This window comes from Vigna umbellata, chromosome 5 (assembly GCF_029865625.1).
Source record: "Vigna umbellata cultivar VRB3 chromosome 5, Vumbellata_1.0, whole genome shotgun sequence".
Taxonomy (NCBI): domain Eukaryota; kingdom Viridiplantae; phylum Streptophyta; class Magnoliopsida; order Fabales; family Fabaceae; genus Vigna; species Vigna umbellata.
Genome location: NC_142169.1, coordinates 33,048,425 through 33,168,034, shown reverse-complemented (window position 1 = coordinate 33,168,034; position 119,610 = coordinate 33,048,425). Strand labels below are relative to the sequence as shown.

The 119,610-nt window shown below is 31.0% G+C and overlaps 12 protein-coding genes and 1 pseudogene across 18 annotated transcripts; 5 read left to right on the top strand and 8 right to left on the bottom strand.

Moving 5' to 3' along the window:
* Positions 1–8,012: 8,012 nt before the first annotated feature.
* On the bottom strand, positions 8,013–10,006 carry LOC124834119 (aspartic proteinase PCS1-like). The gene has a single exon (XM_047308732.2). It carries the CDS (start codon positions 9,835–9,837, stop codon positions 8,461–8,463), a length of 1,377 nt encoding a protein of 458 aa, XP_047164688.1. The 5' UTR covers positions 9,838–10,006; the 3' UTR covers positions 8,013–8,460.
* A 10,820-nt stretch (positions 10,007–20,826) lies between these two features.
* LOC124834141 (carbon-sulfur lyase) lies at positions 20,827–22,867 on the top strand. Of its 4 annotated transcripts, none has more exons than XM_047308766.2 (2): positions 20,827–20,966; positions 22,152–22,867. In XM_047308766.2, the coding sequence occupies exon 2, from the start codon at positions 22,213–22,215 to the stop codon at positions 22,624–22,626; it is 414 nt and encodes a 137-aa protein (XP_047164722.1). In that variant the 5' UTR covers positions 20,827–20,966; positions 22,152–22,212; the 3' UTR covers positions 22,627–22,867. The 4 variants fall into 4 exon arrangements, with proteins under 4 accessions (XP_047164722.1, XP_087971610.1, XP_047164724.1 ...); XM_088115484.1 differs by having other exon boundaries at positions 20,848–20,966; positions 22,122–22,867; XM_047308768.2 differs by lacking the exon at positions 20,827–20,966 and adding an exon at positions 21,002–21,508.
* Positions 22,868–23,206: 339 nt separating this feature from the next.
* Positions 23,207–29,491, bottom strand: EMB1467 (NADH-ubiquinone dehydrogenase). The gene is made up of 5 exons (XM_047308770.2): positions 28,919–29,491; positions 27,823–28,069; positions 26,922–27,216; positions 24,954–25,328; positions 23,207–24,388 (listed from the first exon to the last, which is right to left on the bottom strand). Exons 1-5 carry the CDS (start codon positions 29,340–29,342, stop codon positions 23,489–23,491), a joined length of 2,241 nt encoding a protein of 746 aa, XP_047164726.1. The 5' UTR covers positions 29,343–29,491; the 3' UTR covers positions 23,207–23,488.
* A 2,572-nt stretch (positions 29,492–32,063) lies between these two features.
* Positions 32,064–34,479, bottom strand: LOC124834103 (signal peptidase complex subunit 3B-like). The gene is made up of 6 exons (XM_047308712.2): positions 34,281–34,479; positions 34,157–34,204; positions 33,361–33,423; positions 32,779–32,832; positions 32,474–32,560; positions 32,064–32,385 (listed from the first exon to the last, which is right to left on the bottom strand). The coding sequence occupies exons 1-6, from the start codon at positions 34,404–34,406 to the stop codon at positions 32,260–32,262; spliced, it is 504 nt and encodes a 167-aa protein (XP_047164668.1). The 5' UTR covers positions 34,407–34,479; the 3' UTR covers positions 32,064–32,259.
* A 1,869-nt stretch (positions 34,480–36,348) lies between these two features.
* On the bottom strand, positions 36,349–46,695 carry LOC124834118 (Zn-dependent exopeptidases superfamily protein). Its single transcript, XM_047308731.2, has 16 exons — positions 46,418–46,695; positions 46,211–46,324; positions 45,943–46,057; positions 45,677–45,759; positions 45,503–45,579; positions 44,989–45,066; positions 44,114–44,185; positions 43,951–44,024; positions 42,977–43,109; positions 42,786–42,857; positions 41,748–41,867; positions 41,518–41,589; positions 41,209–41,349; positions 38,047–38,131; positions 37,493–37,934; positions 36,349–36,933 (listed from the first exon to the last, which is right to left on the bottom strand). The coding sequence occupies exons 1-16, from the start codon at positions 46,482–46,484 to the stop codon at positions 36,669–36,671; spliced, it is 2,010 nt and encodes a 669-aa protein (XP_047164687.1). The 5' UTR covers positions 46,485–46,695; the 3' UTR covers positions 36,349–36,668.
* A 1,963-nt stretch (positions 46,696–48,658) lies between these two features.
* Positions 48,659–49,600, top strand: LOC124834137 (agamous-like MADS-box protein AGL80). Its single transcript, XM_047308759.2, has one exon. The coding sequence runs from the start codon at positions 48,659–48,661 to the stop codon at positions 49,367–49,369; it is 711 nt and encodes a 236-aa protein (XP_047164715.1). The 3' UTR covers positions 49,370–49,600.
* A 587-nt stretch (positions 49,601–50,187) lies between these two features.
* LOC124834142 (U-box domain-containing protein 21-like) lies at positions 50,188–51,819 on the bottom strand. Its single transcript, XM_047308769.2, has one exon. The coding sequence runs from the start codon at positions 51,793–51,795 to the stop codon at positions 50,455–50,457; it is 1,341 nt and encodes a 446-aa protein (XP_047164725.1). The 5' UTR covers positions 51,796–51,819; the 3' UTR covers positions 50,188–50,454.
* Positions 51,820–56,865: 5,046 nt separating this feature from the next.
* LOC124834134 (zinc finger protein 4-like) lies at positions 56,866–59,867 on the bottom strand. 4 transcript variants are annotated; one of them, XM_047308752.2, is made up of 2 exons: positions 59,680–59,867; positions 56,866–58,021 (listed from the first exon to the last, which is right to left on the bottom strand). In XM_047308752.2, the coding sequence occupies exon 2, from the start codon at positions 57,930–57,932 to the stop codon at positions 57,147–57,149; it is 786 nt and encodes a 261-aa protein (XP_047164708.1). In that variant the 5' UTR covers positions 57,933–58,021; positions 59,680–59,867; the 3' UTR covers positions 56,866–57,146. The 4 variants fall into 4 exon arrangements, with proteins under 4 accessions (XP_047164708.1, XP_047164712.1, XP_087971234.1 ...); XM_047308756.2 differs by lacking the exon at positions 59,680–59,867 and adding an exon at positions 58,907–59,673; XM_088115108.1 differs by lacking the exon at positions 59,680–59,867 and adding an exon at positions 58,235–58,829.
* A 4,216-nt stretch (positions 59,868–64,083) lies between these two features.
* LOC124834129 (protein GAMETE EXPRESSED 1-like) lies at positions 64,084–68,058 on the top strand. Its single transcript, XM_047308744.2, has 7 exons — positions 64,084–64,454; positions 65,407–65,924; positions 66,015–66,602; positions 66,679–66,805; positions 66,882–67,068; positions 67,144–67,291; positions 67,365–68,058. The coding sequence occupies exons 2-7, from the start codon at positions 65,449–65,451 to the stop codon at positions 67,624–67,626; spliced, it is 1,788 nt and encodes a 595-aa protein (XP_047164700.1). The 5' UTR covers positions 64,084–64,454; positions 65,407–65,448; the 3' UTR covers positions 67,627–68,058.
* A 269-nt stretch (positions 68,059–68,327) lies between these two features.
* On the bottom strand, positions 68,328–73,171 carry LOC124834113 (uncharacterized; annotated as a pseudogene).
* Positions 73,172–79,123: 5,952 nt separating this feature from the next.
* LOC124834145 (putative oxidoreductase At4g09670) lies at positions 79,124–80,811 on the top strand. The gene is made up of 2 exons (XM_047308772.2): positions 79,124–79,697; positions 79,903–80,811. The coding sequence occupies exons 1-2, from the start codon at positions 79,221–79,223 to the stop codon at positions 80,521–80,523; spliced, it is 1,098 nt and encodes a 365-aa protein (XP_047164728.2). The 5' UTR covers positions 79,124–79,220; the 3' UTR covers positions 80,524–80,811.
* Positions 80,812–84,471: 3,660 nt separating this feature from the next.
* On the top strand, positions 84,472–87,188 carry LOC124834132 (uncharacterized). Its single transcript, XM_047308748.2, has 3 exons — positions 84,472–84,823; positions 85,607–85,844; positions 86,677–87,188. Exons 1-3 carry the CDS (start codon positions 84,515–84,517, stop codon positions 86,826–86,828), a joined length of 699 nt encoding a protein of 232 aa, XP_047164704.1. The 5' UTR covers positions 84,472–84,514; the 3' UTR covers positions 86,829–87,188.
* Positions 87,189–91,526: 4,338 nt separating this feature from the next.
* Positions 91,527–97,759, bottom strand: LOC124834122 (putative transcription factor RL9). Its single transcript, XM_047308736.2, has 6 exons — positions 96,143–97,759; positions 95,798–95,874; positions 95,234–95,279; positions 94,680–94,833; positions 92,201–92,300; positions 91,527–92,015 (listed from the first exon to the last, which is right to left on the bottom strand). Exons 1-6 carry the CDS (start codon positions 97,110–97,112, stop codon positions 91,896–91,898), a joined length of 1,467 nt encoding a protein of 488 aa, XP_047164692.1. The 5' UTR covers positions 97,113–97,759; the 3' UTR covers positions 91,527–91,895.
* Between the last annotated feature and the right edge of the window lie 21,851 nt (positions 97,760–119,610).

The following is a 119,610-nucleotide window of genomic DNA, read 5'->3' as shown; positions in this document are numbered from 1 at the left end:
AGAATATGGAAACCAAAAGAGTTTTATAATTAAAGTTCTGTAACATAATTGCAGATGAAATAGTGGAACCAGAAATTTAATTTAAAAAAAAAAAAACACTTTCTTTGTATTATATAGTGTCATATTTTAGCCCCATAATTTTAATCAGAGATACCTCTAAAATCAACACCATGTTACCTACCTTTTTTTTCTTTGTATTGTTTTTGGTTTTCTGTTTTCACTATTTTTGTACAGGTAAAATTCCTTTTATAAAATCAAATCATTTATAGTGTTTTAAGCAAAACTCTTGCAACATGTTCTGAAACTCTCTTAAATATTCTTTGATTTTTATAAGATTAAATTTATTCTTTTACTATTAATATCACTTATTGTTTTATAATTTGTAACGATTTAAATTATATTATAGGTTCCATCAATTATTGTACAGTGGAGGTTAGTTGGTTGAATCGTGATAGTTAAATAGTTATATTTTTAACATTATGATGAATGTTTAATCCAATCATTACTATCAAAATGAAAAATATAACTTCAATTTTCAGAGAAATAATTACTAAAAAGGATTTAAAATTACATAGAAGGAAAATGAAATATAAATTATAGCATCCATTGTAAAAATTAACACCCTTGTTTAAAAAGAACATACCATGGAGGGGGTGTAATCTCTGGTTGAAATTTGAAAAGGTGGGGAATTTTGAAAAGTATAAAATATATCTAATGCTTGTCCAATATTTCAAATGTTAAAATTCGAGGAAAGAACCAAATCTATCATGGTGGATCTATGTACGATTTAAAGACTTTATTCACTTGAATGAATTTAAGGAAAAGTGATTGAATGAATTTGAGAGAATTTGAAGGTAAATTCTGTATAAGATTTGATTGATGTGACAGATTAAAAAAATTCACTTCTAAATTCACTTTCATTTATTCCAAATACATTCAAATAAACAACAAAAAATTTATCAAATAATTAATACTAAAAAATATATTTTTTAAAGTTTTTTTAAGTCTAAAATAAGACTTTTATCTGTTTAGGGTTTGAAACGATCCAATATTTTGAAGGTATGTGTTATGAATTGTAGTACCCACTAAAGCAAAGTTTTTGTCTTGCTCTATCCCAACCTAGCACCAACTAAAGCCTAAAGCAACCTTTCACATAATACAAAACCAAACCCATCATCAAAAACTCACACCGGAGCTGGCTTCCAATAATCCCCAAACACCACATCACATAGGTATCAAAACTATTATTCACATCATATCATCAAAAAAATTACAAATAAATAAATAAATGCAAACTAATTGAATTAAAATATAACTTCTTAATATGCTTTTATCATTTTTGGATATTCTCTTAACACAAATTTCTATACACGCTCTTATTATATATCAGAAGTATTGAATTAGAATGACGAGGTAAAGGGTTGGGTTGGGACCATTCCCACATATGTGCAACCCCTAACACACCTACTACTCCCATGCTCATAACTTAACCTAAATCACCCTTCTTTTTCCCTTTCCATTTCCACTTTACAGATTCATTTCACCCTTCAATTCCAAATTTAAATTTTGGTCTCTTTTCAATGAATTCGGCAGTGTTTCTTGTACCCAGGTGGAATATTATATCCCTACTTTCCACGTCTTTTGTTTCTTTTGTGCTCAAAATCAGAGATTCCAAAGGCGTGCCCCCATCTCCAACTTAGCCATAGCTGTAAAATAGAAAACAAACAGAAAAATTGTTTGTGTAGTTATTATTACTAGAATGTTTGGTCAGAAAATAATGTAACATTTTCCTTGGGATTGCACTTTTCTGTTGTTCTCGAGACTGGGTGAAGTCTGCTCCACGGTTTTATGGCCAGCTGGTTCCTATAAATAATGTCGTGATTGTGACGTAACTTACTTTCCACCAATTCTCGAGTCTCCCCTCCAACAAATCTCTTTCCCCTTTTCACCCTTCACTCCTCTACTCTCTGCTACACCCTACACCTGCTTCAACATATTCTTCCTAATAACCAAATCATACTTAATACAAACAAAATCGCACATCGAATAAAATAAGAGATGAATATGAGTTTATATATATATAAAAGATATTTTTATTGATAAGAGGTTTTTAGAGTAATACCAAAAAGTAAATCCGTGAGAACTTGACCCAAAGCAAACAATATCTTATCAGTGTGAAAATATCTATGTGTATGTGTGTGTGGAACCTCCCTATACCTTCATCGTATTTTGTTCACATACAATAATAATAATAATAATAATATATTATTATTATTATTATTATTATAAACACTTGCACTGCTAATCACATACTGCGTTTGATTAAACATGTTATTTCGATGGATCGGTTAGATGAGTTAGACAATTGATCGTAAACTTAAATTTTTTTTAAGTATTATCTATAATTAAGTTTAGGTGCGGTATATTTATCCGATATTAGGTTGCTATTGTGGTTGTGTTAATTAAAAATTTATTTAAAAACTTATAAATACAAATTTGATGTAAAGAGATAAATGATTATATTTATTTTGAATTTATATAATAATGATTAATTCAATTACTGATTTGAATGTTGAAATGTTAAATGTTTTTTACCATATATTTATTTACATGATTTGGAGTTAAAATACCCAAAATTTATGATAATTTAATTATATATATCTAGGAAATCCAAGTTGACTTGAAAAAAAAAATGTAAAAGGAGTGTTTGAGTGTAATCTCCAACTTCAGAACCAATTATTTTTATTTATGGATTTTACAAGAATACAAATAAAATCTTTGAATATTTTATTAAAATAAAAATTTTGAGAAATCAAACTTTAGACAGTTTCAAAGGGACTGTAGTATTTAATTAGGTTGTAACTCATTTATGGTTATGGGCCATTCCATGTTTGCTTTTTTGACCTCCATCACTAACCCGTCCCACCGTCTTCCATCTGCCATCTATTCACATAGGTCTTTCCTTCTCTCGATTTTCATTTTCATGGAAAAAGGAGAGTCAATACTGTACTGTTTTAATACTTAATATTTGCTACAAAATCATTCCAAGCCACGACCTTGTTTAATTAGTTCAACTTGACTCATGAACTAAATATACTAAATTTTAATTTGAAATTTTAACCACCTGGAGAACAGGTAGATAACTAGACAGAGTAAAACCAAGGCATTTTAGCCACCCTAATGTAGTAACAGCTCTCGCATTTTTATTTTATTTTTAATTTTCCAGTAACATGTCAGAGTTTGATATACACTTTATATAAAACTATCAATTATACTTCAAATTATAAATTATTTAGGATACAATAGTTTTATTAATGAAAAAAAAAATTGTAAGAAGTCAACTTTAAATTTAAGTTAATCTTAAAAATTTGTTTATAAAGTGTGAGTTTCATCTTATAAATCTATTTTATAAGATTGACTTAAATTTAAAATTTATTAACGTGAAAGTCATATTTAAAGATTATTTGAGTTGAATTTATTGTTGGTTGAATTTACTATTTTATTTTATTTATTATTAAATTATTCATTAATATTTATTATATTTTTTAAAATTGTATATATTTTGTCATGAGGAAAGTATACTGAATATTTTAGTATATATAAAATAAATTTATGGTATATAAATTATTTGATTAGGTAGATTGAGATAAATTTAAAATTTAGTTTTTAATAAAAATTCGTGAGAAGAGAATGTATCTCAAATAATATAAATTTGATTATATTTATATACGTAGAAGGAGCAAGGGATAACGGGGATAAATGAAGAGAATGCATTGGAAGATGTTTAATGCAAATTCAAAATATTCATCAATGTCTCGCACGCATATAAGACAAAAAGTAAATCTATATAAATATATGATGTGATAAAAAAGATAAAAATAAATAATAAACATTCAACATATATACTAAATGGAAATATATTCATATAATTGTCCTTGAGAAATTACATACCATAGTTTAGCCCTCGTATAACTGTCCTTATGAAATTACTTAACATAATTCAGCTCCATAATGTGAGAGAATTTCATTTCATTTTTTATTTATTCAATGACATGATACATGTTTTATTTCTATATCATTTTTATTGAACTTAATTTAGCTATTTTTGTATTGATTCGGGTTGATTCAATTGACTTACTAGCTTAATTTTTTTCTTCTTAAAATTGTAATTTCAAAATATTTTTTAAACACACTATATCATTCACTACGTATAGTTTAATATTTTAAAAACACACATTTAATTATTACAATAATATAGTAAATTGAATTGTATTTATATCATTATTATTATTTTGATCAAATTGGGTTGAATCTTGAGTTTAAGATACAAAATTGAGTACTCAATCCCTAAAAGATTGGATTAACTTAAGGGATTGGATTTTATTCAATTATAAACAAAATTCAATCCGGTCTACTTTGACTAAACAAGGTAGAATTAAGTGTTTTAGTTATTCAACCCAATAAATATTTCTATGAAATTCTTTTAGGAGTTATTAGAAAAGATTACAAAAGATAAAAGAATTATATTAATTTGCCCATTTTAAACTTTTCTTCTTACAATTTGTATACAATAAAACCATTTTATTTTTCATTTTAACCCGTTTTCCCCTTATTTATTCCAAGTTTTCAAAGCAACAATGAGTAGGAGGAAAATGGGAGGGTGTAGTAGAGTCTCACTCACTATCCAATGTGAGGGTTAAGCAAGCCTAGATAGACCTAGATCGTGACTTAGATTGATGTTCCCATGTAATAATAACATAAATAAAGGAAGTAAACATTTATCAGATATTTCAATAAATTGAAATAAATTGAAACGTCCAAAGGACAAATTGTTAACCGGGCCATGTCTGTTCACATTGGTTATTATTATTTACGTGATCCTTCAGATTTCTCTGTGAGAGATAATATTTTAATCAAAACATTAAATAGTAGGGACACTGGGCAGTTGTAAAGTGTCTTTCATTTATAGGTTAGTGTACCATGCAAATTAAGCCTATTCAGTTTCAATATAGTACCAAAAACTTATCGCTCCAGAAAAGGTTAAATATATTTTAGGCTAAAACCTTATTTTAGTACATTATTCTTATACAAAATTCAGTTTAATTTAATCATTTTTTAAAAAAGATTTAGCTTAAGTTTTTTCGTTATAATTTATACATCAAATCATTCTATTTTAAAACCTAAATATTCAAATTAATTTATTCTTTTATGTGAAATGATTTGATGTATACATTTTAATTAGATTAATTTTAAAAATTAAAAATTAAATTGAACTAAATAAAAATTTTAATTGAACTTTTATAAGATTTGGAGAAAAAAAAAATTAGCTTCTATTTAAATAAATAAAAACACTGACTAATACTTGTAAAAATATTGATTAATTTAGCTGGATTTTTTACTATACTACAGTTATGGGTAGGCTAAAATGAGTTATATGCTTATGCAAACCATGTGTGAGACAGATTAATATAAATCTCAATTAATTTTGCATTAATATACTCCCAACAAACCAAGTAAACGAGTTCTTGAAACATAATTACAAAAATTATAATTGCAATAGAAAGTAGATTGGTTTATCAGTCTGCTGGAAACAAAAAGTTGAAACCCTTTTCTTTGGATGATTAATTGTTGTAGAGGCAAACAAAACCTAATCGAACGTACACCTATGAAACAAGTTAGGTGGGGATTGGAATAGGGTAACCATTGATCATTCTATATTTTGTGGGGCATGTGTGGAGAGATTTTTATGCGTGTGGTGTGAATAGCATTACTGTATTTCCTTTATAAATCATATTTTAATTTATTTTTGCTATTATTAATTAAAAATTACAGGCTGTGCATAAATATTACTTTAAGAACAGTTAAAGCCTAAGAAAGCAGTAGCAAGAAAGGAAATGAATGATAACCTATTTGTTTGGTTCTAGAAAATAAATACAGAGAAAAGTTGACTTCATAAGGAGTTAATGTTTTGGCTTTAATTCAAAACGTGTGGAAACTCAAGAGTTAACGATATTAGAGATATTTGCACAACATCATACTGAGACATTATTTGGCGTTGTGTAAGATTGATGCAAAATGAATTTATTAATGTATTTGCTTAATTTGATTAAAATGAGGTTCACTTTATTCCCACAAGGCTGTAACATTATTTTGTTTAGGACTTTAATCATACGAAAGATATTGTCGGGAATTAGAAGTGTCTCGGGCGGCGAACTGTTCGAAAGTAGTTGTTCATGTCCCATCCCACTTCGTTTCTTCTTCGTAATCGTAAAATCTTGTTCCTTCACTTTCTTCCTTCTACTACTAATGCCTTTGTCCTCTTCTCAACAAACCAATACCCTTTTACCTTTTTGGCAAATCTTATTTTAAACTACTATTTTCCTGTTGCTAAAACCACTTTTTGTGGTGGCATGGCCGTTCTTTTCTTCTATCAGATAACTTCGTTAATGACACCATTAGTCAATGTTTTAGGGCTCAAATTATAAACATAAAATATGTTTCTAAGATTTTGCCTCCTATATTTTTACTTTTTTTTTTCTCACACCTACATGTCTCTCGCCATTTTACAGTCGGCATTTTGGAAAGAGAGAGAAATCATCTTAATCGGCCATGACCTAAATTATGTACTTTTTTCCTTTAGTTGGGTAATGGTTGCCATTGCCAGTTCATTCCCTCTTTTTGAAGATTCATCCAAAAATGAAAAAAAGAAAACAAAACAACTTTGGCTTTGCTCACAAATTAGCCAGTGTTAGCAACGTGAGATTGATGAATAAAGATGGAGTGAGAGAGACAAGCATGTGCCAAAGAGACAAAGAGAATCAATAAAATCAATTAAATTGAAAAAAAAAAACATATAACCTACAAATTACACCTCTTTTAACAAAGGGGAAAAAAAGAAAGTTTCTTTAAAGTTTATTTGTCTAAAATAAACTATGAAAAACATACCTAAAAAAGTTATTAGAAGTTTACATATTATATTATAGCATTAATATATATATATACACACACATGTAGGCCATAGAAATGCTATGCATATCCATATTATTGATTGTCATTGAAAATTATACCAATCTTTGTGTTTATAGTAAATAAAAGTAATAAATTATTATGAAAGTTATAAAATCTTAATAAAATTGTTCTAATGAATGACATACTAATGGCTATTCTTAATTTTTTGTAAAGAAAGATCAAGAATAGGAAGAGTATTTTGTTCTAACTGATCGCGGTCCTTTTCATCTTTCGGCTAGAACAATAAGAAAAGTGGCAGCAAAGTTTAGATAGTTACATTTATAATTTATAATCATTGGAGAGGATGGTTTTAACAATTTCCTCATAAAGGAGTTTTTCATTGGCTACCTCTGTATTATTATTAGATTAAACTTGTTACAGATTATAAAATTGTGTTAAACTCCTTATTATACAAACATTATATTAAATTGTAATAAATTTAAAGTAATAATAAAAAATGTTGTGAGAAATATATGACGGTTGTTAATGAAAATATATGTGAAAGTTGAGAAAACTAGTGATATTATAAGGCAATGGGGATTTAAGAGTAGTAATTAAAGATATTGCATGAATGGTAAGGTTTCTTGTGAATCCATCCCATGCTACTTTTCCAAATAGAGAGACAACTTTTGGACATGAGAAAGCAATTGCAAGTTGCAACATTGTGTGATGCATGCTACCAGCTGTCATATTCAAACCTTAAGACCGCCACTCTATAACTTCCATATGGTCCTGCCAACTTACTCCCTTAAACAAAAACCAATTCTTATGATGGATCTGATAATTCAATCAAATAAATACTACCTTTCATCGATCACCAATAATACACACACTCACTTTCTTTCACCGCAACATTAACTTCTTTTAAAGTACTTTAATAATTCGCTTGCATTGCAATTACCAAACCTTATTCTAGCTCCACCTTTGCCAAACGCGTTCCAGGGTTGTCGAAAGCGATTTCGTATTTATAGTAATTTTGTGTATGCACGTAAGCAACGAACGTCTAACAGGTTCAAGGAGAGGACATCACATTATACTATATATCATATTATATTAAAAAAACAAACCAATGGTTCATATATATTAATATTAAATATATAATAGACATACTCTAATTAATCCTCGTATATATACATTGTGTCATGGTCTCCTTCATATTACAGTGTACAACATACTTATGTGGCTTCCTCACACATACTCCAAAAGCAGCCCCACTCGTCGATCTTGAACGAACCACGTTATCGTATCATCATGGCAACAGTTGCAGAACTTTCTTTTTCTTCATCGCTCTTGGACCGTGTGATTAGTTTCTTCATCATCATCATCATCATCTCACCGGTATCACACTCCTCGACACGTGACACGTGATATTTCCTTCGTACAAAAATCCCTAATTACCTACAGCTGACACACGTAAGGTACATGCACCAACACGTATCTAAGGGTTTCCCTCTATGGAGCCAATCTGCTACAATCTGCCGCACCGAAACCCACTCTGCGATTGGCGAGATCAAACTCCACCCACAGATTCTGCTGATGGAAATTCCCGATGATGTTACTGGCCGCACCCAATTTATCAGAGTTGCCAATCCCGACGCAGTGGACCCCGCCCTCCACGGAAGCCAGAACCCTCTCCTTGGGAATCGCTATTTCCACGCCCTTCTCGAACTCAAACACCATGTCCCCTATCAGCCGTCCGATCTCAATCGCATTCCCGTCGAAGCACATGTCCGCAATGCCACCGTACACGTAATCCTTCTTCATTCTGGACCCCACAGTCCTCACTACTTCCGCCCGCACCTTATCATAAGCCTCATTAACGAGATAAGTAAACTCGGATCCGGAGTCAACCATGGTTTGACCCGACCCGCCAGCGTCGGCGTGAAAAACCGCCGGCGAAATGTTCAGTTTTCTGCCCCCGATTCTGATCCCCTGCAAGGCGACAGTATAAGCCAAGGGATCAAGATTTGGCATACGTTGACTCTGAGAAAAAGTCAACATTGGGATAAACCGAAACCGGAGAGAGTTCGGATTGTGGCCCAGGTAGAACGACCCGGTTGGAGTGGATCCAGGCCGGGTTTCTCGGGTGGGAACGCAGTAGGAGAATTTGGTAATTTTAGATTGTGAAGCGAAGGAGAGGCGTCCACGATTCATTCCCAAAATACCCCTGGGGTCGGTGGACTCAGTGGCGCAGCCGAGGATCAAAGGAGGGGTAAAAAGGGAACGAGAGAAAGTGAATTTTTCTCTGACGAGATTTCCCTCGGCGTAGGTACCGTCGGCGTAGAAGTAGGAGTAGTGACAGAGGCGGTTCTGGTCGCAGGAAGTGGGGAGGGTAAAATCGGGAATTCGTGGTTTGCAAACGGGGTGAGTACAGGGAAGATTAGAGAAAGTGGAGGAGCGAGAAGGATCAAAGGACACCGTTGGGGGAGGCACCTTGGGTGGTTTTCTGTGACACTGAATCCACGATAGTTGACTTCCGGTGTCCAACACCATAGGCTGAACCTGCGGTGGGGTCCCAATGGGAAGGTTGACGATCAAAGCCATGGAGTAATTGAAGGTTAGCCTGTAGTTATACGGAGAAGAAGGCGAAGCGAGTCGCGTGGTATTTCTGGTGCGGTTTGAGTAGACAATGAGAGAGTCGCGTAGCATCTTGGAGGCGGTGTTGGTGGAGAGAGGGAGTGAAGTGAGAGGGAAAGAGAGTGAGAATGAGGTGTGGTTGAGGTGCAAGGAGTTGTGTGCAGAGGAGAGAAGAGGAAAGAAGAAGATGAAGAGGAAGAAGAGGGTCGGAGTCATGATGATGTTAGTGTTTGTCGAAGGAGAGTATGGCATCGCAGGTTGTAATGGTGTATATATAGGGGGGAGGAAGGGAAGAAATAAAGGCGAAAAGAAGACGCGTTTTGATGGGTTGAATGGGGTGGATGTGGTAATTCTATCTGGGAAATTTAGATCTATCTGCGTGTATGTATCTCTGCATCTTACGTTATGTTATGTTGTGATCCCACCCAATTAAATTTGGGGTGAGATATTTAAAGTTGGAAGGTGTGTCTTGCTCAGATGATTTTATAATTTCATTTATGTCCTATCATCTCTCTTTACGCCCCTTCTTTATTACCACGCTCCATACTTCTCACTGTTCCGGATACTTCTCCACACCAAAACCACTTTTTTTTTTATAAAAAAAAACTCTTAATTTTATTTCAATTATAGTATTTTCTTCTTTTAACATATGCACCAATCCTATTTAATTTCATCCAACACGTTGTTATTAATTTTAGACGAATAATATATTTCAGTACTTTTAGAAGATTAAAATGACATAATTAAATATATATTTGTAGGATATGGTTGTGAGAAGGAAGGCGACATATGATGTTGGTGAAGAACAGCTGGTTCTTGGAAGAAGAAGTGGGTAACCCAACATTTGGCTACAGTAGTGGTACGACAGAAGGTGATGTATGCGTAGTGGTCAACTCCAGTTAGTGAAAAAGAAAGAGTCCTAAAGTGTTACATCCCCGCCAAAACATTTTCTAGACTTAAATAATACTTCTGTACTACATTTCTAATTTCAATTTTTTATATTTAATCTTTGACAAATATATGTAACAACAATTTTATTATTTTCCAAATAGTTTTACTGTTCTCAAATTAATACTACTGTCATATAATTATTTTGTTTAAATATTTGTAGATATAGATGTACGTATACTAATCCGTGATACTGAATTATCGATAAAAAATTAATATATTAATATTGTTAATTTAAAAGTGATAAAATAGTTATCAATGTTAAATCTATGTATTTATTAAATATTAAAAATAATGAAAATAAATATAAAGTATGAATTTTATTATTGGTTCGTTTTATATTTACCAAAACTTATTTAACCTTATTTTTTCTATAAGTGGATTGATCACAGCTCATAAAGCAGTTACACTTTCCGCAGTTATTATCTTAATGCTATATTTCTTTAATTCGGTTGTTAGTCGTAATCCAAAAGGGACTTACTCAATAAAAAAAATTAAAAACCTCTCCAAAAATTTAGACAGAAATGTATAAAAAATATTTTTATATTTAAATGAAAACCCTATATTTATCTCACGCCTTATTCATTATTTAATTTGTTACATGACAAAAATTTACAATTTTTTGAGGAAGAAATTCTTATGAGATTTTCAAATGTACTTGAAAATGGAAGAAAAATGAGGAGGATAGTTTTGTAAGAGAGTGAAATGGCAGATTGGAAATTCAACGAAAAGATGAGAGTTTTGGTTACACAAATGGTATAATGTTTGTCACATGCTTTTTTAGCTTTTCTTATGGTTTCAAATACTAGCAAGAAGATCAACGGTAACATTGGAATTATATTGACATACATATAATGCAAAAAGGTTATACTTGGATTTGGGTTGCACATAGTAGCGAGAAATCCAATATAAGAATAACATACACAGAACTTCTTACAGGCAAGCTTGGAACACATTATTATGAGTTCGTGAAAATGATGTGATTTTTCACTATATGGAGATTATGCATTAATTCGTTACTGACAAAAACGAATCTCAAAAAGAGAAATTAGAAAATGCGTGAATAAGTTTGGTTTTGTCCTTTTTGTAATTCATGTGAGGAAATTTCTGTATTCTTCTTCCTGAGCGCATGTAAACGAAATATGAACAAAAAAATGTTGCGCTTAAACTTGGGATAATAACAACTTTTCCAACTTTTCCAACGTGAAAAAACATGGATGTCTCATAAAGCACATTGGCATGTATGTGACATGTGTGGAGGCTAAAAGAGACATTAAAATAAATGAATTTTCAAGGTTGGTAGGTTTGAATTACAAAGATAATGCATATTATAAAAGTTAGCTTGTAAGCCTCGCAAATTCGCAATTATATGAAGATGGAAATGATTCATCGAATAAAAATAGAACGATACAAGATGGTGCTAGTAAAAACGATAGTATTGCGGACCCTAATCTATAATATAAGTGCATGTGCATACAATGTTATAAACAATATGGATATTATGAAGACATTTTAAGCATTTTTTTCTACTTCTTAGTGAAAAACAGTGAATCCACCTTATCTAAATAATGAGCCGCAAATTCATTTGTCCCAATTGGAAATCCTATAACTTTTCCATATAATGTTTGCGTATTTTGTCACATTATAGAGTTCGTTTACTTTTTTTTATCAGAAAAATTTGTTTACTTGCATCTTACTCTGTACAGCTCACAGATTATGTCCCCCGTTTCAATGCATGCGTTTGAAAAATTATCCGACAAAAGCTTGCAAATTATCTATTATTTTGTCACTATGTAAAACAACCATCTAGATTGATAGCTATGTAACCCTCAGTAGGCGAAGCATTTTTCTACGAATTTTCTGTCCTGTTTAAAATAGTATTAAAATAGATAAAATTTCATGTCTGGAAAATACAAAAAATGTATTCAATACTATCGTACAAAAGTTTACTCAATTTTATTAAAAAATAAATATCAAGTTTGCAAGAGAGTAATTCGAATTGAAATCACACGTGTCATTCCAGTGTAGAGATTGTTGAGTGGACAATGTATGTAGACAAAGAAACAAAATACAATAGCCAGTGGATGCAAAACTGAATATTCATTATTCATTGAACATCAAACAAATGATGTTGGATATCAAATTCCCAAACACATGTCAATGCATAAAGAAGCAATTCACGGGTCATATGAAACATTCTTGACCAATAATCACCTGTTAGACTCTCCGTATAAAACTTGAAATTAACTAATTATAATACAATTTTTTAGTCTCCACATCAATATTGTCTGATTATATTTATATTAAAACTACTTATAAAATATTTGGAGAACAGTATGTATAAATTAATAAGAGAAGGATCGAACTATAAGAATATAATATAACACCAAACAAGAAATATTAATTATAAACAATCGGTATGGGTTATGTTACGCAGCAAACATAGAAAAACAAAGATTATTCGCATATAGTCATAAGTAATCCTAAAAAAACTAAAAATATTAAATAAAGAAATTGAAATATTAAGCATGTCTCAATCTATTATTCAACCTTTAATTTCTAAAAATTTCGTATTAGTAACAAAAAGTTCTCAATACAGTTACATGCCAACCCATTGTTTAATTCCTAATAAGAATATAAAGCGGTAAAATTAGACTGAGCTGCAGTTGTGTGTATGTATAATGATAAATACAATTTTTACACACTTTTGATATGTATTTGAGCTTATTAATCATATGCTTATTTTTCAATAATGGAATTGGTTTCGATAAATAGGACTAAAAATTATTTGATCATAAAATAGCTTAATGTTTTATATTTTAAATAACTTCGAATTTGGTCGGTGGATTGAGATAAAAGTTTAAGACAAAAAAGCACAGAGTAATTTTGTATAAAATAATAATTACTTCAAAAATATCACACTTATTCATAACCCTAAAATAGATGGTAGGAGGCTTGTTCTGAGACAGACGAAATCTTACTTCTTTTATTTGATTTTTATATAAACTAGTATCATATTTTGTTTTGTTTATTAATCGTATCAATTATTTCAAACGAGCAGTTTAATCATTAAAAATTAAGAAAAAATAGTTAGGTTACAGTACATTGGTTTCGTCCATATAAATAAAAAAATGATTATATTAATTTTGATTTAAAAATATTTTCTCTGTAAAATGTATAATTACTCTTAAGTTTCTGTGTTTGGACTTTAATGTGTGGTTTTATTTTTTATGTGTTTGATTTTATTTGTGGTTAAAATTTTCATATAACGAAATGAAAGAATGTGTAATCCACCAAAAACATATTTTGATGATAATTTTTCATTGTTCATTTGTTCGCAATTATGTAAAAAAATTATTTTATTGATTTAACGAATGTTAAATAATACATCTAGGTAAAGTGTTCAATAATTTTATTTTAAAAATTGACCAATCCTGTTTCTTGTGCTTTTAATGGATTTTTTTTATCAAAAGAATCAACCATCATTGTCTTTATATCGATAGCAATATCATAAATTCTATTCCTCGTTTATATTTATTTCATAATCCTAGAATTACGGTACTGACAGGTCCTTCCAGCATAGACTGAGCGAGCGGTTAACACTGCCGCCCATCAAAATGGCAATCAGGACGAGCGTCCAGCCATGCAAGATGGGACGTTCGCCCAAGATGGTAATCAAGACGAGCGTCCAGTCATTCAAGATGGGACGTCCGCCCAAGATGGTAATCAGGACGAGCGTCCAGCCATTCAAAATGGGGCGCCCGCCCAAGATGGCATTCAGGAAACCGAACGTCCTCCCAAAGATGGGACGTCCGCCCGTGTCGAGTACCAAGGCCGAGCGTTCAGTATGGCCGAACGTTGCCATCCTACTGGTTCCCATCCTGGCCGACCATCACTTTGACCGGACGTCACTGGCCGAATACCAATCAGACCGTCCATCCTGGCTGACCATCATTATGACCGGTTAACCACACAGTTAAATACTAATGACACATTAAAAGCCCTTAATAAAGATTAATGTATTATTGGACAGTTTCCGGGCCCCCAAAAAGGTAAAAGCCCATCACAATCAGTATAAATAAAGGTCTCAGGTATGATTTCTGGACAGATTGCTTAGAACGCAACACATACATGCATAAAATAACGCTCTGTCATATTACTGACTTGAGCGTCGGAGTGCCTTTGACAGGTACCCGACCGTCCGGCTTGGAGTATGGAGCTGCGCTTGGAGTACGAGGACGACCGCCCGGCTTGGAGTGAGGAACAGCGTTCGTCCATCACTGTACCGTCCGCCCGGTCTGCATCAGCTGGAGAGAAAGCGTCCGGTCCGCGCTGCCGCATCGTTCGTCCGCCCGTCTCCAGCGTTCGTGATCATTCGTCCGCACGGTCAAGTGTGTTTTAACAGGGTCCGCTCGGATTCAGTCGAAACACGGTCCAAATTAACTGAAACGAAAATAGAAAACACTTTATTGTCTTGAATAAATGTTAAAAGATCATACATTCAAAACTAATTAACCTATGTTATATATCTAACCCATCATCATTAGGGTTTCGATAATATAATTCCCACTTTCTGACCAAACAAATTTCATACAGAAAAGTTTTACACTGTAAAATCATCTTTTCATAATTCACCTAGATGTCATTTATTGCTCTGTTCTCATCCCAGAAAAGAAACAGTGGAATCAGAGGTACGCTGTTACTGGTAAAAATAAAAGGGTTAAATATGTTTTTAGTCCCTAAACTATTGGCCGTTTCTGGTTTTCGTCCCTCTTCCAAAGTAAGGTACAATTTGGTCCTCATTCTTTAGAAAAACGTTCGTTTTAGTCCTCAAAATTTTGTTTTTAGTCCTCGTTTTAGTCCTCAAAACGTTCGTTTTTTCGACTAAAACGAACGTTTTTTAAAGATTGAAGACTAAATTGTACCTTACTTTGGAAGAGGGACGAAAACCAGAAACGGTCAATAATTTAGGGACTAAAAACATATTTAACCCAAAATAAAATGTTTCATCACACGACCCACTTAATCATTGATATTGGCAAGGTTGGAATTCGACCCTTTTCAAAACTGACATAGTTTTGTTTCAACATACTTTCATATAATTTTTTTATGTAATAAATATTTAAAAAGCTCAGTTTATAAAAAATTATCAATTTTAATTATAAATCATACGAAGTTTAATTATTAAGACTGGATGTTCTAAAAGCACATGGTATTTTTCCCATACGAAATCTAATAATGGATATATAGGGAAGAAAAAAAAACGATAAACATTGACAGTGGAATTGGATTTATAAATGTAATTATTGAATAAGTCAACAGAAGTTAGTTCTATGTCTATGGATCACTTTGAAGAGACATTTCACTTCAAGCCATTTCCACTTGTAAATCATTGCTCTGTACAAACTTAGACCACCAGATATATCGTGGGACATCACATAAAATCATAATTAATATATTGCATAACATTCAATATCATGTAGCAGATGTCAGAGATCATATATTTTCTTTTATCAATAGTATCTTTCAATTGACACAGGATGTTTGAGATAAACGTAAGTATCATTCAAATATATTTTATTTTTTAGAATAAGTTATTTATTTATATAATTTAGAAAATAATTAGCAATAAAGTATGATAAAACGTGAAATATAAGGATGAGTTTAGGTAAGTGGAAGTTAATTACGAGAAAGAAAACCGTATCTTACCGAATTCGATAAATTTAAATGTAAGATTAAGTATACGGTTAGATTAGATTTGATAAACAAATCATGATTATAAATAAATTTGAAATGAATAATTGTGGTTGAATTGGTTAATGGACTAAAATTTTATGAATATACAATTTAATTTAAATTTAATTTAAATATTTATAAATTTATAAATATATTTTTTATTTTTAACATGACATTATTTTGTTAAATATTAGTAGTGATTTATATAAAATAAAAATATTTATATATTTATGTTATTTATTTAAAATAAAAATATTTTTTTGTTAAAAAACACAAATCGATTTTTTTTACTACATTAATCCGTAATTTGAACCATCCAAATTCAAGTAAATTAAACAGTGGAATATAAATTTTAAAATATTAAATTTAGATTAAAGATAAGACATTTGGTTGGAGTAAGTAGTCGATTTTAGAGATAGAGATGGAAAAGAAAGAAGATGAATGTATTACTAATGAATGGTCACAATCATGGACCAAGGTCAACCATGATCCCAGCACAGTATTTTTTTTTGTCCTTACCAATTTTAACGTTTTCTTTTGCAATTTCTGATTATAAAAAAGCAGACATCATGACAGAAATTTGTAGCAGTAGATGTTTCCAACTAAAATTGAATATTAGATTAATATTTTTGATGATAACAGTAGTTAATATATGTGTACAAGTATTTTCATTGTCTGTAAGTGGGAGTAATGTTTCAATTTTAAATTTATTGAGAAAATATTATTAGGATTAATTATTATTATATTGAATGTATTTTTGTTTTAAGTTTAAAGGTTAAAGAAGAAAAATAATGTTTAATCTGAAGGTTTACGAAGTGAATAAAATTTTGTTTGGATGTTTATGAAAAGAAGTTGAGTGATTGAAATAAAAAAATAGTTAAATAAAAGGAAGTGTTGAATGAAGCTAAAAATGGGATGAGTATGTGTATGTGGTCCAAAGGAAGTGTTTGGATTGGCATGTGATTTGTTTCACAACCTCCTCAAACAACATGGACCTGTTCCCCCACCCATCCTTTCTTTCACTTTCTCCTTATCTTTAGACAAAAGCAAAATCATCAACTCTTACTACTAACAAATCATACTTTTCTCATCAAATTTTATAAATAAAACAAATTATTTTGCAAGAACTCAGAAAAACAATACTTGAAACTTTTAACAAAAACAACAACATTAATCATATTAAACCTAATCAAAAGTAATCTGAAGAACTAATATAATAATTGAAACAGAGAAAGGTTTGTTATGATCAATAGTATAAGAAGCTTAAACAATTATTGTTTTTTCTACGATAACATGAGAATTATCAATTATACAATTTCCCATCTACTTAGAATCTAAAATGATTAATTGAATGAGACACAAATCTTAGATTTTAGACAATCTACACCTTTAAATATTCTAACAAAAAGTCTATATTTTTAAATACACGGACACGTGCATGGGAATATAAGAACAGGTGAAACAAATCGAGTACATTTGAGAGAAAGCAATATATATATATTAGGATGATATAATAGATATTCAATAAATGTGGATTCGGTGGTCAATATCTAAGTGTTAGTTATTACTATGAGTGAAGTTTCATCTGATGCATTAAATAGCATAAAACTATATATTTTTACATGCCTTTGTTTATATATTAAAAGTGAAGTAGATACAAAAGAAATAGGAGCAAATAAAAGATGTTTTTAAAGTGTTAGATGGATTGGAGTAAAAAAGAAGAAAAGAATTAAAAGAGAAAAAATCTCTGCTAAATAAAATAGTGTAAAAAATGTATTATATAGTTACAAAATAAATTCAAATCCAAAAAATGAACTTTTTTACTTCATTATTTTTTTCTTAACATACTTTTCTACCTTTTGCTTTTTATTTTGTATTCACTCACATCCTTGTTACAATGGATGTTCTAGCTTGGCCTAGGAAAGTGAAATACAATAATTTGTGTTCTACCTCTTCATCTAGCTCTCCGGGAATCAGTATGCCGACACCAATTACAACACGAGAAAGAAAAAAAAAATCTAGATCCATTTATCAAAGCCCAATGCATAAGAAAAATCCCGGGGTTTTACTTCCTTCACCCCCACAATTTATCCGCACATCTCTTCAAATTTTTAAAATAGCAATTTTATCCTCTGTAAAAGTAATTTTTACGAAATTTTTGGAACAAAACCAAAACTTTCATAATAGAATTTTAGGAAATAAATTTTCTAAAATGAGATTTTCATTATTGAATTTTCAGAACGTATGAAATATATTTCGTAATAAACTTGTCATAATGGAATTTCCAAAATAAACTTCCCAAAATGTATATAATGTCTTTTGAAACAAGTTTTTCGAAACATTCATACGTGAAATGTGTTCTAAAAAGAGTTTTGAGGGCATATATGTTACGTAAAAATCTTGAGTGTTTCATCCTACACCTTCAACATCTCATCCTGCACTTCCAAAAATTCCATTTTTAACCTTCTGACATATGCACCTCCAACTTTTCAAAAAATTTTATTTTTTAATAAATATATTTTTATTTTCTTCTCTCTTATTAAAGACACTTTAATAAATACATTTTTATTTTTTTTTTTCTTATTAAAGTTCATCTGCACCATTTTAATAATAATCTAATTTAATTTAAAATTTAAATATTATTTAATATAATTTTATATTTTAATAATTATTAAAATATGATTTATATCATAATAATAGTTATATTAAATACATAAAAATCAAATAACTAAAATAAAAGTAACAATGATAAAAATAAAAAATAAAATAATAATAAAAATAATATAAAATTTACTTTAATATATTCAAATATATTAAATTATATTAAAATATTACAATAAACTAAACAGTTATTAAATTTTGAATAAAAACAAAATTTTTAAAAACTTATTTATTGGATACCGTAAAATATGTTAATAGTTTTTTTTTTAAATTTACTAAATATTTAATTTAATTAAAAATAATAATATTATTTATTATATTTTTCTAATTTAATATTATTAAAATATTATTTATATTTTATATTAATTTTATTAAAAAATTAAAATAAAATAACTAAAATAAAGTTAATAATAATGAAAATAAAAATAGTATTGAAAATCACATAAAAGATATTTAAATATATTATATTATATTAAAATGTTAATTTAATTAAATAATTATTAAAGTTTAAATAGTAAATAAATTTAAAATTTGTTAATCGGATATAGAAATCCGATAACGTATAAATCGGATATGGGTATCCGATTAAGAAGTTTTCAAAATTTTGTTTTATATTTAATTTTAATATTTATTTAATTTAATTTAATAATTTAATATAATTTAACATATTTAAATATATTAAATGTGATTTTAAATATTATTATTATTATTATTATTACTTTTATTATTATTTTTAGTAATTTTAATAAAACTATTATAAAAATATATATTATATTTTAAATAAAAAACTATCCAATAAATAAGTTTTTAAAAATTTTGTTTTTATTTAAAATTTAATAACTCTTTAATTTATTGTAATATTTTAATATAATTTAATATATTTGAATATATTAAAGCAAATTTTATATTATTGTTATTATTATTTTATTTTTTATTTTTATCATTATTACTTTTATTTTAGTTATTTGATTTTTATATATTTAATATAACTATTATTATGATATAAATCATATTTTAATAATTATTAAAATATAAAATTATATTAAATAATATTTAAATTTTAAATTAAATTAGATTATTATTAAAATGGTGCAGAGAAACTTTAATAAGAAAGAGAAAAAAATAAAAATGTATTTATTAAATGTCTTTAATAAGAGAGAAGAAAATAAAAATATATTTATTAAAAAATAAATTTTTTTGAAAAGTTGGAGGTGCATATGTGAGAAGGTTAAAAATGGAATTTTTGGAGGTGCAGGATGAGATGTTGGAGGTGCAGGATGAAACACTCAAAAATCTTTCTAAAACGAGTTCTTTTTTTGCATTTTTTCTCTTCTTCTTCCTTTGCAGAGTAGTGATGACATCAGTAATGACATTGGGTGAGTGGTGTGATACTGTAATGAATGATGTTCGGGTCTTTTCCTAGTATTGTGGGGGTGCAGTTAGTATTTATTAGGGTGCGGGAAGCAGTGGCCTCAAATTTGGAGGATAAGACTCAACTATAATATGGGCTACGTAGAATTATTAGAGCCGGCCCTTATCCATTCGTTAATACATTTTTTTGTTAGTATTCAATAATTAATACATATTATTATAAAAAAATACTTTTTAACCAAAAATAAGGTCCGGGGCAATTTAGAAACATTAATTTTCAAATTCTAATAATATACTGATAAATACAGAGACAAGATCCAGTTTTGTGCTGTAAGCATATAATAGTGAACACAGTAATAAATTATACAAAACTTAGTATTATTAAAGATAAATGAATCTTCATTATTTTAGCAAGCGCTATACCAATACGTGTTAGTTAGTGGACAAAAATTGATGTCCTGATGACCTTTTTATTGAAAAAAAAAGAAAATAACATATATATATGAAACAAGAATACAAAATAATAGAATATTTAGTTCTCACATATGGACCAAATGTATTGGCAAATTTAGCCTTTGCTACTTCAAAAGAAAATTAGTAAGTTCAATACCATTTTTGGGTGAATTTGAGGTTCACATGCGCAAACCTGCAAGACAACATAACTGGTATAAATATTTCGTTTTTTTTTCTTTTTTTGATTTAATACACATATGATGCGACGGTGAAAAGTTTTGAGATCTTTGATTTAATTTTGCTTCTTGCAAAGGGTTTCTCTGTACTTCTTAACACTTTTCCCTTTTGTTGATCAATACCTTTGCGAACTAAGCTGTTTTGTTATTCTTTTGCGTGCACTTTGATCAATGTTTCCTTGTTCGTTCCAAATTTAGACCAACAACGCTTTCTCCATGGTTTTTTATTTCCTAGGGTTAGTGGGTAGTTGGAAATTTCATAAAGTTCTTGTAAATTTTATGGAGGTTAAGAGGTGATACGAGGGGAGGGGTGGCTGCTTGTGGCTTCAAACAATTGCGAGATGTTTATGGAAAGTTCTTACTTAGTTTGGTATCAAAATACGGTTCCGCCACTGTGATTAATTTAATTGTGATGGTATGTTTGCTCACAAATAGATAGAAGACTGAGGTTTGTGTGTATGCAAAATTTGAAAGCGAGAAGAGAAAAGGGGGAGAATGCTGAGTTGTCGTAGTTTGAGGTAACGCTATTGTTGCCTCAGTTCAAGATAGTTGTCTCAGTGGAAACACGTTCGCAGTATGTGACCATTTTGGTATGCACCATGATTTTGTCTTTTAATTGTCTTGAACTTTTTCTCCTTAGGATCCTTAGGGAACCAGGGAGTGAATGTGATGTTGTTGTACATTCTCCAAGCTGTTCTGTCATGCTATAAGGACGATTAGTGACAATAAGTTTTAACATTAATGTGATTGGAAATTGAACTTTTGTGTGCATGGTTTGTAGATCTTAGAAAGAAACCTGATTGAGTTGTAAAATTATATTTCTAAATCTTTAGATCTTCCCATTTTGTTAAATCAAAGATTTATTCATCTCAGAAAAAGAAGTCCATGTTTAATTTATGTGAGCCTCACCGAATTCCTCACTCTGATTTGTAAAGTCCCTCCACCTTGTTCTGTCTCTCTTTCTTTGGAAACAAAATGTGTAACTTGTTAGCAACATGGTTTGTCACAAACCCATAATTTATTTATTACTGAATTTGTAATCAAAAGGCCTTTTTATGGATATGATTCCATCTTGTTCCCTACTTGATTTTAAGTTCTGATACTAATCTCAGTCTTCTTTGTTTGACTTAGTCTTTGTGCATGACAAACTATAATTGACAGGAGCCTGTGACCGTAGAAGCCAACATTTCATTCATAGTCATAAGCTGTTCAGAACACTGAAATGGATGCTGAAAAAGTGGTACACACTGGAGGTTGTCATTGTAAGAGTGTAAGGTGGAAAGTGGTTGCTCCATCCAGTGTTGTGGCATGGGATTGCAACTGCTCAAACTGCAACATGAGAGCCAATACTCACTTCATTGTTCCTGCTGACGATTTTGAGCTTTTGGGAGATTCTGGGAAGTTTCTCACCACTTACACTTTTGGCGCTCAGACTGCAAAGCACACATTCTGTAAAATCTGTGGCATAACATCGTTCTATTATCCACGCTCAAATCCAGATGGGGTCGCAGTTACATTTAGATGTGTTGACCCTGGAACATTGTCCCATGTTGAAATCAGACATTTTGACGGGAAGAATTGGGACAGCGCATATAATCAGACAGGTATCTCTTCATATTCAAAGGTGGAAAAGTAACTCTCGTCACATCCAGGAGCGAAAAATAAGATCATTGGCAGTCCTGCGTCATGTTTTCATGCCGTAGATTCGTTGTGTTAGAGTGTGTTGCTACTGCAAATGCTATGAAAAGATAAATCTAATACAATACAATACAATAAAAAATCGTAGAAGGTTTCGGAATGTTTATGCTTCTAGTATGGTTCCGTTTTGTATGTCAAACGTGTCTTCTGAAGTGAGAACTGCTCGAGTTTAATTTTCACATGTTATCAAAATAACTATTTCTACAGAATTACTCAATTATAAATCATCTGAAGTATAATTTTCAAAATAATTATTATAAACTCAACATATTATATGTAACAAATATAATTAACTGACTGCTTCAACGTCCGTAATAATATCTTAGGGATGAAGCAGTCCAAGTCATGAATCTGTATCGTTCGAACTCAGTCATTTTATCCTACCGAATCCCCAATGTAAGCTTCGATTTGGTGATTTGAAAGTTCCAACTCAATTTTCAACTCGTCCCTTCTATCTTTCTGCTTACCCCGGTAATCTAGTACGTCGAATTTAACTTGGGTAACTGTTCATCCTTGCATACAGCAAAAGTAAATAAATTGCAATAAAATTTGTATCTGCATTTCCTGACCATGGAAATGGATGAGTTTCACAAGGATAACTCAAATTGTACACGGCAATAGTTCTAAATAGTGGTGCTTTCACACAGCAAATTACAAATGAAACAGATAAATCCTAGTTTTAATTTATTGGATACTACTTCCAACATCCAATAAGTTTTTTGCAAGCAAAGTCTTGCACGGCCAGGATAGATAAACGTGAATCTTCATTATTGAAACCAAAAAATAAAAAAACCCATGTTTCACTTCTTCAACAGCGTAGCACTGCATTGTGCCATTATCTTTGATGCCCTGGTTATGGCGTCAGTCATATAGAAATTTTCAATTACAGTCCCGAATGGAGTTGTGTCTACCTTCTGAGTGAAGGACGGTCTCAATGAAGATGGCAATGTGGCTGGCTCTCTCTCATCCACGTTCACAAGGTTTGGGGCTACATTCCTGATTCGGGCACGAACAGCCCCAATTGTATCATAGGGAAGACGCACTCCTGCCACCTCAGACAGAGCTCGAATTATTTTCCAATCATCTCTGGAGTCACCAACGGTTGGAACAGCAGGCAACGTTTGTTGCGTGCATCCTTCTGTATTTTGATAGGTCCCTTCCTTCTCACTGAATGCTGCCGTTGGTAAAACAACATTTGCACGGTAAACACTTTTGTCACCATGGTGACCTTGATAAACAACAAAAGCATCATCTGGGATCTTGTCTAAGTTCACATCATCAGCACCCATCAAATATACAAATTTTGCAGACTCGAGGCTTTTCTCAGATTGCGGAACAAGTCCAAGGTCAAGTGCAGCAGCCTGGGAAGCATGGAGAAGCAACACATTAAGGCCATTCCAGTCAGGTCTGACAACATTTGCCTTTTGTGCAATGGTTTCAACAGCAGCAAAAATTGCATCCTGGTCCTTCCTCTCAAAAACCCCGGCACCAACAATGATAACAGGGTTTTTGGCATCTGATAGTGTCTTGAAAAATGGGTGGCGACCCTCAGCAATTTCAACAAGTGTTTGAGGGTCAGTACCCAGATGTTTGTGGTCATAGTTGAAATCAGTAGCAGGCCCAATGTACCCAACTTTGGCTTGGTTTGATCTGACAGTCTTGCGTATTCTGGCATTAACCATAGCAGCTTCTACTCGTGGCTGCAAATTTGAGAATGAACACATAAGACAATTAAAGACAACAGAAGCGACAAAAGGTTATGCATGCATAGAAGATCCCAGCTCTATATATAACCAGTAGATGAGCTAAGTCAAAACACAAACTTCAAAAATTTTACAGGGTTGAAAACTAAAGCTCCTCCATGGCATAAAAGGCCCAACCAAAAAAAATCAAATCCAGTGCAGAAACATATTTTCAAAAAAAAATCAATGATAAGAAAAACTCATTTTCCAAAGCAGAATGTCGTTGTAAGACTTCAGGCCAACCTCTCATAGCTGTTGTCAACCTATAAAGAGGATTGAAGGTATCCAAGAAAAGCGAAAAAAGAATAGAATACTCTATTATGTGAAAAAAGCCAAAACACGGGATTCCTATTTTGTTGACAAGTTAAAAAAATAGGAAAAAAAACTGTAGAATAATTAAAATTACATCAGTGGATTGTTAAATCATTATGAGATGAAGTACCAAAAGAAAATCTACAATCTATATACAGGAAACTTTAAAATACAGAGATACAATGAAAATAAATTAGATAGTGACAAATACCTGGGTACCAACCAATAGGAACACATCCGCTTTTTCAAGACCAGCAATGCTGGTATTCATAATATAACCCGATCTGAAATCAGCATTAGTATTTACACCAATGCCTTCACCCCACACATCATTTGACCCCATCCTATTTAAGAAATCTTTTAGGGCAATCATGGACTCGGCATCAGAAAGTTTCCCAGCTACTCCAACAATTTCTTCTGGTTTAACTTGGTGGGCAATATCTGCTATCACAGAAAGGGCATCACGCCAGTTAACAGCCTTAAAGCGTCCATCAGGACCACGAATCATGGGGTCATTTAACCTCTGCCTCTTTAAACCATCATAGCAAAAGCGGGTTTTGTCTGAAATCCATTCTTCATTTATATCCTGCAATGGGCAAGCAGTTCAAGCTTCAAAAATAGCAAAACAAAGACCAGAAACAACCTCTTCTCTCCCTGAGAAGGGTTTTATGTTAAAGAAAAAAGAAGACGGTGATTTTTCCATTGGTAATAGACAAAGTTTTCCCAAAGCACAAAAATATAAAACACTGTAAGAACTATAAATTCAACACTAAAAATGATAAATGAAAATCATTGGTTCCAAAAGATCAGCAGTTACAGGGGATCCTCACAGGTCGGTCATGTAAGTACAATTAAGGATTCTCTAAAATTTTAACACATGTGGATTCTCTCACGTGAGCTTCTCATATGAAATACTAATATGGAGAAAGGCACAAAATTATTTGAATAACAGTGAGTGTGGCCAATACAGTGCATGCAGAACTCTGTAAAGCATTCTCTCTCTGCATGGCCCTACCATAAAAATTTAAAATAGAGGATCTAATTGCAGTAAAAATACATTAACATCGTACAACAATTTATTCAAAGTCAAAGGCACAATCGCACTCAAAACCTTACATCTCCAACAACCCTCTACCAAAATAATAAGACCAGTCAAATATCTCAGTAAAGCAAACCTATGAATGGTAGTGTAATATCACAGGTTAAAACCTCATTATTTTATTTTGAAAGTATTGGAGATCCCACATCCACGGGAGATAAGGTTAGTTTACGGTATATAAGTAGGAACAAACCTTATCATCTTACAAGCCAATTTTGTGAGAATGAGTCAGGCTTAAACTTACTTCACAATATGATATTGGAGTTTATCCCAACAAGGTTTGTTGAACCTATTTTTTCACTCGTTATCGATCACTCACAAATATCTAGTCTTTGCATAAGATGTCCATGCCTCAACGTATAGGGATATGTTAGAGATCTCACATCCACAAGATATAAGATCAATTTACAATATATAAGTGGAAACAAACCTCACCTTGCAGACTAGTTTTGTAAAAGTAAGTTAGGTGTAAACTCGCTTCCTAGTAGAAAGTATGGTTATCCATTGACAAATAATCAGAAAACCACTTATTGGTTTATTTGATCTCACAAGATCATGTTAATTTTTTAGAACATCATCTTTAGTATGAAATATGAATTGAGACGATATTTTGTAAGTACACAATTATTTTGAATAAATTCACTATTTCTTTCGTTTCCAATCGTTTGGAAAGAGCAAGAAGTTTCTTTTGTTCTTTTCTCAACAATTTTTGATCCCTAGTAGACCTAGCGAACCTAGTCTTGTTTAAGGTTTTCTTTTTCTTCTTTAATTTTCAATATTACAACATTGTACTTATTTCTAGGTTTAATTACTCATTTATTCCTTATAGTTGTACAAACTTTACCACTTAGTTTTAATGCTTAAAAATTATATAATTCAGTCCCTACACATACTGTATTAACATCAGCTTACAAGCAACAATTCTTTTACTAAACAAACTCAAAACAAGGAAAAGTATTTTTCAAGAACTAGCAAACACGGGAAAATGGTTTTTCTTAGAGAAATTAAATAATTTAAAAAACCACAAAGAAGCAGCAACCACAAAAAGTTCAGCAAAATATTTCCATGAGAAAACCGAACCTCATTTAAACGAGGAACAATGCGCATCACTTCAGGTCCTCTACTATCAATTCGAATATTGGAGCCAACAGCATCAGTAACATCGATGGTCTCTGTGCCCTTCAACTCCCAATTTCGGGCTTTAAATGCAAACGGTTTTGAAGTTAGAGCTCCAACAGGACAGATATCTATGACATTTCCAGAAAGCTCACTTGTCAAAAGTTTTTCAACATATGTCCCAATCTCTTCTCCACTTCCACGACCTAACATGCCAAGATCCTGAACCCCAGCGACCTCAGTGGCAAATCTAACACACCTGTTGCAATAAAGAAACATTCCACCAGATCCCTTTCAAGCACTCAGACTTTCAAGCATCCAGACAACATTGTTTTACCAAGGCAATTTAACTGATAGCAAGAAGAGTTTCTAAAATGTCAAAGGTTGGGTTTCAAACATTAAAAACACATGCCAAATGTCAAAAGCAGAAACAAAAACCAAAGCTGACCCTCAGCTGACATCAAAAAGTAACAAAACAATCACACACTTTCAGCATATGCAAGTTAAATTGACCCGTGAACTTTCATTAACTATAATAAACACTATTTCATTTTGAACAGAATTATGCAACATAGAGGGTCCTTAAATTTTACAAGAATACTATTCAAATGAAAATTCTACAGATCAAAGTATTTCACAGTATTTTAAATAAACTATTAAAAGAAAGTCATAAACACGACTTCCAACATATAGTTTTTTTTATTAAAATCGCATTCCCAATAACCAGATGTGCAGGGAAAAATAGAATATTAAAATCTGCATTAATAGTAGCAAGATTTGCAGGGGAAAACAGAATACTAAAATCTGCATTCACAACAATCAGATTTGCAGGGGTAAATATTATGAAGTATAGTCCAATATTGACCTTGTACATTGAATGCACCGAGTCATCACAGTCTTCACCAGAGGTCCAAGATTTTTATCTACCACAGATCTCTTCACTTCAGTAAACCGGCCGCGATCAGAACCGAATGCCATAGACTGATCCTGAAGATCACATTCCCCACCTTGATCACAAATTGGGCAATCTAATGGATGATTCATCAATAAAAACTCCATCACCCCCTCTCGAGCCTTCTTTGCCACAGGTGTGTCAGTCTTAATTTTCATCCCTGAAGATGAACATCTTATCTTATTAGACTACATGTTCAATAAGAATCATAGCAGCAACTGGTTAAAAACTTCATTAAACAAAATCCAAGGATGCTTATCTGTTTTTGTGCGTTTGACTGTATATGAATATAAATTAAGTAATATCTGATCAAGAAAACGAAGACACCACAAGCAAAACCGACTGGCAAATTATGATTTCTCCTCCAAATGTCTGACATTTAAAATTTAAAATTTAAAATTTTAAAAATAACAATACACTACGGTGCAAATAAAGAAAAAGAGAGAAAAACTAAAGTAATGAAATTGTGCACAAACTACTTCACATAAAAGCTGCAAAATGAGCAATAAATTGTCATGTAGAACAAGTTTGTTGAGTTCGCCTAACTATCTTAAAGTCATCTAATCAAATTTCTGTCTGAGTTATCTACAAAATTTTAAAAGGTCGATGGATATAAATTAAACTCTATTACAGAACGCATATATGTCAGCTGGCGACTAAATGATGTATTCAATATAACTTAATCGAATATCTCGAGCATCACCATCATCCACAAATTGTAATGTTCATACGACATCAACCGATCAAAGTTGACAACTATTCCAACGACTTAAGAAAACTGAACAACATCAAGAAACCTGAAACTCAACAATTAAGTTCGAGAATGCCAATCTAAAATTCTATCCAGCGGAAATCAGACTCAAATAATCAAACTAAAATAAGTCACGATACACATAATCACTCGAATCACCAAAACTATCAAAATCTAACGATCTAAATCATCATCATAGAGGATAATCACAAAACAGACACGCAAATCATCACTCTAACACAAATGGTATGAGCTAACCAGGAAGAGCGGGCATGGCGCAAGAAGCGACAGGTTTGGGCGATTTCTCGACCTCGACGAGGCACATGCGACAATTTCCGGCGATGGAGAGTCTGCTGTGGTAGCAGAACCGCGGGATATCGACGCCGGCGACCTCGCAGGCCTGGAGAACGGTCATTCCCTTGGGGATTTTCACGGGGTAACCGTCCACGAAGACCTCGATGGCATCGTCGGGGTTTGAGAAGTGGACGCGCGCGCCGGCGAGCGGAGTCCGCGGCGGAAGATCGACGGGTGGTGGCTGCGCCGGCTGCGCGGCGGAGGCCTCGGGATTGCAAAGCTGAGGCTTGGAGACGATGGTTCGGAGGAAAATGGTAGGGTTTTGGGAAGAGAGGAGGAGCCTCGAGGTGGGCCTGACGGCCTTCGAAGCTAGCAAACCAAACCCCATTTTCTCTTTTTTACTTTCTGATTCGCTTTCTCTTTCCTTCGATAGATAATGGCTTTGTTTGGAGTGGGAGATGGGGATGCAACACGCGAGGGTCGCAGATCGTTGAAGGAATCTTCGGTTTTTGAAGCTGCGATGTGAGTGAGTTTGATGGTGAAGAAGGAACTGGTTTTTCAGATTTGGGTGGGTAGAATGATCCGATGCTCGATTTGGGTTTTACCCGACCCGAAACTAATAAATGGTTGAAAATGAATTGCTGACTTTCCATTTCAATGTTAAAAAAAAATGGAGTTTCTAGACTTTTTCGAGAAGGCCCATTGACAGCCCACTCAATATGAACATAAAACAAAACAAGGGCAATTCTTCTTGCACCCTATGATTTCAAACTGCATCTCTATAAATATAAAAATTTCAAATTTATCTTATATTTTAGATTTCATGTTTCATTTCTGAATTGCGTAATTTAGAAACTTCATAGATTATACCATTTAGAACATTAAATATTAATATATTTTTTTTTTGAAATGTATAATCTAGAATATAAATTTGTATTATTGATGGTAAAGATAAAATACAACATAAAAAAATGCAGTATAAGATACACAATTCCAACTACAAATTTATATTATGGAATATGTAATTTAGAATAACTTTTTATTTTAGATTATATTTTATATAATACAATCTAGGATACATAATAAAAAATATATTCTGAACTTAATAGAAAATTTAAATTTGTATTATAAAATGTACTATATAAAATACAAATCCATATTGTCAATTGTGTTTCAAGTTGCATATTTCTTAGTAAAAATAAAACTTGAAATACAATTAATAATACAAATTTATATTCTAAATTATATTTTATACCAAATAGAATAAAAACTTATTTAAAGTTGTACAGTTTAAATATATTTTTCAAATAAAGCAAGTTGCTAAGACAACTTAATTGGAGAAAGATTTTATTAACTCTGACAGAGTGAAAAATTTACATTTGCAAAGGAGAAACCACTGCATGGAATGTAACTATATTGAAGAAGAATTTGCAAAGGGGATGCATGACTGGTATAGGAAGAAAAAAAAAAGAAAAGAAATGGAGAAGATAAGAACAAAAATGGTAATTTCACTACCTATGGAGGTGAAGTATTTTTTATATAAAGGCAAAGTATTTATATTTGAACAAACAATATAATCCCTTTTTGATTATACAGTCATGTTTAATTATAAATTTAAATATACTAATTATCTTAGTTTATATAAAAAATTATTTTAAACTCTAAACCCTCAACCTATAACCTATAACACGTTCATTTAAAGAGACACGTTGTTTTGAATATTTAACAACAAAAGAGATACATATCCCATAACAATAACGAGATATATGTCCTTAAAAAAATTGCATCATACATTATAAAAGAAATGGTGCAACTTCAAAAAATACATAATGCACAAGTCATGGTTTTCACACACGCCCGTCAATATCTATCATATGCACACACCATAGTCATCACCAAAAAGCTGCAAACTTTTATCCAATACAATCGCATTGTTTATAATATACCACATCTCATTGATTACAATATATCCCATTTCCTTAAGTATCTTTAATATCACAAAATACCCCATCTATTTGGTTCGTAAGACAATGTGTTTATTTACCACTATTGTCAATATCCCATTATTAACAAATATCCTACCATGAAGAACCACCACTTCAATAATATTATCTAATCGTGTCAACCTATATATAAATAAATAGAGGATTAAATATGTTTTTAATCCCTAAATTATCAAAAAAATTTGTTTTTAGTCTTTCTTTAAAAGTAAGATACATTTTAGTCCTTCTATTTAACAAAAACGTTAATTAAAGTATACCTTACTTTGAAAGAGAGACTAAAAACAAATTCTCTTGATAGTTTAGAAACTAAAAATATATTTAACCCATAAATAAAATACAATTACAATGTCAAATAACCATGTACACAAAAAAACATATATTACAACTCACCCTCAGAAGAGTCCAACACTAATGCATAAATGGGAGACCACAACCGATAGACAAAGAAACACAAAACCCCAGATCCAACAATAAATGATAAAACCCTCAAAAGAAACCAACCCGCAATGCCATCACACTTGTTGTCTTGTATCACAAACTCGTAATCCTCAAATGACGAACTCCTACTCCCAAGACATAAATACCTTAACATATGAAGAACTTGAACGTCATCACACTTGCTGTCATGATAATAACAAATCCAAATCTCTCTGCACCTTCGCACTCATACCCCAATAACAAATATTTTCACAAGAAACTTAAACATCTCAAGAACTCTTCACATCCATGTTAACAAAATCCTACCACATATTCAACCCTAGTGACTCTCCCATTAATGATCATGACAACTACATTTCATGGATCAACCGGTAAATTAAAATCATTTAACAAAATTTCAACAATTCAGATTTTATCTCAATATTACACCTGAAATATAGGTTACCAATTGAATTAGTGCAATGTTAATATTAATTTTGGATGCAAGTAATTTTATAACAATGATTATCAAGTGACATGATGTTTATGTCTGTATGCTTTCGTTTTCAAAAGTTGTAAAGCTTAATATAAATTTTCAACTGCTATGAAAAAACTACCTCAATAAAGCTATTATTTTCTTCCTCAAGGCAGAGAGTTATTGCTTCTAATTGATTGACAATTTCAAAAGCTCCAAGCGAACACCACATATATATCCTTTTTCTCAAGAGACATTTGAAGACTAAAATCAAACTTCTAATGTTTAGGTATCATTCAAACTCTATTGATTTCACTTTCCAAAACACAATCTCCATGATTCTAGTTTCTTTGAACTAACCGACATAGAAAAGGTTAGAGTTACAGCTAGAGAATTAACATTACAAGACATCATCTATATTCCTCTGGCAATCTGAAACCTGGCATGACTATTTTATCTGCAAACATTTTGCCAGTCTTAGGCATAACATGCCAATGAATAGTCAGGTTATATTCTTTGCCGCGCAAATTGCTTCCCTGAACATGAAAAAATAAAAATATTAAGGCTTAAAGAAATATGAAGCAAATCATATATTAGTCATAAAACATGCTTAGATTTGTGTACCTGGTCAATGAAGCGGTACTTATTTGATGTATGAATCCAAAACTTGGCATGCTCTTTAGAGGGTATAATACCATCCCATAGAGATATCTGTAAAATGGAATTCAAGAACCTAAGCAACATTCATGACACAACATAGGAGATAAATAGCACGCAAGCTATCGAGTGACATGAATAGTATAAATAAAATCTAGCACCATTCTTATGGTCTCTTTCTATTTTTTTCCGTTATAAAAAGGAGCTGGAAAACTTATAATAGAAATAATTATATTTCAAATGCAGATACAAACAAACAAATGTGCTCATACCTGATTCACGGAATGCTTAGGAGTTTCATACTCGGCAGCAAGAAAAACAAAAACCTGCAACCATACAAAATGAAAAAAACTATGTCCATGGACAGACCTGAAATTATAGCTTCCAAAATATTTGCAATAATAACTAGTCAGATATAATAATCTCATGGGTAAGAAAAATAAAGCAGAACCAAGGTTTCCACAGAAATACAATTTTTGTACACAGAAAAAAGAATGGGCAAGAATAGATATATATCATGAAATTAAACATGATATAATAATAGGCAAGACAATTTAAACATTAAGATACGCACTATGCTGGGAAGCATAGAAAAGAAAACAAACACTCATTTCGTAAGGATCAAGTTGAAGAAATAATGTTTCACTTTCTCTAAAAACTCTCACTGAGAGGGGTAACCTTTCCAGAATAAATTCAACCAAAACATGGGCAAAGTTGATAATATGACAAGGCATGAAAACATTATAAATTTTCATTCTCGCTCCTCCAACCAAGAACAGCCTTCTTACTTTTGAGAGGCAAATGGAGTAAAGACAAAGCACTTTAAATGAAAAATCAAAATTAAAGGGAATAACCTGTTTTGTGTTCCATGTAAAAAGGGACTGCAAATCTGCTGATATGTTCAATGTCATGCTGATCTGTAAAAATACAAAGGCTTCCACATGAGATTAAATAACGAATAAAGATGACCTCTTAATAACAGCTAAAGGGATTAGATGCAAACTGTTTCACTTTGAATTCTACAACAATTCTGAATCCATAATTAATTCCTTATTGAAGAAACTTTAGGTAGCTTTTGCACTGATAAAAAAAATTAAACTGAGTCTTACTACAAACTTGTTTTTACAATAAAACATCCAAACATAAATAACAAAACTTCAATGTCAATTTTAACCGAAATCAAATATCAAAATCAACTTTGTAACCGCTCATCCAAACACACTACAATATGCTCATTACGACATACGATATCCAGATCATGATATCATAAATGTGCAATTCAAATTATGAGCAGCATCAAACTCATCAGGTAAATGCCTAATCAAACATTTGGTGCCAGATTTGTTCGTCTTAGTCGTTGCACTTGGAGTTTACTCGTTTAGTTCACAAGTATACACTTTCTTAATCCGTTTTAGTCTATAAAATTCGACGCAAAGACTATTTGGCACAATTTAGGGTATGAGAACTAAAACATTAAGATTGTGCAGGCAGGAGAGAAAATAAGTAATTGAAGATGTTGAAGAGTGAGATTGAGAAGTAATGCAGGCAAAGTAAAGAACATAAATGAGGAGAAACCCTGGCATTAGAACGGGCGAAACCTAGATTCTAAAAACGGTAGGGATTGATTGTAAAGGAAGATGAATAAGTTACCTCGTCATTGGCGTTGGGCTGCTTCTGAAACCAGTTGATGTTCAAGACCTACATAGAGTGAGTGAGTAAAGGGCATGGGCATGGATCCATAAAGCAGAAATGTAAATGGAAAGAAAGAAGAGACCTGGACTTGGGCAGAGGGAGAGGGAGAATTAAAGTTGTCGGAGAGAGAGGCCATGCCGCACATAAGAGCCAGAATGGTGACGGCAAAGGTCAGCAACGCGTTCGCTCGATATCCCAGTGAATGCATTTTCACTTTGCAGCCTGACTCTCAGAGAGAGAAGAGTTGATGCTAAGAGTATGTTTAATTGAAATTTAATATCAAGAATAAGCAAGTTTAATTTAAAATGGAATTTCAATTAATTGAAAAATGATTTCTTTAATGATGTATTAATTAGAATAAAAATAGTTAAAGTTGAATTATATTTGTCATAAAAAATAGAATGAAACTTTAAACTCTACCAGGGACTGGTTATGGCTTGAACAATTTCGCGAAGTTTATGGGTAAGTTCTTCCTTTTAGAGTGCTCACAAATAAATAGATGACATTGATATTTATGTGTATGCAAAATTTGGAAGCTATAAGGGGGAGAGTTTCGAGTTACTTAATTTGAGGTAAACCTGTTGCTGTCTCAGTGCAAGATATCAGTGGAAACACATTTTCAGTATGTGACCTTTTTGGTATGCCGGATGCCTGCACCCATGATTATTTCTTTTAATTGTGTCTTCAAGCTTATTGCTTAGGATCATGGAGTCACGGAATGGATGTGATGTTGTGTATTCTTCAAGCTATTCAGTAATGTTATAAGGATGTTTAGTAATAATAAGTTTATAATTTATCTGATTTGTAAGTTGAACTTTGAGGTGAATACTGTACTTTCATAGCTCCTCCACTTCTGTTAAATCAAGTATTTATTCATCTAAAAAAAATTCCGTGTTTAATTTACGCGAGCCTAGCTAAATTTCTCACTTTGATAGGCAAAATTCTTTCCCCGTCCCATCCTTTTCTTTCTTTCATTGGAGAATGAGAATCCAATTGTCACTGAATTTTTATTAGACTCTGATTTTTCTCCAATCAACTTTGCTGTTTTAAGGAGCCTAGTGATAACAACTGGTTTTCCATTATCCAAAGAGTAATAAATACAACTACAAAATATACATTTTCTTTTGAAATCAGTCCCCGTTTGCCGTGAGGATTTAATCTGTTTGCCTAAAAAAATTGCTATTAGTTTGGAAAACATAGGTCCTTCTGTAATTCACACCAAGGTAGCCTATAACATTACTTTGATTAATCCATTAACCTTGAGGCACTGTTTCTTAGACGCCGATCAATAAAATATCGTTCAGCAGATGCTCAAGTTGCTCGCGTGCAGATTTTGGTAATAACAACCCAATATCAAGACTCATCTGGACCATCTTTCAAATCCCGGTGATTATGCTATGGTATTTATGAAGAAAAGGGCCAAAAGAAACGTGGGAAACCTTAGTGGAAGCTTTAACAAATTGGTAGATTTGATTTTAATTGCTGGAAGAAAAAAGTTAGCAAATTAATTGCATGATAGTATGAAATGTTAGAAGTTCCCATCTTTTAATAACTGATTATTTGTGATATTTTTTTCTTCTAAAAATTAAACATAGCTAAGCAGTATATTTGGACAACCAGGTCCAATACAAATCAATGCTTCATCTTCAACTTTGATAAAACAAATCCCTAGATTCAAATTCTATAATCACATGAAAACATTTTCATGACAATAGGGAAAACGCTTATTCCAGATGTTTCATACGTGCAAAACTTACGGTCTGAAAAAATCAGACCTATTCTTCATCAAATAATCAAAATATTGTATCCCATTTAACATCAATTGGCAATAGGATAATCCATGGTATGCTTGCCGTGTACCTCAAGCACAGCTTCTGTCTAAACACCAACTTGCCTACTCATTAATTCCAATAAATAATTTTGGTAGATGCTACTCCGTTTCTAGTGCAATGGAGGTATAGATGCAAAGCTATCAAGTTGATCTTATTCAACACGTTAAGAAAATAAATCTTAATTCAATTAAAAAGAAAAGAATAAAAGAAACCCCAATTTTGATTATCAACAACAAATTGTTTTGTCACTATCCCTCAATTAAACACTTTAAACTCTTCAATAACTTTAAATGCCCACAAATAATTTAGAACCATATATCAATGATAATGAAAGTGAAAATTATTAACCAAATAAAAATTGTATAGTCACTGACTAGGCATTTACAGCACCAGTTAATTTTGACTATTTTCATTATATTTCCTTACTTACCTACAGTTGACAAAAATAATCGTGTTATAGAGAAATTTCTGAAATAGAATTCATGAGCACAAGAATGCGGCCACAAATAATGCACATCCTTGAAAATTCTTCAAAAACGGATCATTTGTCCATCAAAGGACCCGTCCCCCCAATTCCCTATATAATACCTTTACCCTAGTTTCACAAAATGTACTAGTCAGACCCCGGAGGTAAAATGTCAGTCCCTCTTCATTGCTTTGGAAAACAAGGTTCTAGCAGTTGCTATTGCAAGGTACGAGATGATTGTCAAAGTGATGCCCCCAAACAGAACAAGCCGGTCATAAGCAGCATTTTGGACTGTGTAGACTCGCATACCTATTGAATTCCAGTTGCTCTCAGTCCAGACAGGATCCACAACACCCATTTTTTCAGAGGAATTAGGAGGCAAAACATTCCACACTCCTGATTCAAATTTTAGCCGTGTTGAGTATGCTGGAACATACCTGTAAATTATTAAACATCACATCCATTTACCCATTTATTCATGTGTCAAGCCAATAAGAGGGCACATTACATGGACAGTGAAACCACTAATAAATTAACTGCACTCTACCCAATAAAGTACACCATATAAGCATACTTACATGGTGCCAATTGTGATGTAAAGTTTAAACATAGTAGAACTAGAACATGATGAAACAAGTGAATGACACCACCCATTTGGAGTGTGAAAAATGACTAGACAAATCTATACTAATACCTAGCATGGTTATTATGCCTGTGAATGTGTGTGAACATGTTACAGTACCTATGTTGAAGGTGTCAAAAGCAAGGTAGCTTCGTAAAATGAGTTACACACATTAGTGGCTTAGGCTCTCAATTTATATCATCCAGAAATAATCAATAAGGAACAAAAACAAAAGTTCTAGTTTTAGAGGAGTTTCTAAGCTAAAACATCCAAATAACTTATACTTTATTTCTTAAAACTTATTATAAGCTTTAACTTTTGAAGTAGCTAAGTCATAAAATGTTGAGCTAAACATAGCCTGAGAGGGGAGATACCTTGTTGTGGAGAGAACACAAACTCCCTTTCCATCGGTCTCTGCTTTGATGCACACTTCATCTCTATCATTGCAACCGTGTTGACAACCTGAGCTGTTAGTCTCCCTAGGGATAGAAGTCCTATCAGCCAGAAAATTCCAAATGAACCTGGGAACATCATTGATGTATCCTGTATATGGTGTAGATGAAGGTTCATCCAAGATAACGCCAACATAATGGCTTGGACAGGTTGACATGGGAGAAATATATTTCTTCACCAGTTCACAAGAAAGACCAGGATTACAGTCCAACAAGCAACCCATAAGTTGTTCAACAAGTGAGACATTAACATTTATAGCAGACAAAGTTGAATCATGAACATCTTCATTTTTACTAGCGAGTATGTAAAGTGTACGGGCAACAAGAGAAGCAGCAGCAACAACAGCTGATGAATTCACATTTGCTGCATAATCATACAAAAATAAGAATGCATGTGACATAAGTGGCAACCATCAAAATGTAGGACAAGTTGATCAAGTAGAAGAAAATAATGTCAAGAGCATTGACTAGCTCACATAAATCATCTAGGTGACTATGGTAGAACTTGTTGACAAAGACAGAGTCAAAATCTTCAAGAACGACACCAGAGATTGCAGGATTCTGATAAAAAGAGGAGGGAAAATAAACAAAGAAAACGATCAATGACCAATAGAGATTTTTTGAATTATATGCCAATATACAAAAATGAAGTTATTCAACACGAAAGCGGTCAAATTATGACAATATTAAATGTGAGACTTATTCATAAAAAATAAAAAAATGAATTATTTTTATACGAATATGGCACAATGGGTCAACTACATCTACCACGTAACTTATTGAAGTAGCAAGTTTTTATAACCTTTTTTATTAGAGCATGCTGTTACAATTTGTCCACTGTACCAACCCACTGTTTGAGCATGAGGTCAACACTTATCCATACTACTAAAGATGTGTTCACATGTCTAATATTATATACATTGTTGTACTGAGTATCTGTATACCCATATAAGGACAGTTCGTGAGCTTTATATCAAATTAATTTCAAGAAAATGTGCAGGTATCTTGGTATATGAATGTTATGTATAGAAAAAGGGTGACTTGATGAAACTTAATGATCTCTAATGTAAGAAAGCATAAATAAGAATCACGAGAAGGCTCCTTAGAACTTCTGAAACATTACATTTTTTTAATAACTTGTTACGATCTAAGGTAGGGGTAATAATAAGGGTTGGAAAGTATATGAGCAGAGAGAATATTTAGTATAAGTTAATTAGAGTAAATAAATTCAGTATACGTTAATTAGAATAAATAAATATATATTTAGGGAAAGATTCAATATAAGATATTTATAATTAAGGATATATGTTAGGATAATATACGGAGAGATATTTATATTAAATATAGGGATATTTATATTAAATATTAAATATAGGGATATTTATATTAAATATTAAATATAAGGATATTTATATTAAATGTAGATATATTCTAGAGGAATATTTAATAAGAGATGGGCGGAAAATAATTAATATAAATAAGGTTAGAGTCCAGGGTTAAAGACAGACTTTTGATTATTGAGTTTTGTAACAGACATTATTGTCTTGTGAGGGAGGTTATGCTCTCAAAGTAATTGAAGGAGGTTATGCTCCCAATTATTGTTTACCCTTGTTTATTCAGATATTACCATCAATAAAAGAGATCCATTCATCATTGTTATTCATTTATTGTTCTATTACGTGTGAGAGAGTGTGAAAGGTTGTATTTGGCTAGTTTACGTACTCAGGTACGTAACAATTGGTCCGACCTGCCGGATCATCATGGAGGGAAGAGTGAATGTCATTGAAGGAAGATTGGAGGTCATAGAAATCTCCATGGGAGGACTGGAGGCAGCAGTCCAAGAACTGGTGAAGGTGATGGGAGAGCGAGGTCGATGACATGAGGGAAATCCTGATGGAAGTCAGGGGTCTGTCAACGGGAGAAGGAATGAGGAGGACAAGAGAGATGGCAGCAGGCTAGATGGTGGACACCGACAGGAGCAACCGTATTGGAGGAGAAGGGTAGACTTACCCATCTTCGAAGGAAGTGATCCTTTGAATTGGATCAATAGAGCGGACAAATTCTTTGAGCTACAAGGAGTGTCGGAGGAAGAAAAGTTGCGCCTAGCCTATATCAGCATGGAGGGAATCGCGGGATACTGGTTCAGATTCTGGAGGGAGAAGGCCAGGAACCGTTCGTGGGCAGGATTAAAGGAGTCAATGGTGATCCGTTTTGGAGGAAGAAACTGGGGAACCATCTTCGAGAGACTGGCGGCCTGTAAACAATCAGGAACCGTGGAAGAATACACCCAAGAATTTGAAGTCTTGGTCGGCCAAACGGAAACAATGCCCGACGCACAACTGATGGGGTACTTTATGGCAGGATTGCAGGAGGGGATCCGTAATCAACTCAGATTACTTGATCCGTGGGAGTTGATGGACGTTATGAGACTGGCAAAGGACGTGGAAGAGTTCCAAGGGGGCGTGAAGGCTGGGAGCGAAAGTGTGATCGAGAATCAATCTGGAGAAAAACCGAACGGGGTGGATACGCGACTGGAGCTCAGTCGCCCGAACCAAGGCCGAACGGTAACTGCCGTGGAGAGCCGAGCGGACATCACGGAGAATGTGGGGACCGGACAAAAGGAAAGAAACGTGAGGGATCTACCTTATGAGGAATATGAAAAACGTAGGAAAGAAGGAAGGTGCTTTAGATGCGGCGAGCGGTTCGGTCCTGCGCACCGTTGTCCGGACAGGAGTTTGAGAGTCCTGATATATGCAGAGGACGACGAAGAATTTCCACCACCCAAACCTCCAGACTTGAATTGATGAGGAGCCATGAGATCAAGCTCCCCAATCCAACCTTGGGGACAAGGTTGTTTTGCAGCGGGGAGTAATGTTACGATCTAAGGTAGGGGTAATAATAAGGGTTGGAAAGTATATGAGCAGAGAGAATATTTAGTATAAGTTAATTAGAGTAAATAAATATAGTATAAGTTAATTAGAGTATATAAATATATATTTAGGGAAATATTCAATATAAGATATTTATAATTAAGGATATATGCTAGGATAATATACGGAGAGATATTTATATTAAATATAGGGATATTTATATTAAATATTAAATATAAGGATATTTATATTAAATGCAGATATATTCTAGAGGAATATTTAATAAGAGATGGGCGGGAAATAATTAATATAAATAAGGTTAGAGTCCAGGGTTAAAGACAGGCTTTTGATTATTGAGTTTTGTAATAGACATTATTGTCTTGTGAGGGAGGTTATGCTCTCAAAGTAATTGAAGGAGGTTATGCTCCCAATTATTGTTTACCCTTGTTTATTCAGATATTACCATCAATAAAAGAGATCCATTCATCATTGTTATTCGTTTATTGTTCTATTACGTGAGAGAGTGTGAAAGGTTGTATTTGGCTAGTTTACGTACTCAGGTACGTAACATAACTTCACTCAACTGACCATGTCCTTAGCTTATTAGGAATTTGCCAACGTACTTTACAAAGTCTGAACTTTTAAAACATTCATTTTTATGAAACCACCACTAGTTACAAAGGATTAATATTCTGCAGATATTGCTGTACTTTTCATAATATCATTTATAGAGGGGGCAGGAAAAAAAGTGTACTATCTATCCCGTACCTTTTCCAAAAAGGACATTAAAGATGATGGAGGTATCCCAGGATTTGAAGAACTTGCAGATGCTATCTTTATGTTTTCAGATAACAGTGACTCCTGTGCACGTTTCAAGGCACCCATTGTCTGATTTGTGGTAGAAGAATCCTGCATTGACGAAGTGTTAGTCACAAGCAGATTTGGCGTATTTCTGTAATCCTGGCAGTGTATACACAGAAACTATGTAACAATGCAAAATATCCAACTAATATTGCAAAATTTTCTATAATAGCCACGAATGTGCACATAGTAGAAAGATCAATCAAGATCACTCACCCCTTCTGTATGAGCAAAAAAGTTGTTAACACCTCCACTGAGACCCTTTCCAACAGAACCAATTTCAATGACCTGTGAAATAACAGCCAGGAAAGACTGAGGTTATTAGCAGAAAAAAAAAAAATCAAGTAGCAGTATATATAAACAGTCTAGCCTACAGATTTAAATGTGGCTCGGTAAATTCCCCCAATACTCCCAGCAGTCATATTTACAAGGAAGAATAGAAGTACCTTTTCAATTAATCCATGATTAAGGCCATGAACAGCATCTGAGTGCAGGTCAAGTTCTACCAAAAATCTCCTACTTCCAAGATAACCCCATGCCTCTCCAGTGAAAACTGCAAAAACAAGCTGCATTGAGTTCAAGAAATCATCAGCAATAAAGTTTAGACAAGTGGACATATGTCAGTACAGTACTTGGTTTTAGAGCATTAACCGATTTTAAAAAGCAACCCTGGAAGTTGACAATAGGGAGCATAGTGAATGTATGCATGATAAAACCTCATACAATTATTCTTATATATATCCACACCTGAGATGATAGCCACCGCAAGTTTCCTGTCACTGGTGAACTTGTGCACTTCTAAAAAATATTAAATCCAATCTCATGACAATGGGAAGGATAGTGGATAATTATCTCACATACCCCAAGGAGATAACCAGTAAGATAATGACCTAGGATAATTTCCACACATAGATCTTGTGGTGTGTTTGATGAGGGATTTTTAAATTTCAGAGATTTTGAAATGCTTGAAATTGAATTGCTTTGGTTTAAATTCCTACAATTTTTAAATGTTTCTTAAATTTCAAATTTTAAGTTTGGAAAGGATAATTCAACTTCTACAAATATAAATCAAAATTTTAATATCAAACATAAGTGAATTTTAAATATTTAATGTAAGAGAATAATATAAAAGTGAGAGAAGAGAGAAAATAAAAAATTTCAAATTCTTATCTTTTAGGTCGAATTTCAAAAGTTTACAAGTTTAAGTGATCAAAATCCTCATAAACTTCTAAAATTTCAGTTTCTTTTAAAATACCATATACATTTTGTCAACAGAGTATATTGAATTATCTACAAAATTAACTATTCTATAAAATTTTCCATACGAACACTAGGTTAAGGTAAAAGAAAATCCAAAGAGACATAAGGAAAGTTAGATAAACTGACATCTAAATGATAAGGAAGAAATTGAGGCTAGATTTACACGACCGAAAAACTGAAATAAGAAAAAAAGAGTTATAATCCCTGGAATATCTCAAACACACCTGTTTACTAAGGTCACCAAGACCATCCAAATGAGAGAGTGCATCAACAGCCGCTAGTAATGCAATTAAACCCTGTTCGCAGCCAATACATTAGGCTATAATTTGATTTAAGGACAAGCAAATATCATAAAGAAACACAAAAACGTGGCCAGAAGAAATGGAGAGAATTTAGTAGATGCACTTTCACTCACAGAAATAGGGGAGTCTGCCCCAAGGGTTTTGTCCCGAAAAAATGAAGCAGAATCCATGGATGCCACTGTCATTAAAATGGGCTTAGACTGCTGTGAGGAGGAAGTGTTGATCGGAGGAAGAGATGACCAGACACTGCCTTCCATATGAAACATACACAAAATTAAAATCAAATGAAATAATAAAATATAATTTTATAAAGGATAAAATATGTTTGTAGTCTCTAAACTTGAATGTGAAAGTGAAATTCGTCCCTGTTTCAAATTTTAATATAATTTGGTCTCCAAACTTTAAAAATAAATAGATATAGTCCTTTTAACCTAATGACGTTAAATTTTTTTTTAGTTAAACGGTATTTCAGACTGACATTTGAGTTGAAATATGTCAAACAGTATAAACAGTTCTAACACTAGCCTAAAACGTTGTTTGACATGTCAAAAGAATTTAATTTAGTTGAATTAGGAAGACTATATCTGTTTATTTTTAAAAGTTAGGGGACCAAACTATACCAAAGTTTGGGACATGAATGAATTCGAATTTTGCTTCAAAGTTTAAGGACTAAAATCATATTAAACCCTATTATAAAAAAAAATGAGAAGGTAAGGATGTTAAAATATTCTACAAAATAGATCTAGGACAGCACATTTCCACCTAGGGAACCATGTGATGCTAAATCTTTTTTTTTTTTTGAAGATAGTATGAATCCGTCCAATCTAATAATGAACACCATATTCACATAGGCAATTCACTCATTCTTTATCCAGTGCAGTACATAAACAAACCCTCCTTACATCAATATAAAACTCAGAGCTGGCCATATTCTATATATGGCAATATTCTATACAGATAAAAGGATTGTTTTTGAGACTAGAAGAGAGACTTTCCGGGAAAAATATGAAAATTTAGTGTCTTGACAAGCATGACGACCACGTATCTAGTTTAGTATCATTTATAAAGTAAAGTCAAGAAACTTCACCTGTATCCACCTAAAGGAAGACAAGTTTCTTCTTTTAAACAAGACTCTGAATCAAGTGTCCCAGATTTCACTGTCTAATTGAAGATAACAAAAAAGGTAAATAATGAAACATTTTTCTTCATAAGGCAGATAAAACAATTTTTTACAAGAATCTGAATAATACCTGCATCACCAGATCAAACTCAGCCACATTAGAAGTATAAGCCTTCTTTTTGTCCTCATTCTTTGTTACAAACTGTAGAAACAGTAAAGAGAATCAATCTGCTTTATTTTTATATACAGAATAATAAAATTCATTAGGTCACAAGAAAATGAATGCCAATGGAATTAACAATATCACAAATTTTTTTTGAAGATTTGTGTAGGTTACTCTCTCACTAAATATATATATATATATATATATATATATATATATATATATATATATCAAGTAACATAAAAATAAAGAAACCAAGTTATTTCCTAGGTGCAGTTCACTGTATGGATTAACGTGATCAAACTCTCACATTAACACTCTTACAAGTTTATGATCCTAGGTACAGAAAACAAGTTAAGTCATCAATCCTTTTTTTGGATAAACTTGCATGAACTCTCAAATAAAAAAGCAAGTCACCAAGTTTGAAATCAAATATAATTCTTGCCTCCACAATGATTATTTTATTTTCAAAGGCTTTGAATTTGACTCCTTTTTTAAATGTGTCCACTTTAGGATATTTTGTTTTCATTAACTTACACATGACATATTATCATACTGTAGGTCGTTTACCACTTTGCTATATATTATGGATTTGAAATGTTGAATTATTGTTGTGTTAAAAGTATTACAGTTATGCATATATGTCATCAAGAATATTTAATAAGCTGTAATCTTTTACGGATTCATAAGTTGAGTCTATGGAATCTAAACAAGCTTGTGCAGACTCTAGAGTTTGACAACCTGGATATGGATCAATTAACTGACTCACTACACTCTCAAAGTACATTGAATCATCGCCAATACTTTTGCAAGTATAAGAACACGAGAGTAGCAAGCAATACCTCTTGAAGAGTCTTTGACCCACTTTCTGTGAGTAAAAACACAGGAAAATTGTAGGATTTCCACATAACACCAGAACCCTGCACAAGTTGAGCCAAAAATAAAAGCATAAAGAAATTAATCATTCTGAAAAATTGAATGTGTTGTCTCAAAACTCTAATAGCATTAGGATTAGCCAATATCCCACAAATAGTTGGTAAAATTCCCACCAACAAGATCTTTTGAATTCATCTAATATCACTATACGCTTCAGAATATAATCCAAGACATGTTTGGTCTATTTATTTACTTACTAAATAATAGCTCTATGATACTTGGTTATAACAATGTTCATCGTTCAAAATTAAGAACTTCATAAAAACATAATTTGATTACAACCTTTACAAAATGATCAAATCAAAGTCGGAAAATGATTATTGGTAACAAGCAAGGATAAAAAAAGGACAACTAATTGATGATGTCATGAGCTATAAATATGCCAATAAACCTGATGAAAAAGGGCAGCTCATATCTTACAATTGGATTCCATTCATAGCCGGTATTATGGTAAGGCGCAAATTGACCTTGTGGAAACTTTTGATCTGGAGAAAATCCTAAACATGACAAAAAATTATCACTGACAGCTCTACACAGGAGGATCACTCCAGCCTTAGTTTGAAAACAAATGAAAAGCAAATCAATGATTTCTACCGTTTATCTTATTCTGCAAATCAGTACTTGGTTCCACAAGTACACCACTGACTTTACTAGCAAATCTAGAGTCATCTGATATTCTGAAAGGGAAAATAGGTATTCAAAAACTCTGAATGTACAGAAATAACAACCAGCATCACTTAAAAATAACTAAGCAAGGATAGCATTTATTCCCGAGGTTACAAAGATTCCACAACTATCAGTTAAACTAAAATGCAAGAAAGTTTAGCACCTCCTGAAACAGAAAGGTTGAATCATGATACCTAGTAAAGAGAGTTGGAAAGTCCTCCACTGACACCAGTACAGCAGACGGCTCAGCTATTTTGTCAACATTTCCGAACCGTACAATAGGAGCCACAACCTTATCTCGTCCAGGATCTAACAATTCGAAAACAATAAAGCAAGGAAAATTCATCGGCTCAGAAAACATAGTCATCCTTTATATTTTAGTCTTACTTAATCCCTAAATCACAGCTAATAACAATAATAATAAAGAAAAACTAACTACAGAGAACGCGAGAGCGAACTTACTAGAACAACCGATGTTTCCAGTTAGATTCAACAGGCGCACGCAAGGATATCCTTCTATGGAAGCATACATAGTGTGCTGAAGATCGGGAACTGATTCCATGGAACTCGATTGTCCTGCGGAAACAAAAACGCGATCAGAGAGAAATGACAGTTGAAACGATGCTTGACCACGAAACCACGAATTGAAGAGTGAGGTCAGCAAGGTACCAGAGGAGCGGAAGGGAAGATGGAAGGTGAAGAGGAGGAGGAAGAGAGAGAGAACTATTAGCGCCATGGATGAATAAACCCTAGTGAGAATTGTGCATGAGCTGATGCATTAACGGGTGCAGAGAGTGTGGATTTTCTTCTATGCAGTCTTCGTCCTTCCTCTGATTTGAAATTAGTTGGATTCTCAAAATTCAGAGAGAACAACTGCAATTAAGCAAGTTTATGCTTCCAAACTACAACTGCTTTGTGTTAGGTGCTTAGGAAAATCCAATCCAAAATTATAAATTTATTTTGTGATTTTTATTCTAACTGGTCACACCCATTATTTATAGTTTGTAATTTATACAATAATTTAATTTGAAGAACATATTTTATATATTTTGTGAAAAAAGGAATATTTATTTTTGAGCTGTCCTCTTATTACAAATCGCCGTGTTTTAAAAACATATAATATTGATTTTATAATACTCAATAGTAAATAAATATACAAAATAATATACATTATTAGAGATACACAATGTTTATTACAAGCTCATTGCAAATTTAGTTACCCTTACTAATAATATAAATCTTATTATATTCCTTAGAGGCTTGTAATATTTCTTTTATAACATTATCATTCATATTTCAATACATGAACATTTTCAAATTTTTATACATTTTTTTAAAATCTTTTATGATATCTCAAATTCAACCATTATGCACCACATGCTGTCAAACCGATATTAGTTTATAAAATGCAGATAGTTACGCTAGTTTATTTTTATTTTTTGTTATTTTCTTTTACATTGGATAACTTCTAAATTTTTTAATTAATTTTGATTATGCTTGAAGATCTCTTATTTGTTCTTTTTTGTTCTTCTTTTGAATGGTTGCACTAAATTATAAAAGTTAAAATTAGTTTATTTTAGCTAATATAATCTGATTTGAAGTTTGGCTAGTCCAAAAAATCTTGGTCCACATCATGAACTAGATTGGATTGTGAACTCATTTATGTACTTTTACTATATTTTTTTACAAATAATAAAATTAATTACGAGTCTTAAAATAAATCAGCATGTTAATATAATCTAATAATGATAATAATTTGATAGGATATGTTGACATTTTCAGTTTACCCGATCATCAAGCCCATCCCTTCTGGTTTACTAGCTCAATAGGTCACAAGCAAATAAGATGATTGATCCACCAACTTTTTTTTTTAATTTCTTAAAATTATCATTAAAATCAAAATAAAAAACTATAATTTAAAATATTACAATTTCATTGCGTTTTATTGTTGACCTGTTCTGTCACACTGAAATTAATATTATATATGTTAGTAATGTCGTTTTGTCTAATTAATACTAATATTAAACTATAATCATTTTTTTGTGTGAATCATATATCTGGGGAATATTTTTGTTAGATTAAATAAATATTTTTATATATAAAACTATATGAAATTATAGCTAAAAATAGATCATATTTACTTACACATAAGTTACTTTATTTAATTACGCATCAACATTTAGTTAAATTTGGTAAACGTATTTTTAGGATATGTATCAACCTCTTCACCCTCTTCACGTACTTTGTAAGTAAGTTTATAATAATAACAATGTAAGACCTTTTTATGATGTTTTATTCACAGATGGATCCTTATTAAATTCTTTTCCCTTATGTATAATTCCATTATTCTCATATACATCTCATAATTTATGAAGATCTGACCCTTTGTCAAAGGGATAGAATAATAGTTATTAATGATAGTTAATGGGATAAAGGTTTTTTCTATAGTAGAGATATCAGAGATATAAACTACAACTGTGGTATCTAAATTACATTGCCTTGTAAAAGGAATATCACATTGAATTTAAGATCATTTGTTTTTTTCAATTATTAATTACATTACTACAGTATTAACTGAGAATATGTCTTCTGAATGCATTTCGATTCTAGCCATTGCATTGCACACTTGCATTGCTTATTATTCAGTTATATTATCTTACTAAGAAATATATTCTGTATCCTCCATTGATGGAAAGACACTTAAACCTAACATCTCCTATTTAGTAAACATATATTTGGTATTGAATGGTTCATGTCAATGCTGCGAAAAAACAGTGGCTCAATACAAAATAAAATTGGTTATCACTACTACAAAGAAATCTATATAAAGAAGAGAATGCTTGAACAAGATAACCACAACAAGAACGTTTCCAAATTTCATATCGTTCTAATTATCTTTTCATCAGCAGCATGACTAGAAAGAAGGTGAAGTTGGCATTCATAGTGAATGACTCAGCTAGGAAGGCAACATTCAAGAAGAGGAAGAAGGGTCTGATGAAGAAGGTCAGTGAACTTAGCACCCTCTGTGGAATTGATGCATGTGCTATAGTTTATAGTCCTTATGATCCTCAACCTGAAGTTTGGCCATCTCCAATGGGGGTTCAAAGGGTGCTTGCCAAGTTCAGGAGAATGCCTGAATTGGAGCAAAGCAAGAAGATGGTAAACCAAGAGAGTTTTCTGAGGCAGAGAATCCTGAAGGCCAAAGACCAATTGAAGAAACAAAGGAAGGACAATAGGGAAAAAGAGATGACTCAGCTCATGTTTCAGTACCTCAGTGCTGGTAAAATTATGCACAATATAAGCATGGTTGATTTGAATGATCTGGCATGGTTGATTGACCAGAATCTGAAGGACATCAACAGGAGAATTGAGGTGTTGACTAAGAATGCTCAGAGTCAAACCCAAGTTGCAGCACCAGCGATTACTGATGTTGCTGCCAAGATTGAAGACAAGGGACAAGGGAGTCACAGTGGCCAGGGATTTGATATCAACATGGATCTCATGCAGAAGCAGAACTGGTTCATGAACTTGATGAATAATGGTGGTGGTGGGAATGAGACTATGCCTTTTGGAGATGTTAATCACCAAAATGGCTTCTGGCCAAACCCATTTTTCCATTGAAAGATGTCACGTGCTTGGTTTGATGTTTAGCTATCGTTGCCATTCACTTTTTGTGTCTGAGTATGAGAATAAGTGACCAAGGAATCATGGGAAAAAAAGGGTTTTTAAATAGAATAAATACCCTTCTGGTGTGGCTGTTTATGTGAAGATTTGGTATTCACTAAAATTACTATTTAGAAAAGGAAGCATGTTTACCTTCCGAAAAAGTTGTAAATTACTTTACCCCATAAATCAATTTATAGTTTCTTATCATGTTTTTGAAAAAATGTCATTACCTTCCATAATACTATGAACAGGTGTTACTTGTTTAGCAGAATCTAAAATTGAAATACAGAAAGAAAAAAGGTACTTTATGTTTTTTAAAGATGTAGTTATAAACAAGTGTTGATTGTTTGAGATATCGTGCCATTAATTACTGCATATAATTAGTGTACCTTGAGATGCCAACTTTATAAGAATATTTTAATTTCACAGTGGGATTGTAAGCATGTCACCTTTATTTTGAAAAAAGATCTGATGCATCATGACTAGGATTGTCACCACACCATCATTGCTTCCACTCTTGATCATCACCACCAGCTCCATTGTAGTAAAAATCATGTCCCAAGTCAAGTTACTTTTGGCCTCAAAATATTCTAAGAAGTATGACAAATTTGAAGAGTGAAGAGCTTTTCAGTTTTACCCCAAGTAACATGTTTTAGCATAAAGATGATTGAATTGGCTTCTGCAGTGTCATTGAATGTTGTTATTTTTCTCATCACTGCATCTTTTTGTACATTTGATTATTATTTTTTTCAAGTGCTTGTTGGTTTGATGGAACTTGCTTCAGAATCAATCGGCAAAAAATTCAATACATCATATGAAACACAAGACACAAAGATGTTTCTCTGTAGTTGCCAGAACAATGATTGTTGTGTTGTAACTAACTACATGGAATCAATTTTCCAAAGAAAGAATTGAAAGAATCAATAGAATTTTTGTCCGTGTGTGTATCTTTTTACAACAAAGAATTGTATGTTTCAATAACATGACCTATGGTAAAAATTAAAAAAAAACGACCGAATCTAATTCCCATTCTTCGTTAATCAGAATGACTTCTTAAGATACTTGAAATCCGATGATGAGTCAGTGCACGTCGCTTTGTTCCTATAACTGTTCAACAGTTTTAACAACTCTGTAGCATTCTCCTTTGTGCTATCATCACAACCAACCTGTAGTAAAACCAAGAGCTTTTGAAAAGTCCCTAGTTGAACTGCCTCAATCAGAGCTCCCTCCTCCTTCTTGTCAAAATTCTTCTTAAGAATAGAGACAACAAAACTTGAAGCCAATGGTGACACCCTGAAAAGCTTCTTAACGACAAGAGGCAGAGTAAGAGCATTGTTCTTAACAACCTCCTTCCCCTTCTGGATATCACAAACGCAATCCAAAATCCCAAGTGCCTTCTCGCACACCCCTTTATCTCCATCAACAATAGCCTCTAGCAAAAGTGAAACCAAATCCAACTCCACAAATCTTTCAGTAATTTCCCCTCTGTTCTCAGCTGATGACACCAAGTTAAAAATTGTTGCCAAACAAGCCTTGGTGGAAGCACTCCCAGTAGGCTCCCTAATCATTTTAACCAAAGCTTCAGCCACTTTTCCAACTCTGGCCAATTCTTGAACATGCGCTTGCCTGAGCAACAAAGCAGCACTTTGCCTAGATGCAAGGTCTTTCCCCTCGAGAAACCAAACCAGGCAATTCAATGAAGCTTTTGAACTCAATTTAGACACACCCTCTTCCCCAAGTGGGATCATCCATGTCAGCACCTCCAAAATCTCCTCCAAAACAACCACATGCGTGTCAAAAGAGTCACCGCTTGAGAAACAATCGAAGGCATGTCCAAGAACTGCATCGGCACCATTGCCAGCATCAGTTCTAGCACGACTCCCAATTATGCACTTCCTGTTCCTCTCATCTCTCCCCCAATCCTTAATCTTCCCAACCAACTCCTGGCACTTTTTATCATCCCCGCGCCGACAAGCCGACAAGATCCTGGTACATGTCTGAGAAACCTCGTAGCTGGAGAGAGGAATCCGAGGAGTGGGGATCCTCTCAATCCCATAAGAGCTGTTTTCAACGCACCAATCCTGAATCATCCTACGAATGGCATGGTTGGGGATGTTGTCAAAGTTTGTGAGCACCTGGTTGGTGACGGGGCAGGTCTTGTTCCCTCCCTCGATCCACTTCTCAATGCTCACCCTGTCGTAGGTGATGCCGGTTGATAAAGTCACCGGGTCCGTCATCAGCTCCAAACTCACCGGACATCGAAAGTGGTTGGGGATCACAACCTCCACCTCCAACTCACCACCACGGCCACCACCTTGAATCTGTCCCTTCTCCTTCTTGGCACGACGGAAAACATTTCTTCTAGTCCAAGACAACACCATTTTGATGATGATCTTTGTTTCTTTATTTCTTTGGTTTGGTTTGAATGAGAATATCCTATGAGGAAAGGAAGTTCGTGTGGTTGCTATATATATATATATTTGGAGGAGGGTGTGAGATAAGGAAGGGTCATAAAGGTGGTACACGGGTCAAAGGTAGCTAGGTGAGATGAATGGTTCAACCAGGAAAGTTTCAAATCAATTAAACTGAAATAATAATGTATTCTATATAGATGGTGTGTGAGAGCTTTTCAACGTTGACCATTGAAAGTTTGATGGCGTGTGCGGGTAAGATCGACGGAGAAGTATGATTTGTAGAATAGTGATGCTACCAAACGCTCTTAAATCACTTAACAAAGTAGTAGTTGTATGATACCGTAGCAGCTGAAGTAGATTACATTCTAAAGAGAGAATTTTTTTGGTGTAGCTCTGCGCGTTGTGCTAACGTTGTAGCGTGTACGCGTGACCCTCTTTGTAATCGCGTTATATTAGCGGTGTATGCGCAGCGAGTTTTATTTTTAAAATAGTAACTAGACATCTTAAATCAACGTAATTAAGTTATTTGTATAGATATTTTATCTCCAAAAAATATATATTATTCTAGAAATATTATTTTATTATAAGGGTAAAATTTGTATTTTAAATTGAATTTCAAAATAAGCATAAGATGAAAGTTGTTAATTAATTTCAAAAAATAGAAAAAACTCATAAAGATAAAAACAAAAACTTGCATGTTATTATATCAATAGGAATGATACAAGGATGTCAAAACCTTTAAAAACATATAAAATCCTAATATGTTGAGAACAAAAACTTAAAATAAAATAATAAAATCTTGTGACATTATTTTGATATGAATGATTGGATCGAACAATTATTACTAAGTTAAATATTATAATTAATAATCACAATAACTTTTTTTTATTTAACAATTATAACATGTCCATGACGATTTTATTTTGACTTGATCAATTAAATTTTGTCAAGAATTGATACAACCTACAATATAAATGTTCCATTCTAACATTCAAATAATAAAAAATATTGAACATAGAGATAGATATTTCTTTCAAGTTTACACAAATTTTATGAAAATATAAATATTTAATATTTATTGTTAACTAATAGATTTTAAATTTATCTCAATCTTACAAAATCAGATTATAAGATGAGGTTTATATATATATATATATATATATATATATATATATATATATATATATATATATTATAAATTAACGTTATCTATAGTGATATGAGACTTCCATTACATTTTCTTCACACTGACGTATACATCTCATGGATGAGACTAGACATTGATGAATGGTCTGATAGAGAATAATATCATGTTAAGAAATGAATTTTAACCTAACTCTCATAAGTTTTAACTTACTTCTCACATCATGTTAAGAAATAAATTTTAAATTTAACTCAATTATACAAAACCGGTGTAAGAGAAGGTTTGCACTCATATGTATATATATATTTTAAATTTGTATGTCTTCCAACGTTAGAGATATTTTTTATGTCTTTTTTTAATTTTCTATTATAATTTTCTATTATAATTTTTTGTTATTTGTATTTTTCTTTTATATTTAACATATTTCACTTACACAAATCAACTCATTGTCATGTTTTTAATAAAAGATTTTTTCTCAAATTTTCTCCCACTTATGATTTATCAAACACTTACATAATATAAGATAAAAAATACCTTTCACGCATTTCGCCATTACCTTCTCTTCACTATTTCACGCAACTGAGTTTTGCTTCTCCTTACCTCTATTTCTTCATATTGGAGAAAATGCTACACTTGTTCTTATATATCTCTTTCTTAGTGATAACAATTCCCAACTGCTATAAAACTTATCAGGAACTCCAAATTATTCTTATAACAATTTTTTTTTTCGTTAAAGAAAACATCTTTATCAGGAGCATAGTAAAAAGAAAGCACACTGATAATGTAACTGAATTTTCGACAATAGTAATAATGAACGAACAACGCAGAAGTAAGTAAAATATTCGTCTACTAGAAAAAAACTAAGTAAAATATAATGATAAGATATTATTGCAATTCTTGAATTTATAACAAGTATGAGTGTAGTGTGGTGGTAAAACTCATATTCATAATTTTAAAACTCAAATTTATAGTTTTACAAAAGATTTAAGAATATCTACATGACCGTAACAAGAGAATTTAAAGTTTTAGTTATTCACAACATTACAGTGTTTCTGTACAAATAAATTATATAAGAAACTCATTTTTTATAGATTGTTTAGGTTAAATGATTTTATAATTTTTTTAAACTATTTCACAATTTCTAATAGATTATTGTTTTTTTTTTCAAATTATTGAAGTCATCACTAATTAAATCAAAACTGAAATTTTTAATATTTATTTTTTAATGTAAATAACCATATTTATTCAGGAAATTTATCTCTCATTTTATGTTGCAATCTTGTTTTGATAAATTATTATAGATAAAAAAAATTATTTCTCTTCAATTAAAATGTACTTTATATCCTTGTCAAAGATTGTCATAATTTAAATGTCAATTCTTCAAATTTATATGATTAGGAGCATCCATAATAAAATAGTGAAATTAAAATTTTAAACTGATATTTTCTTGAATTAATATGATATTGAAAACTTAGTAATAAAATTATTAATTAATAGCAAGTTCGTAAATAAGTAAAAAGAATCATGGTAAATGTTATCTTCATATTTTTAAATAATTGTTTGAATTTTATTTCTAAATTTTTTTTTTTTATACTCATATTTTAAAATAATAAAAATATATTGTTATGTAGAAAATTTTGGAGGAGACCCATTAATCAAGTTCCACTAGTGTTTGTTCCTTGAGTTGGTTCATTTATATCATTAAATTAAAAAAACTACATATGAAATGTATATTTTTAAACTTGTGTCTATTTGAGGTATTAAGTATCAAATGAAATTTTTTTGATAAAGTTGAGGAATGATTTTTTAACAAAGAAGTCAAATTTAAGAGAGAGATTAGGCTATTCTCAAAGAAAATAACTTACGTTAGAGATTTTTTTTAAAGAATACTAACCACTAACCAATGTTGTACAACTCAATTTTTTCCTGTATGGCTCAACCTCATTCTTAAGTTTGGTTTTCTTATTTGCTAATTCTTCTGCAACTTTATAAAAAAAATTCATTCCATATGCAACACATTAAACAAGCTCAAAAATGTTTATTTTATTTTAACCTTTTTTATTAGTAAAAAAATATTCTATTATAATTTTTTTCCTTTTGTATTTTTCTTTTATATCAACATATTTTATCTATGTAAATGAACTCATTCTCATACTTTTAATAATTTATTTTTTCAAGTTTTCTTTCACTTGTTTTATCAAACACTCATATTTATAGGACTATATTGCTTGGTGAAACTTTCTCTCTTCTCTTATTTATCACTAACTTTCTCTCTTCTCTTATTTATCACTAACTTTCTCTACAAGGTTCAACAGTTCTCTAAACTAAAGCTAAAGTTTCTTATAATAAAAAGTCCATTTTTTTTGCGCTTTAAAAATCTACTTTTAGCTTTTAACTTTCTTCACGAGGACATTGGTCTCTGATAAATTTGCTCACTGGTAGATGAATCCTTAAAAAGTAATTTTTATTTTACATCTAACATTGCCTTAGCATATTGAGGCACCGCGGGGTGGATTTCTTCGAGTGGCTCTCCAGATTTGCTAGTCCAAATTCTTTCAATAAATCTATATTCATATAGAATTATACAACATTTTTAAATCTGTAAATTGCAGAACCTGAAATGTTCTGTTACTTCACATTTCTCAGAAGTACTATAAGTATTAGCACTGTTTTGAAGTTTGGAATTGTTGCTTTGTAGACTGCTAGTTGGAATAAGGAAAACGGATCCTATTCAAAAACTTGATTGTTCTAAGTCAAACTAAGAAAAGTCATTTCAGGTATGCAAGCTTTCTATGTATATATTATAATTTCTTAAAAAAATTATTTTTATTTTTAGTCTTGGAGAAATGTCAAACATAATTCAACACACAAAAATAAAGGAGAATTATATAAGTGAATAGAGAAATTCAAATGACATCAAACTAAAATGATAAAATCTGAATGTAAAAGACTTTGATGACTATCACATTCCTATTAATCTTACAAATATGATTATTCCTTCTATCACAAAAATAGTAATCAAGAATAATTGTACCAGACGTAAAATTATGACAATAGCAAAATAATGTAAGTGTGATGGCAACAAATAAGAATCAGAACAGAATAATATCACATATAGTAGAAATTAAGATGACAGCAAAACTGCAAAAGAAAGTTATTCGAGTAATAAAACTACTTTCTGGTTTATTTAATTAGAGTCAACAAATGAACATGTTGAATGTTACTCAAACATGTACATGCTATATCAACGAAAGTAAAGATTAAATTCTCTAAATGATGATAGCAGCATCTGTTTGACTGATATATAAGCATTGTTCAGGCAACTATACATAAGCGAAAAGAAACTAAGGACCTGAAATATTTGCAAATAAAATAAGATGATTGTATAACTTATGACCAACTCTTTTGAGAAGTGCTGTTAGACATTCGTGACCATGTTAGGCATGATTCACGTAAGTCTTAGGACTACGATCCAACTCTTTTACTATCCCAACCAAATGAGATTGAAAGTATTATGTGAACCATCTTCGAAAGTATTATGTGAACCATTTTTGGTTTCGTAAAAACTGTTATATATATATATATATATATATATATATATATATATATATATATATATATATATATATAAATAGCTGGTAAAAATAGTGGAATTTTTATTTGTCAATGTGCTGAAGATCTCATGTTATTTGGAGATGTAACTAAAATAACGTAAACAGGTGAATGTAAAAGTTTGATTTAAAGTTGACTTTATTTCAGTTCTCGGGGATGTGTTGCACATCTCTAGGAATATTTAATTAGAAGGTATAAATTTGTAAGTTTCAATTGTTTTTCTGATGATTAAAGAAGAAAAATAGTTCAATATTCAACATGCAAAATGACAGAGAAAAACAGAAAGGAAATTCAGTAATTTACAGTAGAAAATAAACATGATTTATTTGGCAAACACAGAATCTGGAAACTTGTCCTCTCAAAGTAATTGTACAGTAACAGATACAGAGAAAAACACCAAACCAAAGAGTTGTAAGAGGAAAACCTGAGAACAAAATCACATGAGATCAGCAAGTGTACTAATGAAAGTGATCAATCTGGCACCATTGCCTTCATGCATGTCCTACTGTACAGAAATATGATAAATAAACACCAGAAGCCAGAAATTTGTCAAATAATCCCTTCAAAGTTTCAATGTCAACTCAGGTGCTGAGTTCTCTATGTCAACCGGTGGATGATTCACCCCATTAAAACTCAAATTAGAGGTTCCACTCAGTGTGAAATTCTGATGAGTATGGCCTCCATTAGAGGGAACCTGATGGTAACTACCTTGCCACAAGAGTTCTGCCTCATCCTCCTCCAAGAATATTGGAAAACCAACATATCCTTGCTCAAATCTTGCACTGCTTTTCATCTCGGGAGGTCTCATTGTTGGTGAAAAGCCTTGGTGAAGTGAAGAATGTGCCTTTATCCCTAAGGACCTGAAAGAACCATGAAGAGGGAGAGATGCAAGACTGACATACCTCTCAGAGAAAAAACCCATGCGCAAGGCTCTCTTTGCTAATGTTCTTTCTCTCTTGTGTGCATTTTGGTGGCCTCCAAGAGCCTGAGAGCTCAAAAACTTGCGGTTACAGTAATTGCAAGAGAAGACCCGTGGCATGGTTTGAGAGGGAGTACTCTGAGAGGGAGGATCGTTGTTGCTCTCGCTAGTAGTGCTTGAGAATGAGAGTCCTGTTGAATCTGTAACCACCAAGTCATTGTTGTTGAAGTTGAGAGTTAAGTCAAGTGAGATAGCATCTGAATAGAGATGAAATTCTATTGGTTTTGTGACATGGGGAGAGTTGACGAGGTTGTCACTGCAAGGACCTGCACAGGTTTCTTGAATAGATATGTTGGAAGCAACCTGGCTGCTAACTTCAGATTCATATTCTGCTGAGGCCACCACTTCAAGATCAAAGTCTTGTTTCATGTTTTGGCTATGCTAAGTTCCAAACTAATTCACCAAACAAGTGAAACAATCCACCGTCACAATAAGACCCATTTAAGAATTGATTGCTCCTGCAATGAAAATCCAACAGTTAGTAAGCATCATCGAAAAAAATTCTGAATTGTTTAGTCAGTTTGACAACAAGCATATAAAACTGCTCATCCTCCCCAAAGAAGAGGCTTCGTGTATGTTGGTTTTTTGATCCTCCGGACGATCATTAGTCATCCAGTATAGGGATAGAAACAAACATCCTATGCTTTATTTTTCCTTTGTGGAAAACGTACACTTAGTGGTGGCAGCCTGGCACATATACACATTTTCATTGACATGGAAATGATGGCATGTTTTGTGATTCAAGTGCCTTGATAAGTTTACTTTCTGCTAAAAAAGCATTTGTACTGGCACTTCGTTTTGCGTTATGTTGGCCTACCTAAATGGTAAAAGAAGCAGCCACTCACATCAGACATCAACACATGATTCGAAATTTTTGGTATATTGGTTAAACCCAGAAATGTACAATAAAAGCCACTGGTACCTCACCTGCTTTCTAACTAATGGGACTCATCAATGATACAACCGCATAATGATAAAAATCTACGAAACCAGATTCTTTTTCCCTTTTTTCTTTTTGTAGTCTCCCTCAGTTTTCCCCCCATTGTAATTGAATTTGTGATTTTAATGGTAGATCTGGAATCAAATGCAATGGTCAGATATTTTCTTTAATTGTTTTTTAAAACAAATTATTTCTAAGTACTTGAGCCAGAGACCAAATATTGGCTAGTACAATAGGAAACAATTACACTCTTCCTAAGCATGGCTTCTGGATCTTATCTTACGTTTGTTGAGTAGGATTATAGCTAGCCTATTATGCTGCTTGTGGCTCTTCTAAGAAAGAAAAAGTCAATAAAACAAGAATCCTAAATGTATGATTTGAAATTTAAAGTTGAACTAGATACCTATAAACCAATTCATTTTTGGAAATTCCACTGAACTCTTCATGCAAGGAACTGTTCCTGATTGAATCTTACCGGCATATGCTTGTTATCTGGCCCACTATTTTGTAAGTATGTGAAAATCTGGAATGAGGTAGCTACGATACGAGACATGTCATGAACTATATAAGTTGACCGATAAATAGTGAGTTTATATTCACCTAGGACCGAGCACTGTCATGGATCTATGAAATCAAATTCCTATTACTTAATCAGTATCAACCTACTGTGTTATGATCTGATATCAATCTGGAGTTTTTATTAAAGATTTTTCATGTACAGATTTTCAAGAACCAAATCACTGAGGAGCAACATTGAGACAGTAAAAGATAGGGTGAGTGAGTAGCTAACTTGTTATTGTTAGCACACGGGACAAAGAGAAACCAGGATATAAAATATTGAGGAATAACAACTTGTGCCTATCCCAAGTCAAAGTTGCAAGCAGATACTTGTTTCATTTTCTTCAATTTCAATTCTTGGAGGAAAAACAAGAAATAGTTGCAAAAGTATAGAGAGGAAAGTCACTTGAGAATTTGGTGATGGGGTAAAGAAGGCAAAACTAGAGCACAAAGGGTTGATGAAACGTTGGCAGGTAGGATCCAGAAAACATGTGATCTTTGCAGTTATTCAAAGTTGTTCAGAAACGAAGAGAGAGACTAAAGAGAAGCAGAAAAGCAAAGCAAGAAGAGAAGTAGCAGTTGAGTACAGGGGATGACAGTGGAAGAGTATCACATAACCTCTCTCAAGTAAGTTTGAAGATGAAGTGAAAGTAGCTTGCTTCCGGGATCACCAATAAAAACTGCTTTGAAAGTGAAAACATTTATGGTGTATCTCCCTTGTTGCTTCTCTAGGTGTGGTTGATTATGAGAAGACAAAACAAGTTCATGTGGTTTTCATGTTCCTTAAACACTAATAATGGGAGGTAGAGTGAGAGCTAAGAGGTTTGATTGGTCTAACATTAAAAAACAATGTAAGTGAAAAGGAATAAATTTAAAAAAATAAAAGGGTAAACAGAGACAGTGAGATGCTGGGAGTTTAATTATGGGAAAACAAAGGTAAGATGGGAAAACAAAGGTAAATCAGAACAAAAGGTATTGGTATCTATCCATTTATTTCAATCTACAATAATACAATAATGTTGAATTAAGTCCCAATAAGGTTGGAAATCTCGTATGGAGTTATTTTTTCATGTGAATTTCATTCATAAGATTGAAATAACGTTACAGTTCACTTTTTAATGACTTTAAATCTAAATTGGTTATAAGACTTATTATGTTATCAGTATCGGAAATTTTGTTGTTTGTTAAATTATTATGAATTGAAAATCCCACCTTAATTAATAATAAGATTCATTACAAAGGAATGCAAACTTCACAAGTTAATTTTGTAAAAATAAGTTAGATTTAAACTTTAATTTTTAATAAAATTATATATTTATTTATTTATAGTGTATAATGTGGTTCGCACGATCATATAAACATCCCATCACCAAGTTAGTCCAGACGGTCCTAGACAAAAATGCGTCAAAGATAGACTGAACGCAGTAGAATCATTGAGTAAGGTGGTACGGCTATAAACAGAACGTCATGTCCCAGTCAATAATCAGGTTTCTCTACAAAGATTAAGGTGATAGGTAATTAAGGATATTGGGCTGTGATTAAGATTTCACTAATCTTAAATCCATATCGAAAACTATAAATAGGGTTCAAAGATAAGAAGTAGATATTTGCATTTACTACACATTTATTACTAACTTCGGAAAATCTTTGACAGATATATTTTCGAATGTTGGAGCGACGAAAAAAACCAGAAGAACAGTTACCGGATCACATTCCAGGAGAGATTGTGTAGGTATTAGTGATTCGACCTCACACCAAAACATATTAAGTAGGTGGTAAAGAAAATTATTATTTATAAAATTGTAATAAATATGTCTAATTCAAGCATGTGTTTTGTAGAGAATTTTTGAAGATTTGAGGCAATATGTATAAACCTTGTTTGTTTTGGGTAGAATGATATGGTTTAAAAGGCAAAAGAAAGAAAAGGTGACGTATGTAAAAAGGGTGAAAGCAAGAAGCAGGTTGATTGAACATAGTATGCGAAAGAAGTGAGAAGAAGGTAAGCGTGTGTAGTGATTGTTCCCACGAAAGATTCTCTTGTCTGTGTGTTTTGTTTCTCTCTCTTGCCCACTCCAAAAGTGGTTCGGATAAGTCCACAATGCATGGGGTCGCGGCTGCTTTCTTTCATAGTTTCATATATTCCATCCATCACATCCAGTTTAGACTATGTTCTGCCTCTATCATTATTTCCTTTTCCTGTTCTCTTTTGTATCACTGATATAAAATGTGGCTTTATTTCCCTATATTACAGTATGAATTTTTAGTCAATTCATTAAACTATACTTTGATAGTTCCAATTAATTAATGAAGACAATATAATTAAAAAAATAACAACAAAAATAATTTTTTATTATTACCACTATAGATTTTTTAAATATGACTAAGTCAATAATTAGATCCTAAGACCGTTTTAATTAATTTATACCCTTCAAAAATTTAATTAAATTGATTTAAAATAAGAAATTTATCCACACAAAAAATTATAAATCATGATACGATGACCCTTGATTTATCACCACATCATTTGTTGGATTACTGTAAGGGAAAATGTTGGAAAAGTTTAATACCAATGATTCATTACACACAAAAATTAAATCCAAAATTTTAAGATAGTGAAAACGTCAGTGTTTTTTTTTATCTATTATAGTAAGATATATTTTTTGTGTTCTTTTTTGTTTTTTCAATTATACACACACACACACACCATGCTTTCATGTTGAGACCACAAAAGTTGACCCGTACTTTTATTGCCAGTAAAATAAAATTAATTAATGATTTTTAAATCAAAATTTCTATTGATTTTTGCACTCAAATAACTCCTACTTGGAGAATGCCTACTAAATAATGAATTAAGGCTAAACACATGTTAAAAACGATTAGTGGTTTTTAATCATATCACGCTAATCCAGAAAAATATTTCTAAAAACTCCGACATGAAACTAGGCATAACGTTGTACCCACGTGCGTCGATCTTAGTCCAATCGAAATTAGATCTCACGTTAAAGTGTAATTAAGAATACCTTCTTTTCTCGATAATCCAAGAGAATTATAAGACATTGTCAAAAGCTGATATTATTTTTCTTCAAGAATAAACTCATAATGCATGTGCTCAAACCCAACATGTTACTAGTTTTGTTCTTTTCAACCCTGGATTAAATTTTAAAACAACAAATAAATAACCATTTTCTTAAAATAAATATAAATCCAACACTTTGCATAATGCTTCTTTCTATGAATCGCATTACATTTCCAGAGTCATATTTAAAAATATTATTATAGCTAGAGATACTATTCCTAAGTATATTTAAAAAGATTGTTCGATTACATTATTGCTTTCAGGAATATTTTTAAAAATTTAGAATAATTTAAATAAATAAAGTAAAAATGGAAGTGGAAAGTGCATTTGTGAATAATTGATTATAAAAATGAAAATACCTAAAACACAAAAAGAAAATAAATGGTAATTACAGAAACATCCCTGAAGAAAGTACATAAAGATAACATGTATTCTTGACCTGTTGTGATTTATGGAGTATGGCACGTGAGAAAGTGAGAGTTCACCTTTTGGTCATACCAAATGCAGACATGTCCATGTTTCCGCCGCTTACACCCACCACAGCCAACTTCGTCCCCATTTCCTACCTATCACAAACCCTAAACCCATACCATCTTTAAATATTTCTCTCACCATTATTCTGCAGTGCACACTATTTTATATTAACTCCCTCTTTTCATAATTGCAGTTCCTACTATTATTATATTCTCCCATGCTTGCTTCCTTTAAATTTCTTTACTGTAAACATTTAGTTAGTGCTGATTAGTAATAGTCCACCAGAGACTAGGCTTACTCATGATTCATAGCCACTACCCATGTTTTTTTTATATATATATATACCCATGATTCCTTTCGGAGATTGAAAGATAAACAGGCTTGCAGACACTGTTATTGGTTTCTGCTAACAACATTAATTTATAAAAATATATATGATCGATGATTTTGGATGCAGCATGACACTGTCACCAAATTAAACATCAGCATCAAAACTCACGACATTCTTCCAATCCAAAGTCAAGTTATTATATATGTTGCGTTCATTTCATGTTCATATCTTGAACTTGTTTCTATTTTTAATTTTTTCTTTTATCTTTAGTCAAATCGCATGAGCATGCATGATCTCAAGTAGCTCTGTTTGTTTCTTCTTCAACTCTTCAATTATACCAACTCATTACAAATTTTTGAAGTTGGTAATTAACAGTTTCTTCCTGCGCCTTTATAAGTTTCTTCTTGCATCCATATAAAAAAAATTATCATTTTTTCCTTTCCAGATTACATAATTTGAAAATTGCTTTTTTAACTTTCAAATCGTATAATTTGAAAAATTAATTTTGGAAAAAGCATATCACTTTCAGATTATATATTTCGAAAGTCATTTTTCACCTCTGATTACGGATTCATGTTTGGAAATTATTTTAATCTATGGATTGCAAAGTCAAAAGGGGCAAAATGGAAAGTTTTCCTCTATGGAGGTGCAGGAAGAAACTGCGCTGTAATTAGATTGTAAGAGTTTTGGACCTTATCGGGCTAAAATTAAGGCTTGCTATTCACACCCAGTTTTCAACGTTTAGATCCCAAGTTTTGATTTTTTAACCCTTTTTTTTTTCAAAAATGTCCATATATAATGGAATCCTGATTCTACAGTATACATAAGAAAAATGTATTTGGGTTTTAATTTAATAATTCAGAAACATATACGTAAGGGAAAACGCTTGGTTGTCAATAGTCCAACAAAGAGTCCTAGCTTTGTTTAAGATATTGTTCATCCATATTGATGTTCATCTCAAACGGAATATCCCAGCTATATGTTTCATAAGTAATTAATTGTATTATTTTTACTTAAAAATCTCAATGACTTTTCAAATATAAGAAAATAAAATATAATTTAGAAATGAAAACTGAATTGACGTCAAATTTAAACTTTTCTTTAGCAAAAACACTCAATCCAAAATATTGAGTGAAAGAACAAAACTTTTCAATTCAAATTCTTAATTAAACGAAAAACTGAATATAAAGTATTTGTGAAGCCCACAAAAACAATCCATGGGAGAGTGAAATCTACCACCGACACCAAGTACAGACATTATTTTTAGAAAACTAAGCAAAAAGCGGAAAACATTATCACTGTAGTACGCCGGAGCTCCATCACCGCCGCCAAACAGTTACTGCCTCTTTTATCGAACGCCTTATATTCCTTCTTAAAAGCATTGTAACGGTTATCGCAGCGTTATGTCTTTCCAGCGGGGAAGAGTTGTATCCAATGCTCTCTTCTATATAAGCTTTACAACTTCTTTTTCACAATCTTACAAACACCTTACGTACGGTATCCGCGCTTCAGGTTTGCCCCCTGCGTTTCATAATAACATAACATATGCTTTTTTATTTAATTTTATTTTTTGTTGCTTACAACTTATTATATTAACATATAGTTCTGTGAAGTGCATGCATCCTTATACCTGCATTCATACACACAGAAAGTGAAGATTTTGTTTCATTTTGTCTCTTCCATGGTGCAACATTTAAGCAATGTTATTAATTTACTTGTTATTTAGTCATCAAAAGGCCGATTTTAACATATATAGGACCAAATGATACCACAGAATTTTCTTTTTAACACTTTCTTGTTCTGCTTCACCCATGTTTAGTAAATTGTTCATATTATTTTGCGCAATTCTCATTTGTAGTCACTTTATTTTATTTAAGGACAATAATGTTACGCGCATTTGATGTTGGATGCTTTAACGTTATTTTTTGTTATTGTTGCTTAAAAATACTAAATTCGGTCTTATGTTTTCGTAGATAATGATGAGTGATTTATGCTGGCCATCTCTTTCATGATGTGATGTTGTAATACAATGAATTATCTGAAATCCAAAATGATGACATATTCATTGTTTTTTGTGATTTGTTTGTTGTTTGAAAAAAGGAAAGTTTTCTGGTTCTGTTTTTCTTTGTGGCGAGACTTTATATTTCTTGGATCCCAAGTTTCTCTTTCCTTACATATCCCTTTCAACCATAGTCCAAATTAAACTTAAATTATTGCGACATTCCACTTGTTGAAAATAGAGGATCTGTCAAGGTATACTTTCCTTATAGATCTTTATTCTCTCTCTTTCTGCGTCTCTCAATTTAACTGTGAAATCCATGTACTGCATACTACTTAATATAGAGAGTGTGTATATGTTTTCCCCATTAAAAAGAAGGAAATAATCGCGTCTTAGTTTTGTAGTGCAACATGAGGTAATTGTTTTTGGTAGAAAAAGTTGATTATCTTATGTTGTTTGATGCAGGGTTGCGAAACTTGGACATAAATTCTCAAGTTAAATTCTCCTATGGGTGGTGGGAGTCCTCTTCTAGTTATTATTTTGTTCTCATTCTTGCTAAGAAGTGAGTCGTGGGGATGGTTTTCATCATCAAAGGAGACTCCTTCTAGTGACAGGACTTATTCCAATGGAGGCAATTTCAAAGGTTCTAGTGCCGAGTTCTCTATTGAGGCCTTCAACGACCAAAAGGGACTGAAGTTAATAGATAATGCTCAGAAGAAAATGATTAGCTCAAACTCTTGTTGGCAAAATGCATATCAACATCTTTTTGCAGGATGTTCTGAGATCTTGGCTGTTGATGAGAAGAGATCTAGATTAGCTTGGCACCTAAGTGATTGCTTTCAGAGGGATTCTGGAAGATCTCCTTTTCCCCACTGTGATCCCAAAGCTTCTATTGCTTCATGCTTGAGAACCTTAGATGACTTTGCCCATAAGGTTTACCTTGAATTCTACCTTGAAACCAACACCATTTGTTATCAGTTGCAGTTAAGTGCAATTCCTTTTCCCAATTTATATTTTATTATTTTTCTGTGTTTGTCTCAACTTGACTAATGTTTTGTACACTTTCATCATAGGGCATATGCATTCAAACATGAAACTGAGAGACTTGTGACTGAATTAAAAAGTTCAGCCCAGTATGTTGAGGACAAGTTAGATAACATTGAAGAGAAAACAGAACATCTATTACAAGGCTCTAAACGGGTTCACGAGTCTCTTGATTTAATTGGTAGCCACACTCAACAAGTAGCTCAAACTGCTAGAAATCTGGAAGGTCATATAGATTCTGTATTAATTCATTCACAGAATGTTTTCGAGCAGACTACAAAAATTGCACTGTCACAATCACAGTTACAAGAAGGTCAAGAGGATATGAAGAGAAGTTTGGAGGATGGGGTAACAATGCTCAAAGAATCCTATAATTATTTGGGAAAAGAAATTGAAAAGTTAAGGAATGAAGCCGCTGAGATAGAGAATGAGGTAATTAAAGTTGGAGATGCCATGTCATTGAGGATGAACACCCTGCAAAGCAAAGCTGAAGATATTGGGAATATGGCTGGGCTTTCCTTAGATAAGCAACAACAACTTTTAGATGGTCAATCCACAGCACTTGAGTCCCTAAACTCATTGATTGAGTTTCAATCCAAGGCACTAGAAGAAAGCAGGTACACAAGTTAACTCTCATAAATTTGAATACAGAGATTATATATGGAAAATGTTGAGCTCCTTGGTGTATTGCAGGAAAACCCTACAATATTTTGCTGAATATGGGCATAGACAACATGAAGAGCTTGTTCGGCGTCAAGAACAGATTCAAGGATTCCATGATCATTTGATGGAAAATTCAAAGTCAATATTGTCTTCTCAGGTTTGTAATTTATTGTAAACTACTGGTTTTTGTACTTAATGGATTTTTAACCAAAACTTCTATTTCTACTTTACAGGAATCTTTTGAATTAAAGCAAGCTTCCATGTTTGTTGTTTTAGACCGGATTTTTGCTTTACAAAATGCCTTGTTACTTGAATCTAGAATGATCAAAGCTTTCTTCGTTTATTCCATATCAATATTTGTCATTTTCATGTTGACCAGTACGAAGCAAACATACAATATGAGACCGTTCCTATATATTGGTATGTACCGACTAGTGTTATTAGTTTATAAACCTCATTATATATTTTTGACTAAATATTATTGGTTGTTTTCAGAGCTTTTTGCAACTTTCTTTGTGGAATTACTCGTTATTCGTTTAACATGTGACAACACTGAGCTCCAAACCTGGATAATAAATGTGGCCAGATTATTATTCATGGTAGGCGCTTCGGTTCAAGTGCTACATGCCATTTGCACATACAAGTAAGTTTACAAACATTAAATATGCTATTTTGAATAATAAATTATATCTCAAAATTGTTTGTTAATCATGCAGGGACTATGAAACTTTGAACCATCAAATGCTGTTAACTCTAATTAACAAGGTTAACACTATGCAAAAACAAAAGGAATTGTCATGGGAGGTGGATACTGATTACGAGGACTGGTCTGAATGGGTAGATGCTGATTTACCAGATGATGTGAATTGCCTTGATGATCCTGATTTCATACCTTCAGAAGTTGCAGAGAATTCAATCACACCTATGAAAAATTATAACCTACGCTCTCGCAATCTTTACCATTCCATGCTAATTTAGAAAATTAGAACTTTGTGTATTAGTGTTTGTAAAGGTTTTTGATGTATTTAATATTTTTTGCAAAGATTCTTGTAAATTTGATAGAGGTTAAGAGTTGATACCAGAGGAAGGAAAGTTGGGTTAGGGGGGGCTTGAACAATTTCGAGAAGTTTATGGGAAAGTTCTTCCTTTAGAAAATGTATGACTACTGTGCTTAATTGGTTTGTGGTAATGTGTTTGAAGTGAACTTATTGCTGTCTCTGTGCAAGATAGTTGTCCCAGTGGAAAGACAATATCAGTATGTAACTATCTTGGTATGTTGCATGCCTGCATCCAAGATTATGTCTTTTGATTGTCTTCAAGTCCATCAATGTTCTGCATTCTTCAAGTTATTGGGTCATTTTATATAATGAGCTCAATATTATCTAATTTGAAAGTTCCCTAATTTTTTTCCCTCTTCTTTGGATGATATAATTGTTACTTAATTTTCTTATTGAAAGATATGGCTGGACTTTTCCAGGATTTTTAAGAAAAGACAAGGAGAAATTATAAAGTTATGAGTGAGATATTAATGCATTTTCTTTTTCTTTTTTTTTGTCAGTTATCTGCTTTTTCTAAAAAGAAAATTAAAACTAAGGAGATAATTTTTAGAGTGATTCTCTCTGCACCTCACGGTCTTCCTCCTGCACCTCCAAAATATATTTTAATTCCAATGATACCCTTCACAGAGAAACCGCATTTCGAACTGCGGCAACTTCCTCTGCACCTCCAAAACATATTTTAATTCCAATGATACCCTTCACAGAGAAACCGCAGTTCGATCTGTGGAAAGCACAAACCCACCACCGCAGTTCAAAATGCGTAAAGCACGGAGATCCCACCGCATTTCGATCTGCGGCCCGCACTTCGAAGTGCGTTAGATTTTTAAGGTTTAGTTTTTTAATTTTTTTATTAGGTTAGTATATATTTATTTTATTAGGTTTTATTTTTATTAGGTTAGTATAATAAATTTAATTTTTTATGTTAGTTGTTAAATAAAATGTTTTGTTTTAATATATTTTGAATTATTTTATTTGTTTGTTAAATTTTGTTGAATTTATTATTTTTTAACATATTATTATTTTCTTAATATATTATTTATTATGTATTTAATTTTATTTAAGTTTTTTAATTTATGAGTTAAACGAAGTTGAATTAGATTGGAAATGAGTTGACCAATAATTCATACCAAAAACCTTTCATTAGCTTTTTATATTTTTTTATAAGTTTTTATAATAATATTATTTATTATTTTTAAATATGTAAATTCATAATTTAATCTTTATAATGTGAGTTAATAATGTTTAAATAGTCTAAATGTGTAATATATTTGTTTTCTTTGTTGGATGAAAATAAATGAATATTTTATTGTAATATTGTAAAAAAAATATTATAATCAATACACTTTGATTATATTACAATAAATATATAAAATAAATAAATAAATAAATAAAACATCCTAAGATGAGTAAACTCATTAATTCTTCAATGGATTATTGAGTAAAATTGGATTAGAAAAGTTGACTCAAAACTAATTATTTTTAGCATAACCACTCGTGACTTTGACACCGTATATTTTTTTGAACTCTTCCTTCCAAAATCGATTACCTGTAATTGAAAGACAAAAAGAGAAAGAATGAATATTAAAAAGACAGCGATAATCCTGACAAGGTTTTTGATTACAAACTCCTAAAGACTTTTATCTAATCTAGAATTAAAGCATTTTGTTAATCAAACATGCTTGTATTTGAATCTAATAATTCAAAATATTATTTTGTACTTCCTCACCTTGCAAACACGAAATAAAGCTGTTCATGCATATTGGCTTCAAACAAATCATTTTTGTGTGCCAAGAAACTTAACCGGGAGGAACCATCTGCAAGTATACAAGAGGTCAAAAGAATAGTAAAACTTAGATCTTCAAAAACATATATGCCAGACCAGTGTAAGAAATTAATAAATTATAAAACAGTCTTCGATTTCCACATGATTTTGTGTGTTAAAAGGTACAAGCAATGAATAATATAACTGGGAAATGCAGTCTCATGCTACGTAGAAAATTGGGATTTATACGCTGACAAATAAATTAGAGTGGAAGTTTTTGTACGAGAATTGTTCCGTCAAATCTCAAAACTGGAATAAGTTAAGGATGATAAAATATCAAGTTTGGACTGCAGAAATAATTTGTAAATAAATTTGCAAAGTTTACTTTTTTGTAGACACATACTGAACTTTTTTCTGACAAAATTGTGAACAGAAGGCAAAGAATACCGACCTCTAATTATGAGAACCAAAGAATGAGTTTTGACATCGATGCATTTACGATGGAATTCACAAATTCTTCCTAGAGCAGAAACTGTAATCCTGCGCTTTCCCGTTCAGTGGTTGATTTGAATCGTTCATCAAAAGAATGAGTTTTGACAATATTCCTAAAATGGACGAAACATATATTAGCTGTGAAATTATTAATTATTAATAATATTGTAAATTGCAAATTATGGAACAAAGAAAATACTATGATAAAGGCTTCAACTGAGGTGTTCCAAGCTCTACACAAATTTTAATTCCCAGTGTTGCCTCCTGAAAAGTGAACGGGGATAAATAATTGAATGTAGAAAATATCATGAGAAAAGAAACCAAGGCAGGAGAAAAAACCTCTCTGATAGTAGAACTTTCGTCAGTGCATGCTTCCAGTAACATCGGAAGATAAATTGCGCGGTACCTACCCAGTAAAACAAGCAATAGGTTGTATCATATCGTTTTGAGATTCATAAAGTGTTTGGAGTATACAGGAAGGAAAAAGGAAAATTAAAAGGACTACTTGTGAGCAACTTCTTCACATCGTTGTAGAACTACATTTAAAGTTGACAAAGCAATACTTTTTAGCTTAGAGCTCTTATCCTGCGCAAGCGAAAAGCCGAAAACAAAAAAAATAAGAGGACTCTGAAGGGGTCATGGCTATTAAAATATTAAGAGCCTTGATGGAAAGCTCAGAATGAAAATCTTATAACGTAGGTCTGGCAAGATCCAACCAAATTAGTAATGGTAAATTATGTGATAACCCTCACACGGACATTGAATTCAGCATAATGCAAGATAATAATACTTACCTGAAGCAATGGCAAAAATTTTCCCATTACAGTATCGGCATTCTCATTTAGCGTTATGCTTTCTGGCAAAGTGTTCTTCAGAAAAAATTGCATTGCTAATCCAGCTTGCTCCTAGAAAAAAAATGAGATTGTTAGCTTATCAAGACGAGTTTGAAAATGAGTTAAAGAGTAAAAGATACATGCTGATGATAACAACAACGTTAAATATGTGTTGAGGACACCGGAAATGTAAATAATTGAGGAGTTTGAAGGCAAATGAGCAAGATATTTAGGCAATGCATCCAATCATTGCCAGTGTTCTCACCCTAAGTATTATTGAAAAGAAAAATCAATTGAAGACTAAAAGTCTTCTTTTGTTTTTCTCTTCTAGAAAGTATTCATCATCATCATCATCCCTTTTCTTTTAGTATAGTTCTCTTTGTTGTTTTAAAAGGAAAGGAAGTATTTGTTTAGTTATGACTGGCAGACCCAAAAACACACTAGAGAATATTACTTGGGAGGTAGGGTTTGCATTTAGTAACACTTCCTCCAACCGCCACCGAAGCATCACGAAACCTCCACCTCCAAAGAATAGAACCATCATCTTTGTAAAGTCTGAGATATCACCAAAATCTATATAAACAGACCAAGAAGATGTGGAATATGGACGAAGTGAAGCCAAAACTCAACTAATTCAAATAAACAGTGAATAGATATGAACTTTAAAAGGTTTTCTAAGTATTTATGTTTCAGGTATAAGGAGCAACAACCAATGTGGATTATGTAAGCTGCAACAACAGCTTCAGCCTGATATATACAAGTCAAACACATGTACCATACCTTTACATGAAGGTCTTGTTCATTGTCCAGTGCATTGCAAAACACATGCACAAACCTATGATGGTAAAGGAGTTGCACCCCCTGAACAAAGTTTGAAGAGGTCAACATGAATTTGAAAGTTGCCATCCGAACCTGAGCATGGGAGTCTTCCATCGACTCCAAAACTTTCCTCACTACTTCACCAATAAAACTTACCGTCATTACCTGCACAACACACGAAAAACCAATCATCACTATGATAACAATCTAATTTAATATTCCAAATTTTTTGTTACAAAATGCTAAAAATCTCTAAGGAGACAAATTAATTTTACAAAAAAATGTAATGATCAGGTCACCATTTCATCGGAGAAGTCTTCTGCGATCACACTCAGCATTGTGATTCCCGCACGGCGCACCCTCCATTCCTCGTTATCCAATTGAAGAAGGAACACTTCACACGCAAGAGGCACTACTTTACTCGCTCCGAGTGCGGCACTAAGCTTCTTCAAACCCCTCATTCCAGCCTTCTCGATTTCCATTTCACGCTTGCCATCACAGCCATCCTCGGCCACATACCGTAGCATCTTCATCGGCACAAAGAACAGCCTCCGCACGGTCTCATGAGGAAGGTTGACGAACACATGTTCGTACTCTTTCACCTCCGTCATGACCACCACTAACTGAAAAGCTAAACAGTGCGTCTCCTCGCTCAAACTTTCGCTCTCCGCGATCTGAAGCACGTCGAGAACCATGTCATTCATGTAAGGCTTCAAAAGCAACGGCTCTTGAGAAACCAGATTTATTAACTCCGCAAACGCGCTTCGGAAATAGGAACCTTCGAAGCTATGCAGGAGCGTGAATACGCCAACCATGATCGCGCGGAGGAGGTCGTGGAACACCGGCGGTTCGGAGAACAACCGGACGAGGCTGACGACGGCGCCGAACGATGCGACCTGGACGTCGCGGTTAGAGGAGGCGAGAAACTTAAAAAACGATGCGTGCAACACGCGGACGGTGTCGTTTTTCTCCTCGAGAGCGCTGGAGACGGGAAAACGAGAGTCGTTGGGAAGGTTTTTGAAGACGAGCGACGCGAACTCGCGGCAGTTGTCGTTATCGGAGGCGATAAAGGAGGTGAGGAGATCAAGAGCCTCGGGCCAGTTTTGGTGCGTTTTGTAAGTAACGGAAAGGATTTCGGCGAGGAGGAGTGAGACGAGGCGGAGGACGTAGAGAGAAGATTCTTTGGCGAGGTAAGCGAGAAAGTGGACCTTGAGGTGGCCCTGGGCGATGGGCTTGAGTTTGGGCCAGAACTCGGCTGCTTTGAGGAAGTGCAAGGCGCGTGCGACGTTGGCGCGTGTTTCGGGGAGTGCGTCGGTGCGAAAGAGGAAGAAGAGTTTGATGAGGAGAAGATCTGGGTGGTGGTGTTTGCAGCATTGGAGGAAGGCGAGTGCATGGGAACGGAGGCTGTGTTCGTTTTGGTGTTGGGAAGCGTAAATGTGGGAGAAGAGGGTTTCAATGGGTGTGTTGTCTTTGGAGGTCAGAATTTGGAACGCTTTGGTTTGCAATTCCAATGGGAACTCTGAGGCCTCCATTCTAATGTTTCTGCTATTACTAAGTGAAAAGAGTGTGACGGCTGAACATGAAAGAGAGATCGCAGTCACAAATGGAATTCCTGATCTGCATTGGAATTGCTTAAGAAGAGAGTGTAAGATTGCGATTCTGTTGCGCCTTCTTCAGAAAGTTGCTCCTGTGGAACTAAAAGATAACGTGGTTTAAGGGGAGTTTGTTGGTTGACAAATGAAGTAGTGATTATTGGGTATAATATAAGCTAGGTCAATATTAGCTTATATGTTAATATGCATGCAGAGAGTGTTTCTGTTTTTGTTTACCAATATTAAGTTTATTGGAATTTCGCCACAATTTCTTGTAAGTTTTATTAACTGACAAGGATCTTTCTGATAAAGATAATTCGGAGATTGATTTTTTTCAAGGTTATTAATGAAGTTTTAAATAGATAGTTTAATCAAAGAGAAGAGATTCGGTGTATACAAAAATAATAGAAAAAGATGTGTATAAAATTATGTCAATATTTAAACTAAGAGATCGATTGTTGTTAACGGTCAGGTAACTTTTTTTCTGTACACATTCACCATTAGCTTAATATATCTATTTTCACTGTTTGCTTTTTGCTTTTTTATTTTTGTAATTTTCTTAAAGTAGTTATCGACGTTTTTTTTTTTACCGTTTAAAGTCGTTTTTTTGGTAATTTTTCTATAATTTAGTCTTTTTCGTGAATACGTCTAAATAGTTATCGGTATCTATATGAGTCTTAAATGACATGATTGTTATTTTGTCTTATGTGATTGCTTATATTAATGAAGTAATTAGGGTTTTTTTTATTTTTCGTAGTGAAACAATTAATATTTTTTTATTTCCCAATAATTAGGGTTTTCTAGTTTTTCATTGACCGTGAAGCAATTAGAGTTTTTGGGTTTGGATTTTTTATTTACAGGTTGTCACTATTTCATAGTGGTTCATGGTGATTTTACATTATAATAATGCATGGCATGGAGGAGACGTGATTTTGTAGTGGTTATGCTACGAAGGGTTGAACTCGCGATTTGAAATTTTCTCGTTTGGAGAATATGAGAAATGATGTTGTGGGTGGTGAATAAGTTAGGTTTCATCGTAATTTGGAAAGGAAGACATTTTGTGGTTAGAATTGGTATTGTGATTTGGGATTGCAGGTTCGAGATGTGATTCAATATTTTGGATCTTCACGATTTTTTGGTTTTGGTTTCTTTTTCGATGTTGTAATTTCTGCTACAGGTTAACAATGATGACTTACAATATCACTTTGAACAAAAGTTAGGAAAATAGATATATTAAACCTATTTTATTAATTATTTTATTTTTAAATTTTATAAATTATTTTCTTAATCATTTTACTTTTTAAATTTTGTAACTACTTTTTACGATTATAATTATTTTATGAAAATATAATTTTATGAATTTAATAATTTTTCTTTTATTTTAATAATAATTAAAAATATTATTATCATGAAATAAAAGTAAACATATATTTTCATTAACCCTTAAAGATATTATCTAATAACATTACTCAAGAGATATGTTTTTCAATCGAATCATTATACAGAATCTTTGGTATTAGTTTCTTAGTAAGTTGCTTGAAATTTTTATTCACTGATAAAAGATAAAATTAAATATAAGGTTTAATATGGTTTTAGTTCCTGAAGAGATTTTATTTTTTTTTCTTTTTTTAATTTTGATACAGTTTGATCATTTTCTTAAAAAGAAAGTATAATTTTTCGTCCACAACAACTAAAAGCGTTAAAATTAGGTTGATCTCGCTAACAGCGGATGCCACTTCATTTTTTTTAGTCTCGGCTTTTCTCTCTCCCTCTCCCTTCTTCCTTGGTCTCCGTCCACCGCCGCTCACCGTCGCTTCCTTTCTCCGATGTATCCATTCTCTTCCCTCCTCCTCGTCGCTCGATTTCCACAAGGAATTGGAGGACCTGCGAACACTCCTCCCAAAAGGCTTCGAACTCATCGGAGTCGTAGCCTCCGGCGAGGATTCCAACGCTCGTGCGGCTATGGACGCCGCTCGTTCATTACGGAAACTTCTCTATCGGGAAGGAAAGGATCGTCCGCTGATTGAAGCTGTTTACGGTTCAGATTCTAGCGATCTACGGTTTTTTGTGTGTGAGAGTGGGAATGTGATTAGCCTTGAGGCTGTTCCATCGGTAATACAGGAACTAGATTCAGAGAAGTGTTTGTGGGAGAATGCTTGTCTGCATTTTTGTGAGCTTTCGATTAAGTTGCCACTCTATTATGCTCTCAAAAATCCAACCGATAGGTTTTCCTTATTCTCGCGCCTTTTCTGCCTGGTTCAGTGAAGTTGTTGATATTTGAAGAAACATAATCACTGTTGCGACTAAATGATCCTTTTAGATTTAACTTTTATTCTTATTAATCAGAGTCACAATGTTGTATTTTGTAAGTTTCTCATTTCACTTTTGCGGCCCAACTTTTCATTTTAAATTTTCCAAATTTCATGCCTTTCACGGAGGAATAGGGCAAACGCTTTGTGAGAAATGCCATGTTTGGCGAGAAAGCCAGCAGGGTCAATACCCTTTTCGACATCGTCATTTGTGGTTTCGGTTTTGGCCTCTGTCCGGTTTTTAGGGTTGCTTGGGGTTGTCGGAAGTAGTACATGTTTTTGTTAGTTGTTCTTCTTCTACGTTGGAAAGTAAGGTTACGGGGTTTGGTTTGGGAGGGAGGGAAGGAGGTGGCAGTGGTGGAGGACGAAGATGCAGTGAAGGAGAGGGAGGGACAAAAGATGGGAAAGATTCTCCCGTTGTAAAAAAAATTAAGTGTCACACCTTTACCCAGTTCAACCTAATTTTAACGAAAAATTATAGTTTTTTTAAAGAGGAGAATCAAACTTTACCAAAACTTGAAATAGAAACGAAAAATAAAATCGTTACTTCATGATTAAAAAAATGTTTAATCCTAAAAAATATGGTATCATCTATCTAGTTTCTTCAAGTTAAGAAGATAAATTGATATCATGTTTAATAAATTAATCACAAAAAAAAGTTATCATATGTTTGTCATTATTAGTCTTTAATTAGTGTACATATTGCGAACCTACTAAATACAAATCGTTTTTTAACGGGTTCTTATGGAGCATTCAGCACCTAAATTAAATATTCATCTCTTATTTTTAGATTACAACTTCAATTTCATGGATCATTGTCCACTACAATTGAATGTTCATTTTTCGGAATGTCTTAGATAAAAAAAACATTGATATAATTTTACTTTATGCTATTTTCATAGTACTGAAAAAATAATATTAAATTATAAAAAAAAATTGGCATAATTTCTTGATCATTACAGGAAAAATGTTTATCATATAATAAATTTGCTTTTTCTTTACTAAAATGCTGAAATTTAAAACATGGATGGAGAATGAACAAATTAATATAACATACTAACTTACATTAGTATTATTAAAACGAGTTATATGGTATGATCAAATTTAATCTGACTCGATCTATTAGGGGTTGATTACTTAGTAAGTCAACTAAACTTGACTGACTTATTAACAAGTTTAAAAAATTCAAACTTAGTCTGTCCCAACATAGGTTGATGGGTTAAATTAGATTTATGATTAATCAAATATAAGATTTCATTTAGGTAAAGATGTTACAAAATCTTCTCAATAAAAATTTTAATGTATAAATTTATGTATTTTTCATGCTGCTTAATTATTTCATAGAAAAATAATTTCACACGAGTCTTTGTTTCAATAGTTTTGTAAAATAACTAACGTAACAAAAAATACTTATTAGAAAAATTAAGTGGGTTGGTGAGCCAACCCGACTCACTACGGGTTCAACTCGGGTGAGTTGGGTTCTTAGTAAGCTGGGCTCAAAATTGAATCGTATCAAAATTTCAATTTTTTTTTCAACCAAACTTGGCTCGAACTCGTGATGGGCCAAATTGGCTCACGGGTTCCAACCCGTTTTGAGAACCCTGACTTATATATTGAAATGATGATTTGACACAACTTATTCATTATTATTAAAAAGTAGACTTTTAACTTACATAATAGGCTTATAAGATAAAAATTATACTCACATATATATATTATAAGTTGACTTTATCTTATATAGTGTAAGTTGACTTTATCTTAAATTGATGTGGAACTTTTAACCTAACTATTCATGTCAATTCATAGATTTCAAACATGAGACTAGATATAAATAAATGATCAATAGAGATTTGATAGTAGGTAGAACAATAGACCCAACAAATAATCAATTTTACTATAATAATTCAAACTCATGACATGACTATAATAATATGTTAAGAAGTAAATTTTAAACCTAACTTAGTCTTATAATGAAGTAATATTTATATCTATTTATGTATCCTGAATCACTCTTATTTGTAGTTAATATGAAATTTTGAATCGATACAAAGTTGTACTAATTTGACACCATTTTCTTAATCTCGATTTTTTTAAGTTACATTATTTTTATAATTCCAGAAAGAAATTACGCGATTTTGGTAAAGACTCCTGAATGACTTGATTAATTGGAACTTAAATTTTATTATATTTTATTTAAAATGTTCAAGTATTTTAACATTTGAACTTAAAAGAAGGGATTATAATTAAAATCAAATTTATATGCTTTGTAATTATTTGTGTTTTTGTTTGCTTTGTACTAATTTAGTGTTGCAGAAGAGGAAAGAGGATGGATTTGTTGTTCTGCAATTGATTGATTTTTCTATATTAATTTAAAAATAAACCAGGTAATTATTATCAGGAGTTTATTACTTTTTTGAGGAATTTAACAGACAATCAAAGGAGAAAATGTATAACTTGTATTTGGTTTACCGTAATCGCCCTTCTCACATTCATGAAGTTTCAAAACTCAGTGCACAATTCAATGTATTTTTCAAACTACATAATTAATAATCGATTATGAAGTTGTTTTTGTAATGTTCTAAGGGTGATTTTTTTAGAAGATAAATTTGAGTAAATTTAAAGGTAAAATTTATATTATTTTTTATAAAAAATTTGGACATAAAAGTAAGTGGATTTGATGACGAAGTTTGTGAATAATCCAAATCATATAATAGATAAAAAAAATTTAATAAATTAAAAGGCAATACTACTATTTTATCTTTATAGAAAAAGTTTATGTATAAATATATATTATTATACAAACGCAACACTCTATTCTTTCACTCACACGCACAAGACACATAGGGACAGAATAATAAAAACACATTTTATCTTTGTCAATTTTCACAATTTGTTCTTTTAGACTCTCACAAATCAACACATAACAACACGATCCACACTCATAAATTCATCGCTCCAAATCTATGCACATAGCGCATTCACTCAAAGAACACAAAGTTAAACATAACCTAAAGATTTTTTTTAAACCAAAACACTTGTCAATTGCATTAAGTTTTTTTCCCATAATTGGTAATGGTTTCTCCATATCATTTTATTTGAATTTATATTTTAAAATATTCTTTAAAAACTAATCTTATTTAAAAAAATAATAAAAGAAAACTATCCACAAGTATATTTAAGGAGTTCTTAAATAGAATATAATCTATTTTTTTAACAAGAAACCAAACAAATTTATTTAGATATAATAGATCAAACATATTTAAATATTTATTGATATTTAACTATGTTTAACTTTTAATAATAGTTTAAATTATTAATTTATCATATTTTCTATTATATCTTATTGAGTCAAAATTACTTACAAATGGTTTTTTTTTTCTAATATTTTTCTGTAATATAAATAACTCTATCTTCCATTTTTTTTTCGTTTCTTTTTTCCTCTATCCACTGTTTCATTAATTTACACACACTATTCTAATTAATTATTATCGAAATGAAATTTTATTGTTTAAAATTTTAAAATAATTTGTAAATGAGTTGATGCTCCACCACACAATCCGCCAAACATGATATGTGGCATCTCCTTCACTGATATATCCTATCCATGATTACACAATATCATCAAGAGATAAACTAAGTACCCAAATCCCTGCGCCAAAATTTCCATAACGAACTTACACCTGCATTGAAACACCCGTGCATATACCATGGTTGATACCACCAAAATGGTGCGTTTCGGCATCTTAGGCTGCGCCGAAATCGCTCGGAAAGTGGCTCGAGCCATTGACCTCGCCCCCAACGCCACTCTCTGCGCCCTGGCGAGCCGTTCCAAGGAGAAGGCGGAGAAGTTCGCCGCCGAGAACGGGTTTCCGGCAAGCGTGAAGATTTACGGAAGCTACGATCGGCTGTTGGAGGATCCAGGCGTGGATGCCGTGTACGTGCCTCTCCCCACGAGTCTGCACGTGCGGTGGGTGGTTATGGCTGCCGGTAGAAAGAAACACGTGCTGGTGGAGAAGCCTGCGGCTCTTGACGTGGCGGAGCTTGACCAGATCCTGGCAGCGGTCGAATCTAACGGCGTGCAGTTCATGGAAGGGAGCATGTGGTTTCATCACCCCAGAACTGCCCACATTCAACAGTTGTGCTTTGTTCCAAGCTCTGCTAAAAGCATTGGACCAATTCATTTTGTGAGTAATCGAATTCATATGATTTATTTAGTTATTATTATAATTCTGTTAGTTCAAAATATTAACAATTTTACCTTACATTTTTACAATGACAAAAAAATTGTCACACAATGAGAGATTATTACATTACTCTTTCTGAATTCATGGAAATTAAACTCTGTTGATAAAAAATCTGACGCGTTTATAATCTGCAAATTTTTTGAAGATCCACAGTACAGGAACAATGCCAGCAACACCTGAATTTCTAGCGAGTAATATTAGGGTAAAGCCGGAGTTGGATGGTCTTGGTGTACTTGGTGACTTGGCCTGGTACTGCATTGGTGCTTCCTTGTGGGCAAAGGGCTACCAATTACCAATCACTGTCACTGCTCTTCCTGATGTCAAAAGAAACAGTGCGGGAGTCATCTTGTCCATCACAGTTTCTTTGCTGTGGGACCAACCAATCCAAACACTAGCAACCATTCACTGCTCCTTTCTTTCTCACATCTCCATGGACCTTGTCATATGTGGTTCCGATGGCGCTGTGCATCTCAGGGACTTTACAATCCCGTACCAAGAGACCAGTGCCTCGTTTGATATCACATATGGAGCCAAATTTGTTGACCTTCACATTGGGTGGAATGTGAAACCAGAGGAGGTTCATGTGGTCAATGAGCTCCCACAAGAAGCTCTAATGGTGCAAGAGTTTTCTAGGCTTGTTGCAGGTATTAAAGATTGTGGGTCTCAACCGTCTGCCAAATGGCCTGAAATCAGTAGAAAGACTCAACTGGTAGTTCAGGCAGTAAACAAGTCACTAGAGCTTGGCTGTAAATCTGTTTCCTTGTAGCAGGATGGTTGCAAATAATCCAACACTTTCTTAAAACACCCTCATTTCCATCAGAAAAGCCCTTACGCCAACTGAGTGTTTCAAAATTGGAATAGATCACCATGGTCTAGTAAAAAAGGAAGCTTTTGGAACTGCTATTGCTAATCAGTTTCGAGGAGTGATTGTAACAAGAGATACAGACCTTTTTGACCTCTCTCAGAATCGTTAATGTTTATGTAAGTAGTATGAATGATAAAATTTGCCATCGGAACCATTTATCAACTTCCGTTAATTGCAGTTTTCAGTTCAGTCACTAGTAAAATCAGGGGATGCTGTTGCGGAAATGTGTGGAACTTTAAGACAAAAATCATCACCCTTCTGGATCTAGCAGTTTACTGTTGGGAAAAAAGAGATTTACAAAATTGTTTGTGTAGGTTTTGAATTTAAAATAGTTTACAAATTTGATTAGTATATTAGACAAGAATTTCAAAAAATCTCATAAACTAACTAAAATTTCAATTATAAAGAAAAGGTGGGACTGGAGTGTACATACACACACACACACACATATATATATATATATATATATATATATATATATATATATATATATATATATATATATATATATATTAACTTGCTCGTATGTTTTTTTTTTCATTTTTTCATTTCTTCATTGGGTACATTTTAGTAATGTGTATCAGGTTTTAGTAGACAAAAATATTTTCATATATTATGAATTCTAAGTTTTAAGGTCATTGGTATTTGAATAATTTTCATTCTCAAAACTAGAAAAAACAAAAAACCCCCAAACTCTACTCAACCCCTCATTCTTCTCAATCCTTTATCTTTCATCTCTCTCCAATCTTTTCTCTGTCATCGATACTATAGCATCAACTGAAAAAAATCAGAAATACTCGCCTAACCCTAATCTACTTTCCTCACGTATCCAATTTGTTTCTCTCTCATCTCCATCATCTCCCTCACCCACACATAGTAATCTGCGACACAGTAATTTGTTGCTCTTGCTTTGTTCGCTCATTTGTTTTCTACTATAATAACAAAATAATTGATGATGTTGATGTTGATTTTTGATTGGAGGGTTGTGTTATATCTTTTTTCTTTTGATTTTTCGTTCATATTAATAAGCATATTTTCATTTCATTTTTGTAAATTACATTCCAAAGTAAATCACACCATGTAAGTTTATTTTAAACAATTCACAGCTCCAACTTGTTTGGTGTTTGGTCAATATAAACATGATGTTGTCATTCTGATTTATCATTTATCGCATAAGTGAAATTAAGAAAAACAAAACACATTGAATTTTAAATTGGAATTTAAACTAAATAAATCTGTTACCATCACGCTCATAGCTTAACTTCCACTCCTTTCATTTCTATGATTTTATAAAAATTGGTATTAAGAAACTAAATGTTTTGCAACTAGTATGGGTTGATGGTAACTTTTGTATGTGGGTGAGAGAGAGTATGGAGATGAGAGAGAAATAAATTAGATAAGTGAGGGGTGGATTAGGGTTAGGCGAGTGTTTATGATTTTTTCAGTTGGGACTACAGTAGGGATGAGAGAGAAAAGATTGGAGTGAGAGAGATGAAAGAGAAAGGGTTGAGAAGAATAATGGAGGTGAGTAAAGGTTTAGGGGTTTCTTATTTTTTTAGTTTTGAGAATGAAAATTATTTAAATACTCTTAACCTTAAAACTTAGAATCCATAATATATAAGGGTATATTTTTGTCTACTAATATTTGGTACACATTGCTAAAATGTACCAATTGAAAAAAGAACATACGTAAATTAGCAAACCCATATATATATATATATATATATATATATATATATATATATATATATATATATATATATATATATATATATATATATATATATATAAGTCAAAAACAATACTAAAAAAAGTTAATGGATCAGTTAATCAGTTTATTAATTTCTCTTTTGACAAGATAGGTTAGGAATTTTATTTTAGAATGGATCCGTCCATCCAATCTTGTATTTGACGGATCAATAACAAATAAATAAATAAATAAAATGAAATAAACAAATCTATTTTATCATTCTTAATATATTGTATTAATTGTTCAAGTGCAAAACAAAATAAATATCATAGTATTTATATGGCTTAATTCATCGTTTGGCTCCTAGTTCTGTACTTTCTGTTCAATGTCGTCTTACCTTTTAAAAAAAGTTCAATAATAATGTGGCACGTCTGATATATTTTAAGGTGTAAATTAAAAAAAAATTGAATGAGGTGAGCAAGGTTTAACTGAGAGTTAAATGAAATTACTCTTATCTTAGAATCCATTCGCGATTTCTGAGTTGAAGAATCCAGTGAAAGTGGTCTTCAATTGAAAGTGGCTTGGTGATTCCTTGAAAACGCAACATAGGTCAGGTCAGTGTTGTGAAAATCTCCAACTTGAAGACGCAACATAGGGTTTCACCTCCCTTTTCGTTCCGGTTCGAGAGTGTTTCGCAAGAAGGAGATTTTAGATTGCAAAGTTTTGGGGGTTTCCTTTTCTTGTGTTTCAGATCTTGCAAATTTTAAGGATTTCAGATTATGATTTTGAATCAGGGTTGATTTTTACGTTTTGGGATTCTTTTCTTTGTTTGCGAATGGGATGTCTTTTCTTGGCTTGCTTTTTCATTTTAGGTTTCGGTGTTCATTATCTTGCAATTTGGGATTTCTCCTTACCTTGCGCCCTGTTTTTAATTGCTTTGTGATTCCAGCGTTCAATGTGTTGGATGGTGGTGGAATGATGATTGTGGGTTCAGGATGAAGAAAGGGGTAATGAATTGTTGTTTTTCTATTTGTACAAGTGAGATGTGATAATGTTTGTGTTAAAAGAATGAAGGTTTATGGTGATGATGAAGGTGAAAAAAAGGTAGATGATGGGCATGTTAGGATAAACTTAAATTTTAGGGTTTTATTAATAATTTTATTTAAATATTATTTTATTAGTTTTTTGGTCAAGTAATATTTAGTTTGATTTTGATAAAGATAAAATAGGAATACGTAGTTATAATTTTCAGTTTATTAACAATATTATTTTATGATAGATTAAGCAGATTTTATTTTTAAGATAGTTGCTATTTTATTTTCAGATTTTATTTTATTTACGTAATATTGTAAGTATCACGATTATTTAAAGCCCTTCAATTATCAATTAATATACTCAATTTTAGGAAAATATTAAAGTGTGTATAGATTTTCTTACTTAACCCTCTGTTAAACTTTTTCCATGTTATTAATTTTTATTTTTAAAATTGACATCTTAATTGAACTCAGCGTGTCACATATTACAAAACTGGACACCTCATTCACTTTTGACTAGATGAGTAATTATACCGTTATGTTTTTAACGTCTAAAAAGATTGTCTTGAACCGCTTTTTACGAAACATTGAGCATTTTAAAAGTTTGAATGAACACAAAACTCAAAACTAGGGACAAACGATAAATTAAGACTATTTATATTCACATCCATAATATTTCTAAATATTTATGTTTGGCCATCTTATTTTTATACATTAAAAAAATTTAGATGAATTTCACAAAATACTCATAACATAAAAAGAAAAAAAATGTACATAAATTAAACTTCATTTAAACGCACATAACATTAAAATATTATAATAATTAAACCTTAATTATAATTAACTTGTATATAAATTCATTTATAGATTAAAGTTGGTTCATGTCACAAGATAAGACAAGTTCTTCTTTTCTCTTAACATTTAATAGTTTTCAGTATCTTCGTTCTTAAGGGACTCAGACTTAGATTTGAGGTGTATCACACCGTTCACGTGGAAGATAAAGCTCAAAATATGCTGCCGACGTGCATCTCCCTCAATGACGTGTCCGTCTTCACACTAAATATGCCGTCACACGTGGGACCAACCTTGATGCAACTCTTCTTCCCATTCTTCAAAGATAACAAAAAGCAGATTCGAATCACATGCTCTTTCTCCTCTGCAACTGAAAATGGCAGAAAATTCCAAAGGCAATGATAATGGTAACGGCTTCTACGTTAAAGAAGAAGAAGATGAAGAAGAACTTAAGGTGAAGCAGAAGAAGAGAACAGTGGAAGATTCCTTGCCGGTAGTCCTTAACCGCATCGCCTCCGCCATTCTCTTCCCGGAACCCGGTGACGATGGATCTGTAATTCGTAGGATCAAGGTCTCCGTCGCCGACAACGCTCCGCTCCTTCCGGAAGCTTCCAGAAACTTCGCCCGCGACGTTCTTCTCTGGTCTCGCGGCGGCACTCCCCTCCGCGCGCTCTTCGTAATCACCGTACGAATAAATTATTCAAAGGAGTTGTATTTCTTCGATTTGTTGATTCTCAATTTGAAGCGTATTTAAAAAAAAAAAACGTTCAGAATTTAATTAGGATGTGTATAGAGGTCTGTTAACACTATTACACTGATTTCTAATCAGGAATTGCTAGGTTTTTCTGTGCGTGTGGTTAAGGGTTTTCGACATTGATTTTAGTTCAAATTGATTTTGAAGCGAAAGTTATTTATATTTTGAGATTTTTATTTGAAAAGCAAATTACTGGAAAAATTCAGTGCAAGAATCTTGATCCAATACAAATTATAACTGCAGTTATTTGAACTCAATTTTGCACAATCGATTTCGGAAAATATGAGATCAAATTTGCAAACTTTGTCAAATATCTCATTAAGAAACCCAATAAAGATGCATTATTCTGTATTAAGTAGTAGTTTCGAGAAGGCATAGCATTGTATTGTAGATGTAAAAGTAAGCTAATGAAAAAAGAGGCTTAAAGAGGTGTTCCATAAAATTGTTAACATGCATATTTTCATCATTAGATTTCAAAGCATGCAGGGTTGTTTCTTTTCGTCATATTGAACATGGGAATAATCACTAGGAGAACCATGGTTGTCATTTATCAGATTTGATGTCGTTTAATTGCATGTTACATACGTTTTTAAAGAATTAAGTTGAAGTAAAATAAAAACTTTATAAGATTCATTTCAAGGAAAGATTTATGATAAGATACATTTCACTTTTCTTTAGAATGTTTATGATTTTTGTTTTTCCTTATTAGTGCAGGTTGGGGCAATTGCTTTTGTTGCTTTAACAGGACTGCTAGTATTTATACTTTTCCTTCTCACTGCGACCATAAATGCCATAGTCATATCGCTGCTGATATCTTTGGTAGCTGCAGGAGGATTCCTGGCTCTTTTCTTTGCTTTTGTTACGGCTATCTACATCGGAGCATTATCAATTGCCATATTTGCGATTTCAGTTACTACATTTTGGGCATTTGTGGCTATTTTGATAATCTCAGGTAACAAGTTGCTTGGTCACCATTCTTTTCTCTTTCATTTTCCATGCTTCATGTTTTAGGTTTGATTTTGTGTGAAGTTACGTCACTATAAAAATTCTAATCAATTCTGTGAAAGTCAATTGAGTACAGTTATAGACACATATCTCTTCACAAGATGTGCCTCTGAATAAAATTTGAGAAGATATAAACTGCATCCTTTTGTTGCAATTAGGCAGAAATTTTGCCAGATTAACTGTTCTATTGGTTGTTTTCCTTCCCACTGTAGAAAAGCTCCTCTGTATACTGGCAACATTGTACTGGCTTCCTTTCCTAGTCACTGAATGTATATGCATTGATCAAATGAATGTTTAAAATTTTGAATATAATTGCAAATATTGCACTGGTATTGCCATTTTGCATATCTTAGTGAAAATATCACCTACTGAATTGCTAATGAGCACGGGTAATTTAATTATATATATATATATATATATATATATATATATATATATATATATATATATATATTTATATTTATATATATGTCTACCGTCACAGTTTTCCTTCATTCAGGAGCTTACCAATTAAACACTTGCATAGACCAATATTTCCTGATGTGCTGGATTACTGCAATAGAATTTCAATAAAAATATAGAATATTTATGCGAAGATCAAAGCTACCAGGAAGGTTCTATGGCATCACTAACTTAACTGGAACTGATTTTATCCCCTTCAATCTAAAATTAAGATTATGTTGTTTCTTTGATGGATTTTCACAACGTTACTTTTTATTTATCATCCTTATTTTTTCTGTGGGTTAACTCTACTGAACATGGAAATCAATTTGAATCAGGCTGGACTGGATTCATCTATTCCGTGTGGGTGGTAACTAGAAAGAGCTTTGGATTTGCTAAACACTCGTTGGGCGTGACTGGCTCTGCAATTTCATCTTATACTACTGCACGGCATGCCCGCTACATAATACACACAAATTCAAATCAGTAGGGGATGATAACAAATGGAAACTCGTGTACAAATCTTAAGCTACATGTCCGTTTTGGAATGACACTAGCTTCTGTTGGCTGGTATGAAGCCTTGTTCTTATATGCTACCTAGTTTGGTTTCAATCCTTATCCTTTGTTCCATATCAATGAATTGTGAGAGATGTTTGGATAAATTAGCCGTTATTCTGTGTTGCAACTTATAACCGATATGAAATTACATTTCCGTGTAAATGATGTAACTTTGGAACAAGGTATGTTTGCTGCATTTGTCGGAACAACGATGTACATGCATATACTTGTATATATTTACATTCTGTTTTAAAGCTAGAATGCAGAATTCCGGATTGGCATTCCTCTTTTATCCATCTTTTCACCTGTGATAAAAGACGGATTTTATTCCACCACGAAATAGGGGTTTGGACGGCAAACTTAAAAGGTGAGAAATACTCCGAATATTAGAAAACAAGGTCTCTCTCTTTAAGGCTTATGTTAGTGTCCCTTTGGTAATTTATTGAAATCAATTTCTCACCCCGTTATACAGTTTGTATTTAAAATAAGTTTTTGAGAATCTGAAATTAGTTTGGGGATACACTTTAATGAAATTTAAGCTTTTAAAACAAGTTCTATTAAAATTAATTTGACTACAATTTAAAAGACAATCAACACAGGATGAAAATTGTGAAAATATTTGGGTGAGAATAGTAATGGCCTATATATATATGTTTGAGTGAAACTGGTAGGCTGACCCAAACTTGTTAGTTTGGATTGAGTTCTTAGTTGTTTGGGTCAAATTCAGCAGTTGAGTAAATCAAATCATGGTGGGTTTGCATAAAGAGTTTAAAATTTCAAACCTGTAAACTCGACGCAATGGTGCATAATTATCTCTTGTGAACAAAATTTCAAAATACCTCGTCATTACACTCACGCTTGTTTATGATTCAGCTAAAAGATAGAGTTTGCATTTGTACTAAAATGTATTTCATGATAAAAAAATTGTTGCTGAAAGTATTGTTTAAATTCCTGGAGTTCTTCGGCTCTAAGTATGAAGATCGTGTATCATTTGTATAAAATTTGTAATGTAGCATCTCTTAGTTTATGTTCTCGTTTTATCTGTGTTGCTTATAGTTTTTCTTTATGCCTATAGGTAATCAAAATATAGATTTAATTTGCTTTTAGTTTTAATGGTAAAATAATTGTTAATCATATTTTAGATTAATATTTAACTTTAATGCACCATTATAATCTTAACTATATATATATATATATATATATGTATATATATGTATGTATGTATGTGTATACATATATATGTATATTTATAGAAAAACAAAATTATTTGTAAGTATGTATGTATGTGTATATAGTTAAAGATATATAATTATAAATATAACTATAGATAAATAAACTAAATTTTGGTTATTAAAATAAAAAATATTATAAGTAATATTGTGTAAATAATATTTTATAAATAATTATTTAAATTTGAAAAAGTTGTTACTACGATAAAAGAGTAAATAATTCTTTATAATGAGTAATTATTTGAATTAAAAAAGGTAGTTACTAAAATAATAAAACTAAAAAATAGTTTTGTTATTATGAATAATTATTTAAATTAAAAAAATTAATAGGGTAAAATTGGAAGAACAAAAAGAAAACATTAAAGAGATGTATTTTTTTATACATAGTTATATATATTATATAAATAATATTATGAGTAATTATTTAAATTTGAAAAAATAGTTACTAAAATGATAAAAGAATAAATAATTATTTATAAGGAGTAAATATTTAAATTAATGGATGTAGTTACTAAAATCATAAAAATAAAACATGATTTTTTATTATGAATAATCATTTAAATTTAAAAACAGTAATTAATAAGATAAAATTGAGAAAACAAAAAATGACACTAAAGAAGTGTATCCTATAGAGATTATAGATGATTTATTGTGTCAAAACATTAATTATACCGAGAATTAATATAAAATGTGTAATAAATATAATTTAGATTGAATAAAAATTATAAATTAAATTAAATACTCGATATGGAAGTCACATTTTCATTCTAATTTTCTTATTCAAGAGAAAAAGAAAACCCGACGTAAAAGCTTTTTGTAGTAGTTAACTACATGCTCAATTAAGATACATACATTCATGGATAAAGTTAGAGCCGTATTATAATTACTTCCAATTGTAATATATGAAACTAAGGGTTGAAAATGAAGTTAAGCAACATATATAATTTGATACTCTAAGAACAAGGTTTACCAGTGATGAAATCACAATGTTTTTTTTTCTAAATCTCAGTGGTTAAAGATCTTGATCTTAATTAGCATTTACTTGATAATTAGGAAAATGGGATTCTTAATGGGAGAATATAGTGAACTAAAGGAATTGAATTTCAACCAACATAGTAAATTTGATCTCAAAGTTCATTTCTCGATTGCCTGAATAAGGATGGTGAAGACGTATACCCAACGTTTTGTGTTTTATGAAATGCTCTATTTTACTTATTATGATCACCACCTCCTAATTTTCTACATTAGTTTACGTATTGCATTAGTTTAGTTGTAGAAATCGTAATGAAATTCCCCACTGCCCATAAACTGCACTTCGGATAAAAATTATTGTAACATTCATTCTACGTACACAATTATCTTCGCACTACTTTCCATTTATTTGTTGAATTGTCTTTGAATATGTAGATCATAATTTTATTTATAAATAAAATTGGATTGGCTTTGAATATGTCCAATTTGTCGTGTTTTTTAGTTTTGTATATGTACGACTTAACTCTTAAGTTAAGTTCAACAGTAATATTTATTGTAAGAACAAAATGTTATTACTCAAGTATCTACCCACCCGCTCAAGCATTTTAGTATTAATTATATTAAGTTAATTAATATAACCATAATGAAAGATGTATTGGCTAACTTCTACATAAAAATAGTTCATTGTGACACGAAAAAAAAAACTAAAAATTGATAATAATCTCCAAAATTTAGAAAGCTAGGATATTTGTTAGTTATCTAACTTGTAAAATTATTCTATTTTGATGACAATTTAATTACTGTCTTTTAGGACCGTAAAACCTGGTTAGAATTCAGCTTATTGGTTTGTAAAGTAGAAAAAAACAAGTTAGATATTATAATAGTAAGTTTAGATTGGTTGATTTGTTGATATAAAGTAGTTTTGAAGTTGATAATAACCAAAATTTTGCAAAGAAACCTGGAGAGGATGGAGAATAAAAAACAAACTAACATTTTTGCGAATTCATTAATTAAACAAATTTAATTTGATAAGTGAAAATTGAATAAAAAGCAATGAATTTTGTTTGAAGGAAATTTGACCACAAACCTACACAGTCAGCAGGTGCCAACCTAAAGGTAAAGAAATTATTTTTTGGGAGCTCGGTGAAAATAATTCATTAAATGAAAATGTGAAAAATTCAACTCTTCTTTTCAGAATTGAAAAATATAAATATAAATTAAAAAAAAAACAGAGCTTTGAAGAGAGGCAATTGTCACAATAAGGCATACTCATAATTTGAATACATAATTCTTAAGAAGTCTTTTAATGCTTTGTTTATATATATATATATATGACATCTTGAATAAATAAAAATTGTAAACAAGATAGTACAACACACATTCAAGTGGATGAACAACCTTTTTTTTTTACTTAGGTAATATACCCTGTAAAAGAATAAAGAAAGCAATGTGACTCAATATTTTAGCTTTTTGAAGAAAAAACAATTTTAAAATATCACTTTTTTTGTTTATAATTATTATTTTAGCTTTTCAAAGGAAACGTAAATCTCAGCATAACTAAAGTGTTTATGGTATAATTAAAAGTAATTTAAAATATCGTAAAATCAATTAAATGTTTCTTTCTTTCTAGAAACCAACATGAAACAACTTTATATTTTTTTATATTTCTGCAAATTAATGAATAGATTATATAATCTTAATAGACAAAAATAATATATATATAACATCTCAAATCCTCAACTATGGCTTCCAATTAGATGGCCGAGTGAATGCATTAAATCTCTAATTGCATCGAATTTGAGTATTCTTGCTTTCCGTCAGCATTCTCACTGTCTAAATTTCTTTCTAGAAAATGGTAGATCTACTAATTCTAGGTTCTAATAACCTCACAATTCTTTCATTTCTTGCTTCTTCCATTATCGTTGCGTCCTTATTTTCTTTTATTTTGACATCTACTTCCACGAAAGTCTCAAAGTTCACACCACAAAATGGCATGTAATTTTTCCTTCCACAGCATAATCCTTTCCACATTTTTGCCTTTATTTTTTTATTTTTCACACTTTACGATGTATATACATTTCTTGATCATCACCACACTCCGTATAACTTGACAATGAGCTCGAACTACTATAGATTAATGTTGTCTTCATATGCTTATTTATGGATAATTGTTTTATTTCTCGAAACTCAATAATTTCTTAGCTTAAAATTATTACAGCAGTCACTATACATTATTTCGTTTTACCATTTGGCAATGGTTTTCTGGTCTCTTTGGTTTGAACGTAAACCTCTAATTTGTAGGAATACCTCTTACAAAGTTTCAATCTTGCTCATAATTTTCTTCTCATGTGAAATGTCATAACTTTTACTGAATATTTTAGTAGGGTTTGACTTATATATGCTGATGAGAAAGAAGAAGAAAAAGGAAATAGAGCAAGAGAAAAAGAACAGGAGAATACGATGAGATTTTGTATTTCTTCCCCTTCCTCTCTATGTTTTCTTGACTGTTGTTCTGCATTTGCAGCTACATAAGTTTGTTGGTGTGTCTCCTCCTCACCAATAAATAAAGTATAAATACAAGAAAGGTTAAACAAAATTGTTCATGAACCAGGAAACTTCCAAAATGAACTTAGTAGAATTCTATATAGGGCTTTTTCTTCTTCTGCTTGAATATATATTATAGTACCACCTCTCTACATTTCAGGAAAGATGACGATGTTATCACTGTTAACGAGGGTTGTGATTAAACTAAAGAAGCACACTAGCTAGCTACAATAAGAGAATTAAACCAATGAAAATTAGGCTTGTCCTTTGCCATTCCAATCTGGTCTCCCTAACGTGAACTCCAAGCTTGGGTTCTTGCATTCTAAATTTGCTGATCCTGACAAGCTGTTCTTCAGTTTGCTTGAATCACAATCCTGGCAAACGAAACAATCGTTCCAACAACAACAATTATTATAAAGTATTAATTAATATTAACTAATTCAGTGAGATAAGTTACCTACATAACGTTATGTTATCAGTTAAACAAAAACTAATGTTTCCCAATAACCTCGAGTTCAATAATAATGAGTACGAAGTAGTTAATAACCTATGTTAGTACCTGAATTTGATGTCCTCCTGATATCTGTTGTGACTGGAAGATCGGTGGTCGGAAACCATTTATGTCGTTAGAACTGTTTTGTTGCCATGGTTCTCTATTGCTGATCAGATTCATTCATATATCAGAAGGACACAGACAAGAAAGAAGAAATTCCGTTAGTGTCATTGCTCCCATAGATCATATACCATGTATATCATCACAAATTATTTCAACTGTTTTCTTGAATTGTAAGACTTCTATATATGTATGTCTCAACAGAATTCTAAATGCTCCCACCATTCAAGTCATTGTGGTGCAATGGGAAATGAAAAGTGAAAACTTGGACAATACTTATTCTCCAAATCAGACAACCTTACCTATATATATTCAATATCAACAAAGTAAGACTAATCCCAGTTGGATTTTTCATTTCCATATACATACTGAAATTTAAAACCTGTTAAAGAAGAATCAGATACGTATAAACTATACGTTGTATTCTACTGAGTTTCTATTTTTGGCTAATTTTTTTATATTAATCATCACACCCTAAAACACTTTAATCAATTACATGAATCTAGCAGTCAACACAACTGCACAAGAGATTGAAAAAGATATATGTTGTCTAATCACAGTCACGAAACATCTTTTATATATTTGATGTTGTTACTTTATCTCAGGTAGCTAAGAATCAAGACCTGGACTTAACTTAGAGATATAGAATCAGACATATCTCAAATAGAATTACAGTACACACATGAATTCTAAAAGAGTCTTATATTTTTTACCCCAAAAAACAAAATAGATTAGCTAATGTAAGCAGTGCAAATTTTAATCCAAACTTATAAATTGTGGGTGTTGAACTACTTGGCACGGTATAAAACATTTATTTTTATTGCATTAAGAGCGAATAAACTAAAATAAATTTCTTCACTAATTCAATCATGATAATGACTATTATATCTGGTCATCAATTTTAGTTCCTATCTATCATTTTTCTTGTAGTATATATATTACAGTCGTGATAAACAATGATAAAAAAAATCATATAGTTATTTCTAGAAGTACTATCAATGTTGACACATTATATAAAAAAAAAAAAAGTAAGAAAAAGGACTCACTACGATATTTTGATGTGGTCAGGCAAGCACATGGTAACTGCCAGTTATACGTACAATAGAACTCCATTATTATAAGATAACGATTATGAGGCTTTTCTTTTTCCATCTATTTAGATGAACTTTTTTGATCGCAAGTTTAAGTTCACTAATCCAATCGTAAGACTAACAGAAGGTCGTGTTAGGCTAAAGTTTAGTAAATCCAGAAACTGGATAAGAGAGAGAGTGAGCCTCTCAACTTTTACAATATCATGGTTATGATGAAGGCATATAGATGCATAAATAACTTAAATAGTTGAAGATAATGTGAAGGGTTAATTTTAATGAGATAGCTTCTGCAGTCAAGTATTTGATATGACTTTTAAAAATAGTTTATTGTAAAAAATAATAAAGTTAACATGTATGGTAGTTTGTAATTAAGTGAAAGTATAAAACTTTTTATCTTGTGATAGCATAATTCTTTCTTCTTTTTGTATGAAAGAAGAAACTCTCAAAAAAATAAAAAAGGTTACTGGCTATCTTTACTTGCAGGAGAGGCAATTCAACCACTTGGATTATAAATCTATCTTTTGCTCTTTTGAGGGGAATATAAACTTATGTACATGTATTTTTATGTGTAGGCTTGTTAATCACTTAGTTATTCGAATGAAAGTCTTGCAGTTAGTAATTAATTACATGAAAATCTATATATCCAGCATTTTCTGTCACAACATCTTCATGATAAAAAGCAAAAGGGAAAACTTTGTCAAATAATCAAATTTCCGCACCCTATAAAATATATTTCAAAATACATTACTTGTTAAGTAGAAAAAACCTTGAAGGATTTAAGCATTTGAGTTGTATGCAATCTGCAGTATGTTGAGAATGTTATCAACCTCAAATTTAGTATTCAAATTAAGATGAAATATGCATAGAGAGTAGTTAGTGCATAGTAGGAAGTAATAGGAGACACACACTTCTAAAGGGAGAAAAGAGAGGGAGCAAAAAGAAAAGTGATTGAGAAACTGAGGGTTGCTTTCCTTTTATGCTGATTAACGTTGGATTATGTCTTGTTGCTTTCTTTTGACATTGGCTATATATCTAAGGCGAAAAAATTAACTAAGGTACAAAGACATATAAAGGAAACAAAAGAAAGAGGAAAATCAAACACAAGTAAAGCAAAAGCTGCCACAAGAACCCTTTTTATTCTTCATAAAAAAGAGTGAAGTTGGACGTGGGTTTTCGTTGATTTCTAAGAGATACCATGCAAAAGCAAAAGCTAACAAATCAAGAAACACAGTGTCCCAAAACAAATTAAAAACGTACGTCCATGCAAGCACAAAAAACATATGAAACAATTTTTATAGTTCATAGAAAGAAGAATTGATAAGGATAATGTTTACCTTGAAGAGTTACTCCATAGAGTATTGGCCGAAGAGTAATCCATGTCTTGTTGCACAGGTCGATCTGAAAGGCTTCTTTGGTCTGAAAATTGACGCATACCACCGCTGCTTCCCATTGGAGACATGTCATCTTCTCCTGATCCATCTGAAAGGCCTGCAACATAAACAATGACACAAATTCAAGATCTTTCTATGTATAAATATTAATTAATATGTGTGTGCATGCATGCACGCGTCTTCATAAGTTTTAATTTTTATATAATTTGTTTTGGAGTAATGTGCAAGTCTTCTTGGATATCTTAAATATATGTTGGTTTGAAAGCCCTTTTTTTAGGGACAGCTGAAAGCCTTAGAAACAGTATAAGGCTAAGAAAGTACGGTAGAAAACAAGGGGAATATATAATACTTGCGGTGAAAAAACCGAAGTAGTTGTAGAAAATGTCTGAAAAGAACGAGGTAAGTGGCATTTTCGTTTATTTAGTTTTACATAAAAACGAAAAACTATTTGTATAAGGAAAAAAAAAAGTGGGTGAAAGTTGAGCAATATGAATTACCTGAAGAAGCAGCAGGCTTGTCAGTGGTCTTTACAGTTCGATACATCTGGAAAGAATTAACACAAAAACAAGGCATTTTATTTACAAAGGCATTTTCATTTCCACACTTTAAAGTGAACAAAACAAGTACGCTCACACACGCGTATATACATGTATATATTATAAAAACTGTATAATTTTTTGTGAAATATAAATTTAAGAAAATTAAATAAAATAGCTGGTGATTCGCATTTAGATCCCCTTCCATTGTCTCTCTCTCTTCCGTGTTATAGCTCTGGATTGTCTGAGTTTTCTCATTAATCACGAGGTTGATGTTTGATAAGGTGGTAACGAGAGATGTATTATTGGTAAATTATGACTTTTGTCTGTTCTTTTTTCTCTCTCCATAAGCAGAAGCTGTGTGTGTCTGGTTGTTTCAGACGATAAAGCCTCCAACTAAGCTCACTCCACAGTCTTTAAATTCATCCACTCCCACATTCACTGCTTTGTTCATCGGCGAATGTGCCTCTTGGAGAGACCAAAAACCCGCCCCACAAACAATATAGAGAGAGAAAGCAAACATACCTGCAAATGGCTTTTGACATGAGCTAACGTGAGATCCTTCACATCCATGAGCTCTAGAACTGACTTTGGTGTAGCTCCTAAAATTCATCATCTAAATACATTAGCCAAAAGCCTAAAAGAGGAAAAGAAGAACAAGAACAACAAGAGAAATAAAAAAGAAACCTACCTAACTGTCTAATATTGCACATTCTTTGATTACAACAAGAAAAGAAGATATAATATGACAAGTGAAGCGAAAGTCAAAAGTTTAAAAAATAAATATATATTTTAAAAAGAAGGGACGGAAATTTGAAAGAACAAACAGTGGAAAAAAGTTGGGGAAAAAGATAAGTAATTTATCTTTACTTTCATGGCCACCAAGAAGCTCCACAGCATGGACGAATCGAGCGTGTAGTGTACTTGTCCACCGCATTCTCGGTGCTCTCATGCTTCTCTTTGTTGGCAACTTGGGCAAAAACCTTGATCTCATCAACCCCGAAGAGGCCTCATGAGACCCTCCGAGTCCAACCCCGTAGTGTGACGACGAGTGATGGTGGTGCAATGGATGATGAGTTTTGAAGGCCTCTCCAGAAATTCCATTAAACCTTGTGGCCGTGGCAGCCCTATAAGCCGCGGCCGCCGCAACGGTGGTCCCACCTGAGCTCAAATAGGACATGGGATCCGGAGCACCTGCCGCTGCGGCAAAGTAGGGTGCAGGAGAAGAAGTAAAAGAAGAAGAAGAAGAACACAGAGGAGAACAAGAAGAGGACAAAGAGGGATATGTAGGCATGTGATGATATAAACACATTTTGGCGTGATGATCCTTGTCTCCTGAATGTTCCATGGGCAAGAAAGGGAACGAACGGTTGTGATACACCGGAATCCCCTTGATTGGCCTCAATCCTTCTGATGACACATCAAGCAAAGAAACCCCATAATTTATGTGACTCAAGTGATTGGAGGAACTTGTGGTGCTCGTCGCTGTTGCTGCTTTTGAAACATTCCCAGTGTTAGAATGATGGTGAAGATGATGGAAACGAGGCTGTTGGGTCTGATAATAAGGGTTGATGCTGCTGTTGGTGTTGTGTGGTGGTGGTTCTTCAATACCCCCTCTTCCTCCACCACTGAAATTCCTTCCCAAAGAAAGCTCAGTGTGAGCTTGAGAAGGGAAATTTGTGCCGGTTGAATTGCGAGCCTCATAATTGGTGGCACCAGCAGATGTGCCGTTGTTGCAAATCAAAGAAGAAGAAGAGGAAGTGCTTGGTGGACTTATGTGAAGGGAAAGATCAGGTGTAGAAGTTGAAGTAGGTTCAATGAAAATCCCTTCCAAGGGCATCTTCTTGAGAAGGGGTATATAGCTTGATGGTTAAAGACTATATAAGAGAGATATAGAGATAAGTATAGAGTGTGTGTGAGAGGGAGAGAGAGAGAGAGAGAAGTTCTTTTCCTTTATTAAAATCAGATTTTGAGACAAAACAATTAAAGTGCAATATTCACAGGCAAGAAACTGTTCAAGAATCCTTTTGTTTTGTTCCTGAGAGAGAGTTGGTTGAAGACATAGAATGAAATGAATTATTTTGCTTTCCTGTTTTTAGGCTTTCCCCGGGAAAGAATCTGGAAAGCTAACTCTTGCTATCTGGGAACAAACCTTTGTGCTTTTGAAAGAACCAACAAAAAAGAAAGAATAATAACAATAAGAGAAGGAAGAAGATTGTACAGAGAGAGAGAAAGCTAAGGGAAAAAGGAAGAATGAATGATAGCAATCTTTAGTAAACAAAAACAGACATACTCAAGAGAAAGCGGAAGAGTGTGTATGTGTGTTTGTGATGAGGAGAGGGCATAGAGAGAGAATGAGAATGAGAAATAGAAAGAGAGAGAGAAAGAGAAAGAGAAAGAGAGAGACAGATAGATAGGAAGAGATAGGAGGCAGTGATGTTCAGCTAACAGTGGAGAGATGAGAAGAGAATTTAATTTTTTTCTTTTTTTTTCTTTTAAATAATTGAAGAAAGAAAATATGGAAAAGAATTCCAGAAAGGCATGGAATAGAAAAACAGGAGGATTTGCGTTTTGTTTTCCTCGAGAGTATATCTCGGAAAATGACACTAGTGAGACGTATGATACACAAACATTATTATTATTATTTTATTATTATTTTTTTCAAAGTGTCGAGGGGTTTTTAATATCTCAAATGAGACATTAGAGGATAAGAAGACTACATATGCGGAATTTCCCTAATTTAATACACATTATAAGCGCAAGCATTCAAGATTAAAATGAGATAGACGTGATCAAGATATATATGTATGTTTGGTTTAGATGAAAGGAACCCCAAATTTCATAAACACGTGATCTTCTTTTTAATATTATGAATTACATGTGTGCAAACAAATTAAATTATACACACTTTCTCCAATCTCTATTTACTGTTTTTTCTTAACACTGTTGAACAATTATATTGCTCCCATGTTAATTAAGGAGTTGAATAAAAAAATACATAAGAGATGTAACTTATAATATTTTAGTTTTTAGTAGACTTAATGATCTAGAAAACTAGGTCATATAAGAATATAATTAGTTAATTAGCAGCGAATTCATTTGAATATTTTAAAATTAGTTTCCAAAATTTTTGCGACCTAGGCAAAGTCAGTAATATATTTATTATAGTCTATATTAACAAAAACTACTATTTTCTTATAAAAATATGCTATATTTATAATTATAAAACTAAGATGATTTATATATATATATATATATATATATATATATATATAATAGGTGTAATTTCAATTACTTTTAAACAATTTACATCAACAGTTGAATCCATATTGTAGTCGATATTATGAGTTAAATCACCTCTTATTGGTAAACTCTAGAGTAAAGATATGTATGATACTAGAAATACCATATTTAGGCCTTTTATTTTTCCTTGCTCTATTTTCTTAGAACATTTATGATGCAATAAATTAACAGAAAATTCCTTGTTTAACACATAAGATTTAAGGGCATTTATTATTATTTTTACTCCAATGTGAGAATTCAACTTGAGTCATGAAATTATTTTTAGTTTTTGCATTATATTATATATGTATTACACCTAAATTTATTTCTCTCTGGGGTAGATGATAAATATTTACTGTTCAGGAATAATAATAATAATAATAATAATAATAATAATAATAATAATAATAATAATAGCAATAATAATAATATTTGGAAAATCTAAAACCTTATGTCATAATATGAGTATCTTGTACCTTGTATCCATTAAATTGCAATCCACCGTACGACGTACTGAATGCCATTTCATTAGATCTATCTTCCAGTGGACACCTCAAAAAAAGTTTTAAATATTATCACATATTTTTTGTTAATAAAAAATATATATTAATTTGTATTATTACAAATTAAACATACAGAAGGGAGGTGCAATGACGGTAACTCTTTATTCGTCAAAAACCCAGAAATTCACTGTACATAAAATTATGGTGATTATATATGAAACATTTTTTTAAAGTCATGTATATATAAAGCATTCTAGAAATAAAAGAGTATCATGTGTCACACATTCTACCCCCTCTCCTAATGTTTAATATATAAAATATCTCTACCTTTCTGCAATAATTAAATGTAGAAAATATATGTCTATTTAATATTAAATTAATGAAATTGTGTCTCATTTTCTTGCTTAAATAGGAAAAGTCAGTTATAGGACAATGCTTTTATATATGTTGTTTACATTTTCAAATTCCCTGGTCGTAATCGATTTATATAATGTTCCGTGTACAAGCACCTAAGAATTAATGCAAATATATAAAAAATAAAAAATCATTGACCAAAGTGTGAGTGAGAAAGGACTTCAAACAAAGGAGCTTCTTCTTGCTTCTCTATTTATGCATGTGCACATCAAAAAACCGAATTAATTAATGACTCCACATGGAAATTTATATTACATATATATACGGTTCTTGTAAATTTATTCAAAAAAAAAAAGTGAAAGGTCTAAAGAGACGATTATTTGTTTGAAAATTTTATTATGATTTTAAGTTCGTAGTGACATTATTAATATAAATTATCATTTATCTTTTTGAAACTTTGTTTATTATAAGTTTTTTTAAAAGATGTATCAAATGATAGAAAGAGAAAAAAGAATTTAATTGTATTTAATTTTGACTCCTAATATTAGATATGATAAAAACATAATATATTTAATTTTTTCTTTTTAATTATTTTCACATACTTAATGTGTGTTTAGAAAACCATTTTTCTTCATAAAATCCTACAATTTTCAAGACATAAATATAGAAACAAGGTCAGCATGGATTACCATTTAACCTACTTTAGTTGAATTAATCCAATTGGTTTCTAAATACACTCCAAAACTTTAAACATTCCATATAATATATATATATATATATATATATATATATATATATATATATATATTTGTTCTAACTTTTTAATGACCAATTTACTGTAAGTATGCATTTCTTAATTAATTTTGTCATGAATAATATTTTTTGAAGAACGTTTAAAGTTGTGTATTTTTTTTGTTTGTTTAGTAAAACAACAAATAAAACTAATGAAATTAAAATAAAAAAGTATTAATACACATAGGTATATATAAATAAATAAAAAACGAAAGTAAAGATAAAGATAGAGTAACCAGTAAATAATCGCATCCTGTTTTATGTTATTTTTATTTATCACATATTTTCACTCTCATCTCTTCTTTCAATGCTGCCACTGAATTTTCCTTCCACAATTTTTTGTCCACACACGGCAATTTATTTAGCAAATTCAAATTCGTGACATGTTAGTTTTTCCATTTTTTTTATATTTGAAAAATGTCAACATACCTTATATGTTAAGTGAACCACAGTAAAAAAAAAGTAATTAGGTTTCGATTTTTCTCTTGAAATGATTGAAAAAGGCTCTAGCATTGACCAAGTAGAGGGGGTGTCAGGTTTCCAAAACCCTAGGTTAAATCAACGATTACCATAATTTATTACACAAAATATGGGATCCTTAACTCTTACTATCGGGAACTAACCCCAAAATTTAATGTCTGACACCCTAGCTTGGGGCTGGGGTCTCATCTTTTTAATCAAACCTTTTTTTTTATTCATTCACTGTGCCACCAAAAACTACTACAGTAATCACATTTTCTTTTTAGACCATGTTGGAATATAAAATTACAACAATTTATTGAACTAAAATTTAAAAATACACCTTTTAATTTGCATTAAACCACTTTTCTTCTAACCCTTCTGCCAAATCGTTGACACAATGTCTTTAGAAACGGTCTTTAACCGACATGCACAGTAAAGTTGTTAAGCATTTCATTCAAATTGTTCGTCGTATAATGGCAAATATTAATTAGTAACCAGGTTTTTTACAGACACTTTTGTCTTCATCAGACACGGGAACTCAGTCCAATACCGTCTACGTATGTATATACACTGATTCAGATACATACATACATACACTAATGAGAGGTAATTAGTAAACATCGTAATCATTTAGATATAATATAAACATCAATTTTAATAGGGTTTTTTTTAACTCAGCTATCTCAGTCTTGAAAATAATATCTTGGGTTGGGATCCTCACCATTTTGTCACGAACAAGTGTAATGTCATAATCATGACGCGTAATTTGATATGTTAGCAGTGGTAGTTAAAAAATGAAAGTCGTAATGTAAAATTATTTGACGACGACACATACCTTTTTCTTGTGCATAGAGTGGGTCAAACTCTTGGAAAACTACACATCGAAAATTTTGCCTCAAAATTCTATATTATTATACTTTTGTTCTCATTGAGCTTTGACATGTTACTTCAGGAACATAAATTATTTCTCACCTAATAGTCAATAACAGTATGCCTTTAACATTCATCAATATTTGCCATACTCCGAAGAAGGGCCCTATGACTTATCAACTCGTATAATCATTAGATGTAAATAGTGCCCAGAAATATACAATATATATGTATATTTTTTTATATCAGAAGTCGGCAGTTAGGTCCTTCTTCGGTCAATTAATCATATGCCAACATGACTTTCATGAGGGAGCCGACATATACGAGTAAATCTTTTTAGTAAAGGATAAATTTGACCCATACTATTTAATACTTATGATATTCATATATTTTTATATTATTTTATCATATATTTTTTAATAACAAAGAAAAACAAATTTGTTGTGTGAATTTAATCAATATAAATAATTTGTTCTGTAAACAAAATGCATATGAAAAATCACGTAAAATTCACACGACAAATTTGACAATTTAAAAACATGTTATTTATATATTCGTTTATCATGAATTTATAAAAGATGTTTGTTTATGCTAGATTGGAACGAGGATGACTTTGCTCAGCTCTTTTGTTTGGACAAACGTATGCTCTCCTCCGTGTACCTGATGATCGATCGGTTTGAGAAGAATGCCCTATAAAATTTTTCTTGGAAGTTTAAAGTAATGCGATTATGAAAGAGTAAACATTAACTCAAAATTAAATCTCTATTTATAGAGTTTATTAGAATCTGACAAATTAATTTACTTCTTATTGGTCATTGATATCGATCTTAATCAGTCATCAATAGTCATTACCGTATTGATTGTACTTTAATTCTGTCTAACTGTTGTCGTGACCGAACGACTATGAAGTCATTTTACGTCACTCGACCATTCGATCCATTCAACTCCCACGCTGTCATGTCGGGCAGATCTAACCTTATAGTAACATTGTCAAATTTTTTATGTATCAAAAGAATCTCCAAATGTCCTAATCCAGACTATTAAATAAGAAAAGATGTACATGGATGATTAACATTATTGTGTTTGAAATATTAAATCTGTCTATGTTCAAAATTTTGTTCAAGAAAGACTTTTCAAAAGTTTGAGGAAGAATATATAAATAAGTTGCCATTTTGTTTAATTCCTAAAGTTAGGTAAAACTTCAATGTGTATAGAAAAATTTGATATTCACCTAATAATATTATTAATAATCTAGTATGAAGATAGTTTGTAATTAGTTATATATCCTTAGTAATTTACATCGAGAACAAATAATAGATTTCGATTTTTTGAATGTGATTATTTATCTGCTTTTGAAAACTCCCATACTACTTTAAAGAATATTCATAAATAAATTATCAATAAAAATGGCTTAATAATATTATTATTTAGTTAAATATATAATTCAGTTATCAATAACAGCTTGATTATCATTTTATCATATATTTCTAGTAAATAATTTAAGGACCGAATTATTCTTTATTTATATTTATATTTATTCACATAATAAAAATAAAAAAAAATTGACTTAATTGTATTTTAAGTTCTTAATAAACTTGAAAATTTTTATAAATTTTTTTTACTACTCAATAAATTAATTTTTTTTTACTTGGTGATATGATTGTTAAATAAGCGACGTTGTTATTATTTTGCCCTATCACGTTTTTATAAGATTATAATAAAATTACACGTGACGACAACCCAGCAAGTTGACATATAAAATAGAAACCACGTTAATCACTGAACCGCTACATCACTATCTTAACAGAAAATGTTAACAGCAGAAATTTAATCGAAAATATACTAAATTAAAATTTTCTAAATTTGTCACAAACTTAAAACATAATTAAGCAATAAAGTATGTTTATTAAAATGATTATAGGACCTCATGCTTGTTCGTTTAAATTTATTCTTTAGTCTCTAACTTTAAAATATATAAAAGAAAAAATAAGCATTTATTTGATATCTGGATAAATACTATATATCTAAAACTCATCTTTAAATTCGTTAAAGTGTAAAAAAAAACATCTATTTAATATTTGTATGAACACTTTCTAAAATTCATATTTGAGTGCACCTCCAATTGAAAAATACTTTCTTTTCTTTTCTATAAGAAGATGTAATGTTAAAGTTTTGTCATAGAAATGACTGTTAACTCATATCTTCTCATAAATTAATTATGTATGATTTGTTTTTTTGGCTGTTAAATGTGTGTATAGTTGATTGAATATATATAAGACAGTTGTTTCAACTTATTGGCTCCACAAATTCTGCTGTAAATAATTTAAGGTATTTTTTTAACCAGTTGAGTATTAATAATAGGGTTAAATATGTTTTTAGTCCCTAAACTATTGGTCGTTTCTGGTTTTCGTCCCTCTTTCAAAATAAGGTACAATCTGGTAAATGAGGACCAAATTTTTAACGGTGTTAGTTTTTGAGGACTAAAATGAACGTTTCGAAAAGAATGAGGACCAAATTATACCTTATTTTGAAAGAGGGACGAAAACCAGAAACGACCAATAGTTTAGGGACTAAAAACATATTTAACCCTTAATAATTTAAAGTAATTCCATTTCCAATCTTTTTCGTTTTTTCTTTTGATTGGAAAATCTAATCAATGGTAATAACTACTTATATTAATTCTCTATTTATACAAATTATAATAAAGTTTTATTTATCATCGACGTAATAGTGATTTAATCACCTCTTAATTGAAATTATCATAATGATTTCCAGTAATCATTACAAGTAAGTTTAAATGTTTTAAACCGATAAACTTGATAAATTGAATCCATCTGTCCTGTATATACTATACAGTACTAATTAGGTTTAATCATTTAGATAGTTTCTATTATTTTTTGTGACTTTTTTCAAATAGATGTTTTACTTTTTTCTGTCTTAATTGAGTCATTATTTTTGAAAAATTTAACCAATTGGGTTTTTGTTGTTAGTTTCGCACTAACACTGTTAAAGAGGTGTCACGTGTCAGCTTGTGATTTTTTTGAATTTTGTAAATATTTTTAAATTATTTTTATTTTCATTTTTTGAAAACAATTTGTCACGTGTCAAGTTGCCTTTGTGTCACATGACAATGACAATGTGGCACTGATAATGCCACACGTCACTGATAGTATCACGTGTCACTGCATTTGTCTCAATTTGATCTCTTTATTTTTTTACCTTGTTTCAATTTTTTCCTATAATTTTTTGTCTTAATTTAGTCTTAATTTTTAAAAAATTAACAATTTTGTTCCTCTCCAAAATTCAAAAAAAAAATTAATTTGTATATAAATATATACAAATATTTGTTTATTAAAATTGATATTTTTATTAAGTATTTATAACATAATTAAGTTTATTTATATTTAGTTAATTTTATAAATGTTAATTATGTTTTCTAAATATACTTATAAGAGTTAAAAATAATAATGAACAAATTAATGACGTGAAATTTTACTTTTTTAAAATAAAAAATTGAAACAAAAAATCTATGAAAATCCTAATTATTTTGGAATTTGAAAAGAAATAACTAAAGAAACGACTGATATTATTGTGTCTTATGATAAAATGGCCTTAAATGTGAAGTAGTTTACTTTATTAAGTATTGTTTTAATGAGGAAATTTAAATATTATTCTATAAATATTATTTGACTGGTTTTGTTTTTACATTGTTATATGAAATATAGTTTTGTCTTAAAATTAAATTATTAAAAGATTAAATAAATATCATCTTTTTTTGCTTGAAAGAGTTTCGAGAGAAGATTGACGTAGGAATAAATTTAGAAGATTTAACTAAATGAAATAACGATATGTACCTTTTCAAATTCATGTTTTTAAATCTTTTTATGTTAAGTGAACTTTTAGTGATAATGTATTTCAATTCTTAATATTTAGCGTTAGTACTAAATAAATAAAAATGTGTTACATATTAGGTTGTAATTTTTTTATTTTCTTAATAAAAATATATCAATTTGTATAAAAAAATTTGTAAAAATTTATATACAAATTAAATTTTGTTTGAATTTGGAGAGGAACAAAATGGTTTAATTTTTAAAAAAATTAGGACTAAATAGAGACAAAATAAAAATACAGAGATTAAATTAAGACAAAATAAAAATATTGGGATGAAATTAAGACAAATGCAATGACACGTGACACTATTAGTGTGACGTCACATGATCAGTTCCACCTTATACAATGTCAGTTTGAAACATGACAATTTTATTTATTTAAAAAAATAAAAATAAATAAATAAAATTAGAAAAAAAAAAAACACAGTAACACGTAACACTCTCTTTAATATGATGTTACTATCAAACTAACTGTAAAAGTTTAATTGTTTAAATTTTTAAAATATATAGACCTAGACTAAATGGTCACATTACGAATGATTAAACCTACTAATTAATTCACATGTCAACTAAATAAGAGTTAAACTTATAGTTTGAAAAGATACAACGACGCAACTAACATTAAAGATAATACGTGAAATAAGGAAATGATTGGATCAGAGAAAAGAAAAGGAAAATGAATAATATTTAACTTTTTAAATTTAATAAAGGTTCATGATTATATATGTTTATCTCTTTTTCATTTTTATTTGTTTTCATTTTTTATTATTACAACCAATGTCCTATTTTAAAAGTAAAATTATATATATTTTTTGTAATATATAATTTTCATATTTTGATATTAGGTTTTCTGAATGTAATTTTTTTAAATAATCATTTTTACAAATATAACATAAATAAGGTACATACAGCACATTTTTATATTTGTTTTCATGTTTATCTCGTTTTCATTTTTATATTTGTTTTCATTTTGTATTATTACAACACATGTCCTATTTTAATAGTGAAATTATATCTTTCTTTTGTAATATATATATTTTTCATATTTCCGTACTAGGCTTTTTTAACGTTTTTTTTAAATAATTCTTTTAACAAATATAACATAAATAACTTACATACATTACACTATCCAACAAGAATAATAGTAAGACACATCTTGCATATTTCTTAGGTATAAGAAACTCATTGTTTATTTCATTACTAGACGTGTTTATGTTAAAATAATTCCATTTTGTTTATCTAAAAGAAAGAAATATTCAATAAAGTACACTAATGATTTCACATAACTTTCCAAAAATACAAATCCTGTACATAATAAGTAATAAGTTAATAGCTACAAATATTTTGTGATTAGCTTTCAAATCAAACAGGATAATAATTGAACATGGCTACATGTAGAAGCAGAGCTTATCGCGATATTATTTTTTCTTTATAAAAATTCATTATATCTTCAAAATTAAAAATAAGATGAAGTTAGGTTTAATTTTAACTTAATATAAAATATAAATAAAAAATAATAATGTTGTGTGTTCTAATTCAGTTAATTTTTATTTTTTATTTTTTATTAGTTTAAATTTTTTAAATATTCATAATAAATATTTTTAAATAAATGTATTTATTACTGATTTATATACTATATTTATATAAAAATAAAAAATATTAATATAAAAAATAGTTAAATAAACATATTTGTTATTAAAATTTTTAATAGACTTCTAATTGTATTCTATTATTTTCTTTATCACACTTTAATTTACATTAAGGAAAATAACTCATTAAATGTATACTTTATAGTAATGTTGTAATCAAATTTTATAGAAAATAAGATCTACATACGATGTTCAAAAGAAGCTTACTACAAACAAACATTCAAGATGAAACTATCTTAATGAGACACAAATCGATCACTTTGATTATACCGTTTAAGGAGTTATCAACAACTGACTTAATATTCCTATGAAGATTATGATACAACATATCAAACCTAACTAAAGATCTAAGTGCAAGCTTTACATATCTTATTCAAAATCAAATATAAACATGCATCATGCAGAAATAAATAATAAATTTATGTAGATTCGTGTTATATTTGGTATCGTCTTGTTATAAAAGAAAAAAAAAAGCTTTCTATGTGTTATCTGATTAAAAGGTCTATATAAATTTTGAAAAGAAAAAATATATATTCCATTAGTTATTAAAGTCAACAATTTATTTTATTTATATTATAGACTTAACTATAATTAAAAAATATTAAATTTGAGGTAAATTCGCTTTACTTTTGAGTTGCTTTACCAATCAACCGAGTAATTGTAATTACGAACAATTAGATTCAATTTTCATTCTGTTTATCTAGGTTTAAAAAAAATATTTAAAATATGTTGAGATTTAGAGAATTTGATAATTGATTTGGGTATAAAGTTTCAAGGGTGTTTTTGAGAAAGAAGATGTTTTGATGAAACTTTTTCATGATTTTGAGTTTCATGGGCACATAGAGTGTGAATATCTTGGATTGTTGCTTATTGAATTTGTTTGTTATTTTTTTCATTATGTGAGTAAATATGATTATTAGTGTTAAATTGTGGTTGTTAGTGAAAGGTTTATAAAGTGTCAAAGACAAAAGATTGATGTCTCTAAGTAGGAATTTTGTCAACGAGTGTTTGATATTTCGGTTTTGGAAGTCAAAGTCAGATGACTAATGTCTATATACTGAGAACTCCATGATTTAAGGTTGTGATGTGTTTTACAAATTACTGATAGATTGTTTTCAGTTATCTAAATTTTCTAATGACTATTAAGACTTGTGAAAGTGATCTTATAAAGATAAGATTTTTAAGTTTGTCAATTTATGACTCACCTCTTTCCTCACAGTCTAACTTGGTATCTTTGAAAGAGTTATTGTTTGTTAGACATTTTTGGATTTTAAATACTTCATAATGTTATTTTCAAACTTGAGGTTTTATGTTGTTTTGTTAGTTTACCCTTGTATTGGTGGATGTAGTTTTCACTTGCAATGACTTTTTTTATATAGGAGCAAATGATCATGAATGTATTGACTAAGATGCATAACATTAGGAAAAGATTGATAAATATCAGGAGATGTTTGGGATAGACGTTTACTCTTATATTTTTTCCTTTTCAAAAAATTTATGGTTGTAAAAACAATGAATTTTTTATTGATATTTTCAATAAAACAAGAGTAAGGTTTTATTTTACTTATTGTTAGGTTATAGATTTTAGGAAGTGAAAAGTTGAGATGTTACATTTGAGATTCTTATCGAGCCATTGAAAACTCTAAGATTTTATCAATTTGATTTGATCATGTAGAAATAATGTTTGTGATCGAGGGAAGATGCTTGCCAAGTTTCTGACCAAAAGTTATAGTGTGAAGGGACTTAGTTTCCATAATAAGAGACTCTGGATCCTTTCGAGTTTTCACAGTGACGAGATGCAACTATGGAATTTCCAAATGGGAATCCTTATTGACAAATTTGACAAGCATGTGGTCTACAAAAGAAGTGAAGGGAGGAATAGGCACTACAGAAGCTTCAATGGTCATGAAGGGAGAAAGGAGTCCCACATAAGAGGAAGAAGATAAGGGATTTGAAGAGGGAAATAAGTTTGAGGTAATGATGTGTATATAATACAAAGGTCACAATAGAGCGTCATTTGACATGTCAAAGAAAATTTAACATTGTTGAATGGCAGGGACTATATCCTATAATTTCTAATGTCAAGGAAACAAACAAAATCAAAGTTTAATACAAAGACCAATTTCAAGTTGAAGGACAAAAAAACATATTTAATCATAAATTCAAATCCAAAAGCTAATTTCAATTAATTTAATTTAATATTATCATTTTTATATATCATTCTAATAAATATATTGAAGGTAGTTTTAAAAATAATTTATTTATTTCGTTATAAAAGACATTGAGTGAAATTAACATAATTTCCCAAGGGTTATCATTAACATATATTTGAAGAGTCTTCACATAAAATTTTCTTACAATTCTCATTACACTTTTACAATTCTCAAATTTATTAATTTTCCTACCTATATTTCCCTACAACTTACCAACAAACCAGCCAAAGATATACTAAGGATTTCATTTACCAATAAGATTAAATAAAAGTTTGTTGAATAAAGGAACTTAGGAACATATACTAGCATAAACATAACATCTTTCAAGAACTTTATTCTTATGTGATAATTACATGCTTTTATAAAAACTATGTTCCTGCCTAAACTGAAATAGAAGCCTATACTAAAGGCATTTACTTTTTACTCCTTTTAGATTATGTTGTTTACATGCTTTTAGATTATGTTGTTTATAAAACATTTATTTCATTCACATGTTCTCGGAGTTAACTATGTGACCCATGATAAAATATTGGTTATAACTCCTCCACATCTTGTGACGTAGGTATAGTAAGTGGTGGTATGTGGGGAGAAGTAGGATAACGCAAAATATTTGATAATAAAGAGTCGCATCAACCTTTGACCGTCATCGCCAACCTGCCTATAATGCCCATAACACCATAAAGGTGAGATACAAGATCGATAAGTGAGGTACAAGCCCTTCATGCAAACCTCATCCCCTGGTGATACATACCACTAGCTCCTTAGGCTCAAGCTTGAAATGATGACAATGATGAAAATCTTAAGGTATGGTAAAAATCAACTTGAATGAGATGACATCTGGCTAACCCTTGTCCCTTGGGCTATATACAAACCATTAACTTATTAGGCTCAAGCTTGTAATAATGTAAATGATGGAAAATGCAAGGCCTAGTATACATCGACTTGAATATAATGTCTTCTGGCTACACCTCGCTCTCTTTGCAATATAAATACCACTAGCCATTTAGGATTAAGCTTGTAATGATGCCAAAGATGGAAAGTGTATGACCTAGTAAACATCGACTTAAATAAGATATCTTCTGGATAAACCTCGATCTTTAGGTGATATACTCTATTTACTTCCGTATTCATCCCACTTCAAAGAGAAAGGAGAGGAAGACTTGATATATTGTTCACACAAATCTTTAGTTACTATAAAGCATAAAATGTTTGTTGACATGGGAAAACATCATTATCTGTCATTACATTTATCTCATTGCTTCTAAAGGTACTTCAAATTCAATGTCTATCATTATCCATTATCACACATTATGTTGTTTTATTAATTCGGTTATCATACTCAGTTGCGACTTTTAGAATTTCACTTTCATCCTTTATAAGTTATTACTCCACCGTTTGAATTGAAGTCACAATCAAAAGATTCTCATTAGCAAACATTTGAAGTGTCCCCACCTGAAATTTTATATTAAACATCGACTTGAATAAGATGAAATTTAGATAAATCTCACTTTTTTTTTGTTGATGAACAAATAATTAGCATGTTAAGTTTAAACTTGTAATTAGCACGATAAAAAAACATAAGAACTAGTTAATATATTGGCCTTTTTATTTCATGCACTCATTTGACCATTTGATTAACAATACTTGATAAATGTATCAAAAGTATAAAGCAAAATGGTTAGGAAAATATTAAGTTAGTGAGAGAAATAAAGAAAAAGAAAAAAAAAATGGTTGTGAAGTTAATTGTAGCTTTTAGAAGATCGGCGTTGATTCATTGATCATATTTTGATCACATGCATGTCATTTATTAGTTGTCAGATTGACAAGAATGTATGGTGGAGAATATGGAATAGGCTGTACCATCAAACGTAGTATATTCGGTGCAGACCCTATACCATTGCAATCATGTTGGTTGGTTCCTTCATCAATCACACACCCTTTGATTAACCGGTCCCACATAAATTAACAGAGGTCCCACCCAAAGCTAATCTATGGTCTCAATCACATGATTGTAAAATTAAATTTCCCTGCATTTTTACTTCATATAAATACCACTTCCTCTCCATTTTAAGCATTTACAAAAAAAAATATTACAAAAAAATAAACATAATTATTTTCCTTATTTTATGTAGTTCGTATCATAAGTCATGATTAAAATTAATAATAAAATAAAAATAAAATCACAATCAAACCAAAAGAAATCCTTTAAATTGAGATAATTAAATTTTTATTATTGCCTTTAGTAATATCTCTTCAACATATAGCAAAAAAAAATATTTTAAATTTTTATTAAATACGTTATTTTAACATTGTATTTTATTAAAAATAACAATATTTTTTAAATACTTATAATTTTGTTATAGAGTAATTTTAAATTATGTAAAACTATCTATTTTCTGATATTATAAATAAGAGTTTTTCTTTTTAGATGGAAAAAAAGTAATGAAATATATTAGCTAGTCTATATTTTTATGAAATAATATAAGTATGAAAAATTAATTAACAATTTATGTAGAGACAGTTTATCGTGAAAATTAATACATATTTAAATCTATGTTTATCGTGAAAATATTTTTTATTTTAAATTTATGTAGAGACAGTTATTTGAATTAGAAGTTCATTGCGGATAATAATATATTTGAATATATTTTGAGGAAGGAAAAAATCATAAATAACTTAGGCTTTTTGTTATAATTTGATTTTAATATAAACATAAAACAGAAAAAGAGGATTTTAGAATTTAATTAAGAGCGATAAAATCGGTCAATCTAATTTATCATATTTGTTTATAGTCAATATAAACACTTCTTTATTATATTAAAAAAAATTAAGACTATTTTATATTACTAGCTACTATTTTATTCCTTTATACTCTTCATTTTAAGGAGAAAATGTGTTTATCTGTTTACATTGTAAATAAAAGAAGAAGTATTTTTTTTATCTTTTTTAATTACATTTTAATTTTTTTAATTATTATTTAATTCAATCAACTATTATAAAATAAATGATAGATTGTTGAAAAGTTCACATATAAAAAAATGTACACATGTTCTTGTCAAATTTTAATTGTAAAATATTTCACTCAAGCACATGCATGCCTCTGTGTGTAAATATAGAAAAGGATTACTAATTTTAATTTCAGAAAACATATATTTTATTTTTTATTTTCTTTTGAAACCAATCATTTCATTGAGTAATTTGCTTTTAACTGTTGCAGAAAAATAAATTGGATATAGTGTTTGACTATTTTAAAAATATTATTGGATATCCTCGATTCTCTATCTATAAAACAAAAAAACTATAAACCAAATTACATTTTTTTTTCAAATTGTCATCTAATTAAAATTATTATTTTTATTTTCATCAACTGTTACAGTATAATTAATTTCAATAATCAAATTATCCAGAAAACTCTCAAAATAAAAATTATGGTTATATAAGAACAAAAAATATGTATAAAAAATTAAAAAGTGTTAATTTTTAAAATTTTAATTCATTAATCAAATTATTAATTAAAAACATCTCAGTACATTTATACCTATATGAAGGGAATCCCTCTTTCTATTACCCATACTTGTTTTCTGATTTTAACTTTTAAATAATTTTTTTAAAAATTAAAATAACTATTTTATTAATTTTACCTTTTAAGTTATTTTTTTTTTTAAATTTAACTATTTTTTTAGTTTAATCATTTTTTTAAACTTAACTTTTTTTAATTATAAAAATAAAAAATAAACAAAAAATATTTGTAATAAATTATAAAAATTATTTAATTAAATTTTATAGTAACAATTATAATAATTTTGTTTTTTTTTAAATATCATAAAAAAATACACACACATTCGATTTAGAATTACAGTATTAGAATGTAGAAAACAATTTGATTATATTGTTTATTATATGTTAAGAAAACTAAATTGAGTTTAAATTTTAATAAATTGAAAATAAATTTTAATATTTATAATAAATTTTTTTATTAAATCATTATAGTCAACTAATTCCTCAAAATTAATTTTTATAATTTTTAATTGAATAAACGTGGTTTAACTTTTTAGTTAACTCAGATTGAATCACTATTATTTTCTTTTTCCTCTTGCATACTTATATTTATATCAAATAACATGATGTTTTATACTTAATATAAAACAGTATTTGATTAATGAAGGACCTAAAATAACTTGAATTATTTTACTAAGATATCAAAATCATGTTTTACGTTATTATATAAATTGTTATTATCTAGTACAATTAGGAGATCATCAAAATCATCCACAAGGAAAACACGATTAATAAGTAATTTAATGTTTAGTTAAATATTAAGAAAATATTAGGTATAATTATGTTTTAAGTCTCTCATAAATTTTTCTAGTTTAATGAGTATTTAATAATTTAAAAAATTTCAATTAAGTCTCTGTTAACTTATTTGTCATAAACTTAAAAACGATCTATATTGTCATTGAGTTGTTGTAATTTTATTATTTTAAAATTTTATGTATTGTAATTTTATAATTTTATAATTTTATAATTTTATAATTTTTTAGTTTTATAATTTTATAATCTTATAATTTTATAATAGTATAATTTTATGAAAGTATAATTTTATAACAATATAATCTTGTAATATTGTAATTTTTTAATGTTATATATTTTTTTTAATTTTGTAGTTTTATAAATTCATATATTTATAATTTTATAATTTGTATGATTTTATAATTTTATAATTATATAATTATATAATTATATAATATATGTATTAATCATTTGAAAACTAATTGTTAAACTAAACGTACCTACCAAAATTGATTAACCCATCTTTTTACCATATTAATCAATAACCAACAATATTGAAATTTGGACATAATCAAAACACAATTATTCAATTAATATATGAAACTATAATTATTTGAATGTAACATTCCTAAAATATAATATAAATAATATTATACATAAATAGGAAGAGAAATAAAAGGACACATGCCACCAATAGCTTAATGTAATTTGAAGTTAAAAACGAAAGAGGAAAAATATTCGAAACTTACTTGTTATATTTTAAAAGTTTTTCAAATGGATGTGAAGATTACTCTGTCATGGTATTCTAGGAGCTTCCTGATCATCAAACAGATGTTTAAGGAGTTAGAATCTTTAAAGAAAAGCGAGACCAAAGAAAAGCGAGACCAAGTTAAGAGAAATAGTTGTAGAGAAATTATTAGTCTTTTAAGTAATGAGACTTTAAGAAATTCTATTTATTTTATTGAATTATTTCAACTTTAAAACATTTAATCTTATTATTTTAAAGTATCTACCAACTATAATACTCTATTTTAAACGTAATATATTAATATATATGTATCTCTATACACAAAAATAACATAATAAACAAACTTGAAATCAAAATTGTTATGGTAAAATTGTTGGTGAAACTCGTTTATGCGAAACCTTAACAAATTGAAAGTATAAAATTTTATTTATTTTAATTTCTTTGTAGTGAAAGACTTAATACTCACCACAATAAAACAAACCATAAAGATAATATTAATAAGGATTATATATCAAAAAGTAAAAGTGTTTAACAATGCTATGATGTAAGATGTTTATGTGATTCCAAATGTTCTCAAATATCTTTATTTGTTCTCACGCACAACTCCAATTTAAACTTGTTTAACAATCTTTGAATTATGAAAATAGTCTCCAATTTAAACTTGTTTAACAATCTTTAAAGGGTTAAATATATTTTTAGTCCCTAAATTATCAAGCGATTTTGGGTTTAGTCCATCTTCGAAAGGTTTGTTCATTTTAGTTCTTTTAGTTTTGAAACTCTTATGTTTACTCCTTAAAATTGAATGACGTTAAGTTTTCTTTGATGTGGCAAACGACGAGCCACGTGTGATGCTACCTTCCCTAGTTATTGTATGTTATGTTGCTTTTCTTTTTATAAATCAGATTAAGTGATTGCCACGTTTTGGTTTCTGAAATCAGATTAGGTTCTTAACTGTTTTTTTTCAATTGGGGAAAAGTAATTTTACTCGAAACAAAGCAAGGAGTTTAAGTAAGGTGGTCATTGCGGTGGTCCTTGCGGTGGCCGTGAAAGAAATGTGGCTATGAACACAAACAATGGTTACCCCAATCTCAATTCAAAAATTTCCCAATTTCACAGAAACAAAAACTCGATAATCAAACAACAAAACTGTATACGAACCCCAAACTCAACCACATAAATCCAAGACCTGCAAGAAAGAACAGAGGAACAATCCAAAATTTTCCTAACTCAGTAAACCCTAAAATGTACATAGTAACGAGGGAAGGTGACATCACAGGTGGTTTGTCGTTTGTCACATAAAAAAACTTAACAAGGATTAAAGATAAAAGTTCAAAATTAAAAGAACTAAAATGAACAAACATTTCAAAGAAAGACGAAACTCAAAATCGCTTAATAGTTTATGCATTAAAAACATATTTAACCCATCTTTAAATTATGAAAATAGTAAGTTATAAAATATTGAGATTTATAAAATATGTTAATATTGAGTAAGTTTTAAAATTTATTAGTAAGTTTTAAAATTTCAATAAAATATAAAATATGTTAATATTGAGTTTTTATGAAATTATATATTTGAAAATAAAATATAAAATTGTGATATATTTTAAATTCTAAAATAATTATATATATATATATATATATATATATAATTATATATATATATATATATATAAAACATGATCCTCCGACCGACATGTTTTTGCCCCCGTAAACTATAAGGTCGTCAAAACATCTAATTCAAATTTAAAAATAAATAAAAAAATGAAAAGTGAAAAGTTCTACTACCATGGACTGTTAAATTGTACCGACACTCTATAATAATTAAAAGTAAGACGTGACATATTTGATAATCTACACTGGATCAAAATGTTTGAAAAAAACTATTAATATATACTTAAAAAAAAAATCATAAAATAACGTAACTTATACTTAAATTTAACATAAAACTTTGGAAAACTATAATTACATTAAATATAATCAATAGTTATATATTAAAGAATTAATTCTTCTTATGGTCCAAACTGATTCTCATTTAAATTTGCTACTCCTTTTTCACTTGCTTTTATAAGTTTGAAGTTTTAAATTTTCTCACTACCATTTATCTGTCCCCAAGCTATCTCAAATTTCTTGGATGTTATATTAAAATCTCTTAAATAATACCTAAAATGTAAATAAAAAACATAAAAAATAAATATGTTATGTGAATAAACATGTATTGAAAAAAAAATATTGAATGTAAAAGTAATCCGTAATACAATAAACATGATCATAAGAACTGAATTTTAACTGTGATCATAATAAAAACGAAGTAATATTGCGCATGTATTTTTGTACATAGCATGTTATAAATGTCAGTAAATTGTCACACAGTTTAATTAATAACTCATTTTAAAGAAAATGTTAATGTGTGAAACTTAATTTGGAGATTTGAGTTTGTATATTTATAGAATGATTGAGGCTTAAAGAAGTTGGATGTCTTGTATGAAGATCTAGAGAACTAATAAAATAAAAGAGAAAAGGGACATAAAATTTTTATATATATTTGATAGTACTTTTTTTACTTTTTATTTTTTTTTAAATATATAAAAGGTTTTTTTTTTATAATAATTTTATTTTTGTATTGTGTGTGAAATAATTATTGAAAATAAAAAGTTGAAGAAATTTGATAATTGATTAGGTGTATGAGCGGAAAAAGTTATATAATTTGATAGCGAGGACATTGAGTATATGTAATGGTGATGATAATATTAGAAGGAGTTGTCTATTCTAAAGTTTGGATGTTAGGCCGAAGATATTTCCTTCTCTTAAGGGGAATTATACTGTAAAGGGTCCCATGACCCAATCAGCTTCTGTGAAAAGTCTCAATTCATGAGGTATCTCATTACAATCATATGGCTCAAATCAAACCCAAACCCTACTGATGCTGAACCATCATTCACATATCTTCCCCTTCGTATCATCCATTCATCCACTCACTACAACAATTTCATAATTATTTTATCACCATTTTCGACCACTACATTTTACTAACAATTTTCTATTTCCATCCATAATTTATTTTATCTACATTTCTTTATTTGGAGTTTTCTCATTCCAATTTCATCTCACATACACTTTTATACTTACAAAATTCAGTTTCAATTTTCAAAACTTGGTTCCTTCTCAACATCTCTTCTGTGGCCCACCATATATTCAAACCACAAGTGGGAACAAGATGCTGCTTTAAGACGACTTCCCATACCGTTTGTTATCTCAACTTCCAACCATATTTTATATATATATATATATATATATATATATATATATATATATATATATATATATATATATATATATATATATATATATAATGTTCATTTTCTTACTTTCTATTTTCATTCTTTATTTCTTTTCATTCTACCAATTAAAGAGCTAGATAGATTAGAAAAACACTCATAAGATTACTTTTACAATAGCTTCATTTGATTATATATGTAATATGTTTATCTAACAGATTCAGAACTATTACTTATTGTAAATAATTTAAACTATGAATTATATATATTTGAATATATACACTCTAATGTTTCTTATTTATTTTTCTTAATTATTTATCGTAATGGTCAGATTCTTGCTTATTATTACTTTTTTATCGTGTTTATTCTCACAAATATGCGTGTTTTAGATATATTTACAAAATTTGTTTTTGTTATCGTAATGTTTTCTGTGTATTTTATTGATTATTGTGTTTTGTCTCTGAAATAAACAATATGAATTCACGTATCATAGCGTGTGTGATATCTGTCTTTTTAATACATATGCAAGGTTATATAATGGTTGCTGTAGATGGAGATTTCTTTCTCCTCAAATTCTAAAGTATGAGATGGTCATTCTATACTCTCAAAATTGTGACACAATTAAAGGAATTGACTTTAATACGATAAATGTGACTTTCAAATTGATAAGAGTCAAATTAGAAAACAACAATCAAATTGTTAAAATATTTCAATTTTTTTCTACTTTAGGAATAAAGCAGGTCAAAGATCATGAAAGGCAAGATAGTAAAATTTAGTATTAATAAATCATGAAATGGACCTCTTCAATGACAGTTCTAATAATAATGTTGTGAACTTTAACAATGAAGACTAATGTCAAAATTATTAGAAAATTCATATTAACTTTGTTCTATGATAAATTTTTAGTATTCAAATAGATGCAAATATCAATTTTTTATAAGATTAAATTAGATTTAAAATTTTTCTATAACGAAAATTGTTCTTTGTTAAACATATTACATCATCATTATCTATAGTAGTCTTGCATTCAATATTTATATATATCTCGATGTAAATAATTTATTAAAAGTTCTTATATCAATTAAAAAAATTCATAATATATAAACAAGTGTAACTATCACTTTAAAATTGAGTTAGACTTTGCAATAAAATAACTAAATATTAGAAGAAAAGACTTCATTTTTTTGTGAATTATAAGAGATAAAAGTTATGACAGCATTAACTTAAACATTGTACAATGGGCACTTATGTTCCCGTACTTACTTACATGTTTACTTTGAAAGATTTAAGCTAAAGGAGCAATTTCAGATATGTCCCTGTGTGTTTTCGGTATCTTTCATTTTCCAAGTTCCATTTCCAACCATCTTAAAGATGAATTGAGGATGTATGTGCATATATGTATAAAAAAAATGAATTGAAGGATTGAAGAGAGAGGATTTTGTATTATTGAAACGGTTTCAGAGCATCAACAACCATAGATATAAAAAGCAAAAAGAGATGTGGTTTTAAAGAACTGAGACACCCAGAAAGCATAATTCACTGAAATGACAATAATGGACCCCAGAAAGACCAAGCATAGACAGGAATGGTCAGGATAATACCAGAAGCCACCATTGACAAGCTTGGAATCTACATTTCTAATACCAAAATGGGTCTCTTTTATTTTCACCTTTCTTTTTTCCCCAAAATTCAATTACCATTTCCTTCTTTTTCAATTACTCTCCCCCCGTATAACAATTTCTTGTCTTTCAAATTCATGGTATATAACTTTAATAATTCTATAAAACTACTAATGTGTTTGAAATTGATAATAACATAATTGCAGAATGTTCTTGTCTATGTCTCAATCTTTAACATTCTTGACTTAGGTATTTAAATAAAATATTTTGTTGAATTATGGAAGAAGAAGGTAGGAATTAGTGGAAAGCAAGCGTTGATTGAAAGTAAGCATAGATATTGATTGTATAAAAGGATTGACTTTGTGTATGAGTGACATTACATAGAGAAAAT

Bases quoted from the DNA above. Each gene is read 5' to 3' on its own strand.
- LOC124834119 (XM_047308732.2), bottom strand. From the start codon at position 9,837: ATGCCATACTCTCCTTCGACAAACACTAACATCATCATGACTCCGACC.
- LOC124834141 (XM_047308766.2), top strand. From the start codon at position 22,213: ATGGATGCTGAAAAAGTGGTACACACTGGAGGTTGTCATTGTAAGAGT.
- EMB1467 (XM_047308770.2), bottom strand. From the start codon at position 29,342: ATGGGGTTTGGTTTGCTAGCTTCGAAGGCCGTCAGGCCCACCTCGAGG. The intron at 27,217-27,822 runs GTCAATATTGGA...TTATTGCAACAG, and splicing joins CGGTGCATTCAATGTACAAG to GTGTGTTAGATTTGCCACTG. The intron at 24,389-24,953 runs GTATTTGTCACT...TCAAATTTGCAG, and splicing joins TCCTATTGGTTGGTACCCAG to CCACGAGTAGAAGCTGCTAT.
- LOC124834103 (XM_047308712.2), bottom strand. From the start codon at position 34,406: ATGCATTCACTGGGATATCGAGCGAACGCGTTGCTGACCTTTGCCGTC. The intron at 34,205-34,280 runs GTCTCTTCTTTC...CACTCTATGTAG, and splicing joins CTCCCTCTGCCCAAGTCCAG to GTCTTGAACATCAACTGGTT. The intron at 33,424-34,156 runs GTAACTTATTCA...GTATTTTTACAG, and splicing joins AGCCCAACGCCAATGACGAG to ATCAGCATGACATTGAACAT.
- LOC124834118 (XM_047308731.2), bottom strand. From the start codon at position 46,484: ATGGCGCTAATAGTTCTCTCTCTCTTCCTCCTCCTCTTCACCTTCCAT. The intron at 44,186-44,988 runs GTATTGCTTGCT...CTGTTTCTACAG, and splicing joins GGTCAAAGACTCTTCAAGAG to TTTGTAACAAAGAATGAGGA. The intron at 43,110-43,950 runs GTGAAGTTTCTT...TATGGAAGGCAG, and splicing joins CTTCCTTTAGGTGGATACAG to TGTCTGGTCATCTCTTCCTC.
- LOC124834137 (XM_047308759.2), top strand. From the start codon at position 48,659: ATGACTAGAAAGAAGGTGAAGTTGGCATTCATAGTGAATGACTCAGCT.
- LOC124834142 (XM_047308769.2), bottom strand. From the start codon at position 51,795: ATGGTGTTGTCTTGGACTAGAAGAAATGTTTTCCGTCGTGCCAAGAAG.
- LOC124834134 (XM_047308752.2), bottom strand. From the start codon at position 57,932: ATGAAACAAGACTTTGATCTTGAAGTGGTGGCCTCAGCAGAATATGAA.
- LOC124834129 (XM_047308744.2), top strand. From the start codon at position 65,449: ATGGGTGGTGGGAGTCCTCTTCTAGTTATTATTTTGTTCTCATTCTTG. The intron at 66,806-66,881 runs GTTTGTAATTTA...TCTACTTTACAG, and splicing joins AGTCAATATTGTCTTCTCAG to GAATCTTTTGAATTAAAGCA. The intron at 67,069-67,143 runs GTATGTACCGAC...GGTTGTTTTCAG, and splicing joins GAGACCGTTCCTATATATTG to AGCTTTTTGCAACTTTCTTT.
- LOC124834145 (XM_047308772.2), top strand. From the start codon at position 79,221: ATGGTTGATACCACCAAAATGGTGCGTTTCGGCATCTTAGGCTGCGCC. The intron at 79,698-79,902 runs GTGAGTAATCGA...AATTTTTTGAAG, and splicing joins GCATTGGACCAATTCATTTT to ATCCACAGTACAGGAACAAT.
- LOC124834132 (XM_047308748.2), top strand. From the start codon at position 84,515: ATGGCAGAAAATTCCAAAGGCAATGATAATGGTAACGGCTTCTACGTT. The intron at 84,824-85,606 runs GTACGAATAAAT...TTATTAGTGCAG, and splicing joins GCGCGCTCTTCGTAATCACC to GTTGGGGCAATTGCTTTTGT. The intron at 85,845-86,676 runs GTAACAAGTTGC...AATTTGAATCAG, and splicing joins GGCTATTTTGATAATCTCAG to GCTGGACTGGATTCATCTAT.
- LOC124834122 (XM_047308736.2), bottom strand. From the start codon at position 97,112: ATGCCCTTGGAAGGGATTTTCATTGAACCTACTTCAACTTCTACACCT. The intron at 95,875-96,142 runs GTAAAGATAAAT...GATGAATTTTAG, and splicing joins GCTTCTTGGTGGCCATGAAA to GAGCTACACCAAAGTCAGTT. The intron at 92,301-94,679 runs GTAAACATTATC...GAATCTGATCAG, and splicing joins CTATGGAGTAACTCTTCAAG to CAATAGAGAACCATGGCAAC.